Below are 144,179 nucleotides of genomic sequence, written 5' to 3' on the forward strand. Positions count from 1 at the left end.
GATTCTTGCTGTCAAGAGGGAACCTGCCAATAACAGTGAGGACACTCCCATGATGCTGCAGCAGGGACACTGAAGACCTGATGAAGGACTTCAAAGCCCAGAAGTGACCGGAAGATCAAAACTACACGTCCCACTGAAGGCCTAACTGGAGACCAAGGCCTTCAGCAAGTAAGTCTCTGGGGCTGCACTATAAAGCCCTGTCTCTTCATTTGGATAGTTACTGCCACTTGCTGGGGTCGGCCACCACTTTCCTCATGGCAGCCATGGAAACCGGCAGCAAGTGTGGGGGAGATCAGGAAAATCTGTGGGGGAGAAGTGTGGGGAGTGGAGTGTGTGTGGGGGGGGAGTGTGTGTGTGGGGGGGGAGTGGATGGGGGAGTGGGTGTGGGAGGGGGAGTGCATGTGTGTGTGGGGGGGGAGTGCGTGTGTGTGGGAAGGGAGTGCATGTGTGTGTGGGGGGTGCGTGTGTGTGGGGGGTGTGTGTGGGGGAGGGGATTGTTTGTGGGGGGATGTATGTGGGGGGGAGCAGGGTTTGTGTGTAGGGGAGTGCATGTGTTGGGGAGGAATGTGTGTGTGTGGGGGGGGGGGCTGGAGTGTGTGTGTGTGCGTGTGTGGGGGGGGGGAGTGTGTGTGTGTGGGGGGGGAGCGGTGGGAGAGTGTGTGTGTGGGGGGGGAACCAGGATCCTGGGCCCCATTTACTGCCATTTACACATGGCAGCCAAGGGAAAAATAGGCCACAGTAGTCTGGTAGGGAGGGGAGAGAGATCCCAATTGAGCAATGCGGCTGGTAAAGAGGGGAGGGAGATCCCAGTTGGGCAGTGAGGCAACAGTTAACCTCACCGCTAGAGTTTTCCAGCATTCTCTTCCACATTCTCCCACCCCGCCCATCATCCCCGATTTTGGGCAAGATCATGGTAGAAAATTTCTCCCTGAAAGTTAAGTGATAGTAGACATCTCATTCCCAGGTCGCTTTCTAAGTCTCTTCTGCTAATTCGGTTTCATTCATTGTATACTTATGACCCAGATTTTTCCAGCCTTTATGCATCATAATGACCTTATTCTGTCAAATATGCCTGTTGAATTCATCTGGTACCTAACAGATGCTCGTCAGATATCCTTGTTATATACCTTTTGTTTCAAAAGAATTAACCCTTGTTGTATACAGTGAATAAATAAAAAGGAGTGAAATAAAATAAAGTTGTGGAGAGATACCGAAGGGGTGGTTGCGTACTCTCTGAATTGATTTATTGTGATAAGTCAACACTCATATTTAGTTCAATTTATACAACTTCTTTCTGATACATGGAATAAAAATACGAAAAGCAAATGAGTTGAATATCCCTCTCAGTAGCCAATGGTGATGATACTCGGTTATTAGAGGGGCAAAGTCCACTGCTGCAAAATGATGGAATTTTTCATAATTAGTGAAAAATAAATTTAAATGTGGATCTGACTGCTTATTGAATTTTATATCACCCCTCTAGGCCCCAAGCTCTGGAATTGCCTCACTATACCTCTCTGTCTCTGTACCTTCCTCTCCTTCTTGAAGGCCCTCCTTAATACCTATCTCTTTGACTACAGTTTTAATCACCCCTCCTAATAATTCCTTCTTTGGCTTGGTGTCAATCTTTTCTAATTATTCTTCTGTGAAGAATGGTCAAAAGCAGTTTGGGTTTTAGAAATAGGGGCATAGAATTCAAGAACAAATAGGTAATGACACATTTGAACAAGGCAATAGTTCAGCCACAGTTAGAATACTGTGTCCAGTTTTTGGGAACCCCATTATAGGACATTTGAGTCATACATAGTTGAGCCTGAAACATAGCTTCATCAGGGATGAAAAATTATAATGATGACGAGAGGCTTGAGATACTGGGAGTATTTCCACTGGGGTAGTAGGCAGCTAAGAGGAGATTTTATAGAGGGTTTAAAATGCTGACATTTTTGATAGGGTGAATAAGGAAAGACAATTTTCACTGGTTGGGGAGTCAGTGCTAAAGGATAAACAATTTAATTTTCTTACTAGAAAAGATGAACTAAATTGTCTAGTTGTCTGTGTCGTACTTCAAGTGCTTTTTGGAAGTTGAGGTAAACAGTATCAACCGGACTATCTTATTCCACCATTCCAGTTACTACTTCAAAGAACTCAGTCAGGTTACTGAGACAGAAGTTGCATTTTCTAAAACCATGTTTTGTATTTTTAACAACTGCCAAACTCCTTAAGTGGTCATCATTCATATCCTGCACAATACTTTCTAACAGCCTTCCAAATACTGAAGTTAAACTCTCAGGCCTACATTGGGTTTGATTTCTTACCTGGATCTCAATGAGCTATTGAATATATGAGCCTGCCAGCCCCTCCTCCCACCCCCCCCCCCCCCACCCCAACCATGTCCCTAAGTATTCTGGGGTAAATTGCATCGAGATTTGTAGTACCACCAATTGCAACCTTAGCTAAAACCTGTTTACCTATAAAGAAGTAATTTTAGCTATAACTCTATACTGTAAGCCTGGGTACATTGCATCAGTTTTCACTTATGATGATGATGCAAAGTATCTAGTTAGCACTTCAGCTATATCTTTATCTTCATATCTAACCTGTCCTGACAAACTCTTCAAAGGATCAATGCGGCACTCGATTGTGTTTGGGATTCTAGCTGAAGAAAGCCTTGCCATCACTGCTGCAATTGTGCACTATTCTTTTGCTCTAATTCCATTTTTGCATTCCTAATACTGACTTTAATTGTCCTCTGCTGTTTTATACTTGTCTCCGCTTTTCTGACAATTGAACCATTTATACATAATGGCCCAAATTTTGCTGCCAAAATAATGGTGAGGCTAATAGCGTTCGCCGTTATGTGTAAATGTCACAGCAACTTTAATCGTGCATCTGCCCTCGCTTGAACATGGAAATCGAAAAATTGCTGTCCGAGTTATGACACTCCACCATTAGCTTTGTGAAAACGCCATCTCGGTGTCTGGCTCCCCAGTAAAATGCATTGAGCGGTGTGAAGTTACTATAGTTAACTCCCAGTTAAGCAACGCCTCAATTTCAAAATTATCATCCTTGTTTACAAATCCCTCCATGGCCTTGCCCCTCCCTATCTCTATAATCTCTTTCAGCCTCACAACCTCCAAAGATGTCTGCGCTCCTCAAATTCTGCCCTTTTGAGCATCTGTGATTATAACTGCTCAACCATCGGTGGCCGTGCCTTCAGCTGCCTGGGCCCTAAGCTCTGGAACTCCCTTCCTAAACCTCTCTGCCTCTCTTTCCTCCTTTAAGACGCTCCTTAAAGCCTACCTCTTTGACCAAGCTTTTGGTTGTCTGCTGTAATTTCTTCTTATGTGGCTCGGTGTCAAATTTATTTGTTTTGTCTTATAATACCTCTGTGAAGCGCCTAGAGACGTTTTAATACGTTATATAAATAAATGTTGTTGTAGTAATTATGCAGCAGATACAAAGAAAACTTGGCACACAAAGTTAAGTCAAGTCATTTCAGGTTTAAGCACCCTTTTAACGCATAGTAAGTGTTAATTACTGCTAGTCAACCTCTCTTGCACTGAAAACTAACTATTACAAGTGTGTAGTCTCATTCCTTCAGGTAATTAACTGTTGTTGGAGAATCTTTTAAAAACTTTTTCTTACTGTTCCTTTTTTCTCTCAATCTCTCTTTCTATAGCTGATTTGACATGAATTCACCCACTCTAACTTATACTTCCTTCTTAGTCCTTGTGCTGATAATTTCAGAAACCTTTAATCTGATTGGTTAAGGAACTACACGGTTGCTTGACTTGTTCATGTAGATCCCAGATGCCCAGTAGAGGATGCCAGGTCATATCCATCTCCTACTTCCAGCAACTTGCAGAGAAAAATATTATCAATATTAGTCGGATCAAGGCAAGACTAACTAACAGCGGGTGCTGTTCATTGCCCTGCCACAGGAAATTTGATCCAAATTGTGAAATAATGAATTAGCACAATTATGTAATTGTTATGACTCTAGTTCCAAAATATATAGTTGACTGTCATTTTGTTCTGGCATTTACCTGACAATGTTGAAAATTGCCGAGGTATGTCCTATGCACAAAAATCAGGGCAAATATAACCAGGTCAATTATCATCCTATCCATGTCCTTTGAGTCATCAGTAAAATAATGCTCAGTTCAGGTTCTTCCAGAAGCTGTCGGCTTCAGACCTTGTCATATCCTTGATCCAGGCGTGCATGCCAGAGTTGAATGCCATAAGTGAGGTGAGTGTAGCAGCCCTTCAAGGCAGGATATGATACCCAGGAGCCCTAGCAAAACTGGAAGCTTAATGCTGCAGCCATACATGACACAAAGGGAGATGATTGTCGCTTTTGGATTTCAATCATTGAAGCCTCAGTATGTCGCTCCAGGAATGCTCTTTGCCCCACAATCTTTAGCTATTTCATCAATAACCTTGCCTTCATCATAAGGTCATAAGTAGGCAGTTCATTGATGAGTGCACGGTGTTCAACTGCATTTACAACTCCTCCAATAACAAAGCAGCCCATGCCAGCCTAAAATAAGATCTGACAAGTGGCAAATAATATTTGCATTACAAAAGCACCTGGTAATGCCTAACTTCAACAAAAATGGCCCAACTACTTCCCCTGATCTTCACTGACACCTCCATCAACATCCTGGAGGTCACCATTGCCCAGAAGCTTAACTGGTCCCAACCATATTAACAATATGGCTACACGAGTCGGTCAGAGGCTGGGTACACTGAAAAGAGTGGCTCATCTCCGAAGCCCTGAAAGCCTCTCCTCCATCAACAAGGCTCAAATCAGGACTCTGATGAAATACTCACCCATCACCTGCAATGTTTCCTCTGAGCTGCCCGCGTGTGTGGGTAGACAGCAATCTTGAAGATATAGCACAGGCCATGTAGTGGCCACACACAAAATGTAACGGTATCGCGCATTGAGAAAAACTGGCCACACATAACAGCAACATTTGAGAGGGAACATTGGTCATCTGTTTGGGTGCAGGTGCAACAACACTTAGCTCTTTACCATCGAGCAAAGAGTCGCTTGCTTGTCTGATGCTCCTGTCACCGGACTCAATAGCTGCCCTCCACGACTGGTGCACTGTGGCTGCAGTATGTAATATCTACAGGATACACTGCAGCAATTTATCAAGGTTACTTCAGCACACCTCCTAAACGCCTAACTTCTACCACCAGGAAGCATATGATCAGTAATATCAATGAATCATCAGTTCCCCTCCAAGTCACACAATATCCTGACTTGAACATCTACTGCCATTCCTACATCATTGCTGAGCTAAATTCCGAGAATTCCTTACCTAACACCATCGTGGGAGCACCATCAGCAAAGCAACTGCAGTGGCTCAAGGAGGAGATCCATGGCCACCTTCTCAAGGCAACCAGGAATAAGCAATAAAAATGTAGCTTTTCCATTGTTGTACATGTCCTGGGAAGAAAATCTAAAATAAAATCAAGGTATCAATGTGCAATCTACCCTACTATTTTATATCCTTAATGCTACTGCTAGAGAACACATTGCTGCCCTACTGAAATGACCTTCCTCTGCACATCTCATTACCAGCATGTCTCACAATGGAGTCTCCAAAATGCAAGGCTTTATTACATACCATTGTAATAACTTTATTCTGGAGATAGCAGCTGATATAACCCTGACCTTCCTCTCCTTTTACGTTTTGTGCATGTTTCTTAGACTGGTAGAGATAGAACTATCAGATGAATGGTTGAGAAGCCAAGAAATGTCATCAGGTACCTGAGAACAGTAAAATTGGCTCAAAACAAGAAAACAGTTAGCAGTTGTAAAATAATTATAATGTGAACTAGATGCAGCTGCAAGTATTCAGAGAAACAGCTACAGATCTGCTAAGGAAAATGTCATGTATTTAACCATCTTGCAATGACATAGTCATGTAACTGTAACTCATGTATACTGTACCTGTACCCTAGAAATGCACACCCTGGCCACAGGGGGCGAACTTGCGGGAGACACTCCTCACCTGAGTTTCCAGGTATAAAAGGGGAGGTCCCACCCAGGGTCAGCACTCCTTGGTCCTGGCAATAAAGGTGAAGGTCACAAAGTGACCATGTCTGATATATCTATGCCTCGTGTGAGTTTGTATAAGGTGCAGGGACACCACATTTGGCGATGAGAAATGGGAATCACCGAACCACGAGGATTGCCACCGATGGCACAGAGGAACGTTACTGTGTGGGTGAGGACAGGGACGACTTCATGGAAAGACTCCAGCAGAGCTTTGTCACAAAGGACTGGCTGGAAGAGACAGCGGCTGACAAGCGGAGGGCGCATCTACTGACCAGCTGCGGATTCAGACGTATGCACTGATGAAAGACCTGCTCGCACCCCAAAAGCCAGCGGACAAGTCTTTTGAAGAGCTCAGCCAGCTGATCAGTGAGCATCTCAAGCCGGCGAGTAGTGTACACATGGCCTGGCACCGGTTCTACTCTCAGCGGCGTCGGGAGGGACAAAACGTCTCGGACTTCGTGGTGGAACTGCGGCGCTTGGCCAGTCTCTGTAAGTTCTCCGATGCCTGCAGGGGGGAAATGTTAAGGGACTTTTTCATCGAGGGCATTAATCATGCCGGCATTTTCAGGAAGCTCATAAAGACTAAGGGCGACTTTAGAAGGGACGGCGTTGATAGCTCAGACCTTTATGGCAGGGGAAGAGAAGACCCAACTAATTTACGCAAGCAGCCCTGGTCCAAACGTGGCGACGGACCAGGGAGTTAACATGGTGAACAAGGCTCGTGATCCCGCAGGCAGGCAAGGGTATTTCGAAACTGCCCAGGCAGCAACAGGCTCTAGGGTGGGCCCGCAAGAAGGACAATGGAAAGGGGATCGGCAATTCATGCCATCTCGAGGAATAATGCGTCCCGCGATGGGACCATTAACACACACCATCAGAGGGCTTACAAACAGCCAAATGGGCAATCAGAGAGGAATGCCTGGTAATAGTCCTTTTGTTAACAGCAATCTCAATCTCAGCTCATGCTGGAGGTGCGGGGGTAGACACACTGCCAAAAGCTGCAGGTTCCAACTTTATACCTGTAGGATTTGTAATGTCAGTGGACACTTGGCCAGGATGTGCAAAAAGGCAGTAGCGAGGTTAATCTGTGAGACAGGGGAACCAGACGAGGGATCTGCAATGCAGGATGAGGCCTGGGGTAAAGCCATAGATGCTGAAGTTCAGCGGGTTCATGTGGCTGACGTCCACAGCTCATACACTAAAACATCACCCATGATGATGAAAGTCTTATTGAATGGCATCCCGGTGCACATGGAACTGGATACGGGAGCTAGCCAGTCACTCATGAGCGGCAACAATTTGAGAGACTATGGCCACACAGAGCTAGCAGGCCCAAACTGGAATGCATTGAGACGTAGCTACGGACGTACACCGAAGTGATCATCCCAGTGCTGGGCAGTGCGAACTTGGTGGTAACACATAATGGATTACAGAATCGGTTGCCACTCTGGATCATTCCGGGAAATGGCCCCGCGCTTTTGGGGAGGAGTTGGCTAGCTGAGATGAATTGGAAATTGGGGGATGTGCACGCCATTTCATCTGTGGAGCAAAGTTCATGCTCACAGGTCCTGCAAATATTCGGGTCACTGTTTCAATCTGGTGTCGGAACGTTCAAGGGCACCAAAGTAGTGATTCGCATCATTCTGGACGCCAGACCAGTGCACCACAAAGCCAGAGCGGTGTCATATGTAATGCGTGAAAAGATTGAATGTGAACTGGACAGGCTGCTCAGAGATGGCATAATTTCGGCAGTTGAATTCAGCGACTGGGCAAGTCCCATCGTTCCCGTCCTCAAAGCAGATGGCTCGTTTAGGATTTGTGGCAACTACAAAGCCACCATCAACCGAGTATCGCTGCAAGACCAATAACCGCTTCCGAGAGCGGAGGACCTTTTTGCCACACTGGCAGGTGGCAAGCTGTTCAAGAAGTTGGACCTCACTTCGGCCTACATGACTCAGGAACTGGCTCAAGAATCCAAGCTTTTGACCACCATCACGACGCACAAGGGATTATTTGTCTACAACAGGTGTCCGTTTGGCATTCGTTCAGCAGCAGCCATCTTTCAGAGAAACATGGAAAGCTTGCTCAAATCCATTCCTGGAACGATCGTATTCCAAGACGACATTCTCATAACGGGTCGAGACACCGAAGAACACCTCCACAACCTGGAGGAGGTGCTACACCGATTGGATCGGGCAGGCTTGCGTCTGAAAAAGGCCAAGTGTGTGTTTTTGGCCCCAGAGGTCGAGTTTTTGAGCAGGAGGGATGCCGCAGATGGGATCCGGCCCACTGAATCAAAAACGGAGGCGATCCGCCGGGCGCCCAGGCCCGGCAACATGTCGGAGTTGCGATCATTTCTGGGACTTTTGAACTATTTTGGAAACTTTCTGCCGAACTTAAGCAATTGTTGGAGCCATTACACATGCTCCTGCATAAAGGTTGTGAATGGTTTTGGGGGGACTGTCAAGAACTGGCTTTCAATAAGGTGAGGAACCTGCTGTGTTCCAACAAACTGTTGACTTTGTATGACCCCTATAAAAAACTGGTCTTAACATGCGATGCGTCATCCTACGGGGTTGGGTGTGTGTTGCAGCAGGGTAACGATGCCGGCCGACTCCAACCGGTGGCTTACACCTCCAGGTCGCTCTCCCAGGCCGAGCGTTGATATGGCACGGTCGAGAAGGAAGCACTCGTGTGTGTTTACGGTGTGAAAAAGATGCACCAGTACCTTTTTAGTAGACAGTTCGAGCTAGAGACAGACCACAAGCCGTTAACATCCTTGTTGTCCGACAGCAAGGCTGTCAACGCCAATGTGTCAGCTCGCATACAGCGCTGGGCCCTCACGCTGGCTGCGTATGACTACACCATACGGCACCTACCAGGCAGCGAAAATTGCACTGACGCGCTCAGCAGGCTCCCACTAGTCCCAACGAGGGGGCGTAGGAGCAGAGTGCCGAGATAGTCATGGCCGTTGAGGCTTTTAACACTGTGGGCTCCCTCATCACAGCCCGCCAGATCAAACTCTGGACCAACAGGGACCCCCTCCTATCCATGATAAAGAAATGTGTCCTGACTGGGGATTGGGCGCCCGCACACAGGGCGTGCCCCGAGGAAGTCAGACCGTTTCAGAGACGGATGGATAAGCTCTCCGTCCAAGCCGACTGCCTGCTATGGGGCAGCCGGGTAGTCATGCCCCAGAAAGGAAGGGAAGCGTTCATCAGGGAACTCCACAGCGAGCACCCTGGCATCGTGTTAATGAAGGCCATTGCCCGGTCACAAGTATGGTGGCCGGGGATTGACTCAGACCTGGAACATTGGGTTCGCAGGTGCATGACGTGTGCTCAGCTGGGCAATGCTTCCAGGGAGGCCACACTCAGCCCGTGGCCCTGGCCAACCAGACCATGGTCACGTATTCACGTAGACTATGCGGGCCCGTTCCTGGGGAAAATGTTCCTGATCGTTGTCGATGCATACTCGAAGTGGATCGAGTGCATCGTGTTGAACTCGTGCATGACATCCATCACCGTGGAGAGTCTGCGTACGGTTTTCACGACCCATGGCTTGCCGGACATCCTGGTCAGTGACAATGGCCCGTGTTTCACCAGCCATGAAATCCAGGAGTTTAGGTCGGGCAATGGTATCAAGCACGTCCGGACAGCGTCATTCAAGCCGGCTTCCAATGGCCAGGCGGATCGTGCGGTCCAAGTCGTAAAACAGAGCATGCTACGCATCCAAGGACCCTCCCTTCAGTACCGCCTATCACGCCACCTGCTGGCCTATAGGTCCCGCCCGCACTCGCTCACGGGAGTCCCGCCAGCGGAACTCCTCATGAAACACATGCTCATTCACCCAGCCCTGGCAGACATTGTTGAGGGCAAGCGCCAGTCCCAAACCGAGCTCCATGATCGAAACTCAAGGGGGAGGTGTATAGAAATAGATGACCCGATATTTGTTCTTAACCATGCTTTGGGACCCAAGTGGCTTGAGGGCATCGTAATTGGCAAAGAAGGAAATAGAGTCATGGTGGTCCGACTAAACAATGGGCAGATATGCCGCAAACACTTGGACCAAGTAAAGAAAAGGTTCAGCATAGACACGGAGGAACCTGAAGAAGAGCATGAGATGGCATCCACACCACTGCCATCGGACGAGCAACAAAGACAGTCCTCAGCATGCAAGGTCCCTGCGGCCAGCCCGGACAGGCCGGAATCAAGTGACGGAGACGCGTACCGAGGCTCAGCCACCAGAGCCACAACTGCGGCACTCCACAAGAGAGCGTCGACCACCTGACAGGCTTAACCTCTGAAATAAAAAGACTTAAGGGGGGAGGTGATGTCATGTATTTAACCATCTTGCAATGACATAGTCATGTAACTGTAACTCATGTACACTGTACTTGTACCCTAGAAATGCACTCCCTGACCCACAGGGGGTGAACTTGCGGGAGACACTCTTCACCTGGGTTTCTAGGTATAAAAGGGGAGGGTCAGCACTCCTTGGTCCTGGCAATAAAGGTGAAGGTCAGAGAGTGACCATGCCTATTATATCTATGCCTCGTGTGAGTTTGTAGTAAGGTACAGGGCACCACAGAAAACATCACAATTAACCAAATATTTTAACTCGTCCACCTCCTTGCAAAGTTCACCAACTTTTGTTTCTACAGAAGCAATTTTTGAACATTTAGAAGAGTGAAGAGATTGCAGTGCCTTTTTTCAACCCCCTCCCTTTCTAATGTAAATGTATAGGTATATCTTTTCCACAGGTGACCGAAGGCTGCACTGGCACACTGGATGCGGTGTTGGATCTTGTCATCGATGCCTGCTCTTGTTGATAGGAGGCTCCCGAGATATGGGAAGTGGTCCACGATGTCCAGGGCTGCGCCGTGGATCTTGATGACTGGGGAGCAGTACTGTGCGATGAGGACAGGCTGGTGGAGGACCTTTGTCTGACGGATGTTTAGTGTAAGGCCCATGCTTTCGTAAGCCTCAGTCGACTATGTCCTGGAGTTCAGCCTCTGTATGTGCGCAGACGCAGGCGTCATCCGTGTACTGTAGCCCGACGACAGAGGTTGGGGTGGTCTTGGACCTGGCCTGGAGATGGCGCAGCTTGAACAGGTTCCCACTGGTTCTGTAGTTTAGTTCCACTCCAGCGTTGAGCTTGTTGACTGTGAGGTGGAGCATGGCAGCGAGAAAGATTGAGGAGAGGGTTGGGGCGATGATGCAGCCCTGTTTGACCCCGGGAGGAAAAGAGTGATCACAGTATGGTTGAATTTGTAATACAGATTGAGGGTGAGGAAGTAGTGTCTCAAACGAGCATACGATGCTTAAACAAAGGGGACGACAATGGGATGAGGGCAGAGTTGGCTAAAGTAGACTGGAAACACAGACTAAACGGTGGCACAATTTAGGAACAGTGGAGGACTTTTAAGGAGCTCTTTCATAGTGCTCAACAAAAATATATTCCAGTGAAAAAGAAGGGCGGTAAGAGAAGAGAAAACCAGCCGTGGATAACCAAGGAAATAAAGGAGAGTATCAAATCAAAAACCAATGCGTATAAGGTGGCCAAGGTTAGTGGGAAAATAGAAGATTGGGAAAATTTTAAACAACAGCAAAGAATGACTAAAAAGGCAATAAAGAAAGGAAAGATAGATTACGAAGGTAAACTTGCGCAAAACATAAAAACGGATAGTAAAAGCTTTTACAGATATATAAAACGGAAAAGAGTGACTAAAGTAAATGTTGGTCCCTTAGAAGATGAGAAGGGGGATTTAATAATGGGAAATGTGGAAATGGCTGAGATCTTAAACAATTATTTTGCTTCGGTCTTCACAGTGGAAGACACAAAAACCATGCCAATCATTGCTGGTCACAGGAATGTGGGAAGGGAGGACATTGAGACAATCACTATCACTAGGGAGGTAGTGCTGGACAGGCTAATGGGACTCAAGGTAGACAAGTCCTGTGGTCCTGATGAAATGCATCCCAGAGTATCAAAAGAGATGGCGGAAGTTATAGCAGATGCATTCGTTATAATCTACCAAAATTCTCTGGACTCTGGAGAGGTACCAGCTGATTGGAAAGCAGCTAATGTAACGCCTCTGTTTAAAAAAGGGGGCAGACTATAGGCCGGTTAGTTTAACATCTGTAGTGGGGAAAATGCTTGAGGCTATCATTAAGGAAGAAATAACAGGACATCGAGATAGGAATAGTGCAATCAAGCAGACGCAACATGGATTCATGAAGGGGAAATCATGTTTAACTAATTTACTGGAATTCTTTGAGGATATAACGAGCATGGTGGATAGAGGTGTACCGATGGATGTGGTGTATTTAGATTTTCAAAAGGCATTCGATAAGGTGCCACACAAAAGGTTACTACAGAAGATAAAGGTACCCGGAGTCAGAGGAAATGCATTAGCATGGATCGAGAATTGGCTGGCTAACAGAAAGCAGAGAGTCGGAATAAATGGGTCCTTTTCGGGTTGGAAATCGGTGGTTAGTGATGTGCCACAGGGATCGGTGCTGGGACCACAACTGTTTACAGTATACATAGATGACCTGGAAGGGGGGACAGAGTGTTGTGTAACAAAATTTGCAGATGACACAAAGATTAGTGGGAAAGCGGGTTGTGTAGAGGACACAGAGAGGCTGCAAAGAGATTTAAATAGGTTAAGCGAATGGGCTAAGGTTTGGCAGATGGAATACAATGTCGGAAAGTGTGAGGTCATCTACCTTGGGAAAAAAAACAGTAAAAGGGAATATTATTTGAATGGGGAGAAATTACAACATGCTGCGGTGCAGAGGGACCTGTGGGTCCTTGTGCATGAAACTCTTTTAGAGTTTATCTGTAAAACAAAACATTAAACCGTGCCACCCGAACTGGGTGACACACCAGACATTTACAAGGCCCTTTTTTTCCTTTTTTTTTGTGTTTTTCTTTTTTTTGGTTTTTTTTTTTGGGCACTAAAATCACAATTTTTCCCCAGTGCCCCCTATAAAGGGAAGGGGGACACTAAAAGCACCGGCAATTAAAACAAATTAAACTTTAAAACGTAAAATCAAATTAAAATTTGGTTGCCGGGCGTGATGATGCACTCCAGTCCCTCCGGTGCCCACCTCTCGCGGAAGGCCGCGAGCGTACCGGTGGACACCGCGTGCTCCATCTCCAAGGACACCCTGGACCGGATGTAAGAGCGGAAGAGAGGCAGGCAGTCAGGTTGAACGACCCCCTCGACCGCCTGCTGCCTGGACCGGCTGATGGCACCCTTGGCCGTGCCCAAGAGCAGTCCTACGAGGAGGCCTTCAGACCTACCCGCTCCCCTCCGCACAGGGTGCCCAAAGATCAGGAGAGTGGGACTGAAGTGCAGCCAGAATTTCAGGAGCAGCCCCTTCAAGTAATAAAACAGGGGCTGCAACCTTGTGCACTCAATAAAAACATGGAACACGGACTCCTCCAGACCGCAGAAATTGCAGGCGGCCTGGGAGTCCGTGAACCAGCTTAAAAATTTATTGCACGGCACTGCTCCGTGCACCACCCTCCAGGCCAAGTCCCCGATGAATAGTGGGAGGACCCCTGCGTAGAGTGCCCTCCATCGGGGACCCCCGCCTCCTCCGAACGGCAGGATGGTACGCCATGGCGTGTCCGGACGGCCGGCGAGGATGGCAAAATTGAGAGTGTGCAGGAGCAGCCCGTACAGGAAACCCCTCCGCGCGGAACTGAAAGGCACGGAGGGGATTTCCCCGAGGCGGCTCAAGTTGTGAGGCGCCGGCCCCCGAGGGAGGTTCCGGGGTTTGGCGCCGATGAGGAATTCCGTCCAGACGGGGGTCAGTTCGGACGGGATCTCCCCACGTGCTTGAGCCTCCTCGATGCACCTAACAGAGTCAGGGCCCAGAGCTGTTTTTAGCGACTCGATGGCATCGGCCGCGTGGCGGACGTTGGCAGAATTTAGGCGCCGCGCCAGCGTGTCTGGCGCCATCCAGCCCGCTCCTCCGCCATCGAGCAGGTCCCTGACCCTGGTCACCTCACCAGCCACAGCCCTCTCTTCCGACCGCCACATGAAACCTCGGTCGTGGAGGTACGGATTCCCGAGCAGCGGTTCCTGCAGGACCGCCGCCACTCCAGCCGGCGGAGGGCTGCGCTTGGTGGAGACTTTGTTCCAGACCCTGATGAGTTCCCTGTAAAAGACAGGCAGCTCCCGGAGGGCGGTCCTGGCACCCCAACAAGTTCACAAACAGGAGCTGCGTGTCATAATTGAGGTCGCGCTGCTGGCGGAAGAAATACCTCGCCAGAGCACACCACCTAGGAGGGGGCTCGACGTAAAGGTATCTCTGCAGGGTCTGAAGACGGAAAGTCGCGAGCTGGGCGCTGACGCACACCAACGACTGACCGCCCTCCTCAAGCGGGAGGCTCAAGACCGCAGCAGAGACCCAGTGCTTCCTGTTGTTCCAGAAGAAGTCCACCAGCTTCTTCTGTATCTTGGCGACAAACGCAGGGGGAGGGGTCAAAGTGACCAGCCGGTACCACAACATTGCGGCCACCAGCTGGTTTATGACTAGCGCTCGACCCCTGTAGGACAGCACTCGGAGCAGTCCTGTCCAGCGCCCTAGGCGAGCGGCGACCTTGGCCTCCAGCTCCTGCCAGTTCGCCGGCCAGGCTCCCTCGTCGGGGCTAAGGTAGACTCCCAGATAGAGGAGGTGGGTCGTGCTCCAGGCAAAAGGCCTGAGCTCCTCCGGCAGGGAGTCCACCCGCCACTGACCCACCAGGAGTCCGGAACATTTCTCCCAGTTGATCCTGGCGGAGGACGCGGCCGAGTAAATCTCTTGGCACTCACGCATCCTCTGCAGGTCAGCGGGATCCTCTACCGCGAGGAGCACGTCATCGGCGTAAGCCGAGAGGACGACCTCCACGCCCGGCCCTTGCAGAGCCAGTCCGTCAACCTCGTCCGCAAGAGGCGCAGGAAAGGCTCCACGCAAACGGCATATAACTGGCCGGACATGGGGCATCCCTGGCGCACCCCTCTCCTAAAGCGAAGGGGCGCCATCAAGGACCCGTTAACCTTAATCAGACACTCCGCGGCGGCGTACAAAAGTCGGATCCGGGCGACGAAATGCGTCCCGAACCCGAAAGCGCGCAGAGTTCCGAGCAGATAGTCGTGATCCACCCTGTCGAACGCCTTCTCTTGGTCGAGGGATAGGAATCCTTGTGCATGAAACTCTTTTGAGTTTACCTGCAAAACATAAAAACATTAAACGGTGCCACCCGACCTGGGTGACACTCCAGACATTTACAAGGCCTTTTTTTTTTTTTTCCCCCCTTTTTTTTTGTTTTTTCCTTGTGCATGAATCCCAAAAAGTTAGTTTGCAGGTGCAGCAGGTAATCAGGAAGGCAAATGGAATGTTGGCCTTCATTGCGAGAGGGATGGAATACAAAAGCAAGGTGGTCCTTCTGCAACTGTATCGGGTATTGGTGAGGCTGCACCTGGAGTACTGCATGCAGTTTTGGTCACCTTACTTAAGGAAGGATATACTAGCTTTGGAGAGGGTACAGAGATAATTCACTAGGCTGATTCCGGAGATGAGGGGGTTACCTTATGATGATAGATTGAGTAGACTGGGTCTTTACTCGTTGGAGTTCAGAAGGATGAGGGGTGATCTTATAGAAACATTTAAAATAATGAAAGGGATAGACAAGATAGAGGCAGAGAGGTTGTTTCCACTGGTCGGGGAGACTAGAACTAGGGGGCACAGCCTCAAAATACGGGGGAGCCAATTTAAAACTGAGTTGAGAAGGAATTTCTTCTCCCAGAAGGTTGTGAATCTGTGGAATTCTCTGCCCAAGGAAGCAGTTGAGGCTAGCTCATTGAATGTATTCAAATCACAGATAGATAGATTTTTAACCAATAAAGGAATTAAGGGTTATGGGGAGTGGGCGGGTAAGTGGAGCTGAATCCACAGCCAGATCAGCCATGATCTTGTTGAATGGCGGAGCAGACTCGAGGGGCTAGATGGCCTACTCCTGTTCCTAATTCTTATGTTCTTATGTTCTTATGTTCGAAGACCAGGCACCCAAAGCTGCTACCAAACTCATGATCTACAGGGCTGTAGTAATACCTGCCTTCCTGTATGGCTTCGAGAGATGGACCATGTACAGCAGGCACCTCAAGTTGCTGGAGAAATATCACCAACAAAGTCTCCGCAAGATCCTACAAATCCCCTGGGAGGATAGGCGCACCAACATCAGCGTCCTTGTACAGGCTAACATCCCTAACATTGATGCACTAACCACACTCGATCAGCTTCGCTGGGCGGGCCACATAGTTCGCATGCCAGACACGAGACTCCCAAAGCAAGTGCTCTACTCGGAGCTCCTTCACGGCAAACGAGCCAAAGGTGGGCAGCCGAAACATTACAAGGACATCCTCAAAGCCTCCCTGATAAAGTGTGACATCCCCACTGACAGCTGGGAGTCCCTGGCCCAAGACCGCCCTAAGTGGAGGAAGTGCATCCGAGAGAGCGCTGAGCACCTCGAGTCTCATCGCCGAGAGCATGCAGAAATCAAGCGTAGGCAGCGGAAAGAGCATGCGGCAAACCAGTCCCACCCACCCTTTCCCTCAATGACTATCTGTCCCACCTATGACAGAGTCTGTGGCTCTCATATTGGACTGTTCAACCACCAAAGAACTCACCAGGAATGGAAGCAAGTCTTCCTCAATTCCGAGGGACTGCCTATGATGATGATAGGTATATATAGCACAGTCACTTTACTTGAGTCATTCTCCCTTAACAGCAGATTTCAGGATGGTTTAACTCCTCCCTTAAGAAGGCAGGTTAAAAAAAAATCTACCAAAAAGTCTTTGCAAAGCTTAATTCGGACTAACTCCCCACAGTTCTATGTCCCAAATTCACAAGTACAAAAAAAGAATTGCACTCTCTGTTAAAATCTCATTGCATCTGAGCTTCACCAAAAAGGTCAGCTGTTCTGTGAACCCAAATGCACTAACAACCAACTATTCAGAGGAATAATTTCCATTACCTCTAAGGATGAATACACCGGCAAAATACAGGCAAAACATCAGGTACAAATCGCTCGAAACCAGGTACAGGGCACAATTTGTCACCATGGAAGCAAACACTAACACATAGATTTGTAGTCAATGATTAAAATTCTAAGCATCCCAAGGACTCTTTTCAAGCTCTCACCAGAAGCCCAGAGACAGCTAGAAGTGCTGTTTTCTTATGATACAAAGCAAATGTCATTGCAACTGTGTAGAATATACAAAACCTGGATAAATGTCCTACTTCATCTGTACATGCGTTAGTTTGTCAAAAGACAGATCATGCTGAATAAAAATGATCCAAGTTCAGATAAATCTGCATTTGATTGAATATCATACTTTTTGGCCCAGCTTGGACTGAGTCATCCTCAGAGAATGTATCGCAGGACATCTCTAGTTTTAGACTTTAGAGAACAGAATTTATGTAACTTCACAAAATATATTTCTGGATTCAAATAAATAAACACTATAAATAGCTCACAGGCCACGTGAGTAGCACAGTATAATGCTTGGGGTGAGTCAGAGCCACATTGCTCCAAATAGTAAACTTACAAAAAAGATGACAATTCTATAGTAGATTTAATGACAGTTCAAGAACTATGTACAAGGTAGCTTTACACAACAGCCCCCTTGCATGTTGGGTTTTAGAGAACAGGTAACCTTTTTGAAGAAATGAATCTTCAGGTACCCGCCCTCATGCTTCAGAGACATGGACAATGTACAGTAGGCACCTCAAAGCACTGGAGAAGTACCACCAACGCTGCCTCTGCAAAATTCTGCAAATCCATTGGCAGGATAGGCGTACCAATGTCAGTGTCCTCTCTCAAGCCAACATCCCCAGCATCGAAGCATTGACCACGCTCAAGCAGCTCCGATGGGCGGGCCACGTAGTCCGCATGCCTGATACAAGACTCCAGAAACAGGCACTCTACTCCAAGCAAGTGAACCCCAGGAGGGCAGAGAAACTGCTTCAAGGACACCCTCAAAGCCTCCTTGAAAAATGCAACATCCCCACCGACACCTGAGAATCCCTGGCCCATGACCTGCTCAAAGTGGAGAAGAAGCATTCGGGAACATTTTGAGTCTTTTTGTCAGGAGCACACAGAAGTCAAGTATAAACAGTGGAAGGAGCGTTCGACAAACCAAGCACCCCATCCACCCGACCCTTCAACCACCACCTGCCCCACCTGTGACAGAGTTTGTAGATCCCACATTGGACTCATCACCCACCTGAGAACTCATGTTAGTGTGGAAGCAAGTCATTCTCGACTCTGAGGGATTGCCTAAGTAGAGGAAATTTTGTAACCATTGAAAAATGACAAATAAGCTTATTGATCCTTAGTGAAAAGCATATATAATGAGGTACTGCTCCCATTGAACTGATTTTACCATTATATTAAAATCTTTAGGTATTGCAGTAGGAATCAAAATGGGAAAAATGCCATTATGTGAAATGAACACTAGAATGCCCTGGATGATTGCTTTCAAAAATATGAAAGTTTCTATTGAAATCTTTTGCAAAGTTTGGCATGTGGAGATTAGTGGTCACTTTGGACATGACACAGTCAGCAAATCTTCGATTTGGAAAGGACCCAACTTCTAGGAATGCTAAGGGTGAGTCAAAGACAAGCAGATCTTCACTAGATATTGTAGAGACCACTGCAAATATCTGACAAATAATTGTGTGAGCACAAATGTTGTTGGCAAAAGGTTTGCTCTTCGAAATATATTTCTATCCTGTGCATCACTTACATTTGTTTTATTTAAGAAATATTTAAAGCTTTTTCTTCTTTAAAAGGGGAGCATACACACATATACAGTAAACAACTATGTTATGCAAGCTTATGCAAACAGAAACAAATATGAATTCTATGCCTTATTTGTTGTCATTTTGATGTTACACAGAGAACCTGGATTTCTTGTTCAAGAATGCACATATTGAGTGGGACTTCCCTGAGATCTGTGGAGATCTGTTAAACTCAGCATCAATATTAAGAAGACCAAGAGGATTTGATTGTAAGGTTAACTCCTTACGGTGTAGGGTTGATGCCAAAGGCAGATCGAGGCATCACCTGCTCTGTCTGCAGAAAGACGGTGATTAGTCTTTTCAAGAGGAGCTCAGCAAAGATCATCAAGTGAAATATCAGTGCTTTGAGAAGGAAGACCATTTCTGTAAGAATTTCTGCTTCAGTTGGAGAGCAAGCACCTTTTCAATTGCAATATTTTCCTCCATGTGAACCACAACAGCAAGAGCAGAAGAATAAGTGGACAACTCAATCACCAGTTCTCTTGACCCCTCCGCGGTCTCTAAATTGCCAGACTGCTTGTCCGACATCCATTCTGAATGAGCAGAAATATTCTCCAATTGAATATTGGGGAGACTGAAGCCATTGTTTTCGGTCCTCGCAACAAAGTCCATTCCCAAGCCACTAACTCCATCCCTCTCCCCAACTCTGGTCTGAGTTTGAACCAGACTGTTCGCAACCTTGGTGTCATATTTGACCCTGAAATGAGCTTTCGACCACATATCCACAGCATAACTAAGCCCGTCTATTTCTACCTCCGTAACATCGCCTGTCTCCACCCTTGCCTCAGCTCATCCGCTGCTGAAGCCCTCATCCATGTCTTTGTTACCTCTAGACTTGACTATTCCAACACACTCTAGCCTACATAAACTAGAGGTGATCCAAAACTCGGCTGTCCAGTATCCTAACTCGCACCAAGTCCTGCTCACCCATCACCCCTGTGCTCGCTGACCTACATTGGTTTCCAGTTAAGCAATGCCTTGATTTCAAAATTCTCATTCTTATTTTCAAATCCCTCCATGGCCTCGCCCCTCCCTATCTCTGTAACCTCCTCAAGCTGCACAACCCCCAAGATGTCTGCGCTCCTCTAATTCTGCCCTGCTAAGCATCCCTGATTTTAATCGCTCAACCATTGGTGACCATGCCTTCTGTTGCCTAGGCCCAAGCTCTGTAATTCCCTGCCTAAACCTCTCCACCTCTCTACCTCTTTCCTCCTTCAAGATGTTCCTTAAAACATACCTCTTTGACCAAGCTTTTGGTCACCTGCGCCAATTACTACTTATGCGGCTCAGTGTCAAATTTTTTATCTCATAATACTCCTAGGACGTTTCACTACGTTAAAGGTGCTACATAAATACAAGTTGTTGTTGTTGTTGTTGTTTTTATGAGGACTCAGATAGATAGCAAAGTGGGTTGATCTCATTCTAGATTAGCTGCATATTCCCAGTTCAATATTTTACTGTAGGTATTCAAGGTTCTTTGCCAGTGTACTTGATTAGCAAGAAAAAATAATTTTGGTTGTTTTAAAATATCTCACAGTTCCGCATCTATATCTATGGTGACTTTTTTATTACACTGGGTCAAGAAAGTTCATGAAAGATGCTATATAAATACAATTAAACTGGCTACTGCTCCAGTGGAGGGGGGCCTAGGCAGAACATCTCATGCTATGTATGCATGAATTCAGTTCCACCTTAACATAGTATCAATGCCTACTGGAAGCATCTGAAGTGAGATAACGGGGCCGAAATTCAGCCTCCCAATGAGGCCTGTTACCACCGGGAAGCGGCGGCCACGTGGCAGTGTCTGTCCGTTAAGTGAAGGGGAGAGACGTGGTGCGCGCCAGCGTGATGACATCACCAGTGCTACGCTGCCGACTGACAGCGCTGGACACTCCGCCCACCCCCACTTCCGCCCCTCTTATGACCGACATTATGGGGAGCGGGCAGGGAAGTGGAGCTGAGTTCATGATCAGATCAGCCATGATCTTATTGAATGGCGGAGCAGGCTCGAGGGGCCATGTGGTCTACTCCTGCTCCTATTTCTTATGTTCTTATGTTCTAATGACTTCCGCCCCGCTCTAAAAAAAAATGACAAAGAGATGCATTTCGCAAGATGGGTTGCCGCATCCATTGCGGCGGCCAAAACACAAGAAAAACGGTAGGTGCGACCCATTTCCAGTGGGGGTGAATTTCGGCCCCAACAACTCTTCTATTATCCCAGATCATCTAGAACAATACTTACACCGTTTGGCTCATCCAGTTTGACTAAAGAATTCTCCTTTCCACCCCCACCCCTCCAGCTCTAGCTATAAACTCCTTTGTGAATTTACTTTAACTTAAATGCAACACTTCAATTTAAACTGTGCTTGAATCCTCCCATGTTAACATTGTCAAATGTTATGACATGCAGCAAGCCAGGGCATTGGTAGAACTCTCTGCTCTTCTTCAAATAGCGCCTTGGGATATTTTAAATCCACCTGGATTGGCAGGAGGGGCCTCCCTCTCATCTGAAAGATAGCACTTACAACAGTGCAGCAGTGGAAATGAAAACCAGGCCATTTCTATAACAGGTGGCCAATTGGCAATGTCAATTTTACTCCCAGGCAGCAAGTTGAAACTCTACTCCCATGGGGTATGTCTTGCTTTCAACAGAGTGGGGATGTAAATAGGAGGAAAAACATGTGCGATGGTGGATATAGAACTTAGCAAGAATAAGACATGAAATTTCAAAGGGGCACTGACCAAAGTGGTATCAATAAAATAGAGAAAAGGAAGAAAGGGCTCTGATGGAGATAGGTTGGAGGCTAGAGGTGCGAGAGGAATCACTTATCAGGCAAACAAGCTTTTTTATATGTTGTACATATATTTTTAGGACTTTATGCCAGATATATTTCTTGGATTTAGTGTTGCTGATCACTGGCATAAGCATATCTTACATCCCCTATAAACTAGACTGTGCTTTTACCTGCCCAGGACCTAAAGTAAACATAGTGGGACACAGGGGTCAAACAAGAAATGTTTTCACTATAAATTGATTTACTAGACACATCTGTGCCACCATGTGATCTTGCTGACTTAAGTAAGCATAAGAATAACATCTTATCAGATTGTGGCTTGGCCTATTTAACACTTGCTAAATTTATTGGACACAACACAGGTAAAGGAATACTGTCATTACTGACAATATACATTACAGTAATTACAAACTTTTACAATGTAAAGAACCTCAAAGATGCATCTCACTGCATTAATACTAACCCTCTAAACATTGTTTCACACAGATACGTGCCTCTTATGTAGCTGCTGACTACCAAGGAGTCCCTTGGGTATGCTTGTGTCCCTGATAGCATCAGACTGACTGGTGAGCGGAGCACAGGCAGCCAAATATAAGTCCACAATCAGAAGCTCTGATACCAGGGCTGTCTGTTAGAGGGACGACAAAGAATCATGACACAGACATACATCTTTACCTCAGATATAGCTGTCAATCAAATCTACTACTTTAACAAGATCCCCAAGATGTCAATCACTTAGCCAGGCTAAATTGATTGAAATTGATTAACCCATTGGTTGCTTCCAAAGACTTTAATCAACCTCCAATTACAGGAAATTGTCCAGTCAGCTATGGACAGAGGATTCTGCACTAACAGTCGCTGGCCAAATTCCCCTGTCATGGCGAGATTGACGATTTAGACTATAAATTAGCTCTCTAGCATGTCGTTGCCAATAAGCTCCTCCATGTTTTCTTGGATTTGTAATTAGAATACACTGCAGCGAGAATGGCAGAAGCGACGCGTCCAATTTTTCCTGGTAATTCCACAAATACAGCAATAGGGTGGCAATTTTAAATCTTAAAATGATCTTTTAATGTAAGCATTGCACTCATCCAAAGTGGTATTCCCACGCTTCTAAATGGAATCTGTTGACCTGCTTCCGTTTAGAGTATGGATATCCCACAGGTGTTCTGAGTCTGCTCTCCAGCCTCAGAATGGCCCATGTTTAATCGTTTGAGCAATTTATTTAAAAAAAAGACCTATTAACTATAAAACATACTGCTGCCCAGCCAAAAGTGCAATTATTTATTACTCTTGTTCATGCTGAAATGCTCACACAATTTTTGCACAATTTTACATTTTGTTTTACATTGTTGGTCTTACAAATTGATAAATTAAATATTTGCACTTGTACACAGTTATATTTTGAGAACTGCAAACATTTTATATGTTTTCTGTTTATTGTTGACATTTGGAGATTTAAATTTCTTGTAATAAATATCTTTTGAATTTGAACAGATTAGTGTTCAACTTTCCTTCTGCTCACTATCTGGGGGAGGTGGGGACGGTAAAGGCAGGGCTCATTGTACGAAAGCCTGCTCCACAATTCGTGCTCCGACAGCCCTGTCGAAGGTTTGCCTCCTGCACAAGTGATGCATCTCTCTGCTCCGGATCACGCAGCGCTGCGTCTTCCGTCTGTAGCGGCTCCTCTCCGAGGATGTCGAGATCCAGACATCCAGACCTCCTACTGATGTGAAGTTGTGCAGGACACATCACACCACTACCATCCTAGCCTCTGTCTGGGGAATACCACAGTGCACCCCAACACCTGTCCATTCAGCAGCCATTCAGCACCTCGATTGTTCTCTTGATGACCTGCCTGGTGGACACATGCGCCTCATTGTACATCTCTTCCTCCTCCTCCTCAGTCTGTGCCACCCGAAACGTTGTCCATAATCCACAGCTGCAGGGATTAGGCCTTGCAGCCGATAAGCCATCCATCGACAACAACAACTTGCATTTATAGCACGCCTTTAACACAGTAAAAGGTCCTAAGGCGCTTCGACCATTCATCCAACCATCCATCGACTGGTGTGTCATCCTCAAACACGCGGGCGATTAAGGAATTTCGCACCATGAAGGCATCATGGCAGGCACCCGTATGCTGCGTGTATTGTGCAGGATGTGCAGCTGGGAGTCGCAGACAACCTGGACATTCAGGGAGTGGGATCCCTTTCTGTCCATGTAGCTCTTTCAAGGGGAGCAAACAATTTCACGGGGGTCCCGTCAATCACATCAAGCACCTTGGGGGAGCCAGCTATACAATAGAAGGTCAGTGTCCTCTACTTTTGCTCCATCGGTGACAATGTCAATTATATGAACTCTCCATCCCTATGCAATAGAACGCCAGTCACCTGCCAAATGCTGTCCTTCACTGCCCCTGGACTGACTGAGCACAGGTCAGGCATGGATGCCTGGAATGATCCGCACCTATGGAAGTTTAGGGCCATGGTGACCTTCAGCTCCACCGTAATGGCCCTGCAGCTTGTGGACCGGAGCGTACAATCATGTTGCAGCAATTCATACAGCTGGCCCATAGCACCCTTAGTGACTCATAGGGTCCTCAGACATGCAGCTCATCAGACATCTCCTCACAGTTCATTCGAGGCCTGTACACACTATGGGTAGGTACCTGCGAGTGAGGTGCAGTCTTTCCTTGTAGCGATTATTTATTTTTTATTCATTCCAGGGATGTAGGCGTTACTGGCAAGGCCAACATTTATTGCCCATCAATAATTGCCCTTGGGAAGATGGCGGTGAGCTGTCTTCTTGAATCGCTGCAGCCCTTGTGGTGAAGGTACTCCCACAATTGTTAGGGAGGCGGTTCCAGGATTTGAACCAGCGACGATGAACGAACGGCAATATATTTCCAAGACAGGATGGTGTGTAACTTGGAGGGGAACTTGCAGGTGATGGTGTTCCCATGCGCCTGCTGCCCTTGTCCTTCGAGGTGGTTGAGGTTGCAGGATTGGGAGGCGTTGCCAAAGAAGCCTTGGTGAGTTGCTGTAGTGCACCTTGTGGATGGTACAACGCTGCAGACACGTTGCGCCTGTGCTGGAGAGAGTGAATATTTAAGGTGGTGGATGGGGTGCCAATCAAGCGAGATGCTTTGTCCTGGATGGTGTCAAGCTTCTTCAATGTTGTTGGAGCTGCACTCATCCAGGCAAGTGGAGAGTATTCCATCACACTCCTGTGCCTTGTAGATGGTGGAAAGTGTTGTGTATGCGATAACTGTTAGGCTGAGTGCTGTTTAACTCCAAGAGGTATGACATTGGCTCTGCTTTATTAAGACCCAAAGTGACTAATATACAAAATGGTTGGCCTTTTATACTTCAGTGACACCATCTAGTGGCTAGTAATCCCAAAAGTCCATACATGACAATACCCCACTCTGAGCTATTAACACAGTCTTGGCGAATGATACTGAAGGGGTTGACTGTGGATGGGCAATGGCAGACATTTAGAGACCGCATGGATGAACTACAACAATTGTACATTCCTGTCTGGCGTAAAAATAAAAAAGGGAAGGTGGCTCAACCATGGCTATCAAGGGAAATCAGGGATAGTATTAAAGCCAAGGAAGTGGCATACAAATTGGCCAGAAATAGCAGCGAACCGGGGGACTGGGAGAAATTTAGAACTCAGCAGAGGAGGACAAAGGGTTTGATTAGGGCAGGGAAAATGGAGTACGAGAAGAAGCTTGCAGGGAACATTAAGACGGATTGCAAAAGTTTCTATAGATAAGTAAAGAGAAAAAGGTTAGTAAAGACAAACGTAGGTCCCCTGCAGTCAGAATCAGGGGAAGTCATAATGGGGAACAAAGAAATGGCGGACGAATTGAACAAGTACTTTGGTTCGGTATTCACTAAGGAGGACACAAACAACCTTCCGGATATAAAAGGGGTCGGAGGGTCTAGTAAGGAGGAGGAACTGAGGGAAATCCTTATTAGTCAGGAAATTGTGTTGGGGAAATTGATGGGATTGAAGGCCGATAAATCCCCAGGGCCTGATGGACTGCATCCCAGAGTACTTAAGGAGGTGGCCTTGGAAATAGTGGATGCATTGACAGTCATTTTCCAACATTCCATTGACTCTGGATCAGTTCCTATGGAGTGGAGGGTAGCCAATGTAACCCCACTTTTTAAAAAAGGAGGGAGAGAGATAACAGGGAATTATAGACCGGTCAGCCTGACATCGGTAGTGGGTAAAATGATGGAATCAATTATTAAGGATGTCATAGCAGTGCATTTGGAAAGAGGTGATATGATAGGTCCAAGTCAGCATGGATTTGTGAAAGGGAAATCATGCTTGACAAATCTTCTGGAATTTTTTGAGGATGTTTCCAGTAGAGTGGACAAGGGAGAACCAGTTGATGTGGTATATTTGGACTTTCAGAAGGCTTTCGACAAGGTCCCACACAAGAGATTAATGTGCAAAGTTAAAGCACATGGGATTGGTGGTAGTGTGCTGACATGGATTGAGAACTGGTTGTCAGACAGGAAGCAAAGAGTAGGAGTAAATGGGTACTTTTCAGAATGGCAGGCAGTGACTAGTGGGGTACCGCAAGGTTCTGTGCTGGGGCCCCAGCTGTTTACACTGTACATTAATGATTTAGACGAGGGGATTAAATGTAGTATCTCCAAATTTGCGGATGACATTAAGTTGGGTGGCAGTGTGAGCTGGGAGGAGGATGCTATGAGGCTGCAGAGCAACTTGGATAGGTTAGGTGAGTGGGCAAATGCATGGCAGATGAAGTATAATGTGGATAAATGTGAGGTTATCCACTTTGGTGGTAAAAACAGAGAGACAGACTATTATCTGAATGGTGACAGATTAGGAAAAGGGGAGGTGCTACGAGACCTGGGTGTCATGGTACATCAGTCATTGAAGGTTAGCATGCAGGTACAGCAGGCGGTTAAGAAAGCAAATGGCATGTTGGCCTTCATAGCGAGGGGATTTGAGTACAGGGGCAGGGAGGTGTTGCTACAGTTGTACAGGGCCTTGGTGAGGCCACACCTGGAGTATTGTGTACAGTTTTGGTCTCCTAACCTGAGGAAGGACATTCTTGCTATTGAGGGAGTGCAGCGAAGGTTCACCAGACTGATTCCCGGGATGGCGGGACTGACATATCAAGAAAGACTGGATCAACTGGGCTTGTATTCACTGGAGTTCAGAAGAATGAAAGGGGACCTCATAGAAACGTTTAAAATTTTGACGGGGTTAGACAGGTTAGATGCAGGAAGAATGTTCCCAATGTTGGGGAAGTCCAGAACCAGGGGACACAGTCTAAGGATAAGGGATAAGCCATTTAGGACCGAGATGAGGAGGAATTTCTTCACCCAGAGAGTGGTGAACCTGTGGAATTCTCTACCACAGAAAGTTGTTGAGTCCAATTCACTAAATATATTAAAAAAGGAGTTAGATGAAGTCCTTACTACTAGGGGGATCAAGGGGTATGGTGAGAAAGCAGGAATGGGGTACTGAAGTTGCATGTTCAGCCATGAACTCATTGAATGGCGGTGCAGGCTAGAAGGGCCGAATGGCCTACTCCTGCACCTATTTTCTATGTTTCTATTTTCTATGTTTCTATGTTTACAAATTGAGACGGTCCAGTGTTTTACACTCCTGGGTTGACTGTCTCAGTTCAACTCCAGCCTTGGGTGAGTGTTCAGAGTCTGTTGTGACTGGTGGCTGGGTGGCTGACCTCGTGGGAGTGGCAATGGCTATGTCAGGGATTGAAAGTACATTTTCATTGAACATGTCAGTGATTGAAAGTCCTGATTCACTGATGATCACTGGGTCCTCTGATGACTGGGAGTAGGTTGGTTGGTCGTCGATTGTCTCTTCCTTCGACAGTTCCGGTTCGTCTGTATGCCGCAGTTTTGTCTGATCCATATGTTTCCTGTATATTTGCTCACTTTTGAGCTTGACAATAAATTCTCTGTTGCCCTCCTTGGCCATGACAGTACCAACGATCCATTTGGGACCCTGACCATATACAGGATCATTTACAGAAATATCGCATGACATAGCTGCGCGATCATGATACCCTTGCTAGCTTTGTCTTCTATATTCAACATGATTATTCAAGTCAGGGTGTACAAGAGATAGTTTGGTCTTACGACCGCTCTTCATCATTTGTTCAGCAGGGGAAACCCTGGTAAGCATGTGTGGTCTTGTCCTGTAACTAAGCAGTATGCATTACAGGCGGGTCTGCAGTGACCCTTGGGTTACTCACTTCATACTCTGCTTTATGATTTGGACAGCATGTTCTGCTTGCCCATTGGATGCAGGTTTGAATGGTGCTGACCTTACATGTTTGATACCATTAAGTTTCATGAACTCTTGAAATTCCTGATTGGTGAAGCACGATCTGTTGTTGCTAACAACGATGTCAGGCAGACCATGTGTCGTGAACATGACACTGAGATTCTCAATGGTAGCTGTGGATGTGCTGGATGACATGATTATACACTCTATCCACTTCGAATATGCATCCACCACAACTAAAAACATCTTCCCCAGGAAGGGACCTGCAAAGTCTATGTGGATCCTGGACCATGGTTTGGACGGCCACGTCCACAGACTCAGCGGCGATTCCGCTGGTGCTTTGCTGAGCTGCATGCAAGTGTTGCACTGATGCACACATGATTCCAGCTCAGAGTCAATTCCTGGCCACCATACATGAGACCTGGCAATGGCTTTCATCATTACAATGCCGGGATGTGTGCAATGTAGCTCACGTACAAATTTCTCTCTCCCTTTCTTGGACATAACAACACGATTGCCCGACAGTATACAATCCGACTGAATAGACAGTGCGTGTTTGCGACAATTGTAAGGTTTGGTCTCCTCGCACATTTGCTTGGGTATGGCAGACCAATCACCTTTGAGGATGCAACTCTTCACCACCAATAAAATCGGGTCCTGACTGGTCCAGGTCTTAACTTGTTGAGCCGTGACAGGGGTTCCTTCACTCTCAAAAGCATCCATAACTAACACTAGATTCACCGGTTGTGGCGTTTCCACCTCTGGTTTGGACAATGGCAGACGGCTCAAAACATCGGCACAATTCTTGGTGCCAGGTCGACGGCGAATGACATAATCATAAGCGGATAATGTCAGCGCCCACCTCTGGCTGTGAGATGAAACATTGGTATTGATGCTTTTGTTTTCAGAGAACAGTAAAATGAGTGGCTTGTGATCTGTCTCCAGTTCAAACCGAAGACCAAACAGGTACCGATGCATCTTTTTAACCCCATACACACAGGCTAGTGCTTCTTTCTCTACCACGCTGTCGGCTCTTTCCACTTTAGACAAACTTTTTGAAGCATACGCGACTGGTTGAAGTTTACCCGACTCATTAGCTTCTTGGAGTACGCAACCATTCCATATGACAAAACATCACAGGCCAATACTAAATGTTTATATGGGTCATAATGTACCAGCAGCTTGTTAGAGCAAAGCAGATTAGTGGCTTTCTCAAAAGCTCTGACTTGAGACACGCCCCACACCCAGTTGTCACCTTTTCTTAGCAGCATGTGCAGTGATTTTAATAAGGTGCTCAATTTAGGGAAGAAGTTACCGAAGTAGTTGAGTAGATATAGGAACGAACGCAGCTCCATCACATTCTGCGGCTTGGGTGCATTCTTGATGGCCTTGGTTTTTGCGTCCGTGGGCCTGATGCCGTCAGCAGCAATTTTCCTCCCCAGGAATTCGACCTCCGGTGCCATGAAGACGCACTTCGAGCGTTTCAGTCTGAGTCCCACTTTGTCCAGATGATGTAGAACCTCTTCCAGCTTGTTCAGATGTTCCTTGGAGTCACGACCTGTGATCAGGGTGTCATCTTGGAACGCGATGGTTCTGGGAATGGACCTCAGTAGACTCTCCATCTTCCTCTGAAATATTGCTGCAGCCGAGCGAATTCCAAAAGTGCACCTGTGATAAATAAACAGTCCTTTATATGCGTTAATGCACGTAAGTCTCTTCGACGTCTTGACCAGCTCCTGTGTCATGTAGGCCAACGTCAAGGCCAGTTTGGTGAACGACTTCCCCCCGGCTAGCGTTGCAAACAAGTCATCAGCCTTCGGTAACAGGTACTGACCCTGTTTCAAAACTCTTTTGATCGTAGCCTTGTAGTCTCCACAGATTCTGACTGTGCCATCACTTTTCAGCACAGGAACAATAGGGCTGGCCCATTCATTAAATTCATCCGGAGATATGATCACTTCACGCTGGAGTCTGTCCAGTTCAATTTCGACCTTCTCCCTCATCATATACGGAACTGCCCGAGCTTTATGATGGACGGTTCTTGCATCTGAGTCCACGTGGATCTGCACCTTGGCTCCCGTGAAGTTGCCGATGCCTGGTTCGATCAGCGAGGGGAACTTGCTCAGTATTTGGGCACATGTATCTTTCTCTGATGACAAAGCCTTGATGTTGTTCCAATCGCATCTGATTTTTTTCAAGCCAGTTCCTGCCGAAAAGCATTGAGCCATTGTCTGGGACAATCCATAGCAGTAACTCATGAACCGCACCGTCATACGTCACTTTAATTGTGGCACTGCCAATCACCGTTATGAGTTCTTTGGTGTACCTGTGTAACTTGGCATTGACTGGACTCAGCCTGGGCCTCACAGCCTTAGTATCCCACAGCTTGTCAAATGCCCTCTTGCTCATTATCGATTGACTCGTTCTCATGTCCAGTTCCATCGATACCGGCACCCCATTAAATTTCACGTTGATCATTATCGGTTTGCTTTTAGTTAGGAACGAGTACAGTCCATACACTTCCTCCTCTGGTATCTCGGATTGCGTATCTGGATCCGCTCTAGTCTGACAATCATCCTCCACGTGTTGTGTCGCAACACGCTTGCTCATCTGCGGACACTTGCGCTGGAGATGCCCCACTCTCAGACAATCTTTGCAACTATATTTCTTAAATAGTCACTGCTGGTGCCGGTAATTTCCCCCACAATGCCAACACGGAGAAATCGGATGCAGTCCCGCTGGCAGACTTTGGGCAGCCACAGGTTTCGTGTACGCAATCGGGTAGGCCCTGCCATGTGCCGTTCTGCCAAACGCCTAATCAATCATATTTACAGTACTTACTGAGATTTGATTTTTCACTGATATCTGCTTTAGACTTCTATCCGTCGTCATGCATGACTGAGCAATCATGATGGCCCTGTTCAAGTCCAACGTCTCCACCGCCAGTGGTTTACGCAGGATCACCTCGTGGTTAGTGCCGATTACAAAGAAGCCCCGCAGCATGTCTGCCAACACAGCCCGAACTTATACGGTCCCGCTAGACGTCTCAGGTCGGCAACGAATTCTGCCGCATTCTGGTCCTCTGCGCGAACGTGCGTGTCAAATCTGTATCTCGAGATGATGATGCCTACGTCTGGCTTAAGTTGGTCCTGTACCAGTCAACACAATTCTTCATACGTCTTCTCTGTTGGACTCACAGGCAGGAGTAGATTCTTTATCAGACCATAAATTTTTTGATCGCAAACCATGAGGAATACCGCCCAGTGCCGATCTGCATCGCCGACCTCCTCCATTTTGTTGACTACAAAGAACTGGCTCAAACAGCTCTCAAACTCAGCCCAATCTTCTCCTTTCACAAATCTCTCCAACAATCCAATTGTGCTAATTTTTGCATGCAAAGATTCTTGTTGCCTCGTCACCAAATGTTGTGTATGCAATAACTGTTAAACTGTGTACTCCAAGAGGTATGACCTTGGCTCTGCTTTATTAATGCCCAAAGTGACTAAAATACAAAATGGCTGGCCTTTTATACTTGGGCTGGACACACGTGCGTGCAGCCCAATGGCCTCCAACAGTGACGCCATCTCTTGGCTAGTGATCCAAAAAGTACATCCATGACAGAAAGGATTTGGGGAGTCAGGAAGTGAGACACTCGCCGCAGAATACCTAGCCTCTGACCCATTCTTGTTGCCACAGTATTTATGTGGCTGGTCCAGTTAAGTTTCTGGTCAATGGTGACCCCCAGGATATTGATGGTGGGGATTTGGTGATGGTAAGGCAATTGAATGTTAAGGGGCGGTGGTTACACTCTTGCTTGTTGGAGATAGTCATTGCCTGACACTTGAGCGGCGCGAATGCTACTTGCCACTTACCAGCCTCAAGCCTGAACGTTGTCCAGGTTTTGCTGCATGCAGACATGGACTGCTTCATTATTTGAGGAGTTGTGAATGGTTCTGAACACTATGCTATCATCAGCGAACATCCCCACTTCTGACCTTATGAAGGAAGGCAGGTCATTGATGAAGGAGCTGAAGATGGTTGGGCCGAGGACACTGCCCTGAGGAACTCCTGCAGTGATGCTCTGGGGCTGATATGATTGGCCTCCAACAACCACAACCATCTTCCTTTGTGCCAGAAAATTCCAGCCAGTGGAGAATCTTTCCCCTGATTCCCATTGACTTCAATTTTACTAGGGCTCCTTGATGCCACACTCGGTCAAATGCTGCCTTGATGTCAAGGGCAGTCAATCTGACCTCACCTCTGGAATGAAGCTCTTTTGTCCATGTTTGGATCAAGGCTGTAATGAGGCCGAGTGATCCTGGCGGAATCTAACCTGAGCATCAGTGAGCAGGTTATTGGTGAGTAAGTGCCACTTGATAACACTGTCAATGATACCTTCCATCACTTTGGGACGGTAATTGGCTGGATTGGATTTGTGCTGCTTTTTGTGAACAGCACATACCTGGGCAGTTTTCCACATTGTTGGAAAGACACCAGTCTTGCAGCTGCACTGAAACAGTTTGGCGAGAGACACGGCTAGTTCTGGAGCACAAGTCTTCAGCACTGCAGTCGGGATGTTGTCAGGGAACATAGCTTTTGCTGTATCCAGTGCGTTCAGCCGTTTCTTGATATCATGTGGAGTGAATCGAAATTAGCTCTTTGGGCCTTGCGTCTCTGAAACTCTCTCTCCTCTCCTTCCTCCTCCAGCATTAGAAAGAGCAGTGTTACAACTAGAGAATGAGCCATCCTGAAGGTTTTTTTCAATGTAATGAACCCCTACAAACAAGCGGAATTGGAGAAAACTTGTGTTGCGGAGCTGGGGATCTGGCCAGTTTTGTGGGCGGGGACTCTTTCAGATGCAGGGTTCAATGATCACTTAAATGATTGTGGATACTCAGGCGTATTGTAGTTAGGAGTGTAACTCATTTACGCCAAAATTTCAGCAAATTTTTAAGCCACTTAACTTGTTTCCACTCAGATTGCACTTATGGCTGGACGCAAATCAGGAGGAAGTTCCGAGCCATAATGCTTTCGGGGAAACAGATCATTAATGGATATTTTCTGCAGCACAAGGAATTGGCTAACAATACTTAATCTTCACCCCTTGTGTACTGTGGCCAGCAAGAAAGAATCCATCACGCACACGAATGCTACATTTTTGTCAGACTCGGGGGTAGATTTTTGTCTTTACCCCTTGGACATTAAGCATTGGCTAGCAGGAAAGCAGAAAGGAAAACCTGCATAGGAGGACTTCCCACCAGTACCAGAACCCACCTGGTTGAAATGAAAGGACGGTTGTGTGAGGACCGTGCCACTCCACCACACCAGCATTACCGTTCTGCACTCTGTCCAGGCAATACTTAACACCCAGACAATAAAGACGATAATCTACACTAGACTCTTTTAAGCAATTGGGCTTGAGAGTTGAAAATGAGTGAGGAGGAAATAAATTGATTGCGTGGCTATCAGCTGACTACACAGGACTTTTCATTTGTTTCTTGTGGTGTGATATTTACCCAAATGTCGCAAAAGGTAGTTCTATCTATATATATATTTATCCCTACAAATAGGACCTTATATTTTGCAGGGTTGTTTGTTTTCCTAAGACAACAAAAGGGAATTGGATAAGTACCTGAAGGAAAAAAAATTGCAGGGCTACAGGGAAAGGGCAGGGTAGTGGGAGTGACTACACTTCAAAAAAGTACTTAATTGGCCATAAAGTGCCTTGGGACATCCAGTGGTTGTGAAAGGTGCTATATAAATGCAAGTTTTTCTTTCATCTTCAAATTCATATATTATTTGAATAAAATGTATGTCTTAACCAAAGGTTCTGCTCCATAAAGTGTACATTATCTTTCATGTAGAATTCTAAGAGAATCATTGCACTCAGTAGTCAGGTATTTTCCAATTCATTACTGAAACTTTGCCACACAAAAGAAGCAGATTTTACTTGTAATTTTACATGAAATGTTATTACCTTAGTTAAGAGCATAGTAAAGCTGAAACTGAAATAACTTTTTTTACATTATCACTGGGTATGATAGACTAACACTGAGTTAAGTATGTTTTTTTTAGTAAATTAGTAACAGATGTGTCGAAGAAACAAAGAACATGCATTAATGGATCACGTTCTGTGGTTAATGTTGTTCAATGGGTAAATTTTGTACTCAGTGATATCCCATTAGCAGCAATGAGATGGATGACCTACTATTCCATTTGTGGTGGTGCTAACTGAGGAAGGAATATCAGCCAGAATACATTTCTGTTCTTCTTTGACTTGTGCTATAGGTTGCTTAACATCCAGCTAAATTGGAGATGGGGCTTTGGTACGATGTCTCACCTGAAGATTAGGGCTCAAGTGCGTGGAACGATCTCATTCCCGATCGGGCAGAATTTCTCATTGGCCCGAGGCTCACAAAGCCACCCTCGGGAACCTCCGCCTCACAACCTGAGCCATCTCTCGGGAATTCCCTCCGTGCTGTTCAATTCTAGGCGAAGAGATTCCCTATACAGACTTACAGACTGCTTCTGCAAGCTTTCCACTTCCTTGCCCTTGTCTTCCTCCAGAAATGCCCTGGCAGTATATCTTGCTCTCCGGTGGAGGTGTGGGCCCTAGTGGAGGGCTCTCTATGTGGGCTTCCTTCTCTGTACTATTGGGGATCTGAGGTGGAAAGTGTTGCACGGAGCAGTGGCATTGAACATGATTTTAAGCCACTTCACAGATAGCCAGATTGCTTGTAAATCTGTTCAACAGCGGCGGCGCAGTATTTAACAGCAGCGGGGTCAGAGCCCAGGGGAGGCGCAACAGAGCTTGGTCTCCAGTCGTCTTGTTCAATGCTTGCCACTGGACCAAGACCTAGCTCTGTCAAGCCTGTGTGGTGACTGGTGTGCAACGGTCACCACATGTTAAAAAAATCCACGCACAGGCATCTTCCACCCTTTAAGATGTAACTCATTGTAACACCTGTGAGCCCATCTTTGTTTTGGTGTGAAGAACATCATCCTCGTCACGAGGGACTGCCTAGTAGTGACTGCTGTGGTCTGGAAGAAATCGTGTTTCATGTGTAGGTGGAATGTGAGAGGTTGCAGCCCTTATTTTACTGTTTGACTGGCTCCCTGCCTCTCTTCTCTGGTTTTTCCATACCCGGGTGCCCCTGGAGAGGTAACACATGGTGTCCACTGGTGCACTGAAGAACTTTCACCATGGTGGGAATGTATAGAGTGTCTGATTGACATAATATTATGATTTAGCATTCTAAGTTGCTTTTAGTTCAATAGATAAATTATTATATTACTGATGTCTCCTCAGATGAGGGGGCACTGTGGAGCTGTTTTTCAGTTATTCACACCAAAGCAACCCAGAGTCACTCTTATTGGTCTATTAAACATAAGCATCTGATCGGTAACACCCAAGTAATATTTGTTTAGTACTGCACCAAGGTGTCAGCTTAGCTTATGAGGCTAATTTTGACTTTGGGTGATCGTGTAAAATGGGAAATATTCTTCACCTCGCCCGATTTGCCTTACCATTGAAGCCAATGGAATTGAAAACCAGGAAGGTGTATAATGGATGATTAATTCGATATGAACCATTTTACACTATTGCCCAGAGATTAAAAAAATGACCCCCTCTATGTCCAAATCATGGATTGGAGCTTGAATCCACTTCTTCCTGGCTCTGCGGCAAGGAAGTTGTCAGTCCAGCCAAGCTGACATGTGAATGAAAATGTTCCAGAATATAAGCTGCTCTACCAAGCATAATAACATTAGTAATAAAAAATAGATGTATTTTCACTTAAACACATATCTCCATCCACAATGGAAATATCCGTTTTTTATTCATTGAGGCCATTTAATCAATTCCAGTGATCTGATTCAGTCTCTCCCTTATAACTGACAATTAAACAAATAATCAGCACACAGGAATTAATTGGAGCTGCAGGATGTTTTAAAACGAAATGCACTAGGGTTAATTGTTTTTTTTAAAGTATTGTACAATCAGATTTGGCTCAATTACATTCCAGTAAAGATTTAAGTTTTATAAAAATATCTGGTAGCCTCGTGTTACTGCAGCATGCGTGATGCAGCTCATGATCTTTATGTTTGTGGCTCTCCCAGGCAGTGTAAAGGATAAAAAAACATTAAAAAGTCATATCATAAAGATTAACTATTAATCAGCATGTTTGACCTGTCAGAAAGATTGAAGGATCAGACAGCATCTCTCTTGCATGGTTAAAAATGTCTCGTTGATGAATCATGTGCTCTGAATTGCTGATCACAAGATCCGAGCTGCACCAAACAATAATGAAACTGTATGTACTACATGTTTTTCTTAACACACCAATAACCATCCATCTGCTTTTCATGTCGATGGTACTTTAGGCCCAAATGTAGCATTGACACTGGGCTTGCCGTGACAAATTGGAGTGTGCAGTTATGTGCAGTCTGTACAACTAACTTAGTAACAAAGCGACTGGAGAAAAAGGCAAAGCTGTCACATTTTTAATTTATTAGGAAAGCTTTTCTATATCAGGAATGAACTTTATTCCTTCCAGTTTGAAGTTGTAGTCTATAATATGGTCCCCCATGCTGGGATGCAAGAGCATCTCTTCCTGTTTCACTTCATAATCATCATCAAAGAGAGGCATAAGGGTTTTAGTTGAGACAAATCCCTAACTGCCTACATATAAATGAGTTAACAATGTTTTAAAAACATTTCCACATGCTACTGTAATAAAAAACACATGCAGTTCTTTCTTTCAGTGAGCTACAAGGCCATTTTAGTAACGTCTGTAAGCTTCTGCTATACAGCTCAATAGTTTAAATGAGTTAGTTGCACTTTTCGCATTCTGCAATTTACAGGATATTGATAATAATCGTCCTTCAAACACAATTTTTTTTACATAAATTTATTTTAAGATTTTCGAAGGAAATATAACAAAGCACAATAGTAAACAACAACTGAACAAAGGAACAAACGTAGTGTATCGTAATGTAATAACAAGATTATCCATGCAGTTTAAGAAGTAATCTGCATCATTACTGCATTTTTATGGTTGATTATAAGATGTACAACATAGAAATAAACATTCCATCATATATGCTTGAGAGGCCAGTCTCCTGAATTCCCTGTTGTTCTAGTAACTCCTCATCTGGGTGAAGGGAAACAAAGAAGGAAGGACATCCAATCATTTGATTTGATCTGTTATAATATTCCAACTGATAAGCTAAATATATAAAGGAAGCACAAAAGAGGGAGAATCACGGCTACATTAAATAGTAATGACATCTACAGGCTAAAAAAAACCCCAGGAAGTTAACTGTCAGGCAGGATCCAGAGGTTTGTCGTCATCTGAAAGAATAGGGAAAATAAACAATTTCCCAAAGCTATTACCATTTGCCATATGACATATATCTCACAGAGGGTACTCGGAAGGATCGTGCACTTGACAGCTACTCGCAGTGGTTCAAAGGCAAAGCACATATTGACCACTCTCTGTTTGATTTGGTTCCAAGCTCATTATTAACATCACCAAGTTATCTAGATATATTTGCAGGTCAGGAACATTATCATGTTTTGCACTTAGTCTTCAAGAGAGAGTCGAGCAGTATAAGTATGCAGCATCTTGTAGTTGGCTTTAGAAAATAATATACACTCGACCAGATGTCAGTTAAACACTAAAGTTCCACCAGAAAATTGGTACAGCTCTTTGGTCTTGGAATTATCGAGTTAAAATGATAATAGTATGAATAATGGTTCCCTATCCTTTCATAAATAATGGAAAGGAGTGAGATTTTATAATAAGGATCACTTTTTTAAAAATTCAGAGGTAAACTTTCTTTGGGGGAGCTATTGTTATAGTGAACTATCATTGGTTAACAGGGACTAAAAGTCGCCATTGAAACATTTTGCAGGTTTATGCAAGTTCTTTGTTTTCCTGTGTCTTGGATTTCTGATGTAAACAAAAAACTCTTAAAAGCAGCATGATTCCGCCACTTGAGGAACAAAGGATTATCGACCAGCAGTTTGCCTGAAGCTGACTTCATCCAATCCTCAGTTGGTTACAGTTTAGCAATCAACTGTTACTTGGCCAGAATTTATCATCTCTACATAAATAAATTCCCACTGTCAGTGTATCCACCTAGCTGTAAGTGCCTTTGCTATCAAACTATGCACACCATGTAGATAAAGGTTATTCTTTAGCACCTTCTAATAAAAAGAATAAAACAAAATCTGCAAAGTAGCACGCCAGTCGCTTCAAGTGGTGAAATGTGTATCTGTAAGGCATCATTTTAATTAGGACAACTGTTAAGAAAATCTTCATTATTTTGTGGACTAAAAAGCAAATATACTATCCTGTAATGGAAAGGGAATGAAGGCTTTTAATGTTTGAAATAGCTTAATGGTGCAGTCAAACAACTCGGGAACAGAAGTTCTTTCTGGTACCGGGCCTTAGCCTGACTGTTCTTTGGTTGAAATATTGTTCCATTACATGTGTTCGTATCAGATTATGTTAGAGGTGAAACAGTTTTGGCAGTTCTTCTTGGCAGGAGTCAATATTCTGTTTTGGGATTGAATCATAATATAGCAGCCAGAGAAGATTTTAGTTGGAACCTTCTTTAAAATATGAACTTGTGAAGTTCAATTTCTGTAAATAATGAACAGCAAGGATCATGTATAATGTGAGATATTAGATGCAGTGAAACTGAAGAATATTCAATCAGTTCTGGAGTCTGCCTACTTTATAAGATAACTCACATTGAATCACAAGACTGTGTAATTTGATAAGAAAAATCTACGTAGTATACTTTGGCACGTGTGAGCTATAATAACTGGATCCAGGCAGAATGGTGTAGATTTAGCTATATTAGCAATGAAACCATCTATTTTGAAGATTGCAGTATACCTGTTACCTTATAATTGTTTCTGTGCATAAATGTTAATCTGAATTTGTCTGATTATGGTACTTGCCATCCAGTATGTTTTCTTAATAATTGTCAGTTACAATCATGCCTACATTTGGATTCAGTGCAGCTTTGACTAGGTTGAAACTGCAGTCAGATGTGTGAGAAGAGTGTCACTTTTAGCAATGGGTGTTCTCTTTTAAACTGACAATCATGATTAAATACCAAAGGCTGTGGTGGGAGGGAAGTAATTCTGTCCATTTAATCGGTTGTGACTATATCCTGGTCAATAGCTATATATTGCTTAGGTGGTGCGAGCAGTCTAGAACAATGCAATGGCTTTTAAACACAGAAATAAAGATTTAAAAGATTAAGTCACATCACATGCTCCATATGAGTAAATGGAAAAATAATATGTTTACTTTAAGGAAGAAGTTTCATAAAGAATAGATTGTCACAGACTGGCCACAGGTCCAAAACTCCTTGGTATGGAGTCCAGATAGTGCGAGAAGAAACTAGAGACCTAACTTATGGAGTAATGTAGCATGAAGGTGATCGAGTGAAAAGGCAAAAGGAAGGGGAGGACTGAAAGATACGAACATCTAGTTGCTGTTTTATATGTCTCAAGATCTTAGCTCGAGTGTTCATTTCAACACAGTGTCAGCCAGTGGATCACTGGGTAGCACACTCGCCTCTGAGGCAGAAGGTTGTGAGCTCAAGTCCCACTTAAGCATATAAGTCTAGGCTGACACTCTAGTGCAGTACTGAGGGGGTGCTGTCTTTTGGATGAGACATTAAACCAAGGTCGTGTCTGCTCTCTCAGGTGGATGTAAAAGATCCCATGGCACTAATTTGAAGTAGAGCAGGAGAGTTATCCCTGGTGTCCTGGCCACTATTTATCCCTCAATCAACATAACAAAAACAGATTATCTGGTCATTATCACATTGCTGTTTGTGGGAGCTTGCTGTGTGCAAATTGGCTGCTGTGTTTACCACATTACAGCAGTAACTCCACTCCAAAAGTACTTCATTGGATGTAAAGCGCTTTGAAACATCCAGTGGTTGTGAAAGGCACTATATAAATGCAAGTCTTTCTTTCTTTCTTAACTGAAGTGTTATGTTGTGTCTATTGTATATGCAAGCACTCTGTTAATGACTCCACGAGGCATGGATATGGTACTTGAACTGTACAGACTATAGTCCTTTATTGCAGTTCCTAGAGTGAGGACACCAAGAGGTAAGCTCCCTTTTATACTGGGTTACCTGCAGTGTACAGGTGACCCTTAGGTCTCCAGCAGCAGCACCCTCTGGTGTACAGGTATGTTATCTACAGGGTGAAGGTACATTCAGGTCTAGTATTACAGCACCTCATTGACATGCATACATAACAGTGTCATACATTGATATCTACCACTGACGCCTTCTCAACCAATCCACTGTGTACACTATATATTATATAGTATTTACAGCACAGAAACAGGCTGTTCGGCCCAACTGGTCTGTGCCGGTGTTTATGCTCTACATGAGCCATGTATATATAGTGAAGCTGCCTTGATAATGTCATTGTATAACTCATTGACTACTGATATACAGGACTCAGTTCCAGTAGCATTTCAATAGATGTTAACAGTCCATACTAAATCATCAACTCCATGACCAGTTCATTATTTTGATTTTGTTCTTGGTGTTTGCCTTTGTGCTCTAATGGGAATGATATGAATGCTGCAAAATGGAGCAATCATGGTTGGGCAAACCAAGGTTGCGGGAGGAGATTCTCTCATCCATATCCACAAATCAGACATACTTCTTTGCCCTCAGTGAAAGCATTGATTTATTTATTAAGTCAGGTGTGGACTTACATCAAATACAACATAGGGTTCCCTTTACAGTTCCTTGACAATTTGAGATCATCATTCTTTCTGAGAGATGGATTTTAACCCATGTCTCAGGAGTGCTGGGATTTTGCTATAAATAGGGATGATTGAACTGTACGATGTTGATATAACCTTTTAGTTGCTTTGATCTACTCAAGACTGGGAGCAAGATTTCTTTTCTGGGGAACACGGGGAAAAATCACTTGTTAGCACATGTTTAATATTTAACATGCCTGAATGTGGTTACATCACTTCCTCCTCCTTTCCTTAGCTCTAAAATTTGACATTATTACAACTCATTTTAAAATTGAAATGCTATTTTTGACTTACCCACATTTTGACTAGCCCGCATGTGAAATAGCAAACATCTGGTGAGAACTTTACAAAGTACATCAGGTTCAGCAAAAATTGGAAAAAAATCAAATAACTAAGTTCAAAGGACTTGGCATTCAATGGGGTAAGTCAAGTCAGACAGTTAAATCATGCATAGTCATAATGGTTTGTATCACCAAATACCGAATGAGGGTGTTACATGTTATTTGTTGAACATGGATACTTTTAAAACCACATATTTCCTGTTCATGTTCTTAAAGCAGAGTCCATTTATTGTACCTCACCTTTGTGCTGTGCTATAAACCAGTATTTTGTGTTGAGGAACACTGCTCCTGATTTATAGGCCCAATGTAATATTTTGTGTATCACAAGCACATACTCAGTATCAACTGCATCAGAATTGTACTATAATTAAAATTATATTTGAACCTATTTTAGTGCATAGGCATTGGGCAGTGAATGTTTCATTTAAATCATACACAAAATGTGGCTTATGTTGCTACTCGGTCAAACCTGCATCTTGTCTAATTCAGGAGGCACAGTAAATTGAGGAGCCAGTTTTTTTTTAGATTTAAGATTTTGTTTGCTCCTCCCCCAGAAAAGGAGATTTACAGTTTTTTTTTGTTTCTTCTGGAATTGAATTTTCTTTCAAAAATGAATGCTCACATTCAGTGGCACGGAGCCAGAGTTGAAATCGTGCTGTGGGCAACAGTTATAGTAGCAAACAGACAATGGGGTAATGTTTTATGTTCATCGCTTGATGGTAATCTAACGCAACGGATCAACCACCCATTACACAACCCGCCTGAATTTAATGTCATTGATTTCTGTGGGATGAAATCAGGCCGACTCCACAACGGGTGGGCAAGCCACTCCACCAGATTACTGTCCAGGCAGTAGAGATGAAGATTTAATCCAATGTGCTCATCTGAAATTCTTCACCCACTATTTTAACAACAGTGTTCATCTGTTTATTAAATGGACAGATAAATTTCTTACGGACACATTGGGGGGAATTTTGACATGAAAAAAATGGGTGGGTTGAAGCTCGGGGTGGGGGGGTGTTTTAATAATCTAAATCCTAAGACCAACCCGCCTCCAACACGCCCGCATTCAACTTCTACTCAGGCGAGACAGGGAGGCTGGTAAACAACCTGCTGCCAGGAGGCGGGTTGGCATTTTAATTATGCTAATGAGTCCTGAAGCCTCTGCTTTTACTGTTATAGGTTGTTTTACTGCTGGTGGCCGGGTATCCCAGGGCTTGGTCCCCGGTAGCTGCAGCTAGGCGAGCCTCCTTATAGGCCGCGAGGAGTAGGAGTGCTTCCTCCAAGCCCCCTAAGCTCCCCCACCATCAAACCACCCTAGACAATCATCAGCTCCCCCCCCCCACCCCCCTCCTCCACTGGGGTCGGGATTGGACCCCCTCCACCCCCAAGATCGAATTCACCCCAGGATCGAGAATCAGCACCTCACCGGGCTTGGAACCCACATCCACCCCCCCCCCCCCACCCTTTGGACCCGGCACGTACCTGCTGTTGCAGTGTCCTGTCCAGTGTTCCCTGCCTGACTGGAAGCCATCCTGTCAATTAGGCTGACTGCCAGGTGAGGAACCTGCCCATGACATCATTCACATGAAAACTCCACAACATGTGGAGAAACCGGACTCCAGGTTTCCTGCATTCTACTGGCCCCCCGACTCGGTGTGGGTCAGAAACGGCAAAATCCAGCCCATTAACACTTGGGGGTGGGGGGGATTTTAACCCCCCAAAACTGGTGGTTTTGTGTCAGTTGGAAAGTAAAGATTTAAAGATTTCAAACCCGAACCCAACACACCTCAAACCTGCCCACTTCTGGTTTTAAGGGAAGTGGCATTGGGGGTAGGCAACTAACCCATGCCCAGGAGGTTAAGTTATTTTAATGAGGTTGCGTGCCACAGATTTTTTCTCTATTCCAGCTTTAACGCTGGACAACTGAATTTCCCGGGCCTCGAGAAACCCGGCAGTTAAAGGGAAGTGAGGGCTGCTGAATGGAACAGCTAAGGGCCTTTATAGCACTGTTTGTGGGCCAGGAGGAACAGGAGTGCTTCCCCTGGCCCACCAAACAAACCTGATAACCTCCACTTTCCCCTTCCGCGATCTGATGCCCTCCCGAGGTCCTTCATGACCCACAATCTTCTCCCCTCCTCCCCTGAGCTCTCCAGTCCCTTCCGTGATCTCCTCCCCTCCTCCTCTGATCTCTCTGACCCATTCTGTGATCTTCTCCCCTCCTCCCTCGATCTCTCCGGCTCTTACTTCTCCTATCCATCCAAGCCCCCCTTCGATGTCCCGTCCACCCCGACCGCCGATCTCGTCCTCCCTCCTCTACGCCCCCTGGTGTGGCCTGGTGCCAATTGCCTGCCTGCCTGACAGCCAGCCAACCGCTCAATCTGGCTGGCTGAGGGTGGGGAGGGTATTTGAAACATGGTAATCAGGTCCTGCCGTTAGATTCAGCAGGACTCAAGGGAAACCCGTATTTTCGGGTCTCCCGACCGCAAATCTGTCACTCCATCCCCGCATCCCCATGTATATTGGGGCCTTAGATTTGGAATCTCTATAATATACCCAGCTTCTGGGCCAAGTGCATTTATTAAAGATACCATTTCCACACTTTCCACGACATTCTGATATGGTGAACAGTGTCACAGTTTGTTTTTGAGGTAGTGCAAAGCTAGATTTATACCGATATTCAGCACAAAAACATTTTTATGGCTTGTGCTCAGCTTGCATGTTTGTTTTATAATAAAATATACCACCGGTGCTGTATCTACTCAGAGTTGTCAAATTATCTAGTTAATGTGTTTTAGCAAATAACTTCATTCAATCAAAGAGAGTTGAGTCTTCTCAGATGACTGCATTTGTCTAAAAAAACAGGCCGACACAAAATTTGTTGCTCTTGTTGTGGTGGTGTGACTCTCACCATCGGCACCTCTGCATATCCACCTTTCAAGAATGTGTTTGTTTGGGGATAAAAAGAAAACCACTTGTCTGTCTCAAGCTGAAACTAGCTTGATCAGAAACAAGAATATTTTTGCCTTATGTAGTGTTGCCAAGTTCAGTTTTCACTTGGCAGACGACTTGCTAGTGTTCTTTTTTACTTGTGGAACTGATTGCGTTTATTGCAGTGGTACTAACTTTACTCCATATATTTATCCACTGTCAGCTCATGACCAAAATATCTTGCACGACATAGTTTCAGTTCTGGTCTACTGTGGAGCTGTCTCATACTTATAATATGTACCAAGAATCTTAAAACACATTAACTGTACCTGTTGGACATATGTAGTAACTATTAAATGCTTAAATTAAAGTACTTACACCAATTGCGAGGCCAGTAGGCCTCATTTCATTTGTGGTACGTGCCTCCATTATTCTAACAGGTCTTGAATGAGTTGGAGGCATAGATCCTGGCATAGGGAGTCCTCGCCCTGGCTCTGACCCCCTCGCCCCGATGACATTTGCATGGTAAGGGGCAGGTGGAGATTCTGCCCATTACAAGGTATGCCAAAACACAATAGAATAGAAGAGATCTGGCACAACCAGGTCCCTGCTGTTTTCCAATGACTACTACTGGTTACCCATATGGGTTATGAAGAAATTCAGGACCCATGTCTTCAACAAAAGGAGCTGTATTGTAACCCTGGTTGACTAACATCTCAATCGGAGACCTTTTCTCAATACAGGACTCCTGCAAGTGCTGCACTACTAAGCCTATCCATGTATTACCCAGCGTGTACCTCTGACTCTTTGTCATCTGAATTATACAATCCCTACAACGGATTTGAAACTATATATTTCAAATAAATCCAAACATAATAAAATGAAAAACTGCAAAGCTGTGAGATAAACAGAATACAAATCGGCTGATGGTTTATGGCTTTTATACTGCCCATGACCCCAAATAACATAATCCACTTGCACCTGTGAGTTATGTGGTCACTCGATGATATAAAAACTGTAGGTTGAACCACTGCCCTGTGATGTGTATCCTTTCTTTGCTGATTTTAGCTTGATAATGTAAACTACACGCTGTGAATAAATTCTAAACCATGATTTTTTAATGTGGTGCACAAAACATGTCATTCAATGGTTACATTCTCCAAAAATATTTTTTTTATTCAACTTGTTACAGCAGCAGTAGAATAAATGATACTTCTCCAAAGATTACAAAAGCTAAAGAGGAATTCAAATAACTGAAGCAAGCAAAATGGAAACTGTCAAATAAATAATTTAGTATTCCCCGATTTTGAATTTGGGACTGCCCTAAGAAGGACAGGGGTTGTCAAAACTAGTACAGCCGCTATAATATGGTCTAATGTAGCACTTTGAGCATTTTGCAAAAGAAGTAGTTACTTTGAAGAAAATGGCTTTAAATACAGTGTTAAACATTGTTCAGCTAAATCTTTGGATGATGTAAGTTGCTTCTGTTTAGGGATAAGAGCGTAAATTCTTTGGCATACACTTGAAATACTATAGTGGAGAATTCTACATAGACAGACTAGTACCAAAATATACTATTCTGAGTAACCTATTGTATTTTTTTAAAAGTACCCATTATCACATTTCAAGTACCATGCCAAAAATGAAAAATCCAGTAAAGTTATTATGTGTCAGTTTTATAGCAGATGCAAACATTACTGAATATATTTTTTCGTATTTGTTCTGTTGCTCATGCCGTCACTTCATTGTATAAAATATTATTGCAGTAATTGAACTCAACCACAATTTAGATCCAGGTATTCATATTACAATCATGAAATAGCACACAAAGCTATGAGGCATACATAACCAAAGCTTCTGTATTTTTGTCCAGATTATCCATAACCAGTTATGGGCTGACTAGAGTAGAATGGTGTATTGTGCTTTCAGGACGATATGACCGTATCTAGATATTTGGAAGGACATTACGAAAAAATAGTGATTAAGATATATGTCAACTCAAGCAGGAAAATAACAGGCTGTGTAGTATACAACTCACTATTATAAAACATTTTATATTATGGAATCAGAACATTTCTACTGTAATTTGTGGATTGGTTTACAACCATGAACCTATTCATATTACAAAAAAAATGGTCACGATTAAAAACCTAGGTAATGTAGAAATCTGACACCAGCATAATTACAATCAACATTTACTCATTTTGGAGAAACACAGAAGAGGGTTGAGTGTCTCAAAACATCCTATTGGTTCAGCTTGATGTTGGCCAGATATATGCATGTTATTTCAGTCAATCCAATTATTTGGGAAATATATTATCAACATTTTCAGGTATATCCTTATCAAGATTCCAATCTGGATTCCCCCTCCTCAATAAAGTAAATTGGACCAGTTGGACATATGCATAAACTTGGCTTGTATTTCCTTGAGTTGAGAAGGTTGAGATGTGATCTAATTGAGGTGTTTAAAGTGATAAAGACATTTCATAGGGTAAATATAGAAAAACTATTTCCTATGGCGGGGGGAAATCCAGGCTTAAAATTAGAGCTTGGCCATTCAGGAGTGAAGTCAGGACATACTTTCTTCACACAAACCATGTCTAGAACCCTCTGCCCCAAAAGAATGCTGGGTCAACTGAAATTTTCAAGACTGGGATTGATAGATTTTTGTTAGGTAAGTGTATGAAGGGCTATGAATCAAAAGTTGGTAAATGGAGTTAAAGTAGAGATCAGTCATGATCTGATTGAATAGTGGAACAGGCATGAGAGGATGAATAGCCAAGTCTTGTTCTTATGTTTTTATACTGTTGCTCCTATCCATTTTTCAAGTTCTAATTTGACCTTATTTGATAACCCCCACACCCAAAGTTTCCAAATAAGCCTAATTAGGTTCAATTCAGAACAGGTCCCTAGTTCATCCCAAGGCAGTTTTGCTAACTTCATACATATCTCAAGTGAATATTATATTCACACTAGGGATTGCTTCACTAACATCCTGGTGTCAAATTACTGAATGACACCAATAATCAGTAATTTAAATGCAATGTGAATAGTGTTACGCATTATTTTGCTACTACAAAAAAATGCTTCAAGAGATTACATGTGATAATGACCGACATTTAGAAGAGAGGTAGGGCTAGAACCTCCACTCTTGAGCTTATCACCTAAAAATGGGTGTTATTTCCAGCATGGGCAGTAAAAAAGGGTTTTCACATCGCCGGCTTCTCACCCATTCTCAAAACACCTAGTTTACATTTTGAAAATGGGCGTTACCGCGAGCAATATCAAATGGGCGGTAGAGTTAAATTTTTTTGACTTTCTGCCGTAAAGTGTGGCCGTCCTTAGCAACAGCATGGCAATGCTCGATTCCCGTGATCCAAGAAGTCAAGGGTCACCATGACATGCGCAGAAGAGGAGACAGAGAGGGAACTGAGAGGGACTGACGGCATGTGTGGGCATGGTGTGGCTGCTTTGGGAGGAAGGAGGGAGACTTTAGAGCTTCACAGCAAGTAGGCAAACAAAAAATAGCTATTAACAGCTACATATTTGACTGAATTTGCCCTATAATGGAGGGAGAGGAGGAGGCATCAGATCACGCTGTGGAGACTAAAACTGGAGAGAGCAGTGAGGTGGGAGAGGAACACATTGGAGGCCGCAAAAGAGCCAGGAGGTTCTCGGACGAGGCAAATGCCCCCCTCCTGCAGGAGGTCAAGTTGCACTGGGGTGTATCAGAGGATATGGACCAAGATAGCAGCGGTGCTCTGCTTTCATCGGCGACCAACGAGGTGTGTGAGGGCAACCAATGCCGTAAACGATGGAACGACCTTGTGGGATCCGCAAGAGTAAGTATTACATTGATTTACATGTACTTATGTATTTATATAATTTGATTTGTAACAGTCATGAGTGACTATCAGCAGATGTGAGGTCTTTTACTTTCACCATGAATATTTTACTCAAAGCCTGCGGTCATGGTGTATGTCTTTAGGTAAAGAATGATAATAATCATGATTACATCTGTCGGTTATGTGTTGTATTAGTGTCTGTTACAGTACCTAGCAATGAAATCACGCAATGATCTCATGCCATGTCGTCCTGTCACCTTTTACAGAGAAGCTATCGACGATGAGGTCCAGGCAGAGGTGAACGGGTGGGGGGCCACCAGTTCCCAGGGACATCACTGACATGGAGGAGCGAGTGCTCGCACTTGTGGGGAAACACACCTGGACAGAAATGGACTCATCTGCAGAATGTGAAGTGATGCCACGTGAGTAAAGCTTACACCATTGCATGATGTAAATCAATAGATGCCACATCAACTCATATCCAAACAATCATATATGATGGATGATTTCTAAAAGTGTCATAGAAATAATACTGGCCTAATGAAAATCATTGCAATCCACAATATGTTGATGGTCATGAAATGTGATGCCTGCGAAGATTTTGAGAGCGGTGGTGCTTTTGTCGTACATATTCTGTGTATAGCGCTGGACTCACCTTGTGACCCTAGCACCCCTTTCTCCTCTAACAACCTAACTTGTGTCTTGCAGCTCAACCAGCAGCGTAGCCCTAGGCAAGGCCACAGAGGCCAGAAGGTGGGGGTGCGGGGCAGGACGATCCTACTGCGTCTGGTGCTGAGGAGCTCCGATTATCGCCCGTCAATCCGCTGGGTCTGTTCTCGACAGATGAGACCGCAGACTTCGAAGAACCTGTATCGCCATGCTCCAGAACCCATTCCACCCCAAGGCCATCTAGTCATTCCCGCCTCCATTCTGGAGGTGCCGGCTCCAAACATCTCTCCACCGGGCACCCCATTTGTCCCCAGGACGGCGCCGATCCCGTGGATATGATTTGGTGGGTATGATTTGGTGGCCATTACAGAAATGTGGTTGCAGGGTGGCCAAGACCAGGAATTAAACATACAGGGGTATCTGACAATTCGGAAAGATAGACAAGAAGGGAAAGGAGGTGGGGTAGCTCTGTTAATAAAGGATGATATCAGGGCAGTTGTGAGAGATGATATTGGCTCTAATGAACAAAATGTTGAATCATTGTGGGTGGAGATTAGAGATAATAAGGGAGAAAAGTCACTGGTGGGTGTAGTTTATAGGCCCCCAAATAATAACTTCACGGTGGGGTGGGCAATAATCAAGGGAATAATGGAGGCATGTGAAAAAGGAACGGCAGTGATCATGGGGGATTTTAACCTACATATCGATTGGTCAAATCAAATCGCACGGGGTAGCCTGGAGGAGGAATTCATAGAATGCATACGGGATTGCTTCTTAGAGCAGTATGTTACAGAACCTACAAGGGAGCAAGCTATCCTAGATCTGGTCCTGTGTAATGAGACAGGAATAATAAACGATCTCCAAGTAAAAGATCCTCTCGGAATGAGTGATCACAGTATGGTTGAAATTGTAATACGGATTGAGGGTGAGGAAGTAGTATCTCAAATGAGCGTACTGTGCTTAAACAAAGGGGACTGCAGTGGGATGAGGGCAGAGTTGGCTAAAGTAGACTGGGAACACAGACTAAACGGTGGCACAATTGAGGAACAGTGGAGGACTTTTAAGGAGCTCTTTCATAGTGCTCAACAAAAATATATTCCAGTGAAAAAGAAGGGCGGTAAGAGAAGGGATAACCAGCCATGGATAACCAAGGAAATAAAGGATAGTATCAAATTAAAAACCAATGCATATAAGGTGGCCAAGGTTGGGAAAATTTTAAACAACAGCAAAGAATGACTAAGAAAGCAATAAAGAAAGGAAAGATAGATTACGAAGGTAAACTTGCGCAAAACATAAAAACGGATAGTAAAAGCTTTTACAGATATATAAAACGGAAAAGAGTGACGAAAGTAAATGTTGGTTCCTTAGAAGATGAGAAGGGGGATTTAATAATGGGAAATGTGGAAATGGCTGAGACCTTAAATAATTATTTTACTTCGGTCTTCACAGTCGAAGACACAAAAACCATGCCAAAAATTGCTGATCACAGGAATGTGGGAAGGGAGGACCTTGAGACAATCACTATCACTAGGGGGGTAGTGCTGGACAGGCTAATGGGACTCGAGGTAGACAAGTCCTCTGGTCCTGATGAAATGCATCTCAGGGCATTAAAAGAGATGGCGGAAGTTATAGCAAATGCATTCGTTATAATCTACCAAAATTCTCTCGGCTCTGGGGAGGTACCAGCGGATTGGAAAGCAGCTAATGTAACGCCTCTGTTTAAAAAAGGGGACAGACAAAAGGCAGGTAACTATAGGCCGGTTAGTTTAACATCTGTAGTGGGGAAAATGCTTGAAACTATCATTAAGGAAGAAATAGCGGGACATCTAGATAGGAATAGTGCAATCAAGCAGACGCAACATGGATTCATGAAGGGGAAATCATGTTTAACTAATTTACTGGAATTCTTTGAGGATATAACGAGCATGGTGGATAGAGGTGTACCGATGGATGTGGTGTATTTAGATTTCCAAAAGGCATTCGATAAGGTGCCACACAAAAGGTTATTGCAGAAGATAAAGGTATGCGGAGTCAGAGGAAATGTATTAGCATGGATCGAGAATTGGCTGACGAACAGAAAGCAGAGAGTCGGGATAAATGGGTCCTTTTCGGGTTGGAAATCGGTGGTTAGTGGTGTGCCACAGGGATTGGTGCTGGGACCACAACTGTTTACAATATACATAGATGACCTGGAAGAGGGGACAGAGTGTAGTATAACAAAATTTGCAGATGACAGAAAGATTAGTGGGAAAGCGGGTTGTGTAGAGGACACAGAGAGGCTGTAAAGAGATTTAGATAGGTTAAGTGAATGGGCTAAGGTTTGGCAGATGGAATACAATGTCGGAAAATGTGAGGTCATCCACCTTGGGAAAAAAAACAGTAAAAGGGAATGTTATTTGAATGGGGAGAAATTATAACATGCTGCGGTGCAGAGGGACCTGGGGGTCCTTGTGCATGAATCCCAAACTGTTAGCTTGCAGGTGCAGCAGGTAATCAGGAAGGCGAATGGAATGTTGGCCTTCATTGCGAGAGGGATGGAGTACAAAAGCAGGGAGGTCCTGCTGCAACTGTCCAGGGTATTGGTGAGGCCGCACCTGGAGTACTGCGTACAGTTTTGGTCACCTTACTTAAGGAAGGATATACTAGCTTTGGAGGGGGTACAGAGGCGATTCACTCGGCTGATTCCGGAGATGAGGGGGTTACCTTATGATGATAGATTGAGTAGACTGGGTTTTACTCGTTGGAGTTCAGAAGGATGAGGGGTGATCTTATAGAAACATTTAAAATAATGAAAGGGATAGACAAGATAGAGGCAGAGAGGTTGTTTCCACTGGTCGGGGAGACTAGAACTAGGGGGCACAGCCTCAAAATACGGGGGAGCCAATTTAAAACCGAGTTGAGAAGGAATTTCTTCTCCCAGAGGGTTGTGAATCTGTGGAATTCTCTGCCCAAGGAAGCAGTTGAGGCTAGCTCATTGAATGTATTCAAGTCATAGATAGCTAGATTTTTAACCAATAAGGGAATTAAGGGTTACGGGGAGCGGGCGGGTAAGTGGAGCTGAGTCCACGGCCAGATCAGCCATGATCTTGTTGAATGGCGGAGCAGACTCGAGGGGCTAGATGGCCTACTCCTGTTCCTAATTCTTATGTTCTTATGGAGGCCTCGTGGATGTTACACGTCTATTCCACGAGCGCAACATGACAGCGGAGAGATGGTTCAGTTGTCCAAGAGGACTGTAGACATTGGTGACCAGCTCATCGAAGCTTTGGGGGGCATATCCCGACATCTGGCCACCATGTCTGAGTACATTCCGTACATGGCGGAGACCCTGGATGTGATAGCCAGGAACACTGCTGCCACAGCCCTCACAGTGGTCCCAGAGTGCGGCACTCCACCCCAGGTTCCGCACCGCCGCCGCGAATGACAGATGCGAGCAAGGACCAAGATCCTGCTTCTGCATCAGAGAATGTTGCCCCCTCGGCACCCCCCACTCCCATACCCGTCCAACCAATGCATCTGTCTTCTTCCCCCCCAATAAGGCACCGCCTGAGGCGCTCCTCAGCCTGGCGCCATGGAGCGAGGAGGGGAAGGGATAGAGGTGGGGAGAAGAAAGGCGGGGGGTATGGAAAGTGAGGTGCATGTGCGCAAGTGATGGCTATGTTATATCTCCATCTGGGTGTAAGCAATTTGTTGCAATGTATGGGGGCTGGGAACCACGCTCCTGCTTTGCCTTTGTATTCTGTGTTGCTGGACATGTTGACCATGTGATTTATGTCAATGGTGGAAAAAGTGGGATGGGGGGCAGTGGTTGGGTGTTATTGACTGTGGTACTTATGATTTCAGACCAATGTTGGTATTAAACTTATGTGATTGAACATAACCTTTTTGCGAATTGTCTCAGATAGCTGGACCGTTATACACTGGGTGATTCCTTACTGTGAAAGGGTTAAATACAACTTTACATCAATCAACATAAATTTTAACTGGCACCAAGGTGATGGCACCATTGATGTCTGAGCTGGACACACACAGCAATGTGTCAGCATTGTCACTCACATCAGCACTCTTTCATGCAAATCTTTCCAATATCAGCTCTTCACATAAGAGTGAGATTTAACAAATGCCAGCCACACCGCTGGCATCCATCCTGGTTAGTTCCAATTTTTGTGGGCGGTTTTTTGAGTGGGCGATATTCTGGCCGATATATGTGGGAGGTAGTGAAATTGATGGTGGGAAATCTCCATGGACACTAGTTTGGGTAAATATGCTCTTTACGGAAAAATCAGTCACTGGGCGATATTATTGAATCTCGGCGTTAAGTCCGTGAAGAAAGTAACACTGGGCGATATTATGGGCGTTGAAATTGCCCATTCTGCTGATTCCGCTCCAAAAAAGTGGCCGGGCGGTAATATTTCTTCTCAGCATTAAGCCCATTGGCAAAATAACGATCGGCAATTAGTCTTCTAAAAAAGCCTGTCAGTTTCCATTTTGTGCCAAAATGGGCGATATCTGGGTGTTATACGTCATTTCAGCGGTTAAATGGGCGTTAAGTGGGCATTAAGCAGGCAAAAAAAGTGGAGTTTCTAGCCCAATGTTTTATTCAATCAAGATCATTATTTATGTTATTGAAAGGCTGACTGAATTCTATCACATTGACCACTCCATGAATATCTATGGCTGAAGCTAATGTGTACACAGATTTCTGATTTTATACTACACAATGTTTGCATGCATGACCTTATAAAACCAGAATATCTAGGGAGTCATATACAAAACTTGTTTGGCATCTATATTTTCCATATTTGGACCTAGACTTGTAATGAAATGACAGAACTTATAAGCTAGTAAATTCAATTCCAGATTTTTGCTGCATCTTTTACATTTCATGGATGTAATGCACAAACACATTTTACTTTATTTGTCAAAGGCCTCAGAACACCTTGACTGTCAACTTTGCACAACCTTCTTTTCTAACCTAAACTCTCAGTCAGTACATTTGCATGTCATGAATGTACTGACATATTTCTCACATTTACATATTTCTATGACATCAAAAACATATGGTAACAGTACTGACTCTTCCTGCCAAGATGATTTTCTTGTAAGTCAATACCGTATGAATACATGCACACTCTACTTCCCCTGATTTTTTTCCCCCAATCTGATTCCTTCATGCACCTTCTGTGGCTCACAGTGGGAGTTTAGACGGCCTGATGCCAAGTCACTATCAAAACCTCATTCGGCCAACTAACAGGAAGTGAAAAAGAACTGGTTGTTGAAGATTTGCAATCTAATTTTCCCTTCACACTGAAATGAAAATGATTCGCTATTGCACATCACTTCTACATAACAGTGCAGCAGAGATCAGGCACTCAACAATTGAACCTCGATTTTATTACTCCACACAGCCACATATTGCTGCTCAATTTGCAGTGCCATTATAACATCAGTGCCATTGTACTATCCTCCTTATGTGGTTTCACCACAAAGTGTATACATTTCATCAAGCACAAACCCCAAATCTCTTATGGTCAACTGAATGCAATTATGTGGCTATATGGAAAACATTTATGTTTTTTAAATGTTTTTACCTCCTTTCTTGTCCCCAATGTTCTCTCACCCTATCTTGCAGGCAGTGAATCATGATGAGGTGCAATTCCCATGGGTATCAGCAGACTACCAATATCCCACCCAAATGGACATTTTTCAAGGATGAGCTCAGATTGTGAACAATGAACAAGCCATTGACTTTAAGAGTAAATCCCTCGCAGGGATTGGATAAAAGTCATGTAATGGAGCCCTGGCTGAACCTTTCCTTCCCTAAATCAGGGACAGTGACAGCAATCATAACACTCCTGCTTGCAGCTTGGCTGAATGAAGCTAACACAGGACAGCTTAAGGACTAACTCTAGGATCTTCCTAGTCTACATGGTCCAGTGAAATATCACACAGAGTATTTACCTACTGAGCCTTTGATGGAGTTGTCTACATACATAGACAAATTGACACAATGGCCTGCAAATTACTGTTGGTGATGTTATTGTACAAATATTGAATATTGTAATGGAGATGTTAACCTATTTAGATAGATTGGCTAATGCCGCTATTAAAATAGCAAAGAGAGGAATTTGATAGCGAACATTAAACATATGTATGCTAACATCACGAACGGTAATTTCTAGCCAAATGTGTTTACCTATGGTAGGTAAATGCACTGGACCCGGAGAGTACAATTTGGTCTAGGGAGTTAAATTATTTTAAAATCAGAATGAAATGTTCCCTTATTCTTTTGAAGGCTTCTTGAAAAGAATTAAAAATGAATATAATTTTGAATAGTTATTCCAATGCTCCCCCACAATCTCTATTGATCTTGTTTCTTCCCAGATAAGCTGCAGTGATTAACTTTGCTGTAAATAAAGGAACACATATGCTTCTGTTTGATAGCTCAAATAGATTGCCTATGATGTTCATTACACCATCTTTCTTAGCCATGTGCTCATGGCTCACCCACCCTACTCTCCATCTCTTCCAGTCTTAATTACCTAGTTGACTGCATCTGTCACAAATTATCGACTGGAATCCACTGCAACTAATGAAATGAATATATCTATCACAGAATATGGAGCAAACGGTATTGGTAGGGAGAGCATTGAGCCAACAAGCAAGGATTGTGTTGTCAAAGGGTTCCAATGATAACTTTCCAGTTTAGTTTGAACATTAGGTATGAGCCTTTGCTTGGATTTTGTGAACAGTGGTGGAGGGAGAGAATAAAGAGGCAGGTAAGCTACTATGCTTTTTCTTCTTTAAACAGATAGCACCATGTATATAAGTTAGCTAATTCTCTACAAACATGGGCCCATTTTTGGGTGCAAGAGGGGGTGCAGTGTTCAGTCCTTGTGCCTGAATGGTGAGGCCCAAGGCAAACCTGAGTGGGAGCACAGCGAGCAGAGCTGATTAAAGAGCGCAGTGGCAGGACTCTGAGATCAGAGGAGCGAACCTGAGTGGGAGCACAGCGAGCAAAGCTGATTAAAGAGTGCGCCGAAAAAAAAAAATCAAAGCGTGATGTCACAGAGAGCAGGTTGGTGATTGGCTGGCAAGAATAACAGCTTTTCTTTGCTGCTTAAGTTAGGGAAGGGGTTGAAATTTAAGAGCTGAGAAACTGTAACATGCTAGTACTTATTAAATTAATAAGTTAGAACAAATAAAATAATTAAACAATTAAACAAAAATATTGATTGAATAAAAACTTTAACTAATTAATTAATAAATAAAACTAGGTTAGAGATGGCAGGGCAGGTGGTGTGCCACAACTGCAGCATGAGGGAGTTGGTGGAGAGCATTGTGATCCTGAGCAACCACATCTGCAGTAAGTGTCTGCAATCCAAGGAACTTCCGCTCAGAGTTAAGAACATAAGAAATAGGAACAGAAGTAGGCCGTACGGCCCCTCGAGCCTGCTCCACCATTCAATAAGATCATGGCTGATCTGATCATGGACTCAGCTCCACTTCCCCGCCCACTCCCCATAACCTCTTATCAACTTATTGTTTAAGAAACTGACTATTTCTTCTTAAATTTATTCAATGTCCCAGCTTCCACAGCTCTCTGAGGCAGCGAATTCCACAGATTTACAACCCTCTGAGAGAAGAAATTTCTCCTCATCTCAGTTTTAAATGGGCAGCCCCTTATTCTAAGATCATGCCCCCTAGTTCTAGTCTCCCCCATCAATGGAAACATCCTCTCTTCATCCACCCTGTCAAGCCCCCTCATAATCTTATATATTTCAATAAGATCATCACTCATTCTTCTGAATTCCAATGAGTAGAGGCCCAACCTCCTCAACCTTTCCTCATAAGTTAACCCCCTCATCCCCGTAATCAACCTACTGAACCTTCTCTGAACTGTCTCCAAAGCAAGTATATCCTTTTGTAAATACGGAAACCAAAACTGCACACAGTATTCCAAATGTGGACTCACCAATACCTTATATAGCTGTGGCAAGTCTTCCCTGCTTTTATATTCCATCCCCTTTGCAATAAAGGCCAAGATACCATTGGCCTTCCTGATCACTTGCTGTACTTGCATACTATCCTTTTGTGTTTCATGCACAAGTACCCCCAGATCTCGCTGTTCTGCCGCACTTTGCAATCTTTCTCCATTTAAATAATAACTTGCTCTTTGATTTTTTCTGCCAAAGTGCATGACCTCACACTTTCCAACATTATACTCCATCTGTCAAATTTCTGCCCACTCACTTGGCCTGTCTATGTACCTTTGCAGATTTTTTGTGTCCTCCTCGCACGTTGCTTTTCTTCCCATCTTTGTATCATCAGCAAACTTGGCTACTTTACACTCAGACTCTTCTTCCAAGTTGTTAATATAGATTGTAAATAGTTGGTGTCCCAGCATTGATCCCTGCGGCACCCCACTAGTTACTGGTTGCCAACCAGAGAATGAACCATTTATTCCGACTCTCTGTTCTCTGTTAGTTAGCCAATCCTCTATCCATGCTAATATATTATCCCCAACCCCGTGAACTTTTATCTTGTGCAGTAACCTTTTATGTGGCACCTTGTCACAGTATTCAATCTGACTCTTTCTCCTTACACAGCAACTGGCGATGAGATACAAATAGCGAACCCAAAGATGCAAAGAACAGTGGGCATCCTGGAGAAATTCTCGGAGGGAGATGATTGAGAAACTTTTGTGGAGCGACTCGACCAATACTTCATGGCCAACGAGCTAGGTGGGGAAGAGAGCGCTGCCAAACGAAGGGTGATCCTCTTCACCGTCTGTGGGGCACAACGTATGGCCTCATGAAGAAGCTGCTCTCTCCAGTGAAACCCACGGAGAAATCATACGATGATTTGTGCACACTGGTCCGAGAGCATTTGAACCCAAAGGAAAGCGTTCTGATGGTGAGGTATTGGTTCTACACCTACAAAAGATATGAAGTGGCAAGTTATGTCACCGAGCTAAGTCGCCTTGCAGGACATTGCGAATTTGAAGGACAATTGGAGTACATGCTCAGAGACTTTTTCGTACTTGACATTGGCCACGAAACCATACTTCACAAACTTTTGACTGTAGAGAACCCAACCTTGAGTAAGGCCATAGCGATAGCCCAGGCGTTCATTGCCACCAGTGACAATACAAAGCAAATCTCTCAGCACACAAGTGCTGCTACAAGTACTGTGAACAAAGGGATGTTGTTTTAGAATCGTAACGTACAGGGCATGTCATGTATTCAACTATCATTGTAACCCATGTATAAGCTGACCTTATACACCTTGAGAACATTGACCACAAGTGGGTGAACTTGTGGGAGGCACTCCTAACCTGGACTTTCAGGTATAAAAGGGGAAGCTCCACCCACTTTCATCACTTGAGGTCTTGGTAATAAAGATAACTGGTCACAGAGTGACCTTCTTTCAAGTATGGGTCTCGTGTGCATTTATACTATATAGTAAGGACATATCATTGGCGATGAGAAACTGGGATTTAAACCACGCGAGCATGGCCACTAGCAGCACAGAAGAGAGGTACTGTGTTGGTGATGATTGGGACGACTTTATTGAGAGACTACAGCAAAGTTTTGTCACTAATGAATGGTTGGAACAGGATTCGGCCGACAAACGCAGGGCTCATCTCCTGACGGTTTGTGCATCCAGAACGTACTCCCTGATGAAGGACCTTCTAGCGCCAGAGAAGCCGGCGTACAAGATGTTCGAAGAGCTCAGTAAGTTGATCGGGGAACACCTTAAACCGGCGAGCAGCATGCACATGGCAAGACACCGGTTTTACACGCACCGGTGGCGAGAAGGGCAATGCATTCCTGACTTCATGGCAGATCCCAGGCGACTGGCGAGCATATCTAAGTTCACAGATGCATGCAGAGCGGAGTACTGTGAGACTTTTTTATTGAGGACATCGGGCACGCTGGTGTTTTCAGGAAACTGATTGAGACCAAAGGCTTGACCTTGGAAGCGGCGGCTCTGATAGCCTAGACATTTATCTCAAGGAGGAAGAGACCAGAATGATGTATGACAAAAATCTTGGCTCAAATGCGGCAAACGACCAGGGAGTCAGCATTGTTAGCGCGGCACACAGTTCTCGAGGCAGACAGGGGCAATCGGACATGCCCCAGCATGTAGTCGAACCCAAAGGGGGAATTCAAAAGAGACAATGGCTAGCTGAACAGCGATTCATGCCATCGCAATGGACAATGCGGCCAGTAATGGGGCCATCAACACCTGTTAATGGTCCGCTTAAGGACAGTTACAGAGACAGTCAGTGATGATCGACTGGTAATGGACCTTTTGTTTCCAACAACGGGGCCTCCAGCTCATGCTGGAGGTGTGGAGGCAAACACCCAGCCAGAGCTTGCAGGTATCAGCAATATACCTGCAGAAACTGCAATGTCAGCAGTCACTTGGCGCGTATGTGCAGGAAGCCTGCAGTCAGGTTGATGTATGAGGAGGATGGGCCTGATGTAAGCCCTACGAAGCCAAATAAATACAGGGAGAAATCTCTGGAAGCTGAAGTTCAGCGAGTTCATGTGGAGCACATATACAGTTCATATACCAGGATGCCACCGATAATGATGAAAGTGCTCCTCAATGGCATCCCAGTATTAATGGAGCTGGTCCCTGATGAGTATCAAACAATTCAAAAGGTTGTGGGTGTCCAAGGCCAGGAGGCCAAAATTATTGCTGATTGATGCACAACTACGGACATATACAAAGGAGATCATTCCGGTGCTAGGCAGCGTCACGTGACCCACAAAGATTTGGAGAACAGGTTGCCACTCTGGATTGTCCCGGGGCACAGTCCTGCACTACTGGGGAGGAGTTGTCTTGCTGTCATGAACTGGAAATGGGACGATGTCAATACAATTTCTTCTGTGGAGCAAGTATCATGCTCACAGGTCCTGGACAAATTTGACTCACTATTTCAACACGGCATCGACACTTTCATGGGGGCCAAGGTAGTGATTTACATAAACCCAGATGCCAGGACAGTACACCACAAGGCCAGAGCGGTGCCGTATATGATGCGGGAAAAGATAGAAAGCGAATTGGACTGCCTGCTGAGGGAAGGCATCATCTCGCCAGTCGAATTCAGTGACTGGGCGAGCCCGATCATGCCGGTGCTCAAGGCAGATGGGTCGGTCAGGATATGTGGCGATTACAAGGCCACCATCAATCAGGTGTCACTCCAAGACCAGTACCCGCTACCGAGTGCGGAGGACCTCTTTGCGACGCTATCCGTGGCAAACTTTTTTCAAAATTGGACTGACCTCAGCTTACATGACCCAGGAGCTGGCGAGTGAGTCGAAGAAGCTGACCACCATCACAACACACAAGGGGTTGTTTGAGTATAACAGATGTCCGTCCGGGATTCGTTCGGCCACCGCGATCTTTCAGCGAAATATGGAAAGCCTCCTCAAGTCGATTCCAAGGACGGTGGTTTTTCAAGACGACATCCTCATCACGGGTCGTGATACTGAAGAACACCTCCACAACCTGGAGGAGGTGCTACACAGACTGGAACGAGTAGGGCTGCGACTGAAAAAGGCGGTGCGTCTTCCTAGCTCCAGAGGTAGAATTCCTGGGGATGAGGATAGCAGCAGATGGAATCAGGCCTACTACGTCCAAAACAGAAGCGATCCAGAGAGCACCCAGACCCCATAACACGACAGAGCTGCGTTCGTTCCTGGGGCTACTGAACTATTTTGGTAACTTTCTTCCCAAATTGAGCACGCTGTTAGAGCTGCTACACGTGCTCCTACGCAAAGGTCGCGAATGGGTCTGGGGGCGCAGCCAGGAAAGGGCTTTTGATAGAGCACGCAACTTGTTATGCTCCAACAAACTGTTAACGTTATATGACCCGTCGTCGTCGTCCTATGGGGTTGGGTGTGTGTTGCAGCATGTGAATGCCAATAGTCAGTTACAGCCGGTAGCTTATGTCTCCAGAAGTCTGTCCCAGGCTGACAGGGGCTACGGGATGGTAGAAAAGGAAGTGCTAGCATGTGTATATGCAGTAAAAAAAAAATGCACCAGTACCTGTTTGGCAGGAAATTTGAGCTGGAGACAGATCACAAACCCCTAACATCCTTTTTGGCAGATAACATGGCCATAAATGCGAATGCATCAGCCCACATACAGAGGTGGGCACTTACGTTAGCTGCCTATGACTACACAATTCGGCACAGACCAGGCATTGAAAACTGCGCCGATGCACTCAGCAGGCTCCCACTAGCCACCACTGAGGGGGAAACTGAGCATGATGCTGAGATGGTCATGGCTGTTGAAGCTTTCGAAAGTGAAGGCTCACCTGTGACAGCCTGTCAGATTAAGGTCTGGACAAATAAAGACCCGCAACTGTCTTTAGTTAACAAATGTGTCCTGAATGGGGACTGGGCAGCCATGTACAGGGCATGCCCTGAGGAATTTGAACCGTTTCATAGGCGCAAGGATGAACTCTCGATTCAGGCTGATTGCCTACTATGGGGAAACCGAGTAGTCATGCCCCAGAGGGGCAGAGAGGTGTTTATCAGAGAACTTCACAATGAGCACCCGGGCATTGTCATGATGAAGGCAATTGCCAGGTCACACGTTTGGTGGCCGGGGATAGATGCAGACCTGGAACTTTGTGTTCGCAAGTGCAACATGTGTGCTCAGCTGGGCAACGCACCCAGGGAAGCCCTCCTTAGCCCCTGGTCCAGGCCCGCCAAGCCATGGTTACGCATCCATGTGGACTACGCAGGTCCTTTCATGGGAAAAATGTTTTTGGTTGTAGAAGACACCTACTCCAAATGGATTGAGTGTGACATTTTAAATTCAAGCACATCCTTGGCCACGGTACAAAGTCTACCGGCAATGTTCGCCGCCCATGGTCTACCGGACGTCTTGGCCAGCGACAATGGCCCGTGCTTCACAAGCACTGAATTCCAGGACTTCATGGCAGTCAATGGAATCACCCATGTCAGAATGGCACCTTTCAAGCCGGCCTCAAACGGCCAGGCGGAACGAGCAGTGCAGATAATCAAACAGGGGATGCTCAGAATCCAAGGGGGTTCCCTACAAAGCCGCTTATCACGCCTCCTGTTAGCCAATAGATCCTGACCACACTCGCTCACAGGGGTTCCACCCGCAGAGCTGCTAATGAAAAGGATGCTCAAAACCAGGTTATCCCTTATACACCCTGCTATGAAAGAAATTGTTGAGAGCAGGCATCAGTCACAATGTGACTACCATGACAGGAATGCGAGGGCGCGATGTATTGATGTAAATGACCCTGTTTTTGTCCTTAATTACGCTGCAGGGCCCAAATGGCTTGCAGGCACTGTGATTGCCAAAGAGGGGAATAGGGTTTTGGTAGTTAAACTTACCAATGGACAAATCTGCCGCAAACACGTGACTCAAACTAAAAGGAGGTTCAGCAACCCAATAGAAGAAGTAGAGGAAGAACACAATGTAGAGTTTACTCCACCACAGGTGACCGAACACCGGAACCAAGTGGAGGAGAGCCCAGTCACTGTGGGCAGTCCGGACAGACCTGAGGCACCACAAACAGCAGACACTCAGGCCAGCGCCCAACAACTAGAGCCCAAAATTAGGCACTCTACAAGGGAGCGTAAACCACCAGAGAGACTTAACCTGTGATCCCAATAAGACTTTGGGGTGGAGGTGATGTCATGCATTCAACTATCATTGTAACCCATGTATAAGCTGATATAAGTTGTACACCTTGAGAACATTGACCACAAGGGGGTGAACTTGTGGGAGACACTCCTAACCTGGACTTTCATGTATAAAAGGGGAAGCTCCACCCACCTTCATCACTTGAAGTCTTGGGACTAAAGGAAACTGGTCACAGAGTGACCTTCTCTTCAGTATGGGCCTCGTGTGCATTTATACTGGAAAGTAAGGGAGCTGCAAAGCCTGTTAAACCTGAAACCACCATGTTACAGAGGAGGACAGATCCACGGAGGATCACGATGAACCAGAGCCTCAGATCGAGGAGGCTAAGGTACATAGGATGCACACATTCACCACAAATTGTCCCTCGATAAGGCTGAATGTTGAACTAAATGGACTCCCGGTGTCAATGGAGCTGGACACGGGCGGGAGCCAGTCCATCATGGGCAAGAAGACTTTCGAAAGGTTGTGGTGCAACAAGGCCTCAAGGCCAGTCTTAACTTCAGTTCGCATGAAACTAAAAACTTACACGAAAGAACTGATTCCTGTAATTGGCAGTGCTACCGTAAAGGTCTCCTACGATGGAGCGGCGCACAAGCTACCACTCTGGGTGGTACCAGGCGATGGTCCCACGCTGCTCAGCAGGAGCTGGCTGGGAAAGATATGCTGGAACTGGGACGACGTCCGAGTGCTATCGCCCGCTGACGACACTTCGTGTGCCCAGGTCTTAAACAAATTTCCATCACTATTCGAATCAGGCTTCGTGAAAATTCCAAGGAGCAAAAGTGCAGATCCACCTAATTCCGGGGGCGCGACCCATCCATCACAAGGCGTGAGCAGTACCGTACATGATGAGAGAAAGGGTAGAGATCGAGCTAGACCGGCTGCAAAGAGAGGGCATAATTTCCCTGATCGAGTTCAACGAGTGGGCCAGTCCTATCGTCCCAGTCCTCAAGGGAGATGGCACCGTCAGAATCTGTGGCGATTACAAAGTAACTATCAATCGTTTCTCCCTGCAGGACCAATACCCACTACCAAAAGCCGATGACCTCTTTGCAACGCTGGCGGAGGAAAGACGTTCACGAAGCTGGATCTGACTTCAGCCTACATGGCGCAGGAACTGGAGGAATTATCGAAGGCCCTCACCTGCATCAACACGCACAAATGTCTTTTTGTTTATAACAGATGCCCGTTTGGAATCCGATCGGTGGCGGCGATATTCCAGAGAAACATGGAAAGCTTACTGAAGTCGGTCCCGCACACCGTGGTCTTCCAGGACGACATCTTGTTCACAGGTCGGTACACAATCGAGCATCTGCAGCACCTGAAGGAGGTTCTTAGTCGACTCAACCATGTGGGGCTCAGTTTAAAATGCTCAAAGTGCATTTTCCTGGTGCCTGAAATGGAGTTCCTGGGAAGGACGGCATCAGGCCCACCAACGCGAAGATGGAGGCAATTGAGAATGAACTAAAGCCACAGAATGTGACAGAGCTGCATTCATTTCTGGGACTCCTGAACTACTTTGGTGACTTCTTACCGGGTCTCAGCACATTGCTAGAACCACTACATGTCTTGCTACGAAAAGGGGACGAATGGGTTTGGGGCAAAAGCCAAGAAAATGCCTTTGTAAAAGCGAGAAAATTGTTATGCTCAAACAAATTGCTTGCGTTGTATGATCCATGAAAGCGTTTGGTACTAACATGTGATGCATCATCATATGGCGTCGGGTGTGTATTGCAACAAGCTAATGATTTCAGGAAACTGCAACCGGTTGCTTATGCATCCAGGAGTCTGTCTAAGGCTGAGAGAGCCTCCAGCATGATTGAGAAAGAAGCGTTAGCGTGTGTCTATGGGGTAAAGAAAATGCATCAATACCTGTTTGGGCTAAAATTCGAATTGGAAACTAACCATAAGCTACTTATATCCCTGTTCTCCGAGAGTAAAGGGATAAATACCAATGCATTGGCCCGCATCCAGAGATGGGCATTCACGTTGTCCGCATACAACTACGCCATCCGCCACAGGCCAGGCACAGAAAACTGCGCCAATGCTCTCAGTAGGCTGCCATTGCTCACCATGGTTGTGGAAATGGCGCAGCTCGCAGATCTAGCCATAGTTATGGAAGCATTTGAGAGTGAGCAATCACCCGTCACTGCCCGGGAGATCAAAATTTGGACAAGCCAGGACCCCTTATTATCTCCAGTCAAAAGCTGTGTGCTTCACGGGAGCTGGCCCAGTGTCCCAGTGGAAATGCAGGAAAAGATAAAGCCATTCCAGCGGTGCAAAGATGAATGCTGTGGGGCAATCGAGTAGTGGTTCCCAAGAAGGGCAGAGACATCTTCATCAATGACCTCACAGTACCCACCCAGGCATCGTAATGATGAAAGCAATAGCCAGATCCCACGTGTGGTGGCCCGGTAACAATGCAGACTGCGTTCAGAGATGTAATACATGCTCGCAGTTAAGCAATGTACCCAGGGAGGCACGGCTAAGTTTATGGTCTTGGCCCTCCAAACCGTGGTCTAAGGTACACATCGACTATGCAGGCCCGTTCTTGGGTAAAATGTTCCTTGTGGTTGTAGACACATACTTCAAGTGGATTGAATGTGGGATAATGTCGGCTAGCACGTCCGCTACCACTACTGAAAGCCTGCGGGCCATGTTTGCCACACACGGCCTACCCGATGTCCTGGTGAGCAACAATGGGCCATGTTTTACCAGTGCTGAATTCAAAGAATTCATGACCTGTAATGGGATCAAACATGTCACATCTGTCCCGTTTAAACCAGCGTCCAATGGTCAGGTTGAGAGAGCAGTGCAAACCATCAAGCAAGGCTTGAAGAGGGTAACTGAAGGCTCACTGCAGACTCGCCTATCCAGTGTCCTGCTTAGCTACCACACGAGACCCCACTCACTCACTGGGATCCCACCTGCTGAACTGCTCATGAAAAAAGCAATTAAGACAAGGCTCTCGTTAGTTCACCCTGATCTACATGAACAGGTAGAGAGCAGGCGGCTTCAACAAAGTGCATACCATGATAGCGCAAGTGTGTCATGCGAGATTGAAATCTGATCCTGTATTTGTGTTAAATTATGGACAAGGGCCCAAGTGGCTTCCCGGCACTGTGGTGGCCAAAGAGGGGAGCAGGGTGTTTCGGGTCAAACTTTCAAATGGACTCATTCACCGGAAACATTTGGACCAAATCAAACTCAGATCCATGGACTATCCTGAGCAACCCAACTTGGACCCTACCTTTTTTGATCCCCCAACACACACACCAGTGGCAGCCGGCACCACGGTTGACCACTAAGCAGAACCCATCATCCACAGCAGCCCAGCAGGGCCCAACACACCAGGCAGCCCAGCAAGGCCAGCTGCACAGCAGCCCAGCAAGGGTCCAACAAATGATTCAACAACACCAGCTTTTACACCGAGACGATCAACCAGGGCAAGAAGGGCCCCAGACCAACTCACATTGTAAATAGTTACACTATTGACTTGGGGTTGGGGGCTTGTTATATATGTGGACTTGTATTTACTCTGTACAGCCACCAGAGGGCTGATCCCCTGAAGTCCCAAGGGTTCCCATAATCCCTTGGGAGCACAGGTATTTAAGGAGGCTTCACAGGTTGGAGAGGCACTCTGGAGACCTGCAATAAAAGACTAAGGTCACACTTTACTTTGAGCTCACAGTGTTCAGTCTTTCTCCATACACTACACCTTTCTTAATCATTTTTTTTAGTCGTTCTTTGCTGGCTTTTAAAAGCTTCCCAGTCTTCTGTCCTCCCATTTGTTTTGACCACTTTGTATGCCCTTGGATACCGTCCTTTGTTTCTTTAGTTAGCCACGGATGCCTATATTTTCTCTTACACCCTTTCCTCCTCACTGGGGTATATTTTTCTTGAGAGTTGTGAAATATCTCCTTAAATGTACACCACTGTTCATCAACTGTCCTACACTTAAATCTATTTTCCCAGTCCACTTTACCCAACTCTGCCCTCATACCTTCATAGTCTCCTTTATTTAAGCTTAGTACGCTGGTTAGAGATCCAACTTTCTCACCCTCCATCTGAACTTGAAATTCAACCATGCTATGGTCACTCATTCCGAGGAGATCCTTTACTAGGAGATTGTATATTAATCCTGTCTCATTACACAGGACCAGATCTAAGATAGCCTGACCCCTGGTTGGTTCCGTTACATACTGCTCAAGGAACCCGTCCCTTACGCATGCTATGAACTCCTCCTCAAGGCTACCCTGACCAATTTGATTTGTCCAATCAATATGGAGGTTAAAATCACCCATGATTATTGCTGTTCCCTTTTTACAAGCCCCTCTATTTCCTGGTTTATGCTCCGACCAAATGAGTTGTTATTGTTAGAGGGCCTATATACTACGCAGACCAGTGACTTTTTCCCCTTATTGTTCCTTATCTCCACCCAAACTGTTTCAACATCCTTATCATTTGAGCCAATATCATTTCTTACTTTGGCAGTGATTCCATCATTTATCAATAGTGCTACCCCACCTCCTTTTCCTTTCTGTTTGTCCTTCCGGATTGTCAAGTACCCCTGAATATTTAATTCCCAGTCCTGGTCACCTTGCAACCACATCTCTCTAATGGCTATCAGATCATACCCATTTGTCTCAATTTGTGCCGTCAACTCATCTATTTTGTTACAAATGCTACGTGCATTTAGACAAAGTGCCTTTAAGTTTTTTTCCCCTTTTTTCTTGCTTGTTTCCTCTCTCCTTCAAACTCACTTTCTTTATTTTTGCTTTCTAATTCCAGCTTTACTCCTCTCCCTACTGAATCTATTTTCAGGTTGCCATCCCCTTACCAACCTAGTTTAAACCCTCCTCAACAGCACTAGCAAACCCTCCCCGCGAGGATATTGGTCCCGGCTCTGTTGAGGTGCAACCCGTCTGGCTTGTACAGGTCCCACCTCCCCCAGAACTGGTCCCAATGCATCAGGAAACTAAAGCCCTCCCCCCCACCTGTTGTTGAGCTGGAGTAGGAGCTGCAGACATTGCGATGCATCAGGCAGGGGGAGAATTACCTGGACACTTTGTTCCAGGGGACAGTCACACCCTTAAGGTTAAATAGTACTTTAGAGTTCGTCAATAGTCAGGGACAGGAGGGTCTGACTGCGAGTCAAGAAGGTATGGGGATCCAGGATGTAGTGATGGAGGAGCCTCAGCCCTTGTCCCTGTGCAACAGGTATGAGGTACTTGCTACCTGTATGGATAAGGAAAAGGACTGCAGGGGGTTGGGCAAACTGACCACGGCACCGTGGTACGGGAGGCCATTCAAGTAAAAAGGAGTGTGATAGTGGACAGTATGATCTGGCGGATAGATACTGTTCTCTGAAGCTGCAACAGGGAGCTCCGGAGGTTGTGTTGCCTGCCAGGGTTAAGGATATCTCCTCATGGCTGGAGAAGAATTTGGAGTGGGAGGTGGAGGATCCAGTTATTGTGGTACATGTAGGAACCAATGACATAGGTAGAACTAAGAATGCTGTTCTGCTGAGGGAGTTTAAGGAGCTAGGGTCTAAATTAATAAGCAGAATCTTAAGGGTAATAATCTCTGGATTACTACCTGAGCCACGCGCAAATTGGCATAGGATCACAGAGTTAAATGCGTGGCTCAAAGAGAGTTGTGGAAAGAAGGGGTTTCAATTCATGGGCCATTGGCACCAGTACTGGGGAAAGAGGGAGCTGTTCCATCGGGACTGGCTCCACTTAACCTGGGATGGGACCAGCGTCCTGGCGAATTGAATAACTAGGGCTGTAGTTAGAGCTTTAAAATGGGGTGGAGGGGTCAGGTGAGAGGATATTTAGAAAGTTAAAGAGAAAGGACAAAGCAATTGTGCAGGGAGCGATATGGGTAATAATAACCAAAGTGTGACAGGAAGGGACAGAGCATACAAACATAAGAGAGCACCAGCAAAAAGGGTCAGAATAGGGTAAAATAGTAATGATAAAAAGACAAAATTAAAAGCTCTTTATCTGAATGTATGCAGCATTCATAACAAGGTAGATGAATTGATGGCACAAATCGAAATACATGGGTATGATCTGATAGCCATTACAGAGATGTAGTTGCAAGGTGACCAAGGCTGGGAACTAAATAATAAGGGGTACTTAACAGTTTGGAAGGATAGGCAGAAAGGAAAAGGAGGTGGGGTAGCTTTGTTAATAAAGGATGAGATCAGTACAGTAGTGTGAAATGACCTTGGCTAGGAAGATCAAGATGTAGGATTAATTTGGGTGAAGATAAGAAATAGCAAGGGAAAGGAGTCACTGGTGGGAGTCTATCGGCCCCCTATCAGCAGCTACACTGTAGGACAGAGTATAAATCAAGAAATAATGGGGGCTTGCAAGAGAGGTACTGCAATAATCATGGGAGACTTTAATCTTCGTCTAGATTGGCCAAATCAAATTGGCAAAGGAAGCCTTGAGGATGGGTTCATAGAGTATACTCGGGACAGTTTCCTAGAACAATATGTTGTGGGACCAACCAGGGAACAGGCTATTTTAGATCTGGTAATGTGTAATGAGACAGGATTAACTAATGATCTCATAGTAAAGGATCCTCCAGGGAAGAATGATCATAACATGAAAGAATTTCACATTCAGTTTGAGGGTGAGAAACTTGGGTCTGAAACTAGTGTCTTAAACCTAAACAAAGGCAATTACAAAGGTATGAGGACAGATTTTTCTAAAGCGGAGTGGGAAAATGGATTAAAAGGTTAAGATTAATAGATTAAGCAGTGGCAGACATTTAAGGAGATATTTCATAATTCTCAACAAAGATATATTGCATTGAGAAAGAAAGATTCAATGAGAAGGATGAACCATCCATGTCTAACAAAGGAATTTAAGGATAGTATCAAATTGAAAAAGACATACAATGTTCTGAAAATTAGTGGTAGGCTAGAAGATTGGGAAAATTTTAGAAACCAACAAAGGATGCCTAAATTAAAATAAAGAGGGAGAAATTAGATGATGAGAGTAAACTAGCAAGAAATATAAAAAAAAGAGAGAGTAAGAGCTTCTACAAGTATATAAAAATGAAAAGAGCAGCTAAAGTTAATGTTGGTCCCTTAGAGGATGAGACTGGGGAATTAATCATGGGAAACAAGGAAATGGCAGAGACTTTGAACAAATATTTTGTATCTGTCTTCATGGTAGAAGACACTAAAAGCATCCCAATAATAGTAGAAAATCAGAGGGCAAAAGGGAGGGATGAAATTAAAACAATCATTATCACTAGAGAAAATGTACTAGGCAAACTAATGGGACTAAGGCTGGACAAGTCCGCTGGACCTAATGGCCTGCATCCTAGGGTCTTAAAAGAAGTGCCTACAGTGATAGTGGATGCATTGGTTGTAATCTTCCAAAATTCCCTAGATTCTGGAAAGGTTCCAACAAATTGGAAAACTGCAAATGTAACGCACCTATTCAAAAAAGGAGAGAGACAGAAAGCAGGAAACGAAAGGCTAGTTAGCCTAACATCTGTCTTTGGGAAAATGCTGGAATCCATTATTAAGAAGTAGTAGCAGAACATTTAGAAAATCATAATAAAATCAAGCAGAGTCAACATGGTTTTATGAAAGGGAAATCGTGTTTGACAAATTAGCTAGAGTTCTTTGAGGATGTAATGAGCAGGGTGGATAAAGGGGAACCAGTAGATGTAGTGAATTTGGATTTCCAAAAAGCATTCGATAAGATGCCACATAAAAGGTTACTGCACAAGATAAGAACTCATGGGGCTAGAATTTCCACCCCATTTCCGCCAGTTTTCTCGGCAGTACTGCTCGTTTTCGGCGGAAAACCACCCAGCGAAAATTTCCACTCCATTTCACAAAGAGTTCCGCCAGTGGTTTCGAAATACCACTGGTGAGTGGACCACCAGTGTGCACCACTGAAAAAACCACGACCGCCCAGGTTTGGGATCAGCGGTAGGTAAAATTGAAAAAAACGGCCACGAAAAGCAGCTGGAGCCTGCGGGTAGGGAAGTAGCCCCGCAAAAAAAGGTAAGTAAAGTGTTTTTATAATTATTTTAAATTATTTTGTAGCGATTAAGTTGAAAAGGGTCCTGAGAATGTTTTCTGATTTTTTATTTTATGTTTTTTGCAAAAAATATTTTTTGTGTTTTCTCCCCTCCTAGGCCCAACCTATAGCCTCGGACTAAATTTGAGTAATTACCACCCATTTTGATTAAGAACCGCCCAAATTGACCACGATCATGTTTTCTGTCGGGAATCTGCGTGTAAGACCCATTTTTCTCACCGGGTGGTATTTTTTCCTTTTTTTGTGCAATTTTTCGCCGCCGTTAATTTAAGAATCTTAGCGTTTTTTGGGGCGGCAATTCGATGGTGGCAGATTTTATGGAAATTTTAGCCCAAGGTGTTGGGAGTAATATATTAGCATGGATAAAGGATTGGCTAACTAACAGAAAACAGAGAGTCGGGATAAATGGGTCATTTTCAGATTGGCAAACAGTAACTAGTGGGGTGCCCAGTGCTGGGGCCTCAACTATTTCCAATCTATATTAATGATTTGTATGAAGAGACCGAGTGTATTGTAGCCAAATTTGCTGACGATACAAAGATAGGTGGGAAAGCAAGTTGTGAGGAGGACACAAAGAGTCTGCAAAGGCATATAGATAGGTTAACTGAGATGGGCAACAATTTGGCAGATGGCGTATAATGTGGAAAAATGTGAGGTTATCAACTTTGGTAGGAAGAACAGAAAAGCAAAATATTATTTAAATGGAGAGAGCCTAAAGAATGCTGTGGTACAGAGGGATGTGGGGGTCCTCATACATGAAACACAAAAGGTTAGCATGTAGGTACAGCAAGTAGTTAGGAGACAAATAGAATGCTGGCCTTTATTGCAAGGGGAATGGAGAATAAAAGTAGAGAAGTCTTGCTACAACTGTGCAGGATGTTGGTGAGCCCACACCTAGAGTGCGGAACAGGCAGGAAACTGGAGTTGAGGCCAAGATCCGATCAGCCATGATCTTATTGAATGGTGGACCATGCTCGAGGGGCCATATGGCCTACTCCTGCTCCTATTCCTTATGTTCTTATGTTCACCCGATATTGAGCCTTGGGCCTCATTATCATCGGACTGGGAAGTTGCAGACAGTATCAGGCAGCCCGCCAGAAAAGCGGGATTAAAGATTGGGCCCCTGTGACGCCAGCTGCGGCCCTCAGGTGAAGGGGGACAATTGGGTCTGGAAGGAAGTGGTGTGGGGAGGTAGCATCAATAATTGAGGAAGGGGGGGTGAGGTAGTGATAACAGTCGAGGTAGGTAGTGGTGACAATCAGGGGATGCAGTAGTGATGATTGGGGGGAGGGTGTAGTGGTGACAATCGGGGGGGGAGATAGTGGTGACAGTCAGGTGAGGGAGGTAGTGGTGATGATCGGGGCAGGGAGGTAGTGGTGACAATTGGGGGAAGGTGTAGTGGTGATGATCGGGGAAGGTAGTGCTGAGGATCGGGGTGGGTAGGTAGCACTGACAATCGCGGCAGCAGCACATGTTCTTTGAATGTGGGGTCTCAAGGCCACAGTAGACTTGATTTCCCTGAGCGCAGCTGGCACCGGTTGTCTCAGAGCAAACCTATCTTGCAGAGGGGCCTCCAACGGGAGGTAGGCCCATTATTTGCAGCTGGAAAGGTCCTAGCACCTGTTTCAGGTGTGAGCATTGCATGCCAATTTTTTGGCGGGCAACACACTTCTTGCTCGTATTGTGCGTGTGCTTCCTGTCCGCTCAGGAGGCCGTTTAGCGCCTGAAAATTAGTTGCTGTCTTAATGAATTTTACAGTTTAATCAGCAATATTGTTCTGACTCGAGCGATATGCAATTCTAATCAACTTTAATTGTTTTCAGTTATTTTATTGTTTCCCAGGATGGAGGGAAAGAGTATTGGTGTGGTGTACATTGCCTTCACTACTCCTTCTCCCACATTTTGGCTCAATTGCTACTGAGCCGCAGTGTGAACTGCTTCAAGCTCTTGAATTGAGAGATTTAATGGTTCAAGGTGTTTGTAGAATAATGGAACAAATCAGAGGGAAAACTGAAAATATGCAATCCATTACAGAGTGAGCACAACTACTAAGACAATGGCCATCCTTTATATTAGTAATGAGTTACCTATAATTTGGCAATCTTAGCGAAATTAGTCTGAACATATGGACAAAATACAATTGTAGATCCAACTATTTAAGTCCCTGACTTTGAGTTGGGTTTATATTTTAGAGTTCTTTTCACAGTTACAAATTGACTGCTATGGTTTCAACTTTTGTTCTTGATATAACGCTACACGCGATGACATTACCTTCATGCCTGCTATTACCAGGTATATTTCTGATAAACAAATATTTGTGAAGAGGAAGCCTAAATCCTGTTTTTACCCCAGGTGACCCAACACTGGTTAAAACCTTCATTAAAAATATATACAAATCAGACTAAATATGAGGATTTTATTCAGAATTATATACCTGATGTTAACTCATAAACCTCTAAAATATTCAAAGAATTGAATATTTAAATTGAACCATTTTCACTCTCAGAGTGTCTACTGCTGGATGCAGTTTAAATTTTCACCTGAAGTTAGCATAATTGTCTCATTTTACCCTATCCGCAGAATCATTACAGTGATGAGCCTGACACATGCTGACATATTTTGGCAGGAAAGTAGCCTGCATGGCAGTTATATTACTTGTCTCCTTTTAACACTGTTTCTTTGAATGAGATCCAGGTATGTAGCCTGACAATGGTGATATTATCAGAATGGACTATGGTACCCATGTAAGTCATTTGCAGAATTGTGTCCATGTTTTTATGCTAATTCGGAGGCAAGCAGCAGTACTGTCCCTTGAATGACCTTTTGATAGCACTTGAGATCGTATAATGTTCAGTTATTATAAATTCCATAATGCACCCCATTTCTCTAGGTTCTATTTATTTGATAAGTAAGCCCTCAGGCTAGCCTACCAAATTCCAACAGGTTACAATAAGGGAAATAATACAGAAGAGTGAAATTGTTTTGGCTTCATAAGTACAGAGTAATCAAAATATTGCAGTGAAATGTCATTACTGTTCATTTTTAATGAATTTGTCAACGAAATTTTATGTTCAACACAGTGTGCAACCTTGTTTTAATTACAAATTCAAAATAGCCTAATTCACTAACAATGAAAATAGCCATACATTTTAATATGTAATTATTTATTTTAATTTTCACAGTAATAAAAGCAATCAACTACAAAATTACAGTGCTATGAGGTCAGAAAGCACAGATGTCCACAAGTACTGTTGATAAAACCTGCAACAGCTAAAGTTTGAAAGCAGCCTGAAGTACAGACGTAAGCTCCGTTCCAGGGCCGTAACGTACAACAGTTAAATTCTGAACTAAAATCAGGATTCCATTTAGAACAGAGGTTATGTTATCTGCCAACAAAAAGGAAACTATATTTATAAAGAAAGACTTGTATTTATATAGTGCCTTTCATAACCACCGGACGTCTCAAAGTGCTTTACAGCCAATGGACAAGTTCTACAGGGCAAATTCCACAGCACTTATGAACATAGGAAATTATGAAATAAGGAAAGATTGTTCATCCCATTAAATCTATTCCCTTCTTAGAAGTGCATAATTTGACCTATATTGTACTCATATTTAGCCTTAGAGAAATTCTGAAAGACACCGGCCTACTCCTGCACCTATTTTCTATGTTTCTATGTAATGAAGTACTTTTGGAGTGTAGTCACTGTTGTAATGTGGGAAATGCGGCAGCTAACTTGCGCACAGCAAACTTCCACAAACAGCAATGTGATAATGACCATATAATCTGTTTTTGTTATGTTGATTGAGGCAAAAATATTGGCCAGGACACCAGGGATAACTCCCCTGTTCTTCTTCGAAATAGTGCCATGGAATCTTTTACTTCCACCTGAGAGGACAGGCGGGGCCTCGGTTTAACATCTCATCCAAAAGACACACCTCCGATAGTGCAGCACACCCTCAGCACTGCACTGGAGTGTTAGCCTGGAGTGGGACTTAAATCCACAACCTTCTGACTCAGAGGCGAGTGTGCTACCCACTGAGTCACAGCTGACATATTAGCTCCACAGGAACAATATACAGGCCTAAAAATAGCAATAAAATCTCTTGCTGCACTTTCCTTGTGCTAAATAGCCAATAATAAATGTGCCCTGTGGTATTTTTCAGTCAATGGTCAACATTTTAATGCAGTAAATATTCAGTATCTGCCACTTTAGCTCTGGCTTTAAAGATTTTTCCTTTCAGCTTTGTCTTTTGGGATTCATAAGAACATAAAAAATAGGAGCAGGAGGAGGCCATTGGGCCCCTCGAGCCTGCTCCGCCATTCAACTGATCTGGCCTCAACTCCACATCTTCACCCGCTCCTCATAATCCTTGACTCACCTATCGTTCAAAAATATTCCTATCTTCACCTTAAATATATTCAATGACTCAGCCTCCATAGTTCTCTGGGGCAGAGAATTCCAAAGATTCACGACCCTCTGAGAGAAGGAATTCCTCCTCATTTCCGTTTCAAATATGCGACCCCTGGTTCTGAAACTATGCCCCCTAGTTCTAGATTCCCCCACGAGGGGAAACATCCTCTCTGCATCTACCCTGTTAAGCCCCCTCAGAATCTTGTATGTTTCAATAAGATCACCTCTCATTCTTCTAAACTCCAATGGATATCGGCCCAACCTGCTCAAACTTTCTTCATAAGACAACCCCTGCATCTCAGGAATCAACCGAGTGAACCTCCTCTGAACTGCCTCCAATGCAAATATATCCCTCCTTAAATAAGGAAACTAAAACTGTACGTACTACTCCAGGAGTGGTCTCACCAACGTCCTGTACAGTTGTAGCAGGACGTCCCTACTTTTATACTCCATCCCCCTTGCAACATTTCATTTGCTTTCCTAATTATTTACTGTACCTGCATGCTAACTTTTTGTGTTTCATGTATAAGGACTCCCAGATCCCTTTGACCTGCAGCATTTTGTAGTCTCTCTCCATTTAAATAATAATTTGCTTTTTTATTCTTCCCACCGAAGTGGATAACCTCATTTTTTCCTGGTGAACATTCGCTGCACTCCCTCAATAGCAAGAATGTCCTTCCTCAGGTTAGGAGACTAAAACTGTACACAATACTCCAGGTGTGGCCTCACCAAGGCCCTGTACAACTGTAGCAACACCTCCCTGCCCCTGTACTCAAAATCCCCTTGCTATGAAGGCCAACATGCCATTTGCTTTCTTAACCGCCTGCTGCACCTGCATGCCAACCTTCAATGACTGATGTACTATGACACCCAGGTCTCGTAGCACCTCCCCTTTTCCTAATCTGTCACCATTCAGATAATAGTCTGTCTCTCTGTTTTTACCACCAAAGTGGATAACCTCACATTTATCCACATTATACTTCATCTGCCATGCATTTGCCCACTCACCTAACCTATCCAAGTCGCTCTGCAGCCTCATAGCATCCTCCTCGCAGCTCACACTGCCACCCAACTTAGTGTCATCCGCAAATTTGGAGATACTACATTTAATCCCCTCGTCTAAATCATTAATGTACAGTGTAAACAGCTGGGGCCCCAGCACAGAACCTTGCGGTACCCTACTAGTCACTGCCTGCCATTCTGAAAAGTACCCATTTACTCCTACTCTTTGCTTCCTGTCTAACAACCAGTTCTCAATCCATGTCAGCACACTACCCCCAATCCCATGTGCTTTAACTTTGCACATTAATCTCTTGTGTGGGACCTTGTCGAACGCCTTCTGAAAGTCCAAATACACCACATCAACTGGTTCTCCCTTGTCCACTCTACTGGAAACATCCTCAAAAAATTCCAGAAGATTTGTCAAGCATGCTTTCCCTTTCACAAATCCATGCTGACTTGGACTTATCATGTCACCTCTTTCCAAATGCACTGCTATGACATCCTTAATAATTGATTCCATCATTTTACCCACTACTGAGGTCAGGCTGACCGATCTATAATTCCCTGTTTTCTCTCTCCCTCCTTTTTTAAAAAGTGGGGTTACATTGGCTACCCTCCACTCCATAGGAACTGATCCAGAGTCAATGGAATGTTGGAAAATGACTGTCAATGCATCCACTATTTCCAAGGCCACCTCCTTAAGTACTCTGGGATGCAGTCCATCAGGCCCTGGGGATTTATCGGCCTTCAATTCCATCAATTTCCCCAACACAATTTCCCGACTAATAAGGATTTCCCTCAGTTCCTCCTCCTTACCCTCCGACCCCTTTTATATCCGGAAGTCCTCCTTAGTGAATACCGAACCAAAGTACTTGTTCAATTGGTCCGCCATTTCTTTGTTCCCCGTTATGACTTCCCCTGATTCTGACTGCAGGGGACCTACGTTTATCTTTACTAACCTTTTTCTCTTTACATATCTATAGAAACTTTTGCAATCCGTCTTAATGTTCCCTGCAAGCTTCATCTCGTACTCCATTTTCCCTGTCCTAATCAAACCCTTTGTCCTCCTCTGCTGAGTTCTAAATTTCTCCCAGTCCCCGGGTTCGCTGCTATTTCTGGCCAATTTGTATGCCACTTCCTTGGCTTTAATACTATCCCTGATTTCCCTTGATAGCCACGGTTGAGCCACCTTCCCTTTTTTATTTTTACGCCAGACAGAAATGTACAATTGTTGTAGTTCATCCATGCGGTCTCTAAATGTCTGCCATTGCCCATCCACAGTCAACCCCTTAAGTATCATTCGCCAATCTATCCTATCCAATTCACGCCTCATACCTTCAAAGTTAGCCTTCTTTAAGTTCTGGACCATGGTCTCTGAATTAACTGTTTCATTCTCCATCCTAATGCAGAATTCCACCATATTATGGTCACTCTTCCCCAAGGGGCCTCGCACAACGAGATTTCTAATTAATCCTCTCTCATTACACAACACCCAGTCTAAGATGGCCTCCCCCCTGGTTGGTTCCTCGACATATTGGTCTAAAAAAGCATCCCTTATGCACTCCAGGAAATCCTCCTCCACCGTATTGCTTCCAGTTTGGTTAGCCCAATCTATATGCATATTAAAGTCACCCATTATTACTGCTGCACCTTTATTGCATGCACCCCTAATTTCCTGTTTGATGCCCTCCCCAACATCACTACTACTATTTGGAGGTCTGTACACAACTCCCACTAACGTTTTTTGCCCTTTGGTGTTCTGCAGCTCTACCCATATAGATTCCACATCATCCAAACTAATGTCCTTCCTAACTATTGCCTTAATCTCCTCCTTAACCAGCAATGCTACCCCACCTCCTTTTCCTTTTATTCTATCTTTCCTGAATGTTGAATGCCCCTGGATGTTGAGTTCCCAGCCCTGATCATCCTGGAGCCACGTCTCCGTAATCCCAATCACATCATATTTGTTAACATCTATTTGCACAGTTAATTCATCCACCTTATTGCGGATACTCCTTGCATTAAGACACAAAGCCTTCAGGCTTGTTTTTTTAACATCCTTTGTCCTTTTTGAATTTTGCTGTACAATGGCCCTTTTTGTTCTTTCCCTTGGGTTTCTCTGCCCTCCACTTTTCTTCATCTCCTTTCTGTCTTTTGCTTTTGCCTCCTTTTTGTTTCCCTCTGTCTCCCTGCATTCGTTCCCATCCCGCTGCCATGAACTCTTATCTTGTGTAGTAATGTTTTATTTGGCACCTTATCAAATGCCTTCTGGAAATCCAAATATACTACATCTACTGGTTCTCCTTTATCCACCCTGCTCGTTACATCCTCAAAGAACTCTAGCAAATTTGTCAAACATGATTTCCCTTTCATAAAACCATTCACCATTTCATTCGCCATTCTTCCTCAACCTTTCACCTCCAGTATTTCAAACCTCTTGCCAAAAGAATAGATGTGCTTTAATGGCAAATATTGCAATATGATCTAGCCAAAGGACTATATGCTCCTCATAGTTCCACACGTGGACACCTAACATCGGCGTTCAGTTGAAAGCAGCCAAGATATGCTTCTATGGTGATGGTCAGCTTAGCAGAGTCTTGCTTCCAGAGTTTTGGGTTCTAAAACCCACTCAGAGGCTTTGAGTTTATACCTAATATACTTGAGGTTCCTCCCACTGAACCATTGTAACTGCGGCAGTAGAGCTGCAGAAACCCCAGAAAAACAGCGATTATGCCCGCAATTCTTCCACTGATGTTACAGCAGATCAGAGGGCGAACCCCAGAGGAAAATCGCCCTCTGAGGCACCAGTGCAGAGTTATAAAAGTACTGCACTGCTGCACTCGAGGTTAGATCTGTATGTCCTCATGGAGAATAAATATCACATGCCACAAATTGTATCTAGTAGGCAGTAAGCCTAGTTGCAAAGAGCCGCCAAGCTTCTTCCATGAAAACCTTCCCATTCTACTGCTTCCCTCAGGGTGTCAATATAAATGAAATGTGCAAGACCAGAGCTACCCTGGTTAAATATCTTCATATGAATAAAGTGTGATCACAGTATGTTAGGATGAGTATCACTAGACAGCTGTATATTTCTAACACTGTAAATAACCTTCAATTATTTTTGAATATTTTAACATGAAATATTAAGTATTTCATTCTGGTAACATTAAAATTGAATCTACGGAAGGGTATTTGTAAGTGAGTTGTGCAGATGCTGCACACACACGCACATAAGGAGAAAAGAGCTCCAGAATATTTTAAATACACCCCTGTTTACTACACAATATTGTCCGCCACCATTTTCTGTCGAGAACAGTTGGTACGGATGTAATTAATGGCTGAACTGCCTTGGTAGCTGATAGAGCCTGGTCAATGCTTTGTGAAACATCAGCCCACTAATCTCACTCAGTGCCAATGCCAGAACAGGATGGAGTTTGTGAGGAAAGACAGGGCAGGGCAGCTGCAAATTAAAAAGCGTTTGTGGCCATCAGGAGGTTACATGATGCAGTGTCCAACAGTAAGATTTCAACGACACGCTGACTCAAGCAGTGTTTAATTTTTTAGCCTCCATCACCGAAAGTCCCATGTAGCCAAATCCACAGCTGCACACTGCAAACAACAAACAAACTCATTTTGGTCGCTGGTGCTGATGCTAGGATAAAACCGCTTGAGCAGAACACATGCACAGATGCAAACTCTCACCTGAGCCTCATCCTGCCCTCCATTTGGCCCCACTAAGTTAATATCGTTGTTACAAAGCTATTGGTCTCTTGGCATAGTGTTGGCTCAATAGCGAAGCTGCTTTTCCAGCTAATCTGACAACTCTGATCCAAGAAGCATCAAGGGCCCAATTAAGGAGACACATCTTATCAAAGAGCTTATTTTGCATAACAGAATACAAATGAAGAATAAAAATTTAATGTTTTAATAACTTCAAAGAGGACCATTGATATGGAATGCTTGGAATTTTTTATGGCTGCTGTCAGATTCATGATGAAACTGTTATTTAGGAACACTTGGCAAAACAGTGGAAAATCTTGCCGTAATGGTGTGTGCATGATAACACATTAAATCTTGATGGACGTGTATCTGTGTGCACGGCGCTCAAGCAGCTTGTTTATCTGTGCAGCATTGTTTCTCTTTGTTAAAAATGTCTCCATCTAATGAGACTGGCACATTCAATTTTTAAAATCATAATCAATAAAGCCTGTTTATGATTAGCTTGCAAAACCGTCAGTTTAGAAGTTAAAAAATAAAATTGACTGTAGTTCCCTTAGCAGAATGCAAAAGTGCTAAATCTTCCGAGCTAAAGTTTTACTGGTATGTTATGACTGAAAATGCCTTGTCAGCCATCTGTCAGTTTCTCTTCTAACAGCCATATTTTCAAACCTACTAAACACCAAGAACATTTGGCCATGAGAGGCCACCTCTACAATTAAACAGGCAGCTTCCACAGTGGTGGCGAGGGCATGTTGGAACGTAACTGTGTTATTAATTTCAAAGTCCATAAAGAAAAGCTACGACCCTGTCATCTTGACGGACTGGCAGTTTAATGTATTATAAACTGCTAAACTCTGGAAAAACACAATGCACTCACATTGCAGATTGGAATAAATGCTAATCAAGGCTGATTAATCAGCTGCTAATTCCACTGATCCACAAAGGTTAAAGAGTCAATGGTGTAAAATTAGCTCTTTCTCATGTGTCCCTTTGCATTTGGAGAAACTGATTGTTCATTTGCATCATTTCTGAATGTTTACACAGTGAATAAAGAAGAGACCCTTTGTGTGATATTTGCAATTCATCTTTCATTTCTGTCTGTTCCTGTCGAGCTTTGAACCGTGCCTTCTTTGAAGCTATTTGTTTCAGAAGCAGTTCTGAAAGTTTCTCTGACTGTTTAAAATCCCATGCTAAAAAAAAGCTTGAAGTTTAAAAAGCAGTTCAATGCTTATGGACTTGTTTTGAGTCCCTGGTTTTCTTCAGTGCACTGTTCCATTGTACAGAACCTCGAAAGGAATGCTCTCCAGTGCACTGCAGCCTGTCACAGCTCCCTGTCATGCGTCCGATAATTAAAATCTGACTGATTTATTGACTGGCATCAACAATCTCAGCTGAAGAGTTATATGATGTTCATCTTTCCCAAGGCTAAATTTACTTGGCAAAGGAGGGACCCTTTGCTCTTTACTTGAGCTGTCATTTAGCTGCTGAGGAGGTTCAAAGACAGCTAACAGAGATGCAGCTGCACACTTTATTTTATTCTAATATTTACTGCAGCCCAGCAAATAAACAAACTGCTGTTCAGCCAGTGCTGACTACATGGCATCAGTGATGTGTGCGAGATAGTGATGTTTGGAACAGGCCTGCTGAGTGACCAGAAAGCAAACAGCGTGCAATGAGAAAGAACAAATCCTCCTAAATATTACTGTGGTGTTCAATCAAAATCCAGGAAAAGAAACAGGGGACCTGATTATTATTTTTACAAAGCGAGCTGAAATTCATTGTTTTTTTGTTGTTAAAATTGGCAATCTGCTAATGAAATCATGGAAATGCATGTTTTTAAATCTTCAATTCTTGAATACAATTTTGTTCGTAGCAACATAAAATATGCCAATCACAATGCAACTGTAATAACCATTCAATGTTTCCCAAGATACTAATGATATTGCAAAATTCATTTATCCAGCTCTGGAATGTGCAACTGTTGTAGAAAATGGTTGAATATCAAATAAGAAAATCCCAATTTACTCACAATGCACTATTTGTGCTCAGACTCTTAGCAGCAGTCCTGATCTTCCTCCTCAAGACTGGTTAATTTTTGACACTGAAAGCAATTTCTACATCGCAGCCAGATCAAACTATTTTGATATGTGATCCTAAAAAGCCAAGTCCCACTTTATTACCAAAAAAATGGAGGAGTAGGAATTCTGATGCGCCCCAGACTAAAAGTGCCTGACCTCCATCAGCTTTCCCAGGATATGGCAATTTGTATACTGTTGGCGGGTGCTCATGCCAGTATCAACACAGGGCAGTACCCACTAGATGGGCAGTGGTTCACAATATGCAGCTCTGACCAACCTCTGGGCAGAGCTGGCAGATCCAGCTGAAGTATAAGGAAGATGAAGCAATCAGGACCCTTGCCAAGTGCTGCAGACTCCTTTCATTGACTATCTCAGACCTTCAAACTAGCCTGAGGCAGTCCTGTAAGCTCCACTTTTACTCTGTGAGATACTCGATAAGTACTTCTTGCAGGCGTACAATAGCTGAGGGCACAAGAGGCAGGACCAGTCAGAAAATTGAACTGCCTTAACTTCAAAAATATTTCTGCTGAATGCTGGAAATGCTTTCTGGAGAAGTACTTTAGAAGGTGAGGCAGTTCAACTAAAGTGTTAAAGATCTACATTTTCAGGCAGAATCATAAAATATCTGAATCCGCCACAACTAGCCAGTTGCTTTCAAGGTGAATAGCCACGATTTTCTAACTCATTTAATAAACACTTTAAAAAATTTCATTTTTGTCAACTTCTCTCTATGCCTCATTTCTGGACAAGAGAATGGATCTATAGATCAATGCCTACGTCTTTGGTGATACTTTGAAATCTTCCACTTCAATGGACTCTCGGCTGGAGTAAATATATACATGTTTGATTTGACTGAGCAGCATTGGAATGTTGTATGACTTTCTCATTAATGGTCTAACAAGGCCTTAACAAGAAAATATCAGGCATTTTTAACTTATTTTTCGTTATTGTTCATGAATTATTTCGGCAGGTAGGAGTGTTCAGTGCAGCACTAAACATAGACATTTAACTCCATTCCACTGCTTTATAAACGTTTCTACTTTTTTTTGCTATGATTAATAAAGGCAGGGATGTGGGTCCCAGAGTCTGTAAAAGGCATGTATTTGCTTCATGGAACCTTTGCTTAAGAAGTCATAGCAACACATTGTTATTAAGAACTAGTTGGTTTATTTACAAAGGTTTAACAATCAAACTACAAACCAGTTCATCCACAAGGCTTACAACTGCATACCTCATCATGGATGACCAAGACTGAATTGACTGGGGTTTTGTTGAGTCTTGTGACATCACATGACTGTCTATGCCACTTACAGTGCAACAGCTTTATAAACCTGTGAGTATACTCACAGGTGCACACATTACAGCAGCCATATGTGGATAACCACAAAGTAGACCATAAGAACATAAAAAATATGAGCAGGAGTAGACCATTTGGTTCCTCAAGCCTGCTTCAACATTCAGTGAGATCATGGCTGATCTTCTATCTCAACTCCACGTGCCTGCACTATCCATATTTCCCTTGATTCCCTTAAATTTCAAAAACATATCGATCTCTGTCTTGAATATACTAAAAGACTGAGCATCCACAGCCCTCTGGGGTAGAGAATTCCAAAGATTCACCACCCTCTGAGTGAAGAAATTTCTCCTCATCTCAGTCTTAAATGGCCAACCCCTTATTCTGAGACTGTAGCCCCCGGTTCTAGACTCCCCAACCAGAGGAAACATCCTCTCTGCATCTACCCTGTCAGGTCCTGTAAGAATTTTATGTGTTTCAATGAGATCACCTCTTATTCTTCTAAACTATAGGCCTAGTCTACTCAATCTCTCCTCATAGGACAATCCCCCCATCACAGGAATCAGTCCGATGAACCTTTGTTGCACTCCCTCTGTGGCAAGAATATCCTTCCTTTGGTAAGGAGACCAAAACTGTACACAATACTCCAGGTGTGGTCTCACCAGGGCCCTATATAATTGTAGTAAGACGTCTTTACTCTTATACTCAAATCCTCTTGAAATGAAGGCCAACATACCATTTGCTTTCTTAATTGCTTGCTGTACATAAGAACATAAGAATTAGGAGCAGGAGTAGGCCATTTGGTCCCTCAAGCCTGCTCCGCCATTCAATGACATCATGGCCGATCTTCTACCTCAGCTCCACTTTCCTGCACTATCCCCATATCCCTTGATGCCCTTAATATCCAAAAATCTAACCATCTCTGTCGAATATATTCAAGGACCAAGAGGCCAATTTTGATGAACTTACCACCCATTGCCGCCGACTGCCACCCACTGCCACCGACATTCCTCTGCTTGAACCGCCCACTGCCACCTTTGACATGGCCTGGAGTGGGCGGGAGGGGAAAGCCGCTGGGATGAGCCCGCTGACGTCAGCAGATGGCCGATGTGCGTAAGTAGACTCCCGCCCGCCGGGATGTCAGATTGGTGCTGGACCGCTGCGTGGAGGCTGGTCTGTCCTGAACGGTGAGTGTCAAGATCCTATAAAAAAGGTAAGTGGAATGTTTTTAAATGATTTTTATTTTTACATCTCCGTGAGCCCGTCTCCATCCTCGGCGGCACTTGGGCGGCAAGCGCCTCTGCCGCCAAGAATGAAACCTCCCTCCCGCTGCCGCCCAGATTGGCAGCGTACGTCGTTGATTTGCCGCTCAATGACCTTCGAGGGACCTCGGCGGCCATCAACGGCACTTTGGGTGGCACTTGGCGGGTGGAGACCTTGACCAAATTCGGCCCCTGAGCCTCCACAGCCCCCTGGGGTAGAGAATTCCAAAGATTCACCACCCTCTGAGTGAAGAAGTTTCTCCTCATCTCAGTCTGAAATGGCCAACCCCTTATTCTGAGACTGTGACCCCTGGTTCTAGACTCCTCGGCCAGGGGAAACATCCTCCCTGCATCTATCATGTCAATCCTTGTAAGAATTGTATATGTTTCAATGAGATCAGCTCTCATTTTTCTAAACTCTAGAGAATATAGACCTAGTCTACTCAATCTCTCCTCATAGGACAATCCCCCCCATCCCAGGAATCAGTCTGGTGAACCTTTCTTGCACGCCCACTATGGCAAGTATATCCTTCATTAGGTAAGGAGACCAAAACTGTACACAATATTCCAGGTGTGATCTATATAATTGCAGTAAGATGTCTTCACTTTTATACTCAAATTCTCTTCTAAAAAAGGTCAACATTCCATTTTCTTTCTTAATTGCTTGCTGTACCTGCATGTTAACTTTCTATGATTCGTGTACAAGGATACCCAGGTCCCTCTGAACACCAACAATTCCCAATCTCTCCCCATTTAAAAAGTACTCTGTTTTTCTATTTTTCCTACCGAAGTGGATAACTTCACATTTCTCCACATTATATTCCACTTGCCATGTTCTTGCCCATTCACATAGCCTGTCTATATCTCCTGGAACCCTCTTCATCCTCCTCACAACTTACATTCCCACCTAGCCTTGTGTCATCAGCAAACTTGGATATATTACACTTGGTCCCCTCAACCAACTCATTGATATAGATTGTGAATAGCTGAGGCCCAAGCACTGATCCTTAGTATGGATGACAAACTGAATTGAGAACATAAAACTGACTGGAATCAAACCATTTCCAATTTCTTCAAAATAATCTAATTTGGCCTAATACAGACCAATTCCACTTTCGATATACCTGATGCTTGCATCTGCACATACATTTTGCCATTTTCTTCGGCCCATTAATAGTTTCCCATTATCATAGTGGGCTGCAAATATTGCCCAAACTTGAAGCTTTTTTCAAACTTACTTTTAATGATAATATCACCCTGAGAAAACTCTCCTTCTTGGCTTTTTCTCCCCTCCTCTCCTGACTCGTGTTGAGGTATGTCTCTGCACCCTCCAGCTGTCTTTCATGCATGAGCCCCGATAATGAATGTTGACAAGCTCTTCAATTATGGGAGGTGTCGTCACCATTGCTGACCCAGACATCATCCAATATCCACATCTATGCACTCTACAGCAGGGTCAGTGTGTATCAGTTATCATTTGGATGCTGACTGATTTTTGCCCTAATAAACAAGACAACAGTAAGGACATCTATACTGCTACTCTGACTGAGATTGGTTAACTCAACACAGGAGAGGAATTGAACCTGGGAGCTTGTATGATTCATACAAAATTGGAACATAAGAAATAAGAGCAGCAGTAGGCCATTCGGCCCCTCTAGCCTGCTCTGCTACCACATATGCATATGTGGTTCAGTACCACATATGCACAATTCATCTATTCACGAAACCATCAGGTGAATTGGGTAATATATTTTTCTCTATTCTATGATCTATATGATATTTTTGTTAGCCGCGAGCTTCTTACATCAATTAAACCATTGTCTTATTGGCTTAGATTGTAAGGCATATTCAAATCATGGAAGTTCTTACCCTTGTTCCACATGAAACAAATTGACTGCTCTATGCAGAGCATTCAAGTCCAAAATGATAGTAAATCTTAGCTTTCTGTTTCACAGAGGCAGAAAAAGCACTTTCATTGTGTGAAAGATATATCACTGTTTCAACCTGCACACCAAACATTCTGTGGCATAAATGACAGTGCCATATAAAAGAATGAGTTACCTATGTTGAGAGTTTTGGGTAATAGACAGGAATAATGAAAATTAATTCAACAGGCACTTATTATTGCCCAGCCTCAAATAGTTTATGTTTTGATGTCTAAGTCTCAGCTTCAAGCTTTCACTTTCAGGAACAAGTCTTCAAAAGCTGAAGCCCAAATAAACGGAATGCCAGATCCTAATAATTGCTGTAGAGTAGTTTCTGATTTCTGACTGTTTCAGACTAAAGGTGAGTCTTGAACAAAGTTAATCTATTGATGCGACTGTTTGATATCCAAATGGTGGTGTGTTGTTATACTAGGTTGAATGACAGGCACTGAGGGAGGGTAAGAAAAATAATACTTCTCCCAGCTAATATGGTAGGGCATTGAGATCAACTGGATTGCTGCACCCCACTGCTTGCCAAAAATAGCAAACTCTTTCTACGAGGTCAGATCATTTACATAATGAGGCCAATTTTGTGAATGTGCACTCCTACAGCATAGTCTCACCCACTGGGAGCACAGATCAGGAAATTGCAGGCAGCTCCCATGATTTCCCAGGAGGAGGTCCAAGGCTCCCAATCCAAATGTGATTTTGTAAAATGAGTCCTAATATATGCAAGCTCCCAAACTGTTCACATGTTGGCATGAGTTCTCCAAAGGCGGGGATGGGGAGGGGGCATGACAACTCACGTGTGACTGCAGCCATTATAGGGCTGCTGAGAAATTTAAATGGATGTAGCCACTTAAAGGCCACATAAAGAAGTCCTGAAATCGGCGCGGTCCCGGCCTGCAAGACCATCAGCAGGCTGGGGCCATTAGAGGGAGTACTGTGCAGTGGCATGCCACTGCAGGAGCAGCGCGTGCTGCTGCTGGAGGGCGACTGGAATTGATGTCACCCAAATCCAGGTCATGATTGCAGCGTGGGCAGGTACAGCAGGAGCAGCTAGGTCGGGGCAAAGGAACGGCGAGAGTTCGTAGAGGGATGTGATCGGGGCCCAGGAGAGGCATGAGTTTGGGGCCTAGAAGAGGCAAGGGCCCAGGGGCAGCACAGGCCAGCCCACACTGCGATATGTGTGCGCACTAGGTCCGTGCAGCAGAGCTGGTCTCCAGTCATCTTGGTTAATCCTTGCCACTGGACCAAGACCTTGCTCTGTCAAGCCCATGTGGTGGCTGGTGTGCAACGGCCACCACACGTTAAAAAAATCCACGCACAGGCATCTTCCACCCTTCAAGATGTAGTTTGGGATCTGCAATATTAGGTCCTTCATTGAAACACCTGTGAACTCATCCCTTTTTGGCATGGAAGTAAGTTATCCTCTTTTCGAGGGACCGCCTATGATGATGATGACATAAAGAAGTAAATATTTATGTCACCTTTAGAAAGGCTGTGAACCAGGTTCAATCCCTCTTCTGTTCTTGTTGACCTACATTGGCTCCCAGTTAAGTAACGCCTCGATTTCAAAATTCTCATCCTTATTTTCAAATCCCTCCATGGTCTCGCCTCTCCCTATCTCTGTAATCTCCTCCAGCCCTACAACCCCCGAGATGTCTGCGCTCCTCTAATTCTGCCCTCTTGAGCATCCCTGATTTAATTGCTCAACCATTGGCTGTGCCTTCTGTTGCCTAGGCCCCAAGCTCTGGAACTCCCTGCCTATACCTCTCCGCCTTGCTATCTCTCTTTTCCTGCTTCAAGACACTCCTTTCTGTGCTAATTTCTACTTATGCGGCTTGGTGCCAAATGTTTTTAATCTCATAATACTCCTGTGAAACGCCTTGTGACGTTTCGCTACGTTAAAGGCGCTATATAAATACAAGTTGTTTTTGTTGATAGATGAAATGTATATTTTAGTGTTTAACTAAACTGATTAGGGCAAAAAAATGTCTGACAAAATAAATGTGGAAGCACAAAACAGAGCTTGTGGGTAAGTGTCGGAGTGGAGCAACACTGAACCATATTTAGTGATTGGCAAAGGATGTGACTGATGTGACTGCAGGAATGGCTGTTTGGTTTCACTCTCCCATGCTCTCTTCCCAGAGGTCTCTAGTGCACCATTCCTGGTGGGAGGCGGGACATGCAGGAGAAGATGGCACAAGGTAAGATTACTTAATAGTAACCTATACCAGGTACATAGCTCACAATTGCAGGCCATTAAGTGTTGCCTGACAAATTATTCCTCGATTCCTCACATGTCCTTAGAGCAGAGAAGATTGAGAGGAGATTTAATAGAGGTGTTCAAAATCATGAGAGGTTTAAACAGAGTGGATAAAGATAAACTGTTCCCATTGGCGTATGGGTCGAGAACCAGAGGACACAGATTTAAGGTGATTGGTAGAAGATCCAAAGGTGACATGAGAAAAAACCTTTTTTGCACAGCGAGTGGTTAGGATCTGGAATGCACTGCCTGAAACAATGGTGGAGGCAGATTCAATGGCAGCTTTCAAAAGGGAATTGGATAAGTACCTAAAGGGAAAAAAAATGCAGGGCTACGGGGAAAGGGTGGGTGAGTGGCAATAGCTGAATTGCTCCTACAGAGAGCCGGTATGGGCACCAAAGGCCGAATGACCTCCTCCTGTGCTGTAACGATTCTATGACACTATGGGCTAAAACCTCCACTTTTGAGCTTAGCACCCAAAAATGGGCGTTATTTCCGGCGTGGGCGGTAAAAAAGGATTTTCAGATCACCGGCTTCTCGCCCATTCTCTAAACACCTAGTTTACATTTTTGAAAATGGGCGTTACCGTGAGCTATATCAAATGGGTGGTAGCGTTAAATTTTTTTGACCTTCTGCCGTAAAGTGTGGCCGTCCTTAGCAACTGCCTGGCAATGCTCGATTCCTGTGATTAATGATGTCAAAGGTCATCATGACATGCGCAGAAGAGGAGACCGAGAGAGAGGGAGCTCAGAGGCACTGAAAGCATGTGTGGCTGTGGTGTGTGCATGTCTGGCTGTTGTGGGAGGCACGACGGAGATTCACCAGTAGCAAAAAGCCTACTAAGCACCAAGAACATAGTTGGCAGCGAATTTTTGTTCAACAAATAAAATATAACATGGAAGATATGGAGGAAGCCCTGGAGCTGGTAGCCAGGAACAGTGGTGGCAGAGGGCTTCCAGTGGTCCCCGAGTACGGCACTCCACCCCGAGGTTCCACGCCACCACTGCGAATGACAGGTGAGAGCAAGGACCAAGATCCTGCTTCTGCTTTAGAGAATGTTGCCCCCTTGGCACCCCCCACTCCTGTACCCGTGCATCCACGCATCTGCCTTCATCCCCCTCAATGAGGCACCGCCTGAGGAGCTCCTTGGCTAGGCACCGTGGAGCAAGGAAGGGAAGGGATAGAGGCGGGGAGAAGAAAGAGAGGGGGGGAAGGAAAGTGAGATGCATGCGCGCACGTGATGGCTCTGTTATATCTCCATCTGGGTGTAAGCAATTTGTTGCAATGTATGGGGGCAGGGGACCACGCTCCTGCTTTGCCTTTGTATTCTGTGTTGCTGGACATGTTGTCCATGTGATTTATGTCAATGGTGGAAAAAGTGGGATGTGGGCGGGGGTTGGGTGTTATTGGCTGTGTCACTTATGATTTCAGACCAATGTTGGCATTAAACTTTTGTTATTGAACATAACCTTGTTGGGCATTGTCTCAGATAGCTGGACCATTGCACACTGGTGATTCCTTACCGTGAAACGGTTAAATACAATTTTACATCAATCAACGTAAACTTTAACTGTCACCAAGCTGATGGGCACTATTGATGTCTGAGCTGCACACACACAGCATTGTGTCAGCATTGTCACTCACATCAGCGCTCTTTCATGCAAATCTTTCCGATATCAGCTCCTCACGCAAGAGTGGAATTTAACAAATGCCAGCCACACCGCTGGCGTCCGTCCTGGTTAGTTCCACTTTTTGTGGCCGTTTTTTTTGAGCGAGCGATATTCTGGGCGATATGTGTGCGAGGTGGTAAAATTGACGGTGGGCGATCTCCATGACCGCTAGTTTGGGTAAATATGCTCTTTACGACAAAAAACAGTCGCCGGGCATTATTATTCAATCTCGGCGTTAATTCCGTGCGGAAAGTAATGCGAGGCGATAATATGGGCGTTGAAATCACCCATTCTGCTAATTCTGCCCAAAAAAATGGGCGGGCGGTAATATTTTTTCTCAGCGTTAAGCCCATTGGGAAAATAACGCTCGCCGATAAGTCTCCTAAAAAAGCCCGTCAGTTTCCATTTTGTGCCAAAATGGGCGATATCTGGGCGTTATACATCATTTCTGTGGTTAAATGGGCATTAAGTGGGCGTTAAGCAGGCAAAAAAAGTGGAGGTTCTAGCCCCATGATTCTAGTTACTGCTCACCTGGGCAAAGCCCACACGTAACCTGGCTTTGCATCTCCTACAAAGCCATACTCCAGCAGGGCGCACAGTCAAGCTGAAATTTACCGTTGTAAACTTGACAAGGGCTTCACATATCAAATCATTAACACAACCTAACATGACCATGATGCATGGATACTTGCAGGCAGGCTGGGCTGCAGGTTGGGCATATATGTCAAACTGTGTATATGCTGCTTCAACATACAACATCTCAAGACAACATCTCTGCCTGTAAAAACCTGCCTGCGTAAACCCCAATATTCTTTTCCTGCTTCTCCTGGCCTACAAAGAAAACTGAAATAAAAATATTCACACTTACTTGCTGGGTCTCCTCAGGCCCATCATCTAATACCCAGCAGGAATGGCCTAACAGGAAAGCCCCAGCTCAGACCTTTGTCTTAAATTGCAGATCTGGCCTCAATTGCATCATCGACATGTTTAAAGTAGGACCCCATTGCTTCCCTGGGGGGTGTCTCTCAAGCCTGCTCCAAAAAGAGCTGATTAAATCTGGACACGGTGGGTAGGCAGTAGAATCAGAGGGGGTAAGTATCTGGCCTCATTTTAACTGCCACCCTGCTCGGTTTCCACTCGACGGCAGGAGTTAAAATTGGAGCCATCGGGTCTCATGCTGAATTTCACAAGTTTGGGCATGATTGATCATTTACCGTTTTGCAAAGTTTTTTAGGTTGCCTGGTGCTGCTGGTGTGCTCAATTATTTTTCAGACAGTGCTGCACTTGTATTTAAAATTGCAAATATCTACAGCAATACAAGCAGCGCCTGGGAAGATTGGGACACTAGGACTTAGTGGCCCAGAGGTTTGATTGTGCCCGAAGACGGGCACGCAAGAGGCGGAGCATGCTCCACACGCACCTATTGATGTGGTCGCAGGGAACATGCAAACTTGGTGGTGTCAGCTCATTATAATGACTAAGGCATGCAGCCAGCGCTTCCTGCCCTGGTCAGTTGTTGCGTGCACCTGTTTGGGGGGGTTGGGGGGCTGAAAACGGACCACTTTAAAGCAGCAGGGCAGCTCTTAAAGGAGAAGTGCACTCTGGCTGCAGTAAGGAAGGAAGGCATATGAAGATGGAAATGCAAGACCTGCAGATTGAGCCCCAGTTTCTCCAATGGTATATTGGACGCCGCAGTCAAGGCAGGAGGGAGATTGTGTTAACCCAGTGGTAAGAAAGCACTCCAGGCAACACCTCTGTCGCCAGTGGGAAGAGGTTGCAGAGGAGGTCAACGCCAGGAGCTTAGCTCCCAGGATATGGCTGCAATGTAGAAAACCGTTCGAGCAGCACGAGTCCGGGGTGCGTGGCGAGGCCTATAAAGGCCCAACGTCGGAGGAGGAGCAGCAGTTTGAGCAGCGCGAGTCCAGGGTGTGTGGTGAGGCCTATAAAGGCCCAACGTCGGAGGAGGACGGCAGTTTGAGCAGCGCGAGTCCGGGGTGCGTGGTGAGGCCTATAAAGGCCCAACGTCGGAGGAGGACGGCAGTTTGAGCAGCGCGAGTCTGGGGTGCGTGGTGAGGCCTATAAAGGCCCAACGTCGGAGGAGGACGGCAGTTCGAGCAGCATGAGTCCGGGGTGTGTGGTGAGGCCTATAAAGGCCCAACGTCGGAGGAGGACGGCAGTTTGAGCAGCGCGAGTCCGGGGTGCGTGGTGAGGCCTATAAATCCCAACGTCGGAGGAGGACGGCAGTTCGAGCAGCGCGGGTCCAGGGTGCGTGGTGAGGCCTATAAAGGCCCAACGTCGGAGGAGGACAGCAGTTCGAGCAGCGCGAGTCCAGGGTGCGTGGTGAGGCCTATAAGGGCCCAACGTCGGAGGAGGACGGCAGTTCGAGCAGCATGAGTCCGGGGTGTGTGGTGAGGCCTATAAAGGCCCAACGTCGGAGGAGGACGGCAGTTTGAGCAGCACGAGTCCGGGGTGCGTGGTGAGGCCTATAAGGGCGAGCATGTGCAGCTCCAGCCGGGAGAAAAAGCAAAAAAGAAGTAGAAAGGAATCAAAAGGTGACGTCACAGCCAAAGAGGTAAGTGATTGGCTGGTGATTGGTGAGTAGCTTTACTTTTTCTTTTTTATATCAGTAAGTAAGCCATTAACATTATTGTCTTTTTCTTTTTTATATCAGTAAATAACCTGTTAACATTGTTGTCGCCAGATTAAGTGTATCTAAGGGTTACGTCATGGCAGGAGAGCTCGGTCACGTGATATGCTCCTCCTGTACCATGTGGGAACTCAGAGACACTGCCGGTGTCCCTGACGACTATGTGTGCGGGAAGTATATCCGCCTTCAGCTCCTGACGGACCGCGTTGCGGATTTGGAGCTGAGGGTAGATTCATTCTGGAGCATCCACGATGCTGAGAATGATGTGAGTAGTACGTGTAGCAAGTTGGTTTACCGCAGGTGAAGGGTCTACAGCCAGCTAGGGAATGGAAGACCAGAAGGAAGAGCAGATACACTGCTTTGAGTACTGTTGAGGGGGATGACTCATCAGGGGAGGGCAGCAGCAGCCAAGTTCATGGCACCGTGACTGGCTCTGTTGCACAGGAGGCAGGAAAAAGAGTGGGCGAGCGATAGTGATATGGGATTCAATTGTAAGGGGAATAGATAGGTATTTCTGCGGCCGCAACCGAGACTCCAGGATGGTATGTTGCCTCCCTGGTGCAAGGGTCAAAGATGTCTCGTAGCGGGTGCAGGACATTCTGAAAAGGGAGGGAGAACAGCCAGTTGTCGTGGTGCACATTGGTACCAATGACATAAGTAAAAAAAAAAGGGATGAGGTCCTACGAGACAAATTTAAGGAGCTAGGAGCTAAATTAAAAAGTAGGACCTCAAAAGTAGTAATCTCGGGATTGCTACCAGTGCCACCTGCGAGTCAGAGTAGGAATCGCAGGACAGCTCAGATGAATACGTGGCTTGAGCAATGGTGCAGCAGGGAAGGATTCAAATTCCTGGGGCATTGGAACCGGTTCTGGGGGAGGTGGGACCCGTACAAACCAGACGGTCTGCACCTGGGCAGGACCGGAACCAACGTCCTAGGGGGAGTGTTTGGTAGTGCTGTTGGGGAGGAGTTAAACTAATATGGCAGGGGGATGGGAACCAATGCAGGGAGACAGAGGGAAACAAAATGGAGACAGAAGCAAAAGACAAAAAGGAGATGAGTAAAAGTGGAGGGCAGAGAAACCCAAGGCAAAAAACAAAAAGGGCCACTGTACAGCAAAATTCTAAAGGGTCAAAGTGTAATAAAAAGGCAAGCCTGAAAGCTCGGTGCCTCAATGCGAGGAGTATTCGGAACCCAGGAGAGGACTCTGAGCTAGTTAGAGTGGGTGAGAGTGCAAATGAACAGGACCCCAAGAAAGAATGCAAAAGGCAGGAGGCAACAGAGCAGAGTAGCACTGGGGTAAGTGTAAACCACAAGGTGATAGGAAGGGACAATATGTATGAATATAAAGGGGCTGCAGGAGGGGTCAAAATTAAAAATCATGGTTTAAAAACTAGTATTAAAACACTTTACCTAAATGCATGCAGCATTCGAAATAAAGTAAATGAGTTGACGGCACAAATCATTACAAATGGGTATGATTTGGTGGCCATTACAGAAACGTGGTTGCAGGGGGGCCAAGACTGGAAATTAAACATACAGGGGTATCTGACAATTCGGAAAGATAGACAAGAAGGGAAAGGAGGTGGGGTAGCTCTGTTAATAAAGGATGATATCAGGGCAGTTGTGAGAGATGATATTGGCACTAATGAACGAAATGTTGAATCATTGTGGGTGGAGATTAGAGATAGTAAGGGGAAAAAGTCACTGGTGGGCGTAGTTTATAGGCCCTCAAATAATAACTTCACGGTGGGGCGGACAATAATCAAGGGAATAATAGAGGCATGGGAAAAAGGAATGGCAGTAATCATGGGGGATTTTAACCTATATATCGATTGGTCAAATCAAATCGCACGGTGTAGCCTGGAGGAGGACTTCATAGAATGCATACGGGATTGTTTCTTAGAACAGTATGTTACAGAACCTACAAGGGAGCAAGCTATCTTAGATCTGGTCCTGTGTAATGAGACAGGAATAATAAACGATCTCCTAGTAAAAGATCCTCTCGGAATGAGTGATCACAGTATGGTTGAATTTGTAATACAGATTGAGGGTGAGGAAGTAGTGTCTCAAATGAGCATACTATGCTTAAACAAAGGAGACTACAGTGGGATGAGGGCAGAGTTAGCTAAAGTAGACTGGGAACACAGACTAAACGGTGGCACAATTGAGGAACAGTGGAGGACTTTTAAGGAGCTCTTTCATCGTGCTCAACAAAAATATATTCCAGTGAAAAAGAAGGGCGGTAAGAGAAGGGATAACCAGCCGTGGATAACCAAGGAAATAAAGGAGAGTATCAAATTAAAAACCAATGTGTGGGTGGCCAAGGTTAGTGGGAAACTAGAAGATTGGGAAAATTTTAAACGACAGCAAAGAATGACTAAGAAAGCAATAAAGAAAGGAAAGATAGATTACGAAGGTAAACTTGCGCAAAACATAAAAACAGATAGTAAAAGCTTTTACCGATACATAAAATGGAAGAGAGTGACTAAAGTAAATGTTGGTCCCTTCGAAGATGAGAAGGGGGATTTAATAATGGGAAATGTGAAAATGGCTGAGACCTTAAACAATTATTTTGCTTCGGTCTTCACAGTGGAAGACACAAAAACCATGCCAAAAATTGCTGGTCACAGGAATGTGGGAAGGGAGGACCTTGAGACAATCACTATCGCTAGGGAGGTAGTGCTGGACAGGCTAATAGGACTCAAGGTAGACAAGTCCCCTGGTCCTGATGAAATGCATCCCAGGGTATTAAAAAAGATGGCAGAAGTTATAGCAGATGCATTCGTTATAATCTACCAAAATTCTCTGGACTCTGGGGAGGTACCACCGGATTGGAAAGCAGCTAATGTAACGCCTCTGTTTAAAAAAGGGACAGACAAAAGGCAGGTAATTATAGGCCGGTTAGTTTAACATCTGTAGTGGGGAAAATGCTTGAAACTATAATTAAGGAAGAAATAGCGGGACATCTAGATCGGAATAGTACAATCAAGCAGACGCAACATGGATTCATGAAGGGGGAATCATGTTTAACTAATTTACTGGAATTCTTTGAGGATATAACGAGCATGGTGGATAGAGGTGTATCGATGGATATGGTGTATTTAGATTTCCAAAAGGCATTCGATAAGGTGCCACACAAAAGGTTACTGCAGAAGATAAAGGTATGCGGAGTCAGAGGAAATGTATTAGCATGGATCGAGAATTGGCTGACGAACAGAAAGCAGAGAGTCGGGATAAATGGGTCCTTTTCGGGTTGGAAATCGGTGGTTAGTGGTGTGCCACAGGGGTCGGTGCTGGGACCACAACTGTTTACAATATACATAGATGACCTGGAAGAGGGGACAGAGTGTAGTGTAACAAAATTTGCAGATGACACAAAGATTAGTGGGAAAGCGGGTTGTGTAGAGGATACAGAGAGGCTGCAAAGAGATTTAGATAGGTTAAGTGAATGGGCTAAGGTCTGGCAGATGGAATACAATGTCGGAAAATGTGAGGTCATCCACCTTGGGAAAAAAAACAGTAAAAGGGAATATTATTTTAATGGGGAGAAATTACAACATGCTGCGGTGCAGAGGGACCTGGGGGTCCTTGTGCATGAATCCCAAAAAGTTAGTTTGCAGGTGCAGCAGGTAATCAGGAAGGCGAATGGAATGTTGGCCTTCATTGCGAGAGGGATGGAGTACAAAAGCAGGGAGGTCCTGCTGCAACTGTATAGGGTATTGGTGAGGCCGCACCTGGAGTACTGCGTGCAGTTTTGGTCACCTTACTTAAGGAAGGATATACTAGCTTTGGAGGGGGTACAGAGATGATTCACTAGGCTGATTCCGGAGATGAGGGGGTTACCTTATGATGATAGATTGAGTAGACTGGGTCTTTACTCGTTGGAGTTCAGAAGGATGAGGGGTGATCTTATAGAAACATTTAAAATAATGAAAGGGATCGACAAGATAGAGGCAGAGAGGTTGTTTCCACTGGTCGGGGAGACTAGAACTAGGGGGCACAGCCTCAAAATATGGGGGAGCCAATTTAAAACCGAGTTGAGAAGGAATTACTTCTCCCAGAGGGTTGTGAATCTGTGGAATTCTCTGCCCAAGGAAGCAATTGAGGCTAGCTCATTGAATGTATTCAAATCACAGATCGATAGATTTTTAACCAATAAGGGAATTAAGGTTTATGGGGAGCGGGCAGGTAAGTGGAGCTGAGTCCACGGCCAGATCAGCCATGATCTTGTTGAATGGCGGAGCAGGCTCGAGGGGCTAGATGGCCTACTCCTGTTCCTAATTCTTATGTTCTTATGTTCTTATGTGATCCCTCCAGAGTTGTCACGGTAACAATCCTGCTCTCTTACTCTCTACTCACACCTCCAGCTTCATTACTCACAATACGCCCCTCCCTCACTTCACTTCACTCTTCTGCAATCATTTAAACACTTCAGTGCACCGCCTTGTCCTCAGACTCACTTTTTTTGCACTTCAGTGTCAGCTGTGGCTCAGTTGGTAGCACTCTCGTCTCTGAGTCAGAATGTTGTGGGTTCAAATCCCACTCCAGGGACTTGAGCATTAAAAATTTAGGCGGACACTCCAGTGCAATGCTGAGGGAGTGCTGCTCTGTCGGAAGTGTTGTATTTCAGAGGAGACATTAAGCTGAGGTCCCATTTACTCTCTCATGTGGACATAAAAGATCCCATGGCACTATTTTGAAGAAGAACAGGGGAGTTATCCTCAATATTTATCCCCAATCAACATAACAAAAGCAGATTATCTGGTCATTATCACATTACTGTTTGTGGGAGCTTGCTGTGTACAAATTGGCTTCCGCATTTCCTACAATCTTTATACAATCTTTATCCACTGACAATTCATTCCTACGAATGAACTATGGATGAATATCTTTCTCTGATACTTGGTTTGGCCAGCCTTTGACATAACTGGGTGATGCTTGGTTGCTCTACTAATCTCTTCATCAGTGACTGGCATCAATGTATGAAAAATAGAACAATTCTTCACTATTGGGTGTAACTTGTGATGGGGATGGCAATCTGGACATAGCATCAGCATTACTGTGATCAACATTACTCAGATCTACCTTAGAGATAATGTTCTCAGTCTCTCGTCTTTTGAGCTCTTGCTCAACTTTCTCCTTGAATGCATATGGTATGAATGTGGCTTGCAGTAAACTTCTCTAGCATTCTTCTATACTCTGACATTCACCTTCAAGCCTTGGATCGGACTGCCTATTTCATAGAATACCTTCAGATATTGCTTGATGACATTATCCTTTGATGCAAATCACGTTTCAACACAAAAAATCTCATTCCAATCCAGCTTCAGTGATCCCAAGCAATTTCTACCTATTAAGGCAGGCTTGTCTCCTAACACTACTAAGAGAGGCAACTCTGAAACTGATCCTTATATTTCACCGATACAGTGATACATCCTACCACAGGGATTTGCTCTCCTGTGGTATCTCTATCTACAGCTCTATCTTCGACTTCTCCAATAGAAAATCATTCAACTTGTTGAGATATAGTGATTCCGGTACTATGCTCACAGATACACCAGTGTCGATTTCCATGGGTATCATGATTCCTGCAACTTCTACTTGGATGACAATACATCATAAATCATTGTTAGATACCCTCGTGCTCCTGATGATGTGTAGCTCCAGAACCTCCTCATCCTGTTGCTTCTCTTCAATGCTACATCGTGCCTGGTGATTTCTACTAATAGCCTTGAAAGTTGGTTTATTCTTCAGTCAGTATGCCTTTGCAAGATGCCCAATTTCTTGCAGAAGAAACACTCTGCCTTCACATATGGACAACTTTGAGTAATGTGTTGTCCCAGACACCAACAGCATGACTTCAATTTACTGTTACCTTGGCCAGTTGCTGAGGCCTTGGGCCCCAACTGCCTTTTTCTTTTAATCTGCAAGTGATTCACCTCAGTTGTTTGATAACTGGAAATGGTGTAAAATTCACGGGAATATTGGTCGGCCTTATCCATTAACATAGCTGTCTGACAAGCTAAATCAAAAGCCAAGTGAAGGGTTGTCAACAATTTTCTTCTGATTGCTTCAGTTTTCATTCCACAAACAAAGCGGTGACACAGTGCTCGGTCCTGAAATTTTCCAAAATGACAGTGAATGGATAGCCTTTTTAAAGCTACAGTGTACTCACTGATACTCTCATCAGTTAATTGATCTCATATTCTGAAATGATAACTTTCAGCAATATCCAGGGACTCAGGACTGTAGTGCTGTTAGAATCTCTGTCAGTTGCATGTCCTTTGGCTTGACAGGAACAGGCACATTTTTCAGTGTTTCATATATCTCAGGGCCTGCTTCAGTCAGGAAAATAGCCCGTTTCCGTTCTAACACCACCTGGTTATGGTTTTCATCATTGGGCCTTCAACGATACTATTTGCAGTGAAAAACATTTCTAACCACTCCACATATGCTCCGAAAGTCTCTTGATCGTAATGGAACTCACCCAAACACCCTATTATTCCCAGAGGCGCAGCCATCTGGACTCTTCAGTTCAGCTAAGTGCACTTTAATTTTATCTGGACGATTAGCTGTTCTGCAAAACAAAGAACTTCTCAAAGTCGCTCTATCGGTTGGCTGGATCATCCACCAATAAAAATTTCAGCTTGGGAATCCAGAAATCCTATCATATGTCATCAATATAATATATTCTTTATGACGTCACTAACAACACACACTACAAGATGACTCTATTACATCAGGTGACTGTTATTGTATTTACAGCAGCAGTTGCGTTACTACAGTAGTCCTCGAGGTGGAGGAGTTGTCCACTAGGTGGAGTTCTATATTACACCCTTAATACTTCCTCTTTCACTGTGTTTATTTCATCGAATATTTTGCACTCCTCCTCCCTGATTGCAATGTCTACATCATCCCTCTCTTTTATGAAAACAGATGCAAAGTATTCATTAAGAACCATACCCACATCTTCCACCTCTACACAGATTACCTTTATGATCTCTAATAGACCCTAGTCTTTCTTTAGTTATCCTCTTGCTCTTATAAGGGGAAAATGGGAAGGCTTCTCCTCTCACGAGCGGGCCCCCTGATAAAGAGGGTCAACGCTCGTCCCAACCCGCGTAACAGCCCCCGGAGTTAGCAGACAGAGACGGATGGCAAGGTATAACGATCTTTTATTACGAACGTCCGGGAACACCTCTTATCACAGCCGCCTGTGAGTGGAGATGCTCCCCGAACAGCACAATCATAAAACTTTTATACATTTCAAAAACCCCTCCATTCCCTGGTAAGACCTCCCTAGATCTCTAATTGGACTACCTTATCAGTGCTATTTCTCTAATTGGACTACCTTATTAGTGCTACTTTGGATTGACAGGCCAAGACCCTCGTGACCACCTTAGGCCGTGACTAGAATGACTTCATTAGGTCAGAATTTGTTGATTCTCCTTGGTGCCCATGAGTCTGCCTCGAGTCTCTTCGCAAGGTCTTATCAATGTCTGTTTAGGTTCTCACATCGTATCCTGTCAGAATATTATTGAATTGATAACTTCTGGAGCCTTGGTACAAGGCCGAAGAGAGGCCTTTTACCTCCTTATGGGTCAGTGCAGGAACCAGCACTTTAACCCTTGTCCCGCTGGTACCCCTAATGCCAAATTTCTCTTACAATTCCCCCCTTTTGGCCCTTGGCTATACGCCAAGCTGGCCATATTTCCCGATAACTATCTCCCTGTAGGCAAGTTCCAAATAGGTCCGTTCACCTGGGTGGCCATCTCCCAAGCTTCGGGACCTCCTGAGACCTTTCCTGCAGAGTTAAAAAAGGTAAGTCCTTCCTGTCGGACTGCTTAAATTTTCATCCCTTATGGCCTTAATCATAGTGTGTGCCCTGACGTATCGTTTGGACTGTTTAATTCGTGCACATGTTAATCCCATCATGACCATCAGAACCAGGCCCTGTATTACTACAAGTACATGTGATATAATTCTTATCCATGGGTGGATCTGAATATTAAATCCAATGTCCCACAGCTTTGAGTACCAGAGCTGATCAGCCAGCATCGCGTTAGTGTCTCTCTGTAGGTTGCCTACTTCTTCCATCAGCTGGATATACTGTCGTCTTTGATTCTGGATTCCTTGCACCAAACGTAATTGTTCCTCATTTAATTCCAGTGTCTTGCAGTTCCCATACCGCCTCCTTGTACCCCTTTCGGAGGGTATCCGTGATCGTTCCGTGGATGATTTCCGTTGTCTCGGGATGTATGTGGTATCCATTTATGTCTATTTTTCCCATGTGCCTGAAACAGAAGTTAGGGTTGGTGATGACACAGGGGGTGACTCCTCCCCTGGTCTTAATCGTCGGGTTGGCTGCTCCTGTGCTCACGCACCAAATCTCCATTCCCTTGTGCAGCAGCGATTGTTTCGGAATCATGTTCGAGAGGAGTGATACTCAGCATGCATCCGTTTGTTTGGTGGAATCTGCAATCATCATTCGTCATTCGTGGCGTACCTCGATATAAAACCACTTGGTTAATTTTATAGCAGTCGGTTATGGCAATGCCTCTGGTACTATTGTTAATTTTAATCACCTGTCTGGCAGGCTGATGGTAACGCAACCGAGTTTGGTTTCTTACTTCACCAATATTATCGATCTGGTATAAGGGGTCTCCCTTTGTTACATCATACTGTGGTATGGACAACACAAATCGGATCATATTCACCTGCCCAGTAATACATCTGAAATTTGGCACCCATGCGTGACTATTCCTTCATACCTCGCATGTGTTATTCATTTTTTTTATCTAGAGTCCAATTGTTAAGTATGCTGTTTGGGATCCAATCTGGTATGTCCCCATTCTGGAGTTGCTCCAAGTTATGTTGTAATTCACTTAATCCAGGCCCCATACCCTAAGCAAACTATCTCAGCTTGTAATCATTTAGTTATGTCGTTCCCCATTGCGTGGATCAAATTTATTGTCTTGGCATGCTTCTGTAATGTATGGGCCACCTGTAACAGTTCCCCTTCTGCGCCATCTCCCAACCGCGCTTGTAGGGCTTGGTTATCCATGTCCCGCCCCAGTAAACCCCTCAAGATTTACGTTAAGTTGTTAACCCGGTCGTATTGCATACAGGTCTATGGAATTCATCGTCGAAACCCCTGCCGCATAACCCGTGCCTAGTGTTTCCATTATTCCCCTTTTTGTTCGACCTTGTCCTGTTCCCTTTCTGAAATTAAATCTCAGGGTAGTGGATTCTGAGCCTTCGAGGATCCGTTGTGCCAGGTTCTGGTATAGACTTATAGTTTCATTCCCACAGAAGCTATTAAGAATGATATCCATTAGATTCAGGTTAAGTAGTCGCTGACGCACCCCAATTATATCCTTTCTTTAGATTCTTTTATTACTCGCCCCCGTTTGGCTCCAATCTTTATGGACGGGCTTATGGGGGGACTTGCGTGGTTGTGCTGGGAAGAGTTGTTGTCCCCAGGGTGGTTGTCGGGGCAGTGGTAGGGCTTCCCAGGGTCCCTTTGGGCATGTTTAGTGTCCCAGCCGGACCTTTATTGTCATCTTTCCTCCACACTTCATTCGCCCCCCTTTTTAGGTTGGATTCCTTCTTGTTTGCGCTGCGCATGATCAATACCGGCTTCTCCGTGCTGTTACCGTGTCACGCTTCAGGACATACACCTTATATTCCAGAGACCTCCCTTGGTCTTCATTTTATCCCATTGGCCAGTTTTCCTAAACATCCTGGGGTCCCACCCCCCTTTTGCTCCATTCTGTTCCCACCCTTCTGTACTTGTGGGGTGGGTTTGGCTGCTTGTTTTGCAGCTTCGTCCGCCCAGGCATGAGCTTCTAGAACTGAAATTCCATCCAGTTGGATTTCTGCATCCTTCCCCTTTTGGTCCTATGAACTAGCTCCTATCCTCGGAATCTACTGGCGCCCATGGCATCGGCAGCCTGCTGCATTACAACCTTACTTAATACACTATACATAGCCATGCGTTAAAATAAGTTCTGTCCTTGCTCCAGTCCTTGGCTGCTGGGATGCATATTTCGGCAGTTAAATTAAACAAAGCTAGTTCATGTAGTTGTGTCTTTCCTGCATGTGCTATATCTCTCGTAGTCCATCTGTATTATCCAGTACTTCCGTGGGCCTTAAGGTTCCCAGTATCCTGAGTCTCCAGAGTCGAAGTAGCCGCTGCGGTCCCATCTCGGTGAGTGTTTTATCTGCAAATTTTAAACAGATAGCCTGGTCGTCACCAGATGTTAGGTTCTGGTCTACTCATCTTTTATCCATGCATGTCGAGGTCACTCTGTGAAATCGGAGGCAAGGCTTAGGTTGGGTTTGTGGACTACACTTATCCACCGTGGGGTACATTGGCTCTTTTGCCATAGGTGATGGTGTTATGGCTGCGCACTGCACTATCCGTCTGGTCCCATTTTTAAAAAATCTCTTCCAGCTTATTTATCTTAGCTTTTAACTCTTGAATTTGTTTTGTTTGAGTATCTTTCTTTTATTTGTATCAGGCGAGTATTATTACATAGGCTAGTTCTGTTTTTATTTTTATTCTGACTATCGCACCATTTCCTCTATCTGTCAGGTGAGTCTTTTTTATTCTATTTAGAAATCCAAATTAATAATGTCCACTATAAGACAGCTGTCAATGGAAAGGGTTAACTCCTTTACAGGTTTGTAAGAAAGCCTGATGTCATTACTTGACTTCGCGTAATCATCCGAAAAATTCTTTTTTAATTCTTTGTGCCTTCAAAACTTGCTTAGAAATTAGAAATCCATTAAAACAGCAGAAATCATTAGTAAAGCCGTCATAATAAAAGTCTTCTCATCAGGAAAGACGGCATTTTAGATTAAACTCCAATTTTTCCTGAGCTTCTAATTCAAGTACTTGCCAAAAAAATTTATTTTTTAATTGATTTAAAACGAGACCACACATTTTTAATAGCTATTTTGTTTACTGAAATCCAATTTTCACACACGCTGTATACATTCCAACATTTTGTTTTATTTTACGGTCCCGTTCACTGGGCAAATCTTGTGTTTTATTTCTCTCTCTCAGCACAAAATCTAAACATCCGTGCCAGTTCCATTTTCTATAAGAATTTAAAAATTCAGTAAGATTCTCTAATTCCCAGTTTTTTCTTTCTGTGCTGAGTTCGCATAGCTTAGATCTTTTCTCCTCGTTATTTTCAAAACCCTCATGCTTGTTTAGACTGTTCGGGACTTTTCTTGATAAACAACGTCCATTTTGGAAATCTTTCAAACTGCAGTGAAACTTTCTCGTAATTTAAAATTATTATCAATGGAGGGTGTCTTTTACCTCTTCAAATTATTTTTTTTCCAATTAAACAAATATCTTTTTCACAGTCGATATCAACTAGTATTTAGTAAGTTATGTCTTTTTCCATCGCAAACACCCCTTTTTTTTTCCAGCACCTAATTAGTGCATTACGTCTTTTTTTTTCAGATCACCTTTCTTCAAATTAGGTTTTGTATTTTACACGGAGGGCTCGTAACTCTGTAAATTTGTTAATTTAAAATCATCAGACAATCGAAGACACTTTTTCTTTCAAATTGTTCAATTTTTTTTCTTTCAAAGTTGCGTCTTTATCTTTTTTCTTTTCTCCGTAACTAGAACGGAGTCTAGCACGTAGGCTTTGAGGGCTGCTTTTCGTTATCTCAAATGTTCCAGTTTCAAGGTCATTAGAATGTCCCTTTTTCTAAACTGCTAAAGCTTGCCGTTTTAGCATTTTTTTTTCAAAAGTCCCTTTTACACCTTCGCAGATAGCTCGCCACTCGCCCAGGAGTTTGACCTGATCCCTGAAGGTATTTCTAGATTGTTTCCAAACCTTTTAGTTGTTTTTCTCCTTTTTTTCTTTAAGAGATCAGATTTAATTTAATAATTTTTTTTTAGTTTGAATCCATCTCAGTATTTTGCTGTGCCTTCTCTTAATATCTCCGAATCCCAATTCAAATTTTGTAATTTCAATCTTTATTTAAAACTCTATTTATTTACTGAGCTAGAAGCTTTTGCGTCAAGGTTTTACACAAAGGAAAATGGGAGCGTACTTCCCCAGCCCGCAACTGCGAGAGATCCTCACAGGTCTTTTTTAAAAGGCATTCTTTATCTCATTCCTAGACTAAATTTATGTCTTTCAACCTAATGTAATCAATGATTGCGTGTTTTCTTTCGACAAGTAAGTGAGCGTGTCAAATAAATTCTTTTTTTTAAACCACCGGGACCATGTATTTTTATCTTTTGCTTAACAAACCTATCCTTTGTGCATTTCCTAGCTTTGTAACTTATCATCTGAATAAATCCACGCCTGCGTTTCTAACTTAAAATGTCTTAAAACTTCCCACATACAGGACAACACTACAAAGGGTTAAAGAAAACTTTCACTCTGTTTGGAAAAGTGGGTGGAGCTGCACTATTTTTCCAAACAGGCTTTCAGAAACATGAAAAATTCATTCTGCAGTCAAAAAATCACACAAGGACTCTCACTCAACGACAGACATTCACAAAAGTCTCTCTTCAGTCAACAAAGCTTATTAATTGTTTGGCCGGCTCTATTTTTGGATCCATATGTCACTTAAGATAGTCACTATCAGCTTTTTTATGGCATTACGTAGTTACGCAAGTTACAATTAATGATTGGTTTTATTCGCCTTTTTAATAGCCGTGTTACCCATCTTCTTCGGGGCTATCTTGGGCACTCCCTTTAATTCGTGTTAGGTATGCAGGACATTATTTATATCTATATGTCTTCCCTTGGCGGCATACAGTCGTACTGCCACACTTTGGGTCAATATATCCCGTCACTGTAGGGACGTCGTCTCCATGTCCTCAATATCTATATGTCTTTCCTTGGCGCCGTACACTCGTACTGCCACGCTTTGGGTCAATATGTCTTGTCCCTGCACCGTGCGCTCGTAACGCTTCGGGCCAATAGACCTTCCTCTATATCTTCCCTTGCGTCGTATCCTCGCACTGCCGTGCTACCTCCATGCGCGCGTTTTAGGATGCACCTTTTAACTCCCTTCTACCGCTAGATCGTCCCTGTCCTCCGTCTCCATCCCTCCTGGACCTGCTACAAATGGTTCTTTGTACAGATGTCCTTCCCTTGCGGTTTACAATGCCACAGCTCTAACTTGAAGGTGGTAAATTAAAACATACTCACCCCAACAGCTGGGTCATTGTTCCGTTTGGGAAGTCCGTACCCTGCTTGCAGTGCCAAATGTAAGGGGAAAATGGGAAGGCTTCTCCTCCCACGAGCGGGCCCCCTGATAAAGAGGGTCGACGCTCGCCCCAACCCATGTAACAGCCCCCGGAGTTAGCAGACAGAAACGGATGGCAAGGTATAACGATCTTTTATTATGAACGTCCGGGAACACCTCTTATCACAGCCGCCTGTGAGTGGAGATGCTCCCCGAACAGCACAATCATACAACTTTTATACATTTCAAAAACCCCTCAGTTCCCTGGTAAGACCTCCCTAGATCTCTAATTGGACTTCCTTATCAATGCTACTTCTCTAATTGAACTACCTTATTAGTGCTACTTTGGATTGACAGGTCAAAACCCTCGTGACCACCTTAGGCCGTGACTAGAATGACTTCATTAGGTCAGAATTTGTTGATTCTCCTTGGTGCCCGTGAGTCCGCCTCGAGTCTCTTCGAAAGGTCTTATCAATGTCTGTTTAGGTTCTCACATCGTATCCTGTCGGAATATTATTGAATTGATAACTTCTGGAGCCTTGGTACAAGGCCAAAGAGAGGCCTTTTACCTCCTTATATGTCGGTGCAGGAGCCAGCACTTTAACCCTTGTCCCGCTGGTACCCCTAATGCCAAATTTCTCTTACACTCTTAATGTATTTATAAAACATCTTTGGGTTTTCCTTGATTTTACTTGCCAATATTTTTTCATGCCCTCTCTTTGCTTTCGTAACTTCCTTCTTAATTTCACCCCTGCACTTTCTATACTCCTCTAAGGTTTTTGCAGTATTGAGCTCTCGGTATCAGTCATAAGCTTCCCTTTTTTTCTTACCTTACCCTGTATGCCCCTTGACAGCCAGGGAGTGCTAGATTTGTTCGTCCCACCCTTTTTCATTAAGGGAACATACTGTTCTGAACCCTCATTATCTCCTCCTTGAATGCCTCTCACTGCTCTGACACTGATTTACCTTCAAAAGCTGTTTCCAGTCCAATTTGGCTAAATCACATCTCAGCTTAATAAAATTAGCTTTTCCCTAATTGAGAACTTTTATTCCTGGTCTTTTTTTGTCCTAAATCTCACTGAATTATGATCACTACCACCAAAATGCTCTTCCACTGATACCCCTTCCGCCTGCCCAGCTTCATTCCCTAAAACTAAGTCCAGAACTGCCCCCTCTCTTGTTGGGCTTGCTACATACTGACTAAAAATGTTCTTCTGAATGCATTTTAAGAATTCTTCTCCCTCCATACCTTTCACCCTAATTCTATCCCAGTTAATATTAGGGTAGTTGAAATCCCCTATTGTTTTGGCACTTCTCAGAAATTTGGCTACATATTGGCTCTGACAATTTGGTGGTCTATGGTACACTCCCAGCAGTGTGATTGTCCCTTTTTTGTTCTTCAGTTCAACACATCTGGCCTCATTTCAAGATCCTTCTAACATATCATCCCTCCTCATAGCTGTAATTGTTTCTTTAATCAATACTGTGACACCCCCTCTCCTTTTTTAATCCCCCTCTCTTTCTCATCTGATAACCCTGTAATCTGAAATGTTGAGCTGCCATTCCAGCCCTTCTTTCAGACATGTCTCAGTAATAGCTATATCATACTATCATCTGTGCCCTCAGCTCATCTGCCTTATTCCCTAGACTCCTTGCATTGAATACTATTTAGCACTGCCAAACTCCAACGTCAAAGACAGACCCATCAGACCACCCATGGCTGCAGTAAAACTGTTGTGGAGGCCAACAAAAGCAGCCCAGCACCAACAAAAACTTCTTAGCAGAAGTCAGAAATCAATTGTAGAAGGCAGAAATTAGGCATAAAAATGCTCAGAATTTAGCCAACAGCCTAAGAAGACAAACCAGTAACTAACTAACCTGTATGTAATGGACAAGCCCTTTAAATAACCATGCTGAAGTCCTTGCTGCCTATTGATGAGTGAGTTTTTCACATGGCAAGTCAGACATTGGGACCAACCAACTTCACAGAAGAATCCTACAATAAGCTTAGGACCCTTATTTAAGTCTGATAATGAGTCAGTTAAATGAGTCCAGTGCATGCCCTGGACACCTATGGAGGAGCCCAATCTAATAAGCACGCTTATTTTAATGGAAAACGTCAGTAAGCTAGCACAAATTGGGAAAACGCAAGTGGTTTGGAGTCAGTGAGTTGGTAAATGTAATGTGTGACTGCGTCATGACCCAGAGTATCTGAGAAGCTCATCTAGACCTAGTATTCATAAATGACTCAGACATGAAATCATGGTACCCTTGGGAGAGAGTGACCACAAAATGAAACAAGATTCTGAAATACCAAAGACCAGGTGCTGGGCGTATAACTTTAAAATGGCTAATTTCAATGAAATGAGTCAACAACTTAAACAATTTGGTAGGGGGAGGCTATTCAACAACATATCAATTGAGAACAAATGTAACAAAAACATAGAGTTGAGCATGCAGGATAAATACATAGCTGTAACCACCAAGCTCAGACTTAACAGGCATGTGTGGCTCTAAATGGATTAATAAGCATATCAAAAAGAATTTTCACCATTTCCCACCTGGCATTGATAGAGTCCAGTATTTGGACATTAGACACAATGCTCATGAAAGAATGTTGATCTGTACTTCGTTCTTCTTGCTTTAGAGCTCCTCTCCAGATGGCCGTAAAGATGCCATCAGCTCAATGAAACTCTGCACTTGTGCAAATTCCTCCCCCAGCACCATAGTAATGTCCCAGGTGCTCTACTGCATATTCTTAGACAGCTGCTGCATGCTTCTCACAGTGGACATGAAAGGTTAACATCTTCTGCTCCCGTAGCAATCTACATCTGAAGTCAGACTCAGTCAGATACCAATCCCCATATACTTTAGAACCAACATGGGCTTGAAACTTGCTTAGATCTGTGCTTTTCATCTCCTGCCTCTTCCATTTGCTTCTTATAACTTGAGAATACTGCTTCACCCAATGCCTTGCCCCAAAAATCACTAATTACCTGCTCCAGGGTGCTAATAGCTGGGCGGACACTAGGTAAGATGACTAGTTGATGCAACTTACTATGATATGAAAGAGATTATTCTGCCATTGTGTCTTGGGGCCTCTATTTGGGAAGAATCTACAGGAATAGAAAAGGACAGTCACTACAGTGCATCTCCAAGACAATGCCCAAGAGAAATAAACACATAAAACATCTTGAGGAACTCGGGCAGGGGATCTCTGCAGTAACTCATGGGTGGGCTTGAATCCAAATTCAACTTCTTCATCTCCATCTTTGTCATCATACTGTTCATCATCCTCATCATCACATTGCTCATCTTCCTCATCATCACACTGCTCATCTTCCTCATCATCATACTGATCTTCCTCATCATCATCATGCTCATCTTCCTCTTCATCATACTGCTCATCTTCCTCATCATCATACTGATCTTCCTCATCATCATCATGCTCATCTTCCTCATCATCATACTGCTCACCTTCCTCATCATCATCATACTGCTCATCTTCCTCGTCATCATGGTTCACATCAAAGATATTAGTTTCCTGTTCTTTCTCCTGGTGATCATCTTCCTTCTCCTGTGGCCCCTGTTGCTGTGGTGCATTTACAAGAAAGGAGGGTATACGCTAAGAATGGATGAGCATTACCCCATTGGAATTAAAGAGACAGAAGTGGTGGAAGCATGTGGCTGTATGGTGCTTTGCAGGGATACCACAGCAACTGCATTCAGTCACTAATTTGGCATGGGCAATATGCCCTCTACCTCACCATCTCCCACAGCAAGAGGAGAGTGCCTCCCCATGAGGCACTTTGCCTTCTCCTCGTACAGCATGAGGTGTATCAGGGTGGGGATGCCGCTCGTGGATATTGTGCGGCAATTTTGAGTAAATGAGGGGAAGCCTAGATGTTGGGGAGTGTGTGCAATGTGGCACAGAACAGCTAAAGTAAGAGATGTGAAGGCATCCAATTGTTAAAGTGGAAGGAATGGGTTTTAACACTGTATATGTAAGTAATTACTATTGCTGGAAATGGGTAGCCACAGTATAAGGTCCCAATTTATAGCCTGCCTTAACCAAAAGGCAATGTGAAGAGTTAATTGGGTAAGTGTTCCTTTCGGAGGATGAAGAATGTCCTGGCCAAGTAAAGCAGGGAGTCTAGTGTGTTACCTTGCCTAACGGGATGAGCTTATTGAACTTCTTTCAGCACTGCTCTGCAGTCCTGCAAATGAGAGTTGCCACTAAGTATCAGTGCCACTTACCATTGTTGCTGTTGCATCAGATTTTGTGATTGGCAGCCTGACTCACTGGGCACACATTACATGCAGAGAGAGCCTAGAAAAATTAGGGGGCATACAAAAAAAATCAGCACGGTCCCTGGCACTATGGGGGCAGGTGTACCTAGGCTGCATCTTGCATAACCCCAATTTTACTTGAATGTCAATATCAGGGTTAAAACACAAGAGAAAATATCTGAACTGGAAAAGAATTTGGAATTCACAAGCCTTCAAATCCCTCGTAAGACCCCCACCCTTGATAACCTTGCATATAAGAGCATGTAGGCAGTCTTCTTCCTCTTAGGCAGTCCCTCGGAGACAAAGATGACTTGCTTCCACACTAAAAATTACTTCTCAGCTGACTGATGAGTCCGTTGCGGGACCTACAATCTCTGTCAAAGGTGGGGCAGACGGTGATTGAAGGAACATTGGTTGAAGGGATGGATGGGTGGGGTGCTTGGGTTGTTGTGCGCTACTTCGCTGTTTGCGCTTGGCCTCCACTTGCTCCCAGCGAAGAGACTCGAGGTGTTCGGCGCCTTCCCCGATGCTTTTCCTCCACTTTGAGCGCTCTTGGGCCAGGGATTCCCAGGTGTTGGTGGCGATGTTGCACTTTTTCAAGGAGGCTGTGAGGGTGTCCTTGAAGCGGTTCCTCTGCCCACCAGGGTCTCGCTTGCCGTTTCGAAGCTCCGAGTAGAGCGTTGTTTTGGGAGTCTCATGTCTGGCATGCGGTAGATGTGGCCCATCCATCGGAGCTGATCAAGTGTGATCAATGCTTTGATGCTCGGGATGTTGGCCTGAGCGAGAACACTGACATTAGTGCACCTAACCTGCCAATGAATTTGCAGGATCTTGTGGAGGCAGCATTGGTGGTACTTCTCCAGTGCTTTGAGGTGCCTGCTGTACATAGTCCATGTCTCTGAAGTACATGGAGGGTGGGCATCACTACTGCTCTGTAGACCATAAGCTTGGTGCCGGGTTTGAGGTCCTGGTCTTCAAACACTCGCTTCCTCAGACGACTGAAGGCTGCGCTGGCACACTGAAGGTGGTGTTGGACTTCGCCATCGACATCTGCCTATGTAGGCAGTATGGGAAGGTGAAGGCACTAAGCCAAGCTCAAAGCTAATGCCACCCTAGTTTTATGTACCCATTCACATTCATTGCCAAATAGACATACGCAATCACACAATTTGTTGCAATGCAACTTCTGTTTGAAGGTATGCATTGCAGCTAATATTCTAAAATTTACTCTTTATCTGTCATTGCAGCCTCAGTAAAACAGCTGGCCAGCACTGCTACTGGCCCATGACAACACAGCACCAAAAACGTCCAGTATCCCACTCACCTTTAATTGCAAGCACCAGCATAACTATACGTGCCTCAAAGGACACAGATAGTGAGCCTGAGGTAGTAGAAACATAGAAATATAGAAACATAGAAAATAGGTGCAGGAGTAGGCCATTCGGCCCTTCTAGCCTGCACCACCATTCAATGAGTTCATGGCTGAACATTCAACTTCAGTACCCCATTCCTGCTTTCTCGCCATACCCCTTGATCCCCCTAGTAGTAAGGACCTCATCTAACTCCTTTTTGAATATATTTAGTGAATTGGCCTCAACAACTTTCTGTGGTAGAGAATTCCACAGGTTCACCACTCTCTGGGTGAAGAAGTTCCTCCGCATCTCGGTCCTAAATGGCTTACCCCTTATCCTTAGACTGTGACCTCTGGTTCTGGACTTCCCCAACATTGGGAACATTCTTCCTGCATCTAACCTGTCTAACCCCGTCAGAATTTTAAATGTTTCTATGAGGTCCCCTCTCATTCTTCTGAACTCCAGTGAATACAAGCCCAGTTGATCCAGTCTTTCTTGATAGGTCAGTCCCGCCATCCCGGGAATTAGTCTGGTGAACTTTCGCTGCACTCCCTCAATAGCAAGAATGTCCTTCCTCAGGTTAGGAGACCAAAACTGTACACAATACTCCAGGTGTGGCCTCACCAATGCCCTGTACAACTGTAGCATCAAGTAAATCACGGTGCAAAGATGAGGAGGTGCAACAGGTGATGGCAGAGGAGGAGTTTCAATCAATGACCCCTTGTATTTTCTGGATGCAATAGTGAAGTAAAATTAGGCAGCTGAAAAGCGTGAGAGTTGAAGGTAGGGAGTGAAAACAGTAAGAAATGAAAGAGTGAGAACCGAAAGAGAATAAATGACTACCAACGTACATTTATATAGCAATTTAGCGTAAAGATCCTAAGGTGCTTTACAGAGGGCAAAAAAGAAAGGAACAGAAACTGTTCCATGGTGGGAGACTTAGGAAAGGTGACTACAAAGATGGAGTTCAGGAAGATTTCTAAAGGTGGTGAGGAAATAAGATGAGATGGAGGGGTTTAGGCAGGGAGTTCCTGAGAGTTGGGTCAGAACAGCTGAAATATCTGCCACCACTGGTGGGGTGAAGGCAAGGTGCAGTGCAGAGAGAGCCAGAGTTGGAGGATCGAAGGGTTCAGAAGAGGACAAAAGGCTGGAGGTGGTTGCAGATTAAAAGCTATGAAGAGATTTGATGAGGACTAAAACAATTACCTTCAATTGTTGGAAGGCAGGGAGCACATCAGTGAGGTCCAAGGTGATGGGCAAGTGGGATTTTATGAGACAGAATGCATGTGGCAGCGGTTTGGATGAGTTGAAGTTTATGATTGTTGGATGCTAAAAGGTCGGCAATGAGGCCACTGGCAAAATTGAGCATAAAGGGAAAAAAAAGCATGGATGGTGGAGAATTGGGTAGGGATGGAGATGTGCAACGAGTGGTTTGAAACTTGACATAGCCCGAGTTAGTGGCCGAGGAAGGGGTGGAGTCACTGGCAAAAGAATGGAAACGACGACTCCTGTATCAGTGTCTAGGCACCACATCTGAAATAGGCATTAGAAATTTACATAAGCCCTGCTTGAGGCCCCTTTCTAAAATTCGGGAGTGACTGTATGCACCATTCATGCTATGGTCAGTATTCTCAAGCGCTTGGTAGCCAAACCACGTTCTTTCAGCGGAACTACAAGCTGCCTCAGGGTCCGTGACTGGTGTCTGCAGCCCGCCGATCGTAAGCAAATGAGACCGGTGGATCAATTTTGCATGATCCTACCACTGACCACATTAGGCATGTCTGGCATTGTTCCCCAATTTGGTCGCAATCCATCTTCTGGGCTGTTTAACAACTTTGGTAAAACTACAACTAATAGTAGTGCAGAATCTCTCTGGCTGTGTGAAACACATTATTTTCAAATGCTGTAAAATAAGGACCTGTCCAAAAAAGCATGACAGTGAAGGAAAAATCATTACTTCTCTGTTTTCCAAATAATAAGTAATTGGCCATTTTGAACCATTTCTTGAAGGGCTGGATTTTCAGCTTTGTTGATTTCAGGGTAGTAATGGCGGCGGGGCGGTAAAGTTTGTGCCCGGGAATAGTTTGCACCTCAGTCATCAAAATTGGGCAGCTGGGCCCTGAGTTTGGGGCGCAGCGCTAAAGGAGGCGTTGTACGTTAGCATGGGCGTTAGCATGGGAAAATCTCGAGCTAAAGAGCCGGCCGGGAGCACTCCGAGAAACGCCTTGAGGGGGGTCAAAAAAAAACCCTGAAAAAACCCCCACAAAAACATTCCAATACACAGTCCACGCCACCACAACATAAATAGCAAAAAATTAAAAAGAAAAAACAATCACACTTACTTCAAGACTGCATTACTTACCTCTCTACAGTTGGTACAGGTTCCCTGCCCGATTTCCCAGGCGGTCACTGCGGGGCGTGCTTCGGGGTGTATGGGTCAGGCGGGAGTTAAAAAGCACGACGGTGTCGCAACAAGTGGCGTTGCACACTGGCGCAGCTCTTCCGGGCAAAATCGGCCCCCAACACCCCCGTGGGGCGCTGGAGGTGGACAGCCACAAGACCTCGCCGCCACCATTGCCGCCGTTCCAGGGCAAAAAAACAAGCATAAAGGACCGAAAAATCCACCCCCGAGCATCTAATTGATAAAAGATTTGTTGTTTTTTGATGGTCCCATTTTTTCTTCAGAATTGGAATTCATTTCTAGTTTCTCAAATTAACCTCAAATATACAGAGATTGATGGATTCTCCAGGACTAATTATAGGACTGAGAGGTTCAAATGACACCGTTAGCATTTACAGCTGTAGGCTAAACCTTAAATGTGGATTAATACTGTCCATCACATTGCCCTTTTAGAATAGAGATGGCTCTAATCTGTCTATCATCATTTAATCCAGCTTGTTCCAATTATCAGTTTTGTGGCAATAATATATTCAGTACCTCCTTCTTCGATTTGGGACAAGAATATAAGTGCTGCAATTTGAGCATAGGTCACACCTTCAAGACAGAAGACCAGAGTGACTTGGTTATCTCCTTGTTGGCGTTTGTTTGTGCAATCTTTCAGATGAGACGTTAAACCGAGGCCCTGTCTACCTTCTCACGTCGACTTGAAAGATCCCATGGCACTATTTCAAAGTACATTAGGTGAGTTATCCCCAGGGTCCTGGCCAATATTTATCCCTCAATCAACATAACAAAAGCAGATTATCTGGTCATTATCACATTGCCATTTGTGGGAGCTTGCTGTGCACAAATTGGCTGCCATGTTTCCTATGTGACACAGTACAAAATACTTAATTGGCTGTAAAGTGCTTTGGCATGTCCTGAGGTCATGAAAGGTGCTATATAAATGTAAGTCTTACTTTCAAATGAAAATATAATTCTGATGTCACTCCCTTGCAACCTATATTTTGCTTTGTTACAAATATTGTGGTGTTAGAGCAAGAGAATTTATTCTGCTCTGTGCCTTTTTATTTTGCTTACACTAGATACAATGGTGGGCATTGAGTATCTGTACACTTTATGGTAATGTGTAATTACAACCACATTAATGATTGACACATAGCCACTTGAAGTTGAGAGATAGTACAGGGTTGATTACTGAGAATTATCAGTTAGTAGATATTATTAGAGAGTAAAACCATCTCGTTGGTTTTGTTTGGTGAATTTTTGAGCACAGTATTTGAAGGGACTGGAGTGGTGCCAAAATTTGGTTATTTTGAAAAATCTGAATTTTGGTGCAAATGGGAGTGCCAACTTTGGAATGAGCAGGCCTTGTCAAAAAATCGTAACATATAAGCACAGAAGGAAAATGTACTGTTTTGTTTCTGGGCTGCTGCTGGAGTAGCTGAGATGCCACAAAAAGGTTGGTGACAACGTTCTGGAGTTGTGTGTCTAGTCAGCCACTTCCTCCAACATACCCCTATGATGTAAAATAAAGAAGTGCTTGATTAACTGTGAACACAGTGGCAATTCCCCTTGAAGAAATAATAGTGTAAGGGCATTGCAATACTTTGAGAATGCACACAAAGCTGATACTACTCATGATAAGCTTTGCCCAGTCTTTGCTAACCTTTTGCTGCCACCTCACCTCCAACCTCACAGTTTCCCACAGCTTCTTCTGCCTATTATTTGCTGAGCTTCCGGCTTGTGTAGATTTATATGGGGTGAAATTGGTCTATGCTGGTAGTGCGAAAAGGGATAACAGCGAATCAGAAACCCATGTTTCACCACAGCCCACCTTCTTTCCACTAACATTCAAAGAACAATAATTTAAGCTCTGTCTGGGGAACTCGACTAGTTTCACTGTCACTTTTACTTGGTTTGAAATTAAAAATCTTGGCAATATTTTCCAAGTCAATGGAAGGTAAAAACTGGCACAATGTATAATGGGGCTGCTGATTCACTATCGCCCGTTTCGCACCACTGGAGCAGAACAATTTCACCCTCAGGGTTTTCAGTACCTCCTCAATTGCAGTTCATTGGCAGTGATTTTACATTTTTCCTTTACAGGGAGAGAATATAATGACAATAATGTGAGTGGCATGGACACATGTTTCGCCCCATATGAGCACATGCATCCCATCATAATGCAACCTGCAAGTTCACTGTCTCTTTAACTGAACTGTGCTACAAGACTTGCAAAAACTAACATTATGCCCATATTTAGGAAGGGAGATAGAACATGTCCAGGGAATTGTAAACCAGCCAGTTTAATATCAATGTTAGGAAAGATAATGGAATCCCTACTAAAGGGGAAAATAGAGAAGCCAAAAATATAATAATGAATAGTTAGCGTGGATTTCAAAAAGCAAAGTTTTACTTGACCGACCTCATTCTTTGAAGAGGGAAGAGAGAGAGTAAATATGGATAATGCAAAAGATGTAATGGGGCCAAAATTCAAAGAGACCCGTTACTGTCCGTTTGCGGTGGCGATTTGGTGAAGTCTCATGGTGGTCGCTTTGTCGTCAACTGGTCGCCCTGACCCAAATTCAGGTCATGGATTTTTCAGCCTGGTCCCGATGCTGATGACCGCCACAAGCGTTTCATCAGAATGCGCACTGCCGCTTTCCTTCAGCTTAAAAATGAACCGATCTAAATTCAGGTCAAAAACTCATTACCCCACCACGCGGAGCCCCCGACAGCTTTCTCTGTCAGTGCACCTACTCCACACTGAGTGCGGCCCGGCAGTATGGCGGCCCTTCAAGGGGAGGGCTCAATGCCACAGTTGCTATGTATTTACTTTTGCTGGCCGACTTCCCGATTGGCCGGCAAAATAATGCCCCCGGGTTCGGCCGGGCCGCCAATGGGCAGCCTGGCACCCACTCTGGCCTGGCCGAAACCCTCCCTAGTGGCCCAGAGGCCAAAGATCTAGAATGACAGATTCTCGCCCCTTTAACGCGCTGTGAGGTCACCACAACTCCACCACTGATTGACAGGGGCAGAATCCCAGTCTAACCCATATTCAGACACTCAGCCTGCCTTTGAGTCTATGGCCCACCCCCACTGTGGCACCTTTCCTCTGGGACTTTGAAAAAATTTCAATGTCCTGAAAATCGTTCTTCCAACCGCATCATGGATCCATGCGATAAGTACAGAGAAAAAAATCATTGGTGTGCCAGCTACTGAATTTCGGCCCCAATATATCGAGATTTCCAAAAGGTCTTCGATAATGTACCACATAATAGACGAATAAATAAGGTCAGAGCAGGCTAGCTGGCTGCAAGACAGAAAGCAGAGAGTAAAGGTAAAGGGTATCTACTCAGAGTGGCAGAAGATAGGAAGTGGAGTCCCACAAGGATCAGTGCTTGGACCACTGTTGTTCATAATTTATATTAACGATTTAGACTTTGGAAACATAAACACAGGGGGGAATTTGAATCTAAAAAAAATGGGGGTTTCGGAGTGTGGGGGTAGTTAAGTATTAAAAATTTCGATCCCGACTGGAACCCGCCCACTTCCAGTTTTAAAGGAGGCGGGATGGGGACAGGCAGCCAACATGCTGCCAGCAAGTGGGCTGTTTATTTAAATATTATAATGAGGCTGGAAGCCTCTTCTTCAACTTCCATTTTGTGTTTAACTGTAGCTCGTCGGGTTTTGCACACTTTGTAAAACTCACTATATTTGATAGTCTCTTGAACACTCTTAATTCAACTTAACTCTATTTATTTGGGAGATCTCAGACAGACATTTCGAGCTTTAAAATGGCATTTCTTCACAGACCCTCTCTCTCAATACAGCTCCCTATACCTCCTAGCTAGATGGTGCTATACATTATATCAATACCTCCTAGTTAGAGAGCGCTATACCTTATCTCGTTACACCTTTCCTTTCATTCTGACCGATCAAGAAAGACTGGATCAACTGGGCTTGTATTCACTGGAGTTCAGAAGAATGAGAGGGGACCTCATAGAAACGTTTAAAATTCTGACGGGTTTAGACAGGTTAGATGCAGAAAGAATGTTCCCAATGTTGGGGAAGTCCAGAACCAGGGGTCACAGTCTAAGGATAAGGGGTAAGCCATTTAGGACCGAGATGAGGAGAAACTTCTTCACCCAGAGAGTGGTGAACCTGTGGAATTCTCTACCACAGAAAGTTGTTGAGGCCAATTCACTAAATATATTCAAAATGGAGTTAGATGAAGTCCTTACTACTAGGGGGATCAAGGGGTATGGCGAGAAAGCAGGAAGGGGGTACTGAAGTTGCATGTTCAGCTATGAACTCATTGAATGGCGGTGCAAGCTAGAAGGGCCGAATGGCCTACTCCTGCACCTATTTTCTATGTTTCTATGTTTCTATAAGAAACAAAAATGATTTAAAGTTAACTTCATTATAGACGGGTAGTTCACTTCTTATGAATATATGTATTAAACAACTACAAGTTTAACACACAACAACAAAACTTTGTCTTATTGATTCTTTATCCAAGTGTTGCATGTTCCACACTTTGAAACTATGGGCCAGACTTTCCACTTTTGTGCAGATCACCCAAAAATGGGCATTATTTCCAGTGTTGGTGGTAAATATGGGTTTTGAGATTGCCGGACTATCGCCCATTTTCAAAACCCCAACTTTCCATCTTGTAAAATGGGCGTTACCGCGAGCGATCTGAAATGGGCATCAGCGTTAAATTTTTTGACCTTCTGCCGTAAACAGTTAGCGTTCATAGCAACGCCATTGCAATGGTCGTTTCCCGCGTTTCAGGAGATCAGGGGTCATCAATACATGCGCAGAAGAGGAGAGAGAGAGAGAGAGGGAGCAGAGAGGAACTGAAAGCATGTGTGGGTATGTTATTTGGCTGTTGTGGGAGGGAGGAGGGAGATTTACCAGCAGCACAAAAAGGATAAGGGGTAAGCCATTTAGGACCGAGATGAGGAGAAACTTCTTCACCCAGAGAGTGGTGAATCTGTGGAATTCTCTACCACAGATTGCGAGCACAAATAACGTTGTTTCCACAGAGTTTTGGGGGAAAAAAAATAGTTAAAATGGAAGGGATGGAGGAGTCGACACAGCATGTTGTGGAGAATGAGGATGCTGGTGAAAGCAGTGAGGTGGGAGAGGCACTATTGGAAGGACGAAAACGAGCTCGGAGATTCTCCGACGCAAATGCCTCCCTCCTGCAGGAGGTAGAGTCACGCTGAGGTCAATTGACCAGGGGTGTGTATAGGAAGCCCACCCCAAAGGTTTACCAGAAGACATGGGCCGACGTAGCCGAGGTGGTCTCGTCAGCGATGAACGAGATGTATGAGGGCAACCAGTGCCGCAAGCGCTGGAACCACCTTGTCGGATCTGCCAGACTATGTATTACATTTATTTACATTTACTTATATATTTATATAAATTGAATTGTAAGTGTAATGAGTGATTAAAATCAGATTTGATGTCTTGCACTTTTACCAGGAATGTTTTACTCAAAGCCTGCATTGACGGTGTACGTCTTTAGGTAAATAATGATGATTTTCAGAATAATCATGATTAAATCTGTCGGTTATGTGTTGTATCAGTCTCTGTGACAGTACCTAGTAATGATCTCACGCAATGATGTCGTGCTGGTGTTACCTTTTACAGAAGAAGCTTTCGAAGAATAGGGCCGGGCAGAGGCGAACAGGTGGCAGGCCATCAGTCATCAGCGAGCTCACCGACATCGAGGAGCGGCTGCTGGCACTAGTGGGGAGCCATCCTCGGTCGGCCAAGCATGCAGCAGCAGAACCTGATGTGATGCCACGTGAGTAAAGTATACACCATTGCGTGATGTAAAGTCAATAGATGCCACACCCACTCATGAAAACATGGAAACATAGAAAATAGATGCAGGAGTAGGCCCTTCAGCCCTTCGAGCCTGCACCACCATTTAATAAGATCATGGCTGATCATTCACCTCAGTACCCCTTTCCTGCTTTCTCTCCATACCCCTTGATCCCTTTAGCCGTAAGGGCCACATCTAACTCCCTCTTCAATATATCCAACGAACTGGCATCAACAACTCTCTGCGGTAGAGATTTCCACAGGTTAACAATTCTCTGAGTGAAGAAGTTTCTCCTCATCTCGGTCCTAAATGGCTTAACCCTTATCCTAAGACTGTGTCCCCTGGTTCTGGACACCCCAACATCGGAAACATTCTTCCCGCATCTAACCTGTCCAGTCCCGTCAGAATTTTATATGTTTCTATGAGATCCCCTCTCATCCTTCTGAACTCCAGTGAATACAGGCCCAGTTGATCCAGTCTCTCCTCATATGTCAGTCCGGCCATCCCGGGAATCAGTCTGGTGAACCTTCGCTGCACTCCCTCAATAGCAAGAATGTCCTTCCTCAGATTAGGAGACCAAAACGGAACACAATATTCCAGATGAGGCCTCACCAAGGCCCTGTACAACTGCAGTAAGACCTCCCTGCTCCTATATTCAAAACCCCTAGCTATGAAGGCCAACATGCCATTTGCCTTCTTCACCGCCTGCTGTACCTGCATGCCAACTTTCAATGACTGATGTACCATGACACCCAGGTCTTGTTGCACCTCCCCTTTTCCTAATCTGCCACCATTCAGATAATATTATATCCGACCATATGATAGATGATTGCTAAAAGTGTTCTCTCAATAATGATGGCCTCATGAGAATCATTGCAATGCAGAATTTGGTCATGGTCATGCAATGTGATGTCAGTGATGATTTTGACAGCGGTGGTGCTTTTGTTGAGCATATGCAGTGTGTAGCGTTCGATTCACTTTGTGACCCTACAACCCCCTTCTCCTCTAATAACCTCATTTATGTTTTGTAGCTCAGCCAGCAGCGTGGCCCCATGCAACACCACCTAGCCAAGAAGGTGGGGGTGCGGGGCTGGACTCGCCAGACGATCATTCATCTGGTGCTGAGGAGCCCCGATTATCGCCTGTGGAGCTGCAGGGTGCCTTCTCCATGGATGAAAGTGCAGACTTCGAGGAGCGTGCATCGCCAAACTCCATAATGCATTTGACACCAATTACATCTATTGCCCCCTGTGGCCATGCCCTCCTCCACCGTGGAGGTAGCGGACCCAAGCACCTTGCCGCAGGGCACCCGAAGTGTCTCTATGACGGCGCCGACCACGCGGAGGTTGGTTCGATGCAGCAGGTCTGCTCCACAAGTGGCAGCTCTGAGTGGGGTCATGGTACACTTGTACAGGAGGAGTGTTGAGATAGGTCAGCAGATCCTACAGAAAATGAGGAGCATATCCCAACAGCTGGCCAGCACATCCGCCACCATGACCGAGTACGTGCCGCAGATGACGGAAGCCCTGGAGGTGATAGCCAGGAACACTGGAGGAGAGGACTCCCAATGGTCCCGGAGCACGGCACTGCACCCCAAGGTGCTGCACCCTCATTGCCAACAATACATGAGAGCCAGGAGGAAGATCTTGCTTCTGGCTCGGAGCACGTTCCCACCTCAGGACCATCCTCTCCCATATCCAGCCAACCAGCGGTTCTGCCATCATCCCCCCAAATGAAGCAGCCCCTGAAGAGCTCCTTGGCAAGGCGGCTTGGAGTAAGGAGGGGAAGGGGAAGGAGTAGAGGTGGGGAGGAGAAGCAGAGGCGGGGGGAAAGGAAAGTGAGGTGCTTGGCCGCAGGAGTTGTATTGGTCACAATATTTTTATGTTGTGGTTGCTATTTTGTTGGGAGGTTTGGGGAAGGGGGGAGGGGGGAACCTTGTTTTTTTGCATTTGATTATGAAGTTTTGTTTGAAATGTAAACACTTTTATGAATGATATAAATGTCATCAATTTGTTGTGGGGTGAGGTGGGGTGGGGGTGGGTTAGGGTGTTTTTTACAGTTATAATTATGATTTTATACAAATGTTCTCATTAAATGTTTTTTATTTCACATAACCTTGTTGCGCATTGCCTCAGATAAGACCACTTCTCCCTGTAAGTGCGTGAGGTGTAAGTTCTCGTCCTCCTCCTCAGTGTGCCATCTCTTTGACTGGGCACATAATGCTCTTGAATATACCTTCTGCCATCTCTATTCTGCAGCATGTGCGTAGTCATCAAGACAGGCTGAGAAATTACAGGCCCCAATACAATCACAATCAGTATTATGCCTATTGTTCACAAAACAATAAATTTACCTACTAATACACCTAAAATAAATTTAAATCATCCACAGTATGATAAGATGTTTGTTCAGATGTTCAAATCACCTTAAAAGAACTGCACAGTACATCAAAATTTCCCAGAACTTGAAGCAGCCTTTTATATGAACCAATCTCCGATTTACAACATGGTGTCCATACTGCTGGGTTTAGTTCAGGTGAGAGCAACTTTTTCTCGGCGGGTTTTTTGGCGAGCGATGTTTTTGGCAATATGTGGGTGAGGTGCCAAAAGTAATGCTCGCTGATATTATGGGCGATAGTTTCGCCCCTTCTGATCTTTACGGCAAAAAAAAGTGTGCTGGCGGTATTATTAATACTCGGCATTAAGTACATGCTGAAAGTAATGCTGGATGATAAGTGAGCGATACATGGCGTTAGTTTCCATGTTGTTGCTAAATGGGCGTTATCTGGGCATTATACCTCATCTCAGCGCTAAAATGAACGTTAAGTGGGCGGTATCAATGCAAAAAAAGTGGAAAGTCTCGGCCTTAGTCTTTTATATCACTGTTCAGTTCTGGTCAGTCAACGGATTCCCTGGCACGTCAAAGAGTGCTCTCGATGCCAGTGTGAGCAGCATGAAGTCGTTGACGATTGTCGGATCTCAAGGATTTTGGTGTGACACAGCGATAGACTTTGATGACTCTGCCACCTTGTGTTGTGATTTTGTCACGAACTTTGAAGTATGCATGCGTTTCAGGTGGGCAATCATGTGTCGTTTCTGGCCATCCCGTTGTGATTTGTTGTATGATTATTTGTAGTGTGGAGTCACTTGCAGTTGTGCATTGTATGGTAGTCAGTCCTTGTTTGGAGAGTGGGAGAAAGTCTACCATGTGGCTGCATTCCACTGCAATTTCTGTCGGTGATCTCTCCACATTTTCAAGGTATGCACGCAAGAGGGTGTCTGGTAGGTACATTTCTTTTCCTGGTTTATACATTTTGTCATCATATTGGTTGAGCCGAATGAGTAAACGTTGTAGTCACTTGGGTGCTGCAGATAATGGCTTGCGTCGTATTGCAACCAAAGGCTTATGGTCTGTCCATAGCGTGATCTTGCGACCTTATACATATTGATGGTTTCGTTCCATTCCGAAGACTTGAGCAAGCAACTCCTTTTTGACGTGAGAGTATCGTGTTTCTGCTGGAGTGAGCACTCGGCTCGCATATGCAATTGGTTGTCCCTATTGCAGAAGGATGAACCCAAGACCCTTGCTTGAAGGATTTCCTTGACCTACGGTTGCAAGTTTGTGGTCAAAGTACCTGAGCACTGGAGAATCTGTCATGTGTTGTTTGATAGCTTCAATGCTTTCTCTTGTTTTTCAGTCCATTTCCAGACTGTGTCTTTATGAGTAAGCCATCGCAGAGGCTCGCTGAGGTCTGAAAGATCTGGCAAGAATTTTATGAGGTACTTTGTCATGCCGACAAATCGTTGTACACCTGCGACATCCTGCAGTTTCTGAATTTCATTGATTGCGACCACTTTGCTTGGGTAGGCTTTGAGTCCATCACTAGACATTATGTGTCCTATATATTTCACTTGGGAGCTCTTGTATTCGTACTTATCGAAGTTTAGTTTGATGTTTCGCTCTCTGCATCTCTGCATGAATTTGTGTAAGTTTGTGTCATGATCGTGATTGGCCTCTTTAAGTGTCTCGCTGCATCCAGTGATCAAGATATCATCTCTAATCTTGTAGACTCCATTTAAATCCTCAATGTTCTGGTCTAGCTTCTGCTGGAAGATTTCTGGGGCAAGACTGATGCCAAATGGCATTCTATTATATCAATATTGTCCCCAAGGAGTCTGGAAGGTCGTGAGGTAGGAGAACTCTGTGTCTAGAATAAAAACAGAAAATGCTGCAAATCTCAGGAGGTCAGGCAGCATCTGTGGAGAGGAAGCAGTTTAACGTTTCGGGTCAATGACCCACGTCATCGACCTGAAACGTTAACTCTGCTTCCTCTCCTCTCCACAGATGCTGCCTGACCTGCTGAAATTTCCAGCATTTTCTGTTTTTATTCCAGATTCCAGCATCTGCATGAATTTGCGTAAGTTTGCATCATGATCATGATTGACCTCTAAGTGTCTCACCACGTCCAGTGATCAAGATAGCATCTGCAATCATGTAGACTCCATCTAGACCCTTGAGGTTCTGGTTTAACTTCTGCTGGAAGATTTCCGGGGCAGGACTGATGCCAATTATATTAATATCATCCCCATGGAGTCTAGAAGGCCGTGAGGTAGGAGGACTCTGTGTCTAGTTCACATTGCAAGAAACCCTCCTTGCAGTCTGCTTTAGTGAAGACCTTTACATTTAACATCTGTGGCAAGATATCATTGATCACAGTGTGGATAGTGTGCATGTTTTAGGGCATTGTTCAGATGTTGAGGGTCAATACATACTCGTATCTTTCCATTTAGTTTTTGTACAGTCACTAGATTGGATACCCAGTCCGCCGGTTCAACGACTTTTGTGAATATTTGTCGATTTTCCAAACAATCGAGTTCCTCTTTTAGCGGTTGTTTGATTGCTATTGGCACTTGTTCTGATGCTGCACTTTTATCAGTTGTAGCTGTTGAGCAGTGCATGAGCCAATCAGTGGTGCACTTTGGCCCTCAATGATCACAAAGGGCACAATGTACTTTTGCTTGTTCTTTGTATTTTCCAGTGGCACATTACAAGTCCTTACCACTGGAATGGTTGCATGGTTGTCATATAGTGACAGTATTGTCTTAGATTTTTTTTATCTTTAAGCCTTTTGGTAAGTATCTAAGAGGTAGCACATTGCATGTGGCCCCACAATCTATTTGCATTTTTAGCATTTGACCTTTAATGGAGAAGTTAGCCATAATCTTGTTAGAATCTTTTCTGTCAGCTTTGTCCTTGAATGTGTGATCAACTTTACCAAACATCTTTACAGTCATGACTTCAAAATCAGAATCATAACTCTCTTCATATCGTGCATGAACTTTTGGCTTGCTCTTATATTTAGGGTTATCTGTAGACTTCTGCCTCGATCCATTCTACCTACACTTTTGAGAAAAGTGATTTAGTTTGCCACAACTTGTGCAGGCCTTCCCATATGCTGGGCATTTAGTTTTTGACAGCTCATGTCTTTTGCCACAATATCTGCAATTGTTTGTGAACTCTTTGTCTGTGAATTCTTTCTTTGTGGGTTGGGGTTTCTGTCTGACAGCTTTGACATCTTCACAGTCTGTTTTAGTGAGCTTCATGGATTTCATTTGCGCAACTGTGGCCTCTGTACAGAGCATCACACATATCGAGTGTTAGGCTTGATTCTTGCAACAGCCTCTTACGCAGAGTGTTATCAGATATTCCACAGACTATGTGGTTTCTGATGAAATCATCCCTCAAATTGCCGAAATCACACGACGATGCTAGCTCTCTCACTTTCACGAGCTATCTGTCAAACCGCTCGTCCCCTTGTACACAGCTGTTAAACTGATACCGTTCATAGATGATATTGGTTTTACCTTTACAGTGCTCTTCCCAGAGCTTCAAAATAATCTCAATTTCCTGCTTGTCCGTCTCCAATTTATAGGGAAGATTATTGTGGATATCTAGGGCATCGCTGCCAATGGCAGTGATATACGTTGCAACCTTAGCTCTATCTGGTTTTCCACAATATTCGTGATAATTTCACAAAGCTATTTGAATTTTTTCCAGTTGGCTTTCAAATCGCCAGTCACCTGCAATGGAGGTGGGAGAGGAATGAACGCGGGAGTTGCCATTTTGCTGGTCATGATAGCTCGTGACAGTTTAGGACTTTGAGCCTGTCACATACATGTATACAGTTCAAATACCCAGAGGACTGGAACAAGTCTTATAGTAAAATATCGTGGCCATGTAATTGTAGAAATACTTCTTCAATCGAGGCTCTACAATAACTTATGCCACTTTAAGTTTATTTTACTAATGCCTCTAGATTATTTTACAAGCTTATGACTATTTATCACCCTTCATGGATTCACGCATGGTGTTTAGTAAGCATGTCTGCACTGCACTGCTTAATGTCGATTTCGATCGGCTGAAAAAAAGTCTTACAGTTCCAATATTTCGGTCGTAGATGCGTTTTATGAAAGATCGGAAGTCTCTGCTTCTGACACCATGTATTTGATAGTCTCTTGAATATTCTTAGTTCAACTTAACTATTTATTTGGGAGATCTCACATAGCCATATGGAGCTTTAAAATGGCGTTCCTTCACAGACCCTCTCTCTCAGTACAGCTCCCTGTACCTCCTAGCTAGAGGGCGCTAAACAGTATATCAATACGTCCTAGCTAGAGGGTGCTATACATTATCTTGTTAACTCACCAACTATAGCAAGGCGAGAACTGTTGCAACCAGGCAGTATGTGTCCTTACACTTACCTGCTGTATCCAGCGTCCCCATTGAATCCACCCCCGTGATCAGAGACCCCCCACAAGGCCACCAATTCCCCCCCTCCCCCTGGCCTCTTCAACACCCTCAGGCCTCCGATCCGTCCATGAGGCCTCCTCCTAAGCCTCTGATCCCTCCCTGAGGCCTCTTCCCAAGCCTCCGATCCCTCCAGGAGGCCGCGCCCTCTCCCAGGCCCCGAAGAGCATAACTGGAGGCCATCAATATAAGATAGTCACCAAGAAATCAAATAGGAAATTCAGAAGAAACCTCTTTACCGAGAGAATGGTGAGAATGTGGAACTCACTACCACAGGGTGTAGCTGAGGCAAATAGTACAGATGCATTTAAGGAAATTGAGAGTTATGTTGACAGAGTTAGATAAGGGTTGGAGACTTGATTGGAGTATAAATGCCGGCATGGACTGGCTGGGCCAAATAGCCTGTTTGTGAGCTGTATATTCCATGTAATTGTATGTAAACGCCCTTGTGGCAGATCATGTGAGCTGACAGAGTGGTTCTGAATTCAGATTATGTTTGTGATATGTCCTTACTATACACTATAAATGCACACGGGGCCCATACTTGAGAGAAGGTCACTCTGTGACCAGTATCCTTTATTCCAGCACTGAAGTGCTGAAGGCGGGTGGAGCTTCCCCTTTTATACATGAAAGTCCAGGTTAGGAGTGTCTCCCGCAAGTTCACCATCTAGTGGTTAATGTTCTCATGATGTACAACTTAGGTCAGTTTATTGAAACATAGAAACATAGAAAATAGGTGCAGGAGTAGGCCATTCAGCCCTTCTAGCCTGCACCGCCATTCAATGAGTTCATGGCTGAACATGCAACTTCAGTACCCCATTCCTGCTTTCTCGCCATACCCCGTGATCCCCCTAGTAGTAAGGACGACATCTAACTCCTTTTTGAATATATTCAGTGAATTGGCCTCAACAACTTTCTGTGGTAGAGAATTCCACAGGTTCACCACTCTCTGGGTGAAGAAGTTTCTCCTCATCTCGGTCCTAAATGGCTTACCCCTTAGCCTTAGACTGTGACCCCTGGTTCTGGACTTCCCCAACATTGGGAACAATCTTTCTGCAACTAATCTCTCTAAACCCATCAGAATTTTAAACATTTCTATGAGATCCCCTCTCATTCTTCAAAACTACAGTGAATACAAGCCCAGTTGATCCAGTCTTTCTTGATATGTCAGTCCCGCCAACCCGGGAATCAGTCTGGTGAACCTTCACTGCACTCCCTCAATAGCAAGAATGTCCTTCCTCAAGTTAGGAGACCAAAACTGTACACAATATTCCAGGTGTGGCCTCACCAAGGGCCTATACAACTGTAGTAACACCTCCCTGCCCCTGTACTCAAATCCCCTCGCTATGAAGGCCAACATGCCATTTGCTTTCTTAACCGCCTGCTGTACCTGCATGCTAACCTTCAATGACTGATGTACCATGACACCCAGGTCTCGTAGCACCTCCCCTTTTCCTAATCTGTCACCATTCAGATAATAGTCTGTCTCTCTGTTTTTACCACCAAAGTGGATAACCTCACATTTATCCACATTATACTTCATCTGCCATGCATTTGCCCACTCACCTAACCTATCCAAGTCACTCTGCAGCCTTATAGCATCCTCCTCGCAGCTCACACTGCCACCCAACTTAGTGTCATCCGCAAATTTGGAGATACTACATTTAATTCCCTCGTCTAAATCATTAATGGACAATGTAAACAGCTGGGGCCCCAGCACAGAACCTTGCGGTACCCCACGAGTCACTGCCTGCCATTCTGAAAAGTATCCATTTACTTCTACTCTTTGCTTCCTGTCTGCCAACCAGTTCTCAATCCACGTCAGCACACTACTCCCAATCCCATGTGCTTTAACTTTGCACATTAATCTCTTGTGTGGGACCTTGTCGAAAGCCTTCTGAAAGTCCAAATACACCACATCAACTGGTTCTCCCTTGTCCACTTTACTGAAAACATCCTCAAAAAAGTCCAGAAGACTTGTCAAGCATGATTTCCCTTTCACAAATCCATGCTGACTTTGACCTATCATGTCACCTCTTTCCAAATGCGCTGCTATGACATCCTTAATAATTGATTCCATCATTTTACCCACTACCGATGTCAGGCTGACCAGTCTATAATTCCCTGTTTTCTCTCTCCCTCCTTTTTTAAAAAGTGTGGTTACATTGGCTACCCTCCACTCCATAGGAACTGATCCAGAGTCAATGGAATGTTGGAAAATGACTGTCAATGCATCTGCTATTTCCAAGGACACCTCCTTAAGTATTCTGGGATGCAGTCCATCAGGCCCTGGGGATTTATCGGCCTTCAATCCCATCAATTTCCTCAACACAATTTCCTGACTAATAAGGATTTCCCTCAGTTCCTCCTTCTTACTAGACCCTCTGACCCCTTTTATATCCAGAAGGTTGTTTGTGTCCTCCTTAGTGAATACCGAACCAAAGTACTTGTTCAATTGGTCAGCCATTTCTTTGTTCCTTGTTATGACTTCCCCTGATTCTGACTGCAGGGGACCTACGTTTGTCTTTACTAACCTTTTTCTCTTTACATAACTATAGAAGCTTTTGCAGTCCGTTTTAATGTTCCCTGCAAGCTTCCTCTCATATTCTATTTTCCCTGCCCTAATCAAACCCTTTGTCCTCCTCTGCTGAGTTCTAAATTTCTCCCAGTCCCCAGGTTCGCTGCTATTTCTGGCCAATTTGTATGCCACTTCCTTGGCTTTAATACTATCCCTGATTTCCCTTGATAGCCACGGTTGAGCCACCTTCCCTTTTTTCGTTTTACACCAGACAGGGATGTACAATTGTTGTAGTTCATCCATGTGATCTCTAAATGTCTGCCATTGCCCATCCACTGTCAACCCCTTAAGTATCATTCGCCAATCTATCCTAGCCAATTCACGCCTCATACCTTCAAAGTTACCCTTCTTTAAGTTCTGAACCATGGTGTCTGAATTAACTGTTTCATTCTCCATCCTAATGTAGAATTCCACCATATTATGGTCACTCTTCCCCAAGGGGCCTCGCACAACGAGATTGCTAATTAATCCTCTCTCATTACACAACACCCAGTCTAAGATGGCCTCCCCCCTAGTTGGTTCCTCAACATATTGGTCTACAAAACCATCCCTTATGCACTCCAGGAAATCCTCCTCCACCGTATTGTTTCCAGTTTGGTTAGACCAATCTATATGCATATTAAAGTCACCCATGATAACTACTGCACCTTTATTGCATGCACGCCTAATTTCCTGTTTGATGCCCTCGCCAACATCACGACTACTGTTTGGAGGTATGTACACAACTTCCACTAGCGTTTTCTGCCCTTTGGCATTCCGTAGCTCCACCCATACCGATTCCACATCATCCAAGCTAATGTCTTTCCTTACAATTGCATTAATTTCCTCTTTAACCAGCAACGCCACACCGCCTCCTTTTCCTTTCTGTCGATCCTTCCTAAATGTTGAATACCCTTGGATGTACATGGGTTACAATGACAGTTGAATACATGACATCACCTCCCTCCCAAAGTCTTATTGGGATCACAGGTTAAGTCTCTCTGGTGGTTTACGCTCCCTTGTAGAGCACCTGAGTTGGGGCTCCGGTTGTTGGGTCTGGCCTGAGTGTCTGCTGTTTGCGGTGCCTCAGGCCTATCCGGACTGCCCACAGTGACTGGGCTCTCCTCTGCTTGGTTCCGATGTTCGGTCACCTGTGGAGGAACTCTACATCGTGTTCTTCCTCTGCTTCTTCTATGGGGTTGCAGAAGCTCTTTTTTGTTTGATCCACGTGTTTGCGGCAGATTTGTCCATTGGTAAGTTTAACTACCAGAATCCTATTCCCATCTTTGGCAATCACAGTGCCTGTGAGCCATTTAGGCCCTGTAGCGTAGTTGACGACAAAGACAGGGCCATTGACATCAATAAATTGAGCCCTCGCATTCCCGTTATGGTAGTCACATTGTGACTGGCACCTGCTCTCTACGTTTTCTTTCATGGTGGGGTGTATGAGGGATAACCTGGTTTTGAGCATCCTTTTCATTAGCAGCTCTGCGGGTGGGACCCCTATGAGTGAGTGTGGTCAGGATCTATTGGCCAACAGGAGGCGTGATAAGCAGCTTTGTAGAGAACCCCCTTGGATTCTGAGCATCCCCTGTTTGATTATCTGCACTTTTGAGGCCGGCTTGAACGGTGCCGTTCTGACATGGTTGATACCATTTCCTGCCATGAAGTCCTGGAATTCAATGCTTGTAAAGCAAGGGCCATTGTCGCTGACCAAGACGTCCGGTAGACCATGGGCAGCGAACATTGCCTGTAGACTTTCTACCGTGGCAGAAATGTGCTTGAATTGAGAATGTCACACTCGATCCATTTGGAGTAGGTGTCTACTACAACCAAAAACATTTTTCCCATGAAAGGATCTGCGGAGTCCACATGGATGTGTGACCATGGCTTGGCGGGCCAGGACCAGGAGCTAAAGGGGGCTTCCCTGGGCGCATTGCCCAGCTGAGCACACGTGTTGCACCTGCAAACACAAAGTTCCAGGTCTGCATCTATCCCTGGCCACCAAACGTGTGACCTGGCAATTATCTTCATCATGACAATGCCCGGGTGCTCATTGTGAAATTCTCTGATGAACGCCTCTCTGCCATCTGGGGCATGACTACTCGGTTTCCCCATAGTAGGCAATCGGCCTGAATCGAGAGTTCATCCTTGCGCCTATGAAATGGTTTGAATTCCTCAGGGCATGTCCCATACGTGGCAGCCCAGTTCCCATTCAGGACACATTTCTTGACTAAAGGCAATAGCGGGTCTCTGTTCGTCCAGACTGTGATCTGTCGGGCTGTCACTGGTGAGCTTTCGCTTCCGAAAGCTTCAACAGCCATGACCATCTCAGCAGCATGCTCGGTTGCCCCCTCGGTGGTGGCTAGTGGGAGCCTGCTGAGTGCATCGGCGCAGTTTTCAGTGCCTGGTCTGTGCCGAATTGTGTAGTCATAGGCAGCTAACGTGAGTGCCCACCTCTGTATGTGGGCCGATGCATTTGCATTTAGGGCCTTGTCGGCCAAAAGGGACGTTAGGGGTTTGTGATCTGTCTCCAGCTCAAATTTCCAAACAGGTACTGGTGCATTTTTTTTACTGCATATACACATGCACACGCTTCTTTTCCTACCATCCCGTAACCCCTTTCTGCCTGGGACAGACTTCTGGAGGCATAAGCTCTCAGCTGTAACTGACCCTTGGCATTAACATGCTGCAACACACACCCGACCCCATAGGATGACGCATCGCATGTTAAAACAAGTTTCTCAAATGGGTCATATAGCGTTAACAGATTGTTGGATCATAACAAATTGCGTGCTCTATTAAAAGCCCTTTCCTGGCTGTCCCCCCAGACCCATTTGCGACCTTTGTGTAGGAGCAGGTGTAGCGGCTCTAACAGCGTGCTCAATTTTGGAAGAAAGTTACCAAAATAGTTCAGGAGCCCCAGGAACGAACACAGCTCCGTCGTGTTACGGGGTCTGGGTGCTCTCTAGATCGCTTCTGTTTTGGACGCAGTAGGTCTGATCCCATCTGCTGCTACCCTCATCCCCAGGAATTATACCTCTGGAGCTAGGAAGACGCAGTTCTCCTTTTTCAGTAGCAGCCCTTCCCAGTCCAGTCTGCGTAGCACCTCCTCCAGGTTGTGGAGGTGTTCTTCAGTATCACAATCCGTGATGAGGATGCCGTCTTGAAAAACCACCGTCCTTGGAATCGACTTGAGGAGACTTTCCATATTTCGTTGGAAGATCGCGGCGGCCGAGCAAATCCCGAACGGACATCTGTTGTACTCAAACAATCCCTTGTGTGTCGTGATGATGGTCAGCTTCTTCGACTCACTCGCCAGCTCTTGGGTCATGTAAGCTGAGGTCAGGTCCAATTTTGAAAAAAGTTTGCCACCGGATAGCATCGCAAAGAGGTCCTCCGCTCTTGGTAGCGGATACTGGTCTTGGAGTGACACCTGATTGATGGTGGCCTTGTAATCGCCACGTATCCTGACCGACCCATCCACTTTGAGCACCGGCACAATCGGGCTCGCCCAGTTACTGAATTCGACTGGCGAGATAATGCCTTCCCTCAGCAGGCGGTCCAATTCGCCTTCTATCTTTTCCCGCATCACGTACGGCACCGCTCTGGCCTTGTGGTGTACTGGCCTGGTGTCCGGGTTTATGTGAATCACAACCTTGGTCCCCATGAAAGTGCCAATGCCGGGTTGAAATAATGAGTCAACTTTGTCCAGGACCTGTGAGCATGATATTCGCTCCACAGAAGAAATTGCATTGACATCGCTCCATTTCCAATTCATGACAGCAAGCCAACTCCTCCCCAGTAGGGCGGGACCGTCCCCCCGGGACAATCCAGAGTGGCAATCTGTTCTCCGAATCTTTGTGGGTCACGACTACCGTGGTGCTGCCTAGCTCCGGAATGATCTCCTTTGTATATGCCCGTAGCTGTGCGTCAATCTGCAATAATTTTGGCCTCCTGGCCTTAGACGCCCACAATTTGTCGAACTGTTTGATACTCATCAGGGACTGGCTGGCCCCCGTGTCTAGCTCCATTAATACTGGGATGCCATTGAGGAGCACTTTCATCATTATCGGTGGCGTCTTGGTGTATGAACTGTATATGTGCTCCACATGAACTCGCTGAACTTCAGCTTCCAGCGATTTCCCCCAGTGTTCATTTGTTCTCGTAGGGCTTACATCGGGCCCATCCTCCTCATACATCAACCAGGCTGCAGGCTTCCTGCACATACGCACCAAGTGACCGCTGACGTTGCAATTTCTGCAGGTATATTGCTGATACCTGCAAGCTCTGGCTGTGTGTTTGCCTCCACACCTCCAACATGAGCCGTTGTTGGAAACAAAAGGTCCATTACCAGTCAATAGTCTCTGACTGTCTCTGTAACTGTCCTTAAGTGCACCATTAACAGGTGTTGTTGGCCCCATTACTGGCCGCATTGTCCCTTGCGATGGCATGAATCGCTGTTCAGCTAGCCATTGTCTCTGTTGAATTCCCCCTTTGGGTTCGACTACATGCTAGGACATGTCCGATTGCCCCTGTCTGCCTGGAGAACTGTGTGCCGAATTAACAATGTTGACTCCATGTCCATTTGCTGCATTTAAACCAAGATTTTTGTCAAACATCATTCTGGTCTCTTCCTCCCCTAAGATGAATGTCTGGGCCATCGAAGCCGCCGTTTCCAGGGTCAAGTCTTTGGTCTCAATCAGTTTCCTGAAAACCCCAGCGTGTCCGATGCCCTCAATAAAAAAGTCTCGCAGCATCTCCGCTCTGCATGCATCTGGGAACTTACATAGGTTCGCCAGTTGCCGGAGGTCTACCACGAAGTCTGGAACACTTTGCCCTTCTCGCCGCCGGTGCGTGTAAAACCGGTGTCTCGCCATGTGCATGCTGCTCGCCGGTTTAAAGTGTTCCCTGATCAACTTACTGAGCTCTTCAAAAGTCTTGTCCGCCGGCTTCTCTGGCGCTAGGAGGTCCTTCATCAGGGAGTACGTCCTGGATCCACAAACCGTCAGGAGATGAGCCCTGTGTTTGTCGGCTGAATCCTGTCCCAGCCATTCCTTTGTGACGAAACTTCGCTGTAATCTCTCAATAAAATCGTCCCAATCACCAAACACAGTACCTCTCGTCTATGCTGCTAGTGGCCATGCTCGCGTGGTTTAAATCCCAGTTTCTCGTCGCCAATGATATGCCCTTACTATACAGTATAAATGCACACGAGGCACATACTTGAGAGAAGGTCACTCTGTGACCAGTAACCTTTATTCCAGCACTGAAGTGATGACGGTGGGTGGAGCTTCCCCTTTTATACCTGAAAGTCCAGGTTAGGAGTATCTCCCGCAAGTTCATCACCTAGTGGTCAATGTTCTCACGGTGTACAACTTAGGTCAGTTTATACATGGGTTACAATGACATTTGAATACATGACAGTTTGAGGTTCTCCTTTGCTAAAGTGATATTCCCTGACAGCCAGGTGATGACACTGAAAAGTATGAGAGGTAAGGAGGTGAGTGAAGCCTCTATCTGTGTTACAGGATGTAGAATTGCAACCTTGACTTACCTTCGTAATCCTCTTGAGGTTATTAGCCCTCTTCCTATGCTGTGTGGCAAATCTTGGGGTGGTGGAGATTACATTGACTGCTTTAACAATTTCCCTCCAGATAGCCTGAACCACCCGGTTATGGGGCTTCCTGCCTTTAGAGACCAACAATTAAGTCCTTCAGCAGGCAACAGTTGTAGCAGAAAATCTGGAAGTCTTTCCTGCTGGTGGTGCTGTGAAAAATGCTGATCCTTCAGTCATCCTGTAAGTGCTTCCTACTGTTCAAAAACTGATGCACCCCAATAACTAACTGCAGCCTTTTCAAGACTGGAATAGCACAGTAATTTCCCTCCCTTCCAGCAATGGTCATCCAATTTTATCACTGCTCTAACCCATTCTCCATTGATAATGAGGGCCCAAGAAGGAAAGTTCTGTGGATTAGTGGAGAGGTCGTAGGCAGGCAGAAATCCCACCCTGCCCAACAAGGGGAGAGTTCAGCTCTGTACCTCTGTGTTTGTTGCTGCAGACTGGGAGAGGTTACAGCACCATCTCTGGAGCAAGGAAGAAAAACAAGCATTACCATTGCTGTTACAGCATTACCCATTTCAACATGATTGAGGCATTAGTGCATTACCAACTCAAGGGTTTTAATATATTACTAGTCGATATTCCATGGTGTTGTACACAGAGAGTCACAACCAAGTGTAGTCTTAGGCAAGGTTAGAGGCCAAGGGATAATTAGATCCGAGAGTGCAGATGTAAGTCAGGCCTCATTTTTATGGTATTCTGTCCTTATTTTTATATAATACTTTGATTTTTCATTTTTATTATAGATGTCCCATAGTGTTGCTCACATAAAGGTAGATGATGCGTTGTTCGATAAGAACGGGAGGATTAAATGGTGTAGCAGAGAATATGACAAAGTAAAGCAAATTATAAATTATAATAAAATGAACATAAGCAATGGAAAATTGGGGAAAATGAATATGTAGTATAGTTTCTATATAATTCTAGACATTTAGAAAAAAATGTGTAAAACTATTTGTGAAATATATAAATTTTACAGTGAAATATTTGTATATCTATATATTGTGTACATGTTAAAAATATAGATTTTTTTCTATCATGTATAAAAACTATTGAAGATAATTTACATGGTGTATATTGTTTACAAATGATATTCTAATAATATTTTTTTTAAATGGTATTTGAGTTAGTGTCAGTTCTGTGATGATTTGAATGGAAGAACAAAGTTGGATATGTTATGGTGGGAGGGGATAGGTTGGAGTCAGTGCTGGAATGGTGGGGAGGCATGACATATTAGGCTTTGGAGAGGTTGCTAGGAAATAAGTGGAAAAGAGGTTCGTAAGAGTATAGTGACGGGAAATGTTGAAATGTTTCAGAATGAATTTTAGTGGGTTCCAAAGAATTTGATTGTGGTGAGTGATGAAGAGGCTAGTGGGATGAGGTCTAAGTGGGAAAGAAGGAGCGAGGGCAGTAACAGTGGAGAAAATGTTGAGGGAAAAGGTAGAGCAAAAGGCAAAAGGCATATAATTATGAACATCGGCAGTGGGATTATTAGGGCTGAAAAATAGCAACACCTGAGTAGGGATAAAAAAAATGAGAGAGTGGGTGCATGGCTAAAAGAAGCAGAAATACTGGGAGGGGCGCTTAAAACCAAACAGCAGAAATGTACTTAAACACTGCGAGTGGCATTAAAAAATAGCTGGACTGACAGTAAATAAAAATACAAATATTGAGAGTGGGAATTGAAGCAAATAAAATAGCTGGAATTAAAAAAATAGAAATGCTAGAAGCAGTAGTTAATAAGAAATAGCAGAGTAATAGTCATTAGTTATGCAGAGCTCCGAGTCCCCTTCTCTGCCTGCCTCCATTCCTTCCTCTCTGGCTAACCCCCACTGTCGGCCTCTTTGCTATACCAGAAACACCAGAAGCAGGAGATAAAAAAGAAATTGCAGAGTTCTAAAAATAGAAACATAGGGAGCAATAGTGAATAAAAGCAAAAGTATAACAACAGTGAGTCTAAAAAACACAAACATTACATAGCATAAGAACATAACATAAGAACATAAGAAATAGGAGCAGGAGTAGGCCATGCGGCCCCTTGAGCCTGCTCCACCATTTTATACGATCTTGGCTGATCCGATCATGGACTCAGGTCCACTTCCCTGCCCATTCCCCATAACCCCTTATTCCCTTATTTGTTAAGAAACTGTCTATCTCTGTCTTAAATTTATTCAATGTCCCAGCTTCCACAGTTCTCTGAGGCAGCAAATTCCACAGATTTATAACCCTCTGAGAAAATAAATTTCTCCTCATCTCAGTTTTAAATAGGCTGCCCCTTATTCTAAGATTATGCTCCCTAGTTCTAGTCTCCCCCATCAGTGGAAACATTCTCTCTGCATCCACCTTGTCAAGCCCCTTCATAATCTTATACGTTTCGATAAGATCACCTCTCATTCTTCTGAATTCCAATGAGGAATTGGAATTCAGACAATAGGGGCCCAACCTACTCAATCTTTCCTTATAGGTCAACCCCCTTATCCCCGGAATCAACCTAGTGAACCTTCTCTGAACTGCCTCCAAAGCAAGTATATCCTTTCGTAAATATGGAAACCAAAACTGCATGCAGTATTCCAGGTGTGGCCTCACCAATACCCTGTATAACTGTAGCAAGACTTCCCTGCTTTTATACTCCATCCCCTTTGCAATAAAGGCCAAGATTTCATTGGCCTTCCTGATCACTTGCTGTACCTGCATACTAACTGTCATGTATACTAACTGTCTAGTCACATAAGGTGTGCCACCAGAGGGCACTGCAGTGGGAGACCTGAGGGTCACCTGCATAGGCGTGCAGGGACTAGTATAAAAGACTGCCCACCATGCTTGTGCCTCACTCTGGAGTTACAACAAATGGGACCAAGGGGCCCAAATTTCCCCAAGAGTTGCTCTGTTTTTTTTTGGAGTAAGTAGCTTTTTTGGGTGTAACTTAAAAATTGCAAATTTCCCCATTTAACTTGCTCCAATGTAAGTCAGTTAGTTCGGTTTTTTTCTAGTTTAGTTTGTTCTCTCCAAAAGGGGTTGTGACAAGCCACTTACACCTCTTCTGGCCATAGAAGCAAATTTGGCCAGCTGAAAGTTACTCCAAATTAACTTAGGCCAGTGTATGTGGCCACTTTTGTAGGCACAGAAAAACCTTACCTACATTTAAGAAATCAGCACAGGTAGCCAGAGATAGGGGGGGCGGGGCAGGGTGGGGGGAGGGGGGAGGTGAGTTAGAGGACTCCAAAGCTCTAAAGACCTTCACAACATCAGCACAACATTACAACATCTTCAGCACAACAGCTGCACAACATCATCACAAATAAATGAAAGATAAATCAGCTACAGAAAATAGAGCAGTCCTACCTTGCCGACTGCAGAACGCACCGACTCACCCTCCCGCCAGGGCTAGGGGCGGCAGGCACGCATGACTGTAGGGGTGAGGGATTTTTACTTTTTACAGTTGACCCTAAATGTTGCGTTGTCCTAATGGAGGATGATTCAGTTTTGATGCAAAATATCTTTTATTGTAAATTTTACAGTGCACCTCAACGATACCAACAACAACAACAACAACAGTCACAACAGGAAAGCAAGTCTGCACCCATCCCTCACCCACATCTCAGGGAAAATGCATTTCCTTATAGGGTCGGCGATGATGCTGGGGGCGGGGGGGTTGGGAGCCTAGCTTGGGTCTGACCGGTGGCTGGTGCGTGGAGTGAAGTGGGAGTGGCATTTGTGTCTCCAGCCTTTGTGTCCTTATTGCAGAAGCCAGCTCCCTCATGGCATCTGCCAACGTCTGCACACCCTCAGAAATGCCCACCCTGACTTCCTGCCTAAGTGCAGAGATTTCACCCGACAGTGTCGCGACCTCATCACGCACTCCACTGATGGCCGCCACGAGTGATCTTGTGAGGACATTGGTCTCCTCACCCAATGAAACAACCGGGTTAACCTCTGCTGAGGGCTACCTCTCAGGAGACACTGGTTGGCTTCTTCTTCCCCTCGCCATGGGTCTGCCTAATGGCACCCCTCCAGTGCGAGACGCAGGCTGGAACAGTCGGGGACTGGGTGTCACAAGATGCATTTCCCGATCGCCACTCGGACCCGCGACCTCTGAAGGTATGAACCCATGGAAGGTTGCCGAGGAGCCAATGGAGGGTTCTGGCAGTGTGATGCCCTGTGATATGTCCTGATCCATATCGTGGTCAGCATTCTCCTGAGCACTCATTTCCATGGACCCCTCCTCCCCCCACCTGCCTTGGTCTGGAGCGCATGCATCTGGATCCTCAGGATCTTGAGGAGTGTCTTCTTCTTCTGCAAAAGACAACACAACAGTCAAATGGTTATCAGCACAGGAGGGAGCAGGATGGGTGGCATGAGTAGTCTCACGCATAGTAGGCCAGTCAGCAGGTTGATCTGAAGGGCGACTATGCATTTTAATGACTCACCCTCACCCTCGCGTGTAGGTCCAGCTTGCGCAGAGCTGATTCTTTTTCTGCCAGTGCGAGTCAGCAAGGCAGCAACCCTCTGTTCCAGGGGTGTCAGTTGGTGCAGATTGTTTGAATTCCACAGGTTCACAATTCTCTGAGTGAAGAAGTTTCTACTCATCTCAGTCCTAAATGGCTTACCCCTTATCCTTAGACTGTGACCCCTGGTTCTGGTCTTCCCCAATATTGGGAACATTCTTCCTGCATCAAACCGGTCCAATCCCATCAGAATGTTATATGTTTCTATGAGAGCCCCTCTCATTCTTCTAAATTCCAGTGAATATAAGCCTAGTCGATCCAGTCTTTCTTCATATGTCAGTCCTGCCATCCCGGGAATCAGTCTGGTGAACCTTCGCTGCATCCCTCAATAGCAAGAATGTCCTTCCTTAGATTAGGAGACTAAAACTGTACACAATATTCAAGATGTGGCCTCACCAAGGCCCTGTACAACTGCAGTAAGACCTTCCTGCTCCTATACTCAAATCCTCTCGCTATGAAGGCAACATGCCATTTGCCTTCTTCACCGTCTGCTGTACCTGCATGCCAACTTTCAATGATGTACCATGATACCCAGCTCTCGTTGCACCTCCCCTTTTCCTAATCTGTCACCATTCAGATAATATTCTGCCTTCCTGTTTTTGCCACCAAAGTGGATAACCTCACATTTATCAACATTATACCGCATCTGCCATGCATTTGCCCACTCACCTAACCTGTCCAAGTCATCCTGCAGCCTCTTAACATCCTCCTCACAGCTCACACTGCCACCCAGCTTAGTGTCATCTGCAAATTTGGAGATATTACATTCAATTCCTTCATCTAAATCATTAATCATAAATAACTACAAAGTCATATGAGGAGCTGAAAGTGCTAATTCGGGACCAACTTAAACTGAAGGAGAGCATCCTCATGGCCAGGCATCGATTTTATGCACACCGCCGCCCCGAGAGCCATGAAATTGCAAAGTATGTTGCCGACCTCAGGAGGCTGACAGGACCGTGTGAATTCGGCACATTCCTTGCCGATGCATTGCGAGACGTCTTCGGAATTGGCATCGCTCATGAGGCCCTTCTTCACAGGCTACTGTCTGCTGGAACCACCGTCACTCTGCAGAAGGCCATCAGCATCAGCCAGGCATTCATGACCTCAAGCTGCATCTCCAAGCAGATGATGATTCACTCTCAGGACTCAAACCCGGCAAGTACTGTAAATAGAATGGCGCCTTTCACAGGCAGAACTGTTGAACGTGAATCTGCCCAGGGCAGAGCTTACAGGCTCCCGAGACCTTTAACTCAGAGTCCGCCGAGGGGTGCAAACGTAAGTCAAGTAGCACCATGCTGGCGTAATCACAGAGCTCGTCAGTTTCGGTTCAGAGACTATGTGTGCAAAGGCTGCAGCATAAAGGGCCACCTCCAGCGAATGTGCAAAAGAGCTGTGACTCACCACGTGGAAGAGGAGTCAGCAGATGGCTGTGAATCCAGCGTGGATTACGAGGAGATGGCTAGAGAGGCAACTTAGTCCCAGGACGAAGTGTATGGAGTACATACCTGCGCCACAGATTGTCCTCCAGTGATAATGGAAGTTGAGATAAATGGCGTTCCAGTCTTCATGGAAGTGGACACAGGGGCGAGTCAGTCAGTAATGATCCAGGAAGCCTTTGAGAGGCTATGGAACGATCAAGCTGAACGACCCAAGCTGGTCCCCGTTCAGGCAAAGCTGCGCACCTACACCAAGGAACTGATATCAGTTGTTTGTAGTGCAGATGGAAGTGTATTCCATGATGGCGTGGTGCACAATTTACCATTGTGGATTGTTTCAGGTGATGGACCAACGCTACTTGGAAGAAGATGGATGGGGAAGATTCATTGGAACTGGGAAGACTTCATCCCTCCAGCGATCGACGTCCCCCGTGCTCAGAGCCAGAGCAAGCCCCCACCTTTGGTTGGACCAGGCACTGGAGAGCAGATCCGCGCAGCCCCCGAGGCACAGACCGCTCATGACGACTGCGTGGCGATGATCCGGCCGAGACGACCCGAACGCACCTTCCCGGTTTCAGTGGCAGGACTCCTGGGGAGGAAGATTGGATCCGAGGGCGCCTTCCCAGCTTCAGTGGCAGAATCCCTGGGAAAGAAGATCTCAGCAGTCGACATCATGGACAGGGAAATGGCGTCCAAACCACGAGGTACAGCGCTAATGGAGCAACGACACGTGGTTCCGCGCAAGGAAGACGATTGGGGTAAAAGTAGTAAGGCCATTTTAAAGGAGGCCAGCAACCTGCCATTTTTGAATGAACTGCTAGAAGTTGGTAACCAATGTAAAAGTCCAGCTGTAACGAGCAAAATGTTGTTGAGCGATGTCGGGTGAAAATTGCAATCAGCCAATGCAGCGGGCGAACACCTAACGGTCGTATACAAGTCCAGCGGACTACCCAATGCTGTAGCCTGCGTCCCTGAGACCAGAGCGACGTATCATAAAGTGCCCCCACAGCTGATAGAAGTAGACAAGCCATAGAGTAAACGATCCCCAGAGAGCAGAGGCACCAGTAGCAATACCCTACCTCAGATCGGTTTAACATTGCAGGCATCCGATGGCATGAACCGTCACAGGCCAGAAACAGTAAACTGCACCGATACTCGCAGTCGGCTACCGTCGCCCACCACCTGGATGGAAAAGGCGCAGCCCACAAACCCACTTGCCACCATGGCAATGCCCAAGAGCGAAGGGTCACCCGCAACAGCTCCGCTGAACGGGACCTGGACCAACCAGGATCCCAAACTAGAGAGTGCTCACAACAGTGCCCTCAAGGAAAGTGAGTCAGCAGTCCCCTGCGAACTGCTAGACAAGACAAGGCAGCCTCATTGTTGCTTAGACGAAACGCTCACTTGCTCAGACCGTTTCCCAGGGAGCAGCAGCGACATTGTGCAAATGAAAAGGACAGGGAGGTCACAGCTGTCTTTGAGCTTGCCCGATACTAGGAGTAATGGCAAGAGCCCTGAGCTCCGGCAACTCGAACAAAATGAGCTCACCTCGCCCACAGACCCACTAGCATGGGGCGCTGTGCCATCACCAGACGACCCGGATCTCATCCGGCCATGCTGGAACTAGACTGTCCTTGTGTACCTGTACTGATATACCTGTACTGATCATGTAAATGTACCACACAAAAAGAAACTCAACTGTAATCTGTTATGTATGTAAACCTGTAATTACCATGTCTAACCACCAGAGGGTTTATCTGCTGGAGTTCCAAGGGATCCCATAATCCCTGGGGAGCACCTGTATATAAGGAGGCCACACAGGCTGGAGAGGTACTCTGAGATCTGTAATAAAGGACTACGGTCACACTTGCTTGAGCTTGTAGTATCTAGTCTGACTCTTTATCCAAGACTTAACAACTGGCGATGAGATACAGATGACAAACCTCAACGCAACAATGCAGAGAACTGTGAGCATCCTGGAGAAATTTTTGGAGGGAGATGATTGGGAAACTTTCGTGGAACGACTTGACCAATACTTCGTGGCCAACAAGCTGAAAGGAGAAGTGAATGTTGCCAAACAAAGGGTAATCCTCTCATCGTTTGCGGGGCACCAACAAATGGCCTCATGAAAGACCTGCTTGCTCCAGCAAAACCCACAGACAAGTCATACGATGAGTTGTGCATACTGGTCCGGGAGCATCTAAACCCGAAGGAAAGTGTTCTGATGGCAAGGTATCGGTTCTACACGTACTAGTGGTCTGAAGGCCAGGAAGTGGCAAGCTACGTCGCCGAGCTAAGGCATCTTGCAGGACATTGAGAATTTGAAGGACACTTGAAGCATATGCTCAGGGACTTCTTTGTAATTGGCATTGGTCATGAATTAATACCTTGCAAACTTTTGACTGTAGAGACCCCAACCTTGAGTAAAGCCATAGCGATAGCTCAGGTGTTTATCTCCAACAATGTCAATACCAAACAAATTTTCCATCACACTAGTGCTGCTGCAAGTACTGTGAACAAAGTAACGTTGTTTTTGAATCGAAATGTACATGGCAGGACTTGCACGTCTGTAGCTGCATGTCCGCAAATGACTCAGAGTCCGCCATCAAGGGTGCTGAATACAAGGCAATTAACACTTTGTTGGCACTGCACGGGTGATCATCGATTCCATTCATGCCACTTAGAAGGATAAGTTTGCAAGAGTTGTGGAACAATGGAACACCTCCAACGTATGTGCAGGCGAGCTGCAAACTCTGCTAATCCTGCAAATCACCATGTTGCAGAGGACGACAGATTCACAGTGGATCATGACGGACCAGAGCCTCAAACTGAGGAGGCAGAAGTATATCGGGTGCACATATTTACCACAAAGTGTCCCCCGATAATGCTGAAGGTTGAATTAAATGGATTCCCGGTGTCCATGGAGCTGGACACGAGCGCAAGCCAGTCCATAATGAGTAAAAAGACTTTCAATAAGATGTGGTGCAACAAGGCTTCAAGGCCAGTCCTGACTCCCATTCGCACCAAACTTAGAACATACACAAAGGAACTGATTCCCGCAATTGGTAATACTACCGTAAAGGTCTCCTATGATGGAGCGGTGTACGAGTTACCACTCTGGGTGGTACCGGGCGATGGCCCCACGCTGTTCAGCAGGAGCTGGCTGGGAAAGATACACTGGAACTGGGATGACGTCCGAGAGCTTTCGTCCGTTGACGATACCTCATGTGCCCAGGTCCTAAGCAAGTTCCCCTCGCTGTTCGAACCAGGCATCGGGAAGTTCCAAGGAGCAAAAATGCAGATCTGTTTGATTCCGCGGGCGCGACCCATCCATCATAAGGCGAGAACGGTACCTTACATGATGAGAGGGTGAAGATTGAGCTGGACAGGCTGCAACGAGAGGGCATCATTTTGCCGATCAAGTTCAATGAGT

The sequence above is a fragment of the Pristiophorus japonicus genome, chromosome 13 (assembly GCF_044704955.1).
Source record: "Pristiophorus japonicus isolate sPriJap1 chromosome 13, sPriJap1.hap1, whole genome shotgun sequence".
Lineage (NCBI taxonomy): Eukaryota > Metazoa > Chordata > Chondrichthyes > Pristiophoridae > Pristiophorus > Pristiophorus japonicus.